General features: G+C 45.0%; 4 protein-coding genes across 7 annotated transcripts in view; 3 read left to right on the plus strand and 1 right to left on the minus strand.

The window, feature by feature from the left end:
• The first annotated feature begins 7,625 nt into the window (after window positions 1-7,625).
• Window positions 7,626-40,110, plus strand: FBXO3 (F-box protein 3). 3 transcript variants are annotated; one of them, XM_006749366.3, is made up of 11 exons: window positions 7,626-7,782; window positions 11,665-11,754; window positions 13,648-13,811; window positions 24,125-24,239; window positions 26,185-26,389; window positions 27,479-27,524; window positions 29,866-29,950; window positions 30,777-30,899; window positions 32,413-32,528; window positions 33,646-33,836; window positions 38,925-40,110. In XM_006749366.3, the coding sequence occupies exons 1-11, from the start codon at window positions 7,679-7,681 to the stop codon at window positions 39,099-39,101; spliced, it is 1,416 nt and encodes a 471-aa protein (XP_006749429.1). In that variant the 5' UTR covers window positions 7,626-7,678; the 3' UTR covers window positions 39,102-40,110. The 3 variants fall into 3 exon arrangements, with proteins under 3 accessions (XP_006749429.1, XP_081654493.1, XP_030876369.1); XM_081798367.1 differs by lacking the exon at window positions 38,925-40,110 and adding an exon at window positions 36,655-37,329; XM_031020509.2 differs by lacking the exon at window positions 38,925-40,110 and adding an exon at window positions 36,575-36,693.
• Window positions 40,111-42,512: 2,402 nt separating this feature from the next.
• Window positions 42,513-56,620, plus strand: CD59 (CD59 molecule (CD59 blood group)). Of its 2 annotated transcripts, none has more exons than XM_031020513.2 (4): window positions 42,513-42,617; window positions 46,306-46,384; window positions 49,823-49,921; window positions 54,816-56,620. In XM_031020513.2, the coding sequence occupies exons 2-4, from the start codon at window positions 46,324-46,326 to the stop codon at window positions 55,016-55,018; spliced, it is 363 nt and encodes a 120-aa protein (XP_030876373.1). In that variant the 5' UTR covers window positions 42,513-42,617; window positions 46,306-46,323; the 3' UTR covers window positions 55,019-56,620. The 2 variants fall into 2 exon arrangements, with proteins under 2 accessions (XP_030876373.1, XP_006749432.1); XM_006749369.3 differs by lacking the exon at window positions 42,513-42,617 and adding an exon at window positions 42,668-42,821.
• Window positions 56,621-66,522: 9,902 nt separating this feature from the next.
• C11H11orf91 (chromosome 11 C11orf91 homolog) lies at window positions 66,523-68,757 on the plus strand. Its single transcript, XM_006749365.3, has 2 exons — window positions 66,523-67,178; window positions 68,500-68,757. The coding sequence occupies exons 1-2, from the start codon at window positions 66,686-66,688 to the stop codon at window positions 68,583-68,585; spliced, it is 579 nt and encodes a 192-aa protein (XP_006749428.1). The 5' UTR covers window positions 66,523-66,685; the 3' UTR covers window positions 68,586-68,757.
• Window positions 68,758-85,797: 17,040 nt separating this feature from the next.
• KIAA1549L (KIAA1549 like) overlaps window positions 85,798-115,897 on the minus strand; it is a 263,915-nt gene continuing 233,815 nt past the window's right edge. Inside the window, exons 18-22 of the mRNA XM_081799054.1 lie at window positions 108,070-108,420; window positions 96,774-96,871; window positions 94,144-94,292; window positions 92,839-92,990; window positions 85,798-87,850 (exon numbers count right to left, since the gene is read on the minus strand). Coding sequence (XP_081655180.1) covers window positions 87,569-87,850; window positions 92,839-92,990; window positions 94,144-94,292; window positions 96,774-96,871; window positions 108,070-108,420 — 1,032 coding nt within the window. The 3' untranslated portion in view covers window positions 85,798-87,568. The remainder of the gene's footprint in view (window positions 87,851-92,838; window positions 92,991-94,143; window positions 94,293-96,773; window positions 96,872-108,069; window positions 108,421-115,897) is intronic.

Below are 115,897 nucleotides of genomic sequence, written 5' to 3' on the forward strand. Positions count from 1 at the left end.
TAAAAAAAAAAAGAAAGTGGGCTGTCTCGTTTCCAAATCCTCCAATCTGCTGTGAGATTGAACACCCAAACCTGTAATTCTGGGCGACTGAATGGGAGAGGAAGCCCCAGGACATGGTTTGCTTTCCTGATGACTGGATTGCTTCCAAAGCTTCTTGCCTTAGAAGGTGGCCCCTTCTCAGATGTGGCTTATCTGGTATATAAAGGCTGTAGTAAAATTTCTAGGTATGAAGAATCTTATTTCCAAAATAGGCCAAGCAGAGTTTGGGCCTCCATTCCTATCACGCAGGAAGCCCCCAAGAGGTCCCATGAATGGCAGAAGCATTTCTTCTTTTTTTTTTTTTTAAAGATTTTATTTTATTTATTTGACAGAGAGAGACATAGCGAGAGCAGGAACACAAGCAGGGGGAGTGGGAGACGGAGAAGCAGGCTCCCGGCCAAGCAGGGAGCCTGATGCGGGGCTCGATCCCAGGACCCTGGGATCATGACCTGAGCCGAAGGCAGACGCTTAACGACTGAGCCACCCAGGCGCCCCAGAAGCATTTCTTCTTTTTTCTCTCTCTTTCACAGCTTTATTGAGCTTTAATTGATATATAAAATTGCATATATTCAATGTATACTTTTTGATGAGTTTGGATATATACATACTCCCGTGATACGATCACCACAATCAAGGTAAGCAAACATGTCCAGCACCTCCATAAGTTTCCAAGCCCATCCATCTCTGGTCAACTTCTCCAAGATGGGACTCAAAGGAATGCATGCAGTATATTCAGTGCTGTGTGCACTCAGATAGAGTGGAATGTTCAGCCCCAAGTAGCAGGGCTCACTGTTAGTTTAGCTCCCTGATAATGCACTCCTGGGGAGGCTATTACAGTACTGTTTGCCTGGGTAGGTCGGGGAAGGCAAATGACATCAGGCAGGGTCCTATAAGGAAAGATACAAATTTTTCAAAAGGAGACAACTGAACAGAACTCAACGAGGAGATGACTTGCAGAGATATGAGCAGGATGAAGGAATCAATACGGGGTGGTGAGGTGCCCGGGGGTTAGTGAACAAGGAGCTGTTTCCAATCCTGAAAGAGCAACAGGAGAGAACAGGGTTACTGGATGAGCCAATGATTTGGAAGAGGGCACCAGAAGGAGTGGTTCCACAGAGAAACACAGCCATGGCTAAAACCCCGGCTGGTGGACATTAAATACCCCACTTTCTCTTTTCTCCCCTCTTTCCCAATCTCCTACCAATGCTTCCCAATGGCTGAACCCAACCAGAAGCCAGATGACGAGGGAGCCCAGGTGAAGAAGTTCATAGAGATCAGCCTCCAGGGGCACAGAACAGAGCTTAGGTCAGAGACTGATTTTTCCCTTCTTTCTAGAGAATATCGCCCCTCCCCCCCAAAAAAGTAAGCCTGCATACCAAGTGCATCCTGGATCAGCCACTCTTATGAGGTCTGTCAGGCACTTACAGGAACAGCAGTGAACAAACTGACTTGGTTAAATCTCAAAAGGACACGGTAGGATTCCATTTCTAGTGGTTACTAGTGGCTTCCCCAGACCTACAGGCTGTTGAATTGGTGGATGGCATTATTTGGCACCCTGGCCTGTATTGTAGGAGAATACTGCATTTCCTCTGCCCCCGGTAGGAGATATTGTTTCAATATAAGCTTTGGGATTACAAACCATCCTTGGCCACACCTTCAGTACAGAGTCCACCAATAGGGGACACTTTAAATGTATCCAATCTGCAAGTTCACCCACCCAGCACCCCGAAGGTTCATATCAACTATAGAGACTGCAGGAAAACAAGAAGCATGTAAAAGACAAAAGACTTTGTTTAGCAAATTCAGGAACATTTAAAGTCTCACTTAAGGGAGGGGGATGAGCGACCAAGTCCCAGAGCTAGTTTTATGACTGCTGGAACTGTGCCTTTAAATCTCTTACATCCATCCCAGCCAGGGGTTTGTCTGTGTTTTTGCTGCACTGGAACAGCGAAATCCATTCCAGATTTTGTATCAACCCATCAGGCTGGTTGCTTTTCTGAGCTGCTGTGGCAGCCCCTAATTTCCACACATCCCTGTAATTTTAGGCTTCTCCTTGCTTTCAACCATAAAGCATAAGCATACTCCTGAATTCTTCTGAGCTCTGCAGAGGCAGGCCTCCTTTTGACCAATCACCAGCAGCCTTTGGACCTGAGGTTTTTCTTTCGGGTGCCACATTTGTTTGGGTCAGTTGGGGTCTGGCGGGTTCCAACCGGGTCCTCCTGCCTCCTCATCTCCTGGGCTCCCAGATGCCCAGGCTACCTCACCACAACTTGAAGAGCTGACACCAGAGTTTGTGCTGTCCTCTCCGAGGCCCGCCCTGTGACTCAACAGGACCCCCTGAGAATCACCTGAGAAGGTTTCCTGCCCCTGGGAGGCCCAATTGGACAAGGCCATTTACAAAAACACTTAGCAAGAGACAAAGTGGAGTGTGACCTTCATGGGGCTATCTTTCAGGGACCCAAGACACACCACCAATGCCACGCAGTATAAATACAAAAGGTTGGGGGCGGAGCTACAAGCGGAGGAGGAGGAGGAGGAGAGAGCACAGACCCCCTCCACCCATCTCACTCCCCATCCCAGCTCCCAACCAGGGGCTTTCATTATCCCCCTGAGCCGTGCACTAGGCTGGGCAGAAGACTGGGCACATCCCAGAAAGTGCTCAGTAGAGAGGGCCCCTAAACTATGGTGTTTCACATATGGGGGGGGGGCAGGGCACAGCTAGGCCACCATTCAGCAGAAGCCTCTAGAACTCAGTATCTGGTGATCACGGTCCTGCCTCCCAGCACACTCACATCTGCTGATGCAGCTAGCTGCTAAACCCTGAAAATGAGCCTCCTGAGCCCTGCGGATTGTCTCTCCCCCACCCAACAGTTAGGGGGCATATCTCTCACCTTCTAAAGAGTGATGGCATCAAAGTTGGAGCACCAAGCACTGTGTTCATCTTGATTCCTTAGAGGCCTGAGCCCGACCTTTGCCCATGATAAAATGTGAATGAGTGTGGGATTTACTGGAAGAGTGGATGGGAACCTGAAAGCCAATTAAACTACAATGGAATTGTCTATAGGTAGGGCATTGTGCACTAGAAACTCTACACCATAGACCCAAGTGACACTGGGGTTCTAAGATTTTATTTATTTATTTGACAGAGAGAGAGAGAGAGAGCATGCACGCACAAGCAGGAGGAGCGGGAGACGGAGAAGCAGGCTCTCCGCTAAGCAGGGAGCCCCATGCGGGACTCCATCCCAGGACCCTGGGATCATGACCTGAGCTGAAGGCTGATGCTTAACCATCTGAGCTACCGAGGCACCCAACACTGGGGTTCTGAAGAAAATATGTAAGTGTATTTATTTCTCAAGTGTTATCTATTCCTGAGAGTAGAGAAAACTTTTCTTTAAAAATGCCATGGATGAATTCTTCTTTCAGAACCTTGTGCTTTCTTTTTTTTCTTAAGATTTAATTAATTAATTAATTAATTAATTATTCATTCATTTATTTATGGGGGGGCAAAAGGGGAGGGGGAGGGGCAAAGGGGGATGGAGAGGGACAAGCAGACTCTCCACTGAGTCCTGAGCAGGATGCAGGGCTCATCCCAGGACCCTGAGATCAACCTGAGCCGAAACCAAGAGTCAGACAGATGCTCAACTGACTGAGCCACCCAGGTGCCCTCACCTTGTGCTTTCTGATCTACCATAGGAATATTAAAGGCAAGCAAATACTATTTTAGTGAAATCCTTCTGTTCCATTTAAAGAGTAGCATCCAAAACAATTAGCAGCCTGGGAAAGAGGGGCTAGGGAGGATAGCAGGAGTTCTGAACCCCACTACCTGGGAGAAGCAAGTCCTCCACCTCAGCACCCCTCTGCCTTCTGGGAAAAAAAAATAACCATTTAAAAAGATGTAAAAACATGTATTTTGGTATACATTCTTTCCTTTTGCCTTAATGAGTAAGGGACAGGAGGGGATAGGTAGGGAGAGAGAAGTTGGGGGCTATGTGATCAGGCTCATAGAAATCCCAAAAATGTGGAGGTGTGGGGAAACCAAAGATAAGGGAACAAACCGGACCACCCTGCCCTAGGCGTGTGGGGTGGGTGTCTTTTTTATGATAATCACTTGTGACCAACAAAGAATAACCAGACCCTAAAAAGGAAGTAAGCCATTGAAAGTGTTATCACTAGTCCTTGCTCAATGGTGATATCAATAGAGATGTTAATTAAAAGGATTCAAGGTCCCTGGTTAGCTTTCTATAAAAGAACCAACCCTAAAGGCCCTCAGTGGCAAGCCAGTCGAGACCGCTCTCACTCTTGAGAATTTCTGCTGTATCTTCACTTAATAAACTTCTATCGCTTTACTCACTGTCCTTTGTCCCAGAGATGCATTCTTCGACTCCATGAGGCTAGAATCTAGCTCTCCCACAACATTAGGCTCCCATACAGCTTGAACAGCACTATAGAATCCTGCTTTTATTTAGAATTTTGGTGTTCTGTTCATGGATTTTTGCATTAATTTTGCTTTAAAAAATACTGCATTAAAATATTACTTATCTTGATTATTGAGGGTTTTTTTTTTTTGGCACTCCTTTAAATGTTGTGCCCCAGGTGAATACCTCTCTCATCTCACCTTAATCTCGGCCATGGCAGTAGGGTAACATACTTGTGGTCTTCTCATTAGTTCTGGAGCAAGTCCAAAAGAAAAAAAGGAAAATACAATAGGGTAGCAGAAGCGAATGCAGTGTACTTAAAACTACCCCCCAATTTTTGAACTTAAAACAAGTTCAATAGCTTATCTGAGGGAGAAATAGAGACAAACATGAATTAGAATCAAGTGCCTTTATAAGCATTTACCTATAGACAGGTATGGTTCCCTGGCAAACTGAAATGACCGTTCTGTCTTCATTCACTCAACCTGAATTAAAACTTTTCTACTTGTTGAATGCCGTGCTAGGCCCTGGAGTTACAAGGATAAAAAAGACTGAGAGCTTACAGTCTGGTGAGAGAGACAAATAGGGAACAACCGACCCAAATCCAACTCAATAAATGCTCTGAATATGTCCATAAATAGTTTGGAATTACAGAGATGTGAGCAGAGATTTTTTTTGCTTTAGTTTTTGTGGTTTTCCCTAGGTGGGTGTCTCGTTCGTATGGGTGGGATTTGAACTTATGGAGGTGAGTGAGTGATGAGTGTGCCAATGCCTCTGGAAGATTTTTATTACATTTCCTTAGAGAAGGGGGTGCATTACACCATGCAGGGCCACAGTGGAAGCATCAGGTTTTCTTAGGATGCAGAAGAAGGAGCGAGGGGAAAGTGTAGGCAAGGCAATGTGGGAAACAATGGGAGAAGAAAAATTATTAAATTTCCTTACTACCTAAGCCCGTTGACAAGTCCTTGAAACAGGCAGAGTGACATTCCTTTAGGGACTCGACTGCCTCGATGTTAATACTTTCCTAAGGGCAAAAGACAATCCTAGCCTGACCACCCTGACCCCCCATCCCAGGATCCTATAAGTCTACTTTAACATATAAAAATTCCTTTAGAAATTTCCTTTATCTCTAAACCCCCCAAGATATGGGTTGGCAATCACCCCCCCAAGCATATGGCCCACTGATATACATCTGAAGGGTCTCATGACTAAGGTTTTATTAGATGGTAATAAATGACCTTTTCCCAACGATAGCTAGCCCCCTCAAGGTCCTGGAAACCTTGCTTCCAAATTCCCTAGACATACACTATCCCTAATGCCCTCCCAACTTGAAAGTATATAATGGGCCACTGCTCATGACCCCAATGCAGCTCTTTCTGCCCATGGGTCCTGTCCCCATGCTTTAATAAAAATCACCTTTTTGCACCAGACGTCTCAAGAATTCTTTCTTGGCAATTGGCTTCAAACCCTAATGTTCTTTCCTACATCACAGCGACTTTATTAGGGTTTCCACTGGGAAGGCAGAGCAGGACAGACTAAACGGCTTAGGACTGGCTGGTTTGAACAATACATGATGGGCTTTGGGCTCTAAGTGTGTTCTCTAGTTGCCTGGTACCTGGCCCTCAGATGATTTAGGGCAGGGGAAATACTGGCTTGGTGTGTGAGAGATAGATAAAGGGAGTGGTTGGCTTGCCCGTGAGAGGCCATCTCCCAACCAAGTTGTTTGGCTAGCTTTAGGAATTAGCTAGCCCTAGGAGGGCAGTCTTTCCCGGGAGAGCAAGATTTTTAGGATCAAAACATCGTAACATACAGAAAATTAAAGAAAAACATGATTAATACATGTATGTGTGGTGGGGAGAGGAGTTATAAATATTAGACAAAATCATAAATATAAAGCATTAATTACCATTAATGAATTGAGGAAATGGAGCGGTTTGGGGTGGGCGGTGGAATTATTTCCACTTTTCCAAATGGTTGGGAGGACACCCTCTCTAGGATATGGAAACGTTTGGAAAACTTAGTAATGGATTTATGCATAGGCTTGGGAAATTAATATTTATTGAATATCTGGCCAGGTACTTTACACAAACAAGGCTTCATTACCATCCATAAACCACTTTAGGGGAGGGAGGGTTTTTACAGATGAGTCCACAGGCTCATAGAGTTTATGCATCGTTAGCTAGTCCATCTCACTTCTACTAAAGTATATGACAGATATGTGATGTCCAGGTCTCACTGGGCTCCCCAAAGTCCCTTACAGCAGGCTGCCTTTGGAAAAGCAAGGGAAAAGAAGGATTCAGGTAAGTGTGTATTCCTTAGCTCACGATCCATGACACTTCTCCCACCCGCAAAGCTAAGGATGGGCAATCACCGTGCCTCAACGACGCCCACTGGCAGGTTCGGCTCATCTCTTCACACCCAAGGTACTGAACCCTTGGATATTAAACCTTGGGGGGCGAAAATCCATTTACTATACACTTTGCATTGCCCTAATAGGCTGAAAAATCACCGTGAAGACCAAATAAGTGAGAGCGGCTGATCTTTAGATTCAGTTCCTGTGCACCTATCACTCAGGGAAGGGGTTAAAATTATGCCCTCGACGATCATTTCCCCAGTTTGGGAGTGGAGCCTTGCACCTCTGGCTGATCCCCAACTCTGCCCCTACTGAGTGGACAAGGCTCCGAGCCACCTTGCTGTGCGCTAGGGACAGGCAGGGCGAGGGAGGCTGAGGGGGAAAACGAAGAGTTTCTAGGTCGGAAAACGAAGAGAAGCGAAGGATCTGGGGGCCAAGGGCGGAGAGGATTTAGGGTGAGATTTGGGGCCTGGCTTCGAGGATACCGGGTGTAAAATTTCGCGTACGGGAATAGAGCCAGGCAGAAGATTTGGAACAGACTGAAAGGGTTACGGGCTGGGCAAGTTTAAGGATCGGAATGGGAGGAGAGAGCGCGGGAGATGTGATGGGGAGCAGGGGGGAAGCCTGCGGAGCTCGCGCAGCGTGGCGGAACACGGATCCCAGCTGCAGCGGGGTCGCACCGCACCGGCGCTGGGCCCGAGGGGCGGGGGCGGCCGGGAGCCGCCCCTCGGCCCGCCCCGTGGGCGGGGCTGTCCCGGCGGTTACATAATAAACCTGTACGAGCGACTGGGGAGCGGCTCGGGCGGTGGCGGCGGGGGGCGGGCTCGGGGCGGGGCCGGGGCGGGGCCAGGCCTGCACCGGGCCAGGCAAGATGGCGGCCATGGAGACCCAGTCAGCACCGCTGACCCTAGAATCGTTGCCCACCGATCCCCTGCTCCTCATCTTATCCTTCTTGGATTACCGGGACCTAATCAAGTAATGGGAGGACACGCATGGCAGGGGTGGGGCCACGGGGTGGGGGGAGACAGTGAGGCAGGAGGGACGGAGGCCCGGCTCGCCGACAGGACCCAGACTCCCGCGTCAGCCAGAAGGTGACGCGAGGGCCGCCCTGATCCTGTGGAGCCACCCCGGGGCCTGGGTGAGACGGGGGCGGAAAGGGCCCCGCCTTTAGGTCTTCCTACGGTCCAGGGCCCGGGCCGGAGGAGCGACGAGAATCTTCTCTCCCAGGCCTCGGCGAGGCCCAGTTGTAAGGTGGGGAGGCACTGCTCCCCGCTGCCGCCCCGTCGACCCCGGTGCCCACCACACGCCGTCCTGCTGGTCTCCGCCCGATCTGGCCCAGCCCTGGACGCTTTGGAGAAGCCCCTGTCCGGGCCAAGCGCTCTTTTCTGCTTGGGCCCGGGCCTGCGGAGTGCGGCGCCAGAGTGGGCAGGTGGGGCGACCGCTTGACCCTCAGGTGCGACTTCCGTGGCACCATAATATCTCGCAGGGTTCACTTTTGGACATCAATGCTTGCTAATTGTTTTGCTGCCAGCCTTCCTCCTCATGGTTGCATGTTGGATTTTGTGTTTTGGTAGTGATTTCCGGTGGTGCGATACAGGTGACTTCTCTCCTGTAGGCTCTGGGTTTCCTACATTACCAGCATCCGTTCCAAAAATAACACCGGTTGCTGGTAAGGGTGGTTAAATGCCAGTTCCTTCAGCGCTCGGGACTGTTTGGTGGAAGAAATGGCGCTGTTTACACCCTTGACAGCTGGTGGCATGGCTCTGTCTTTCTTGTGCCACCATATATATTTGCAGAGGAGGCAAAATCGCCCTCTTAAGGATCGGTAGGCAAGATTCGTTTCGTTTTGTTTTTTGAATTACCATTGGATTTTAACCCTTTGATGATTGTGCCCTGTGTTATCAGAAATTCTTTTAGACATACAGTATTCTTCGATTTATTGATATTTGTTGGTTGGCCTAGCTAATTGGTGACAGAGGGATAACTCCAGTTTCTGGCTGCTATCTATATTAGTACCTGTAACTTTTTTTTCAATAAATTTTTCTCTACTCAGGCTTGTACATAAAGCAGAGAAATAACATTTGTCTTTTCTTTGGAAAAGGCTGTTCCAAAAGCAGACTTTTCATCTGACATATTTTCTTGCTATGGCCTCTTAGGGATCTAACACACACATATACACACATACATTGCTGCCAGGGTGATTTTTCTAAGATCTCGCTGTCAGTCCCCTTAAAAACCTTTGATGCTCCTTGTTTACAAACCATTACCTAAACTTTTGGGAGCATTTAAGGTCCTTATCAATTTGGCACAGTCCACTCTAGCCAAATCAGACCTCTGCCAGAATACCACACATTTAGGTTTTTTTGTTCTATGGCTTAAGCTCTTGACCCTGTCTGGAATGCCTTGCCCACCTTTTCTCACCCTAGCAAGATGGAATTTATTTAAGACCCCTTCTCCTGATTCTTCTACCTTCTTCCTTTGCAGAGTTTATTTGCCATACCAGATAGGTTGTGCACTTCTTAAAAGTAAAGACTGTCTTGTTTATCTTAGTATTCACCATTTATTCAACAGATTTTTTTTTTCAGTGCCAGCTGGTTAAATGTTGGGAATATAATAGTGAACAAGACACATAAGGCCCCTCCTAGGAAGCTTACAGCCTTGTAGGCAAGATGGGAAAACAAAGTGCATAATTACAAGAGTTGCTGTTTGCTATGAAGGAAATAAACCAATTGCTCTGTAAAGGAATGAGAGGAAGGGGTGATCAATTCAAATTGGAAGGAGTTGCCATCTATGAAGGTTGGCATAGAGCAGTCCTGGCAGAGGGAACAGTGTATTCAGAAGCTGATTGGACGGTAGCACAGCCAGGACGGGTGCTAGAATGCTGTTGCAGGAGGGTAGGGAGTGACTCACAGACAGAGTGCCTTGAGAAGAGACTGGTGAGATCATGCAGGACCCTGTGAGCCAAGATGAGGGGGATCAGATTTTATTTTAAATGCTTTGGGTAGGAACCTTTTTGTTCTGTTCCAGGCCCTCAGTGGTTTTGATGAGGACCACCCACATTGTCCTCCATTTCAAATGCTGATCCTTTCCAGAAATACCTTCACAGACACACATAGAAATAATCTTTAACCCGCTATCTGGGTATCCCTTGGCCCAGGCAAGTTGACACGTAAAATTAACCGTCACAAACATCATCAAAGTTTATCTACAGAAAAGTTTCCAGTGGACTACAGCTTCTTTCCTGCACTGTACAGCTCCACTTTGTCAAGTGTCCTGACCATTGCTGAGCTCCAAAGTTTTTGATACATACTTACTGACTGGATCAGGTTGGATTGGAGTAGTCTTTTGGGATCATTGTGTAATATCAGCTATACAATGTGGATCTCCCCATTCCAGGGTGATTTATTGCGTACTATTAATTCTTAACCCTTACTATGTATCAGAATTACATGTGACACTTTTTTTTTTAAGATTTTATTTATTTATTTAACAGAGAGAGAGCGAGAGAGGGCACACAAGCAGGAGGAGTGGGAGAGGGAGAAGCAGACTTCCCGCCGAGCAGAGAGCCTGATGTGGGGCTCGATCCCGGGCTCAATCCCAGGATTCTGGGATCATGACCTGAGCCGAAGGCAGACGCTTAATGACTGAGCCACCCAGGCGCCCCACATGTGACACTTTTTTAAACATACACATGCTCAAGATACGGATCTTACCCCAAGCCAACAGAGTCAGAATGTCTAGAACAGTTGTTCTCATCCTTCATGTGCATCAAAATCTCCTTTGGTGCTTATTCCAGAGATTCTTTTTTGTTGTTTACCTCTTGGGACAGTGGAGAGAGAAGGATCAAGAAAAGGAGTGGACTCTGAATTGACAAAACTGGAGGGATTCCTATGTTTGCAAGTGTTTGTTTGGGCACTTCCTGAGCTTGGCATAAAAGGATGAGGATATTTGTGTGAAATCTGAAAATCGAACGAAGGCTATTTTGTTTACCATCAGTTGGTTTTTAACATGCCCCAATCAGGGCCTTGACAAATCCCATGTAATTTAAGATTCACTTAGTTGACTACCTATTGCCCAACTGAGATCTTTGAGTATCAACTTTCTGTAACTTGTGATTCCTCTTCTGAGAGGATAGAAATCCATTTTCCTAATCCTAGGTTCATTCTTTTTGCAAATTAATTAGGGTAGTCTTTACAGGACTGGAGCACTATTGTATTAGAAATTTCTATATAATAAGAAAATTATTTCCAACATTCCATGATTTTGAGTAGCTGATACTAACTTGGATCGCTATAGATATTGAATTAGAACTATTATGAATCCGATGTATTTTATAAATGGGCTCTCCAATAGTTGCTATAATTAAGATTGATTTTGGCTGCAGTATTTCTTTCCTTTAAGAAAAAATTGGAACAAAACAGACAAAAGGCTTATGTATTTAATATCAAATGTGTCACAGATCTTAAAAAGAAAACCATTTTGTTTATACCTGATTAACGTTTCTTCCTACATGTAGAAATACCATCCCAATAATAAGTGTAGGAAAACTCTTTGATTTGAAATTAACTCCAATGGTTTATATGTTTTATAGACTTTCATATGAAAATTACAGTTGCCGAGGTTTGGGGGTTTATTTGTGAACTCAAATAATTAAGATTTCACCACTCACAAGGTAATTATACTAGCTAACATGCTAAACAGGTTTTAGAAAATATTGTTTTACAATTATAAGGGTAGAAAGTGGGAAATAAGAAAAGCAAAAGGAATGAAAGAAAACAACATTGAATATTTTTATCTTTATTTCTAAATTGTTTTCTTATTTTCTTTTATACTAACCATGAATCTGGTTATTGCCAGTTGTTGCTATGTCAGTCGAAGACTTAGCCAGCTATCAAGTCATGATCCACTGTGGAGAAGACATTGCAAAAAATACTGGCTGATATCTGAGTGAGTATTCAGGAAATAATGTAATTTTGAAATTCGGCCCTTGGCTTCCATAACACTAGTCTGTCCTGATTCTCTTCTCTCACCCTTGTCTCTTTATCTCCTTTGAGGCTCTTCTTGTGCCTGCCAGTAAATGCTGGTGTTCTCCAAACTCTGTCCTTGGGCCACCGCTCTTCTCCCTCTGTGAATTCTGCATGCACTGTTGCCATTTATGGTGGCAACAGTGTGCTCCTCACTCCCAAACCTGAATGTCCATCCCTGACATCCCCACCGAGGCCGTAATTGGATCACCCACAAGGGCTCTCTGAGTTCAGTAAATGTTAATAAATTTGACAGAATCAAAGTGTAGCTGACAGAAGGTGGCAGTTGGGAAAGATGAAAGGGAAGGTAGGGTTGCCAATATCTTTTTCTTAGATCGAGGGGAATCAAGTAGTGACAAGTTGGCAAAGGAAGAACTAGAGGTCTAAGTATATTATTTAAAGTTGCAAGCTACCTAATAGAACTAAATATAACAGGGTTATCAAACACTGGGAGGAGGAAGAATGGGGAAGAAGACATTTTAAGTATTGCCATGAACTGATGTTTTACTTTGGGGTATCAGTAGATAGATGTAAAATTGATAAATCAAGTGTAGAGGCATGAACGTCTAGAGTTACAGAGATAATTTGCAGAAATAACTAAAGTTTCCTTTGAAGGGTTGGGATTAGACTAGGAGACTGATTGTTCATCGTAAGTTCTTTGGTACTTTTTGGTTTTGATAATATGTATATATATTATTTTGATTAATAAAAAGATGCTTTGCTTCCAACTCCTGCCCCCAGCCCCCACGCTCCGTCCCTGCCTCCCAGCCAAAACAACACCCTGAATTGTTCTTTTCACCATCCCTAAACCTGATCCTCCTGCATTCCTAGTCCTCATGGCAGAAGCATCCACCTGGGTATTTATGCCAGAAACAGGAATCATCCTAGATCTCCTCTCTTTCTGTCCCTACATTCATTCAGTTACCAAGCCTTTCTGATTTTAGCCTCTGTATATTTCTTGAATTTTCCTTCTCATTTCATCTAGCTACCAGTTTTAGTTCAGTTCATCATCTCTTACCTGGACTACTCAAAACCCTCTTGACTCGTCTCTTGTGCCTCTAGTTTACACACCTCCCAAACCACAACCACAGTTCTGCTCTTTCAACTCCCCTGTTAAAACCCTTTAGTAGCTCTCCATTCCCTACAGGATAAAGTCCAACCTCATTAGCAGGATACCAGAAGGCCCTTTGTGGCTGCCTTATCCTATACCACTTCCGACTCATAAATTGACACTTCATTCTTTCTCCCTGATTAGAATATATATATTTTTGAGGGCAAAAAAGGTGCTTAATTTTTAATGCCCTCAGTGGCTGAGTAGACACTCAATAGATGTTTGTGGAATTGTACCAAATAGAGATATTAAATCATGTGATTACTTTCAGTGCTATATGATTTCCTGGCTAATCCAATGGAGGTAAATTAGATTAGTAGTATTATGTCATTAAATTCCGAATAATTTCTAAAATAGAACAGCTACATATGTGTTTTAAAACTTTATAATTGGTATGCTTTAAGGAGTAAGTTGAAATTCATACCTCCTATACAATTCACATTATATTTCATTAAGGATTTGAAAACTTAGGGAAAAAAATAAGTAGAAAGTAAGAAAATAGGTGACTCATAATCCCACCATGCCAGCAATAACTCCTGTTAGATTTTTTGATGTATGTATCACTTTTGCTATCTAGTCTTCATTTGTAGCTAAAATAAATGGAAAGGAAGGCAAAAGTAAGCACAAATTCCCAATAAAGTATGTTGGTAAGTGTTTAATTTCATTTCAAAAGATTTTTAATCTCATGTTTTAAAATCTATTTAGGGAAGAGAAAACACAGAAGAATCAGTGTTGGAAATCTCTCTTCATAGATACTTACTCTGATGTAGGAAGATACATTGACCATTATGCTGCTATTAAAAAGGCCTGGGATGATCTCAAGAAATATTTGGAGCCCAGATGTCCTCGGATGGTTTTATCTCTGAAAGGTACTGGCAATGCAGGGTCTCCCTTCATTTTAGTAACTATAGTATAAATAGGTTAAATAACTTTGGGTTTCTATCATCTATGCTAATCTGTAATTTACCAACATTATCTGTAATTCACCATTCACATTTGGCCAAGGAAATAGGAAGCCTATATTGCTAAAAGGACCCTTGCTCTACTGCTTATCCCATTTTTGCCTGCCTTGGGACCCTCGTGATTATTTATTAGAAGGGAAAGCCAAACTCCTAGTGTCCTTACGTTTGTTTTATTTTTTATTTATTTTTTTAAAGATTTTATTTATTTATTTGACAGAGAGAGACACAGCAAGAGAGGGAACACAAGCAGGGCGAGTGGGAGAGGGAGAAGCAGGCTCCCCGCTGAGCAGGGAGCCCGATGCGGGGCTCAATCCCAGGACCCTGGGATCATGACCTGAGCCGAAGGCAGACGCTTAATGACTGAGCCACCCAGGCGCCCCTTTACATTTGTTTTTTAATAAGCTCACTAACGCTAAGATTGCTTGAGGATAATTATTGTGATTTCTTTCAAAGGAGTTTTTTTTTTAATCGAAAAATGGCCTCCTGTGCTAACCCTCTTATTTTTAGTGCAAGTAAAGTTTTGTTTGATAGTCTAATGATTTAGAAAGACCAAATACTAAAGACCTGGGTCTTTCAGAGTATAAGAGCAGCATAATAAAGTAAGGAAAACTTTCATCCCTATTTTGACATTTACAGAATAGTGAAAACTAAGATTTGAACTAAGGTCTATTTGACCTCAGAATTTGTGGTCTTTCTACTATACTGTTATTGTCCAGCTCTGGCAAGAAATATTAACAAGCTATTTCCCACTAATTTGATTTGTTAATTTATGCCCAAGAAAGTACATAAACAGATTGCAGATACATTGCTACTTACCTGCTTTAGCTTCCAGGTTTTTTCAGATTTCTCCAAAGGAATTTTAAACATGTTTTGGTTCTACTGAGCTGAAACTGGAATCAGCTCTCACATGTATTCCTTTTGAATTAAGGTCTCTTTGGAAACAGTATTCCTTTTACATGTCATATTTCCACTGTAACTTCCCATGCAAATACGAATTTCATACAGACCAGGATCGCATGACTAGGTACTTCAAACCGAATTGCTGGGAGGTAGAGGAAAGAGTGATTTGGTAGAGAGAGTAGAGCTTTGAAGGAAAGTATCCTTGATTAATATCTTTAATAGATTTTTTCTTTTCCTTTTTTTGGCGGGGGAGAATAATATCCACTTGGTATGTGGGGTTAAATAATTACAAGAGGAAAGTAATTCCAAAAATAGGTATTTGGTGGTGATAAATAAAATAGGTAAGGATTTGTAATAGCTATTTTTTATTATACACAAAGTAAGGCACTAAGCTAAGTACTTATATTATTCCATTTAATTTGCCAAAATCTTATGAGGTGTAGACAATTATTATTCTCATTATATAGGTGAACTACCTAAGACATAATAAACTAAGCAAGCTGTTTGCCATCACAAAATAAAAGAGCCAGGATTTGAATACAGAGCTTATGCGAGAGCTATGGTCTTAACAATTGAAGGGAGAGAGGACCTATTCTATTTTGTCCAGAGTGGTTAGGACTCTTAGAGAGCTAGTCCAATATTAGGACGTTTAGAATATGAAAATGTAGGCATGGTTCTCCTTTGAGGCACAGAGCTACCAAGAAAGGAAGAAACTAAAGATACATAGCAGCTTCTTTTTCTTTTCTTTTTCTTTCTTCCTCCTTTTTTTTTTTTTCCCTCCATTTGGCATTCCCAGGTTTGCTGCTCACTGTTCTGTATCTGGTGGTTGGAGGTGAGGTTGTCAGAGACTTCCCTGGTAGCCCCTGTTTTACTGCCAAGTGCCAGTTCTCTGGGGGTTTTGCCGTGAGTTGGAATGGGGTAAAAGCTGTTTGATATCTAGAATGCTGGGTACGCTAGGGATGCCAGGCCTATGAGTTGTAGTACTGAGTCAGGAACTAGCTGTTCACCTCAAGGGCCACAGTCCTTGACTCAGTCTCAAGGTTATGGAGATGGCAGAGATAGAAAGGAAACTTGGAAAGCAAATAGGCACTGGACTTGGGGAAAGTTTTACAGAGTAACTTGGAATTATCTAATGGTATATCATGTATCTTCGAATTTCATATTTACCTTACATGTGGGCTTAGAACTTTAGAGTTGAAAGGGGCCTTTGAGACCATTTAGACCAGGGGTTAGCCAACTTTTTCTTTAAATGGCCAGATAGTAAATATTTTAGTCTTTGAGAGAGAGATAGTCTCTGTCACAACTATTCAACTCTCCTGTTACTGTGGGGAAGTAGCTGTAGACAATACCTAAACAAAGGGGATGGCAGTGTTCCAAGAAAACTTATTTACAGAAACAGGCGGCAAGCTGGGATGTGATCTACAGGCTGTGGTTTGCCAATCCCTGATTTATACTAGTTCCCTCGTTCTACAGGTGAAGGAACAGGCTCAGAGGAGTTTTAGGTGACTTACACAAGGTCCCATAACTAGTAAGTGATGGGTAACTCCTGGTAACCTCTTCCCTGCTTTTTCACAGAAGTAGGCTAAGGGGCAAGGAAAGTAAATGAACATTTATTGAGTGCCAGCAAAGCACTTTATTAAGCAGAGGGAGCTTATTTAATCCTCAGGATAATTGTCTCAAGTAGGTAGTATTATCCCCCATTTTGCAGATGAAACAGGGTTAAAGAGGTGAAATAACTTGCCAGAGATCACAGAGCTAGTAAGTGGTAGAGCTGAGATTTGAACCTGGTCTGGGTGGCTCCCAAATTCTATTAACAGGTTGCCCCTCTAAACCTTGATTTTGTTGTATTGTAAACATGTATTTCCTTATATATTTCTCTTGTTGTTGTTTTACTTTTTTCTGTCCAGCTGTCTCTTCAAGAAATTCTTAGTTTCTTAATGTTCTAATGTCCAACATGTAGCACTGACCATACCGATATTAGTTTCTTTCCTCATCGATTTCTGGCTCAGGCAGCTATTCAGCTTGTTTTCTTTTGTACTAAACTTTTTTATTTGTAAACTTTTTATTTTGGAGTAATTTTAGATTACAGAAAAGTTGCAAAGATAGTACAGAGAGTTCTTGTACACCCCTCACCTAGTTTCAGTTTCCCCTAACATATCTCCCTGTGGGACGTTTGTCAAAGCTACAGTTTTTGTTGGCATATTACTATTAGCTAAACTCCAGACTTCGTTTGGATTTCGCCACATTTTCCATTAATATCCTTTTTGGATTCCAGAATTCAATCCAGAATACCACATTGCATTTAGTTGTCATGTCTCCTTAGTGTCTTCTGGTGTGTGGCAGTTTCTCAGTCTTTCCTTGTCTTGCATGATCTTGACAGTTTGAAGGAGTACTGGTCAGGTATTTTGTAGAATATTCTGCAAATTGGCTTTGTCTGAAGTATTACTTATGATTAGATTGGAATAATGGGCTTTTAGAAAGATTACCACAAAGGTGAAGTGCCCCCCTTACCACATCATACCTAGGGACACATGATATCCACATGCCATCACTAGTGATGTTAACTAACATACAAAAATGTGTGTGGATTCTAAGTGTACAGCTCGGTAAATTATCACAACGTAAACATGACCATTGTAACACCCTCCAGGTCAAGAAGTAGAATGATTTTCTGTACCTAGAATCTTCCTTCTTTCTCAGAAGTAACCACTATCCTGAATGCTAATACCACTGAGTAGTTTTCTCTCTTTTTGAACTTTATATAATTTGCATGATTAAGTATATATTTTGTGTGAATTTTTTCTGTTTTGTTTGTGAGATTCAGCTGTGTTGTGTGTAACAGTAGTTTGTTCATTTTTGTCGTGAGTATGGTCTACCATTATATGGGTAGACTATGATTTATAGATTCATTCTACTGTTGATGGATATTGGGTTGTCTCTAGCTTTTTGGCTATTATGATTAATGTTGCAAATAATTTTTGATGTACATATGAGCATACTTCCATTAGGTAAATATCTAGGATTGAGTTTCTTGGGTTGTAGAGTATGCTTATATTAAACTTGCAAAAGATACTATTAATTTTCCAAAGTGGTTCTAAAACTTTACATTCCCACCAGAACTTTAATGTTGTCTTTTTTTTTTTTTTCAGCCTTTCTAGTGGATATGTAGTGGTAGTTTTAATTTGCATTTCCCTAAGGATGTTGAATAATGACAGTTTTATTTCTAGCTTTCCAATTTTCATGTCATTTTTTTTCCTGCTTTACTGCACTGGCTAGGGCCTTCAGTACAGTATTGGATAGGAATGATGATAATGAGTGTCCTATCTTTCTGATCACAGAGGAAAAGCTTTCAACACTTCTTTAAAAATGATGTTTGCTGGGGCGCCTGGGTGGCTCAGTTGTTAAGCGTCTGCCTTTGGCTCGGGTCATGATCCCAGGGTCCTGGGATCGAGCCCCACATCGGGCTCCCTGCTCTGCAGGAGGCCTGCTTCTCCCTCTCCCACTCGCCCTGCTTGTGTTCCCTCTCCCGCTGTGTCTCTCTCTGTCAGATAAATAAATCAAATCTTTAAAAAAAAAATTAAATGATGTTTGCTGTAGGTTTTTTAATAGATAGTCTTTATCACATTGAAGAAAGTCTCTTCTGATCCTAGTTTGTGGAGAGGGTTTTTGTTTTTGTGTTTTAAATGGATCCTTGAATTTTTGTCAAGTGACTTTCCAACCTTGTGATTATCACATGATTTTCCCACTTCATTCTGTTAATGTCCTGAATTGCATTCATTGATTTTTTTTTGAATATTAAACCAACTTTGCATTTCTGGAATAAAGTTAACTTTGGCTGTAATATCCTTTTTTTTTTTTTAAATGTTTATTTATTCATGAGAGTCAGAGAGAGAGAGAGGCAGAGGCAGAGGGAGAAGCAGGCTCCCCGCCTAGCAGGGAGCCCGATGCGGGACTCGATCCAAGGACCCTGGGATCATGACCTGAGCCGAAGGCAGTCGCTTAACCATCTGAGCCACCGAGGCGCCCTGTAATATCCTTTTTGAATGTTGGATTTGATATGCTAGTATTTGATTGGGATTTTTACATCTATGTTCATGAGAAACTTTGGCCTGTAATTTTTCCATCTTAAAAATGTTCTTGTCAGGTTTTGATATCAAGATGATGCTGGCTTTGTAAAACAAGTCAGGAAGTGTTACTTCTTTTTCTGTTCTCTGGAAGAGTTTACGTAAGCTTGATATTATTTCTTGCTTAAATTATTCATAGAATGCACCAGTGAAGCCATTCAATTCTGGAGTTTTCATTGTGGGAAGGTTTTAAGTTAAAGATGCAGTTTCTTTATTACATATAGGACTATTCAGATTTTCTGCTTATTCTTATGTAAACTTGAGTATTTTTCTAGGAAATTGTCCACTTTATTTACATATTCCAGTACATTGCTGTGAAGTTTTTTATAATATCCATTTACCTGTGCAGTGATTGTTGGATCTGTAGTGATTTCACCTTTCCATTTCTGATATTGTTTGTGCTTTTTCTTTTTTTTAGAGATGTTATTTATTTATTTGACAGAGAGAAACACAGCGAGAGAGGGAACACAAGCAGGGGGAGTGGGAGAGGAAGAAGCAGGCTTCCCGCAGAGCAGGGAGCCCGATGCGGGGCTCGATTCCAGGACCCTGGGATCATGACCCGAGCCAAAGGCAGACACTTAACAACTGAGCCACCCAGGCGCCTCTCGTGTGCTTTTTCTGTTATTTTTTTATCAGTCTTAACTAGGTAGGGGTTAATCTTTTTTTTTCTTTCTTTTTTTTTACATAAAACAGGGGCAGGTGCTTTATTTTCAATTTCTCCAGTGCAAAACCTGAGCCATGAAGTAGATGGGTGACTTGCTTCCAGTCTTCTGATGGGAGCAGGCTGACTCACGGCTTCTGGCAAGCTGTGCAGCGAGGCTGATACTTGTGTCCTTAGCCATGGCCCTGTTGCGAGTGAGATCCAGAAAGAAATTGTGAAATTTTTATTTTTAGGAGTGTTTATTGAGGATTGGTGGACTTCTTGGGAATTTTCCCAAGTTTGATAATTAGGAAAAAAGAACACGTAAATTAGGTAAAATTTTATTTGTTTATTTACTAATTTATTTTTTAAGATTTTATTTTAAGTAATCTCTACACCCAATGTGGGGCTTGAACTCACAACCCTGAGATCGAGAGTCACATGCTGGTAGGGGTTAATCTTACTAGCCTTTTCAAAGAACTGGCTTAGCCTTTGTCAGTTCTCTCTATATTCATTTCTTATTATTTCATTAATTTCTCTGATTCTTTCTGAGTTTACTGTGGCATTTTCCTTGACTTGAGATGATTAGATCATAAATTTTTAGGCTTTGTTTTCTTCAATAGCTTTTGCTATAAATTTCCCTCTAAGCATAGCTTTAGCTTTATCTCATAAGTTTTAATATGTTGTATTTTCTTTTTTTTTTTTTTTAAGATTTATTTATTTATTTGAGAGAGCGAGAATGAGAGAGAGAGAGTACATGAGAGGGGGGAGGGTTAGAGGGAGAAGCAGGCTCCCCGCCGAGCAGGGAGCCCGATGCGGGACTCGATCCCGGGACTCCAGGATCATGACCTGAACCGAAGGCAGTCGCTTAACCAACTGAGCCACCCAGGCGCCCCATATGTTGTATTTTCATTAACATGCAGTTCAAAATATTTTCTGATTTCTTTTGATTTCTTCTTTGACTCACAGGTTTATATAGAGATGTATTGCTAGATTTCCAAATATTTGGGGTTTTTTTTGTAATTTTCTTAATATAATTTATACTTTAGTTCTGCTGGGATCAGAGAATATACTCTATATAAGTTCAGCCATTTGAAATTTGTTGTGATTTGTTCTCTGGTCCAGCATATAATCTCTCTTGGTAAATGTTCCTTGTACACTTGAAAAGAATGTATATTTTGCAATTGTTGGATTCAGTACTATGTATATAATTTAGGCAAAAAATGTTAGTCTTGTTCAAATCTTTTGTACTCTTACTGATTTTATTTTATTTTATTTTATTTGTTTTTTGTTGTCCACTTGTTCTATTAGTTACTGAGAGAGGTATGTTAAAACTTATCAGTGTGGTAGGCAGAATTATGAGATAGCTCCAAAGATTCCTACCCTCGCTGTACATGCCTGGTATAATAATAGCCTTCCTTTGAGTGTGAGTGGTACTGTGGATATAATTGATTTCAGTCTTGTTATTAGGTAATAGATGACAAAGGTGAATGGGCTTTGCAGATGTAATTAAGGTCCCAAATTAGTTGAATTTGAGTTAATCGTTAATCAAAAGGGAAATTATCCTGAACAGGCCTGCCCTAATCAGGTGAGCCCTTAAAAACTGGGCCCTTCCAGAAGACAGAGAGATTTTGAAGCATGGGTCTTTCCTGTTGGCTTTGAATAAGCAAACTGGCATGTTATGCTCAGGGCCAGGTGATAGAGAATAGCAGGTAGTTTCTAGGAGCTGAGGGCCCCAGTTGTGCGACTGCAAGGAAGTGAATTCTGACAATAACCAGTGAACTTGGATGAGGACCCCAAGCATAAGATGCATAACCTGCGATAGCAGCCACAGTTGACATGGTGTTTTTAGCCTGTGGGACCCGAGCAGAGGATCCATTCAGTCATGCCCAGACTTCTTACCTTCAGAAACTATGGGATAATAAATGCATGTTGTTTTAAGCTGCTAAGAGTATAGCAATAGAAAACTAATAACTATGGTTGTGGATACATCTTTTTTCCATTTTAATTCTGTTATTTTAAAAAATATATTTTGAAGTTGGGTTATTAGGTGCACCTTTTTTGTCATTTTAAAAAATCTTCCATTACCTCTGATAATGCTGTGTGCCTTAAGGTCTATTTTAGTGATTTTAGTACAGCTATTTTAACTTTCTTTTACATATCTACATCTCTAAGATGTGCCTCTTGTACATGATTGTGTTTTTCATCTGGTCAGTCTTTTAATATTAGATTATTTCATTTATTTGTATTTAATGTAATTACTAATGTATTTGAGTTTAAATATACTGTGTTCTTTTTTTAAATTTTTTTTTTTTTAAAGATTTTATTTATTTATTTGACAGAGAGTGACAGTGGGAGAGTGAACACAGGCAGGGGGAGAGGGAGAGGGAGAAGCAGGCTTCCTGCTGAGCAGGGAGCCCGATGCAGGGCTCGATCCCACAGGACCTGAGCCGAAAGCAGACACTTAACGACTTAGCCACCTGGGCGCCCCAATATACTGTGTTCTTATTTTTTTTTTATTTGTGCTCCTGAGCAAGTGTTCCTTTTTTTCTGTTCTTCTTAATTATCTTTTATTCTGTACCTCCCTTTCTTATTTATCATTTTTAGTGATTTACCCTAGAGATTAAATGATGCATCTCTGACTTAATTAAAATCTATTGTAAATTTTTATTTTTACCACTTCCTGGTCAATAAAAGAAACTTAGAATACTCAATTATCACCCTCTTGCCTTTCACACTATAGTTTTTGTGATTTTAATTTTGAACGTATTTTCTATCCCTGAAAACATTATTATTATTTTATATATTCAATTTTATTTTAGATTTACCTCCATTTTTACCTTTTCTCATTGTTCTTCATTTCTTCCTGCATCTTCATGCTTTCATCTGGGATCATTTTTCTTCTACCTGAAGAATTCCTTTTAGTATTTTTTTTAAATGAGGGATTACTACTGCTGAATTTTTTCAGATTTTTTTTGTTGTTCAAAAATGTATTTATCTACCCTTTTGAAGTATATATTCAGTGGATATAGAATTCTAGTCAACAGGGTTTTTTTTTTTTAAAGATTGTTTGAGAGATAGAGAGCATGAGCAGAGGGAAGAGGCAGAGGGAGAATCAGGATTCCTGCCGAGCAGGGAGAGCAGGGAGCCCGACGTGGGGCTCGATCTCAGGACCCTGGGATCATGACCTGAGCCGAAGGCAGGTGCTTAACGACTGAGCCACCCAGGCGCCCCAACAGGTTTTGTTTTTTTTTTACCACTTTGAAGCTATCCTTCTTCTGCCTTCTATTGTTTCTGTTGAGAATGTAGCTATTAGTCTTATTGTTGTTCCTTTCAAAGTGACTGTATGGCTTTTCCCCTTCTTTGGCTCCTTTTAAGGTTTCTCTTTGTCTTTGATTTTCAGTGGTTTCCCAATAATGTACCTAGATACAATTTTCTTTTCTTTCTTTTTTTTAATTTATTTATTTGACAGAGAGAGACACAGCGAGAGAGGGAACACAAGCAGGGGGAGTGGGAGAGGGAGAAGCAGGCTTCCCGCTGAGCAGGGGGAGCCCGATGCGGGGCTCGATCCCAGGATCCTGGGATCCTGACCTGAGCCAAAGGCAGATGCTTAACGACTGAGCCACCCAGGCGCCCCGATATGATTTTCTTTATAACTATTCTCCACAGGGTTTATAGTGCTTCTTCAATCTATGGTTTGATGGTTTCATCGATTTTGGAAAATTCTCTCTGTACTGCTGCTGTAAGTTGCTCAGCTTCTCAGCCACAGGTCTGCTTTCAGAATTGGCAATTGCCTCCAAGACAGGCTTGCTCCAAAGGCCCGGCTAACCTTTCAGTTTCCCAATTCTTGTGACTGCCTCTCCCCCAGTTCTCACTGTCTTTGAGGTTCTCCAAAAGCCTTGAAACCAATTTTCTGTTGTTCCGCTTTTCTAGTTCTTGACAAGAGGTTTGCTCCAACCACCTGGTGAACCATAACTGGAAATGAATCTCTTCTTTTGGTATTTGTAATCACTTCCTGCTTTTTAAAGCTGGAATAGATGGCAAGCTGACAAACATGCAAAATTGGATTTAAGTTAGTGGCTTCCCTACAGTATGAATCTATACCTACCTATGTCCTATATTTCTCATTAAGAGACAATGTCAAGACTCTTGAACAACATCAGTTTAGAGAACTTCTGGGGAGTTTTTTTTAATAGAGAGTGTGTTTTAAATGTGAGTGTTTAGATTAAGAAAAATGAGGTATACCCTTGCATTGTAACGTGAAATAATTACAATGCATCTCCCTCCTGCATACCTTTCCATATTTTACTGAGTGCCAGTGTTTTCCCTGTTGAGAGGAAACTGAGGAATTTCCTTCTCAATGCTTCAAATGTCAGAGCCAAGCCAAAGTGAAATGTTGCTCTGCATTTTCAATTTATTTCTCTATATTTCAGCAGTACAATTTGGACAGAATTCACTTGCTCTAAGATTGTTTCACTGGCTAGCAGCAGATTGTATTTTTCCTTAGCTATAAGGCTTATTGTTTCTTCATAATTTGTTTTTTTGTGCATTTGCAGAGGGTGCTCGAGAGGAAGACCTAGATGCTGTGGAAGCTCAGATTGGTTGCAAGCTTCCTGATGATTATCGATGTTCGTATCGTATCCACAATGGGCAGAAGTTAGTGGTTCCTGGGTAAGAATGTTTGCCATTTGAGTTATTTTTAGTGACACACGTCATTTCCCAGAATGAAAATAAACAAATACAATTTGTAGTTACTCTTAACAGATTAAAGGAGTATAGGAATTCCCTCTTCTTCCTTATAAGAATCCAAAAGACAGAATCTATTGCTTGAATTTGATTTTCCCAAAATAAATATGTCTCATAAAAACAGCATTTTTATCAATGCATCTTTATACTTAAAATGAAGTCTGGGGCGCCTGGGTGGCTCAGATGGTTAAGCGTCTGCCTTCGGCTCAGGTCATGATCCCAGGGTCCTGGGATCGAGTCCCGCATCGGGCTTCCCGCTCCTTGGGAGCCTGCTTCTCCCTCTGTTTCTCTCTGTCTCTCATGAATAAATAAATAAAATCTTTAAAAAAAAAAAAAATGAAGTCTGGTTGGGGTTGGGGTGCATGCTGTGGTACATAGGGTGGGTGTGTGTGCGAGTATATTTTAACTAAAACTGTTCAGAACGCTTGAGGTCTTTATCCTATTATAGGCCAGGTAAATTGTTTTGGAGAGCTTGATGTAAATTCTGTGTATCATACATGTAAAAAGCAATAATTTATTCAGAGCTACATACACTAAAGAAAATAGATTTTTGTCCTATTCAGGCATAGTTTGTAATTGAGTGGCCTATTTTTAAGAGGAAGTACTCATTGTGGAACCTTTTGGCAAAAGCAGACATACAGTAGCTGTCAAATTCATTCACAGTGTTGAAAGCTATATACTTTGGGCCTACTCCTTTTGTTCTTTTATGAAATTAAGCTATTTCAGAGACGTTGCACTTATGAAATGTTCATAAGAACTTAGGGAGAACTTTGCATTGTTCTTAATGGAACGTGGTGTCTCTGTGTGTGAAGAATCATATGAGGCCTTGTTACCATTTTAGATCAGGGTTGAGTGAGTACAGGGTGATCATACTGAGATTATAAGGTAGTATGCAGAAATCAAATATTGGGCAGTTAGGATGAGATAAGCCTAAATTACTAGCTGCTTTTTTCTAGTCTTTTTTCCCTCTTGAACTGAAACTTGACAAAAATTGAAAAATTGTCATATTTCAAGAGCAAATAAGAGAGAACTTTATTAAAAGAGTTGCCCAGAATTGACACGACAAACAGGTCATAATTTCTTTCTTTCTTTCTTTTTTTTTTTTTTAAGATTTTATTTATTTGACAGAGACAGCAAGAGAGGGAACACAAGCAGAGGGAGTGTGAGAGGGAGAAGCAGGCTCCCCGCCGAGCAGGGAGCCCAATGCGGGGCTCGATCCCCGGACCCTGGGATCGTGACCCGAGCCAAAGGCAGACGCTTAACGACTGAGCCACCCAGGCGCCCCCAGGTCATAATTTCTACGCAGGGATTTATATCTATCCACAGTCTAAACAGTGAGACTTTAGGATAGGAATCCTATCATCAAGGATTCCTTCCATCAAGGACCAATACCTCTGTTCTCATGTATATGCAATGAGATCAGTTTAGACCCCATGCATCCCAAGTTTATGAAAATTTGGGCAAGGTTTAGATTGATTTACATTAATATTGTCTGGGAGGATAGGATAAGCTAAAAGTTGTATCAAGATAAAGGTATCAGAGTTTTACCGCTTTAAACCTTAAAATAGTCGCACATGCATATATAGCAAAACACTAGCAAATCAGTATATCCCGGCAAGATAGTCTTGAAAGCAGTAAACTATTTTTCTTTTAAAAAGGCTTTTTAGACATTTTAGACATTTAGGCTTTTAATTTAAATCAGAATCTTTCCACTCGAGTTTGAATGTAAAGAAATTGTAATGTTTTTGGTGATTGACATGTTAATCAGTTCTTATAAAGCTGTCAGTACGAAATTATCATTCATCAAAAAGATGAAGCACAGCTGTTTGTTTGGCACTGAAATTGATTAAATTTTTGTCTGTGCTCTCAGGTTGTTGGGAAGTATGGCGCTGTCCAATCACTATCGTTCGGAGGATTTGTTAGACGTCGATACAGCCGCTGGAGGCTTCCAGCAGAGACAGGGACTGAAATACTGTCTCCCTTTAACTTTTTGCATACATACTGGTTTGAGTCAGTACATAGCAGTGGAAGCTGCGGAGGGCCGAAACAAAAATGAAGTTTTTTACCAATGTCCAGTAAGTAGGAAGGGTGTTTAAATGCGGCTATAAGATATGTTCTGATGAGTGTATAAATGTGTGCAGTAGGAGTTTTCAGGGCTGTAGAATGGGCATAGAGCATTATACAATTTGATTATAGACCCATCTAATTAGAGGGCTAATATTCAGTCATAATATTCTGACATTATGGAATGCCAAAGGAAAATTTTACCTGTGGACAAACAATGCAAACCATTGTGCACACAGAGGGAAGGCTGTGATATGTGTTAAGGCAATTTAAGTTTAAGAAAAACTAAAGCGATATGTTGAAGTAATTATAATATACATTTCTAACTTAAAAAATTTAGCTTTTGAACATCATTTGACTCAAGTTCCGAGTGCAATAGAAACTTTTTAAACTCTTCATTACATAGTTGAGTTGCTGAAGTGTGGATCCATTTTTAGGAGGCTTTTGTTAAGATTTAAATATGATCACAGAAAATGTGGTATTTGGTTTCATTCTTATTTCTTCAGTTCTTTGTAATTTCTCAGTTGTAGATCTTCTGGCTTCATTTTTGCCAAAATGTGAACTTTTAACTTAAAAGAGGAATTTAAAATAGAAAATCATAGATACCCGAGACATGTGACTCCATATAACATTGAAAATATTTAAAGAGCTTCCATAGTTTTATTTTTTCCTAAATATTTTCATGCATTTTAGCTCATTTTTTACTTGATACCTCTGTAAGATTGTAGGATGAGGGCTTAGTGAGAGAAGTGACCAACCTAGAATTGTTCAGGTCTCTTGAACAATTTATGAATAAATTGTTCTAACCTTTACTTCCTAACTAAAGGGTAATTTTTTAGTTCGCTGTAACAGTAATCGCAGTACATAAGTGTTTTAACTGTTATTGAGAAGTGCCTGGCACTCTTCTTTTTAGAAAGGACCTAAATATAGAAATCATAAGAGCAGGGACTGAAAAGTATGAGTAATGCCCGAGTGTTGGTTAGAGCACTTGTTATTTTTATCTATTCTGCCTTGTCTCCAGGGAAGGATACAGATAATGAACAATGAGAAATTAAGTAAAATGTCTTTTTCTCAATTACAATATTCTTTTTCTCACCTAGGACCAAATGGCTCGGAATCCAGCTGCTATTGACATGTTTATCATAGGTAGGAGAAAAAATAGTCTTCCTTTTCCTTTCTTCTTCCTGGTTAAAAAAATTAAATTGGTAAAAATCTTGCAGTTACTTGATCAGCTGGCAATTTATACTTGTCTTTCTTAAAGTTTGCTGGTTTATAAAATACTGTATCTAGGCTCTCATTTGAATAGCCCTTGTACTTTGTGTGAATTTGTTTTCTACTTGGAAAAAAAGCCATGCCCTATATAATCTTGTGCTTAGGACTTTGCTGTAGAACAGGAGAATGAATAGAATTACTATGAGTATGTATATAGTTACCTTACACATTGCATGCATTTTCCATCAATCATGTTAATACATAATTGGAGACAGATAGATAAAACAACTTTATACCTAAATTTGTGGTGCCGATGATGGGAAAATACTGATAAATCACTAGAGATCTGAGAACAGCAGTCTTCAGAGACCAGTATAAACTGGGCTCCATGAACTCTTTGGCTCAACTACTTTTTCTTGGCCTTCCAAGGTATTTCTCATAGGATTTTGAGAACAATCCAGTTTGTTTGCAATTGCAGCTCACCCCTTTGCTGTTCATCCAGCTAAGCTCTGTGAGTTTCTCACTCTTGGTTTGGTGCTGGTCTGACATGGTGTGGAAGGCCCCACCGCTACAGCAGGGTTCTAAGATCTGATGAATACAATTCTGGTAGCTGGGATTTCTCCTGGAATAAGAGAGCAAAGCAAAAGATTTGAGATGCACTGAGGGAGGAGAGGTGAAATGGGATGTTAGTGCTGGGAGGAGAGACAAGAAAGTGGCTTCCTTTAAGCTGCCTTGATAAAACCCTAGTGCTACCAAAGAGACGGCAAGATAACAGGCTTACTTTAAAAGGTAAACTACCTCGGGATGTATAAAAATCCGGCTTGATTCAACGAACTTTGACACTCTTGGAATTTTTGGTAAAACACAAGATGGAATCTCCTGGTATTCAGTGAATTATTAATAGATATTTGAAAAAACTAGAATCTGTGTTCAGGTAAGTTGAGTGGTGAAGACTGCATAGAAAAGACTGTCCTCATTTTAAAGAACACACTTGGGTGTGTATTATTATAAATTAAGGTACCTTAAAATACACCATGCCAATTTCATTTTTATGTAAACCATGAAAAATTTGTGGTTTTTTTACTGTAACATTTTATTCCATGAAATATACAAAATGATGTTTTAAACTTTATAGGGAAATCACTAGTTTTAAAAACAAAATTGTAGCTTCTATGAATTTTAATGACCTTATTCATGTGCCTCTTTAGTATCTTGTTCAGAGTGGATAGATGGTAGGTAATCATTTAAATAGAACATTCAATAATTAAAGGATTAGAATTGGCCATTCATTAGTAGATGTTGAGAAAAGAGCCAACTATTGTAGCTTACCTTCTCTCGGTTGATGCCTTTAAAATTTTAAAGCTATAAACCCTAAGACCCAAGCTTAAATTGTATCTTCTATTATTCCCTAAATAGAGTAATAAGTAAATACTATAAATTTAGCTCCAATGTTCAGCATGGCAGAGTGTGAGAACTGTGTTAATAGAAACAACATTACAGAGAAATTCAGTGAATAACATTGATTCAGGGACTAATATTGCTGGGCACTGATTGTATTAATAATAGATGTGGGGGTCTGAGAAAGTTATGTTGTTTTACCTAGAAGGGGTAAACATAATTCATGTAAATACTTGTCCAGTGAGCCACTCACTAGATCACGAATGTGTGGTCTGGTCTGGACTGGACTTTGAGCTGGTCACTGAGAATATGGAGAACCACTCTGCATTTGAATCTGCTGTGGTACAACTAGACTACTTCGGGATTGGTTTGATGCCCAGAACTGTACAGTGCCATACCCCTGTTAGATGCCCGGGCTGAGCCTGGCTTTTGCCAGAACTTTATGCATGAGTCAGGAGGTACCTGGGCCAAGGGTATATACCCTGATTGTCTGAGGATAGGTGCTGATATTTTTCCTGTAGTTTCTTCCTAGACATAGCTGTATGTGTTTCTCCTTTGTTCCGTATGTTCTAGAAATTACAGACAGAAGAAGGCTTTTCATTCTTGTACCAGCACAAAATAAAATTTAAATCTGTTATTTAATTATAAATGTAAAAAGTAGTTTGAAGGTAGATGGAGGGTTCCCTAGCAAGGTAGTTAGGAATGAGATGGATAGAATTGAGAATAGAAATTGACCTGATAATGGACTAGTAGAATTATAAGTGTTTCTAGTTTTGATCTCGTATCTTAAGCATAGAGAAATTATCATTGTTTCCTGTATAGATTTTACAAAAATTACTTGTCCTTTTCTTCTTCCCCACCCCTTCCTGGTTTATAGGTGCTACTTTTACTGACTGGTTTACTTCTTATGTCAGCAATGTTGTATCGGGTGGTTTCCCAATCATCAGAGACCAAATTTTCAGGTATTTCACTCAGGACTAAAATGATTGTAAATCAGAAAAAAACATTAGTTACACATCTTGAGATGAAGTTTCAAAGAAGGTTAATAACAGAACCTCTCATTATCTTAAATGCCACGGTGTTAGTCCCACTTTAAAGCCACATTCAAACACTTGAATAGCCAATATTTTTCTTATCTTGAAGGATCCAGAGAATAAATTGATTTTTATTTCGAAGTTATAGCTCTATGGTATAGTTTCTTTTTATACATAGTTTCTTTTTGGGGGGGAAAAAGACTGTTTGCCAGTTAATGGATTTATCATGAATAGCAAGTCAGTAACTGTTAACTCTTGGCGAATATTATATATCATCTGTAAATGAAACATGCAGGTATTATAGATAGTATTAGAGGTCATATTGGTTCACAGTAGCCTGGTTGGCAGAAATGATAGATTAATTATAAATTAGAGGTCTCTAGAATAACATACCAACACATTTATTGTCAGAGCCACTGTTTTCAGATGTCCCAAAAGTTCCCTGGCTCTGAAAACTGAGATAAGCTCTTTTTAGTTTCCAGTTTAATTGCTGAATCATTATTTGAACCACTGATCATTGAGCCTTGATGCTGTCATTACTGGTCTGAAGTCTTCCAAGGTTTTCTAGTTTGCTTGTAATTTATAATTTTCTTCTAAGCATCATAGGACTATACCTTTAAGTTCCCAAATATGGTTTAAATTTTTGATCGTAAGGTAAAATATAAACTATTTTGCATTGTATCTTGAAATCTTTTATCTTATAGACTTGAAGTTAGTTGATTTAAAAAATGTTTAATGTTTTAAAATTATCTAGATATGTTCATGATCCAGAGTGTGTGGCAACAACTGGGGACATTACCGTTTCAGTTTCTACATCGTTTCTGCCAGAACTTAGCTCTGTCCACCCGCCCCACTACTTCTTCACATACCGAATCAGGTGAGAGATGTAAATGGGGTACAGCCTGTCGATGTGTTGGTGTAGCCCCCTTTGACATGGTCCATCAGACATATTTTGAAAGACAGCTTTTTGCCGAGGTGTGGAGGAAGGTGGATAACAAAATTTTTTATCATCTAGTATAATACTACATAATTTTATAAAGTATAATTTTATAATCTAGTACCTTGAGTTTACAGTAACCTCCAAGTTACTTAAGTTATTTCTTGCAAATGTACTGTGTTTAAAGAATTGTGCCAGGTACTTCGTGAGGTGGACACTAAGTTATAATCATCATGAAAGCTGTCTATAAGAGTTGCATTTAGAAGCTATCAAATTGTTCAAGATAAAACCAGGCGTTTTAAATTTCACTTAGGCTGTCTATATTGATTAAAACTCTTAACAAATATTTATCGGTGCTGCCTGTATATTAGGCATGGTGTTAAGCATTGAATTTGGTTAAATAAAAAACAAATATTAAATTCACTTTAATACTCTGTGCGATGCCATAAAGATAACTCACTGCTTTAAAATATTAAGAATACTTTGTTTTTAGATATATTTTTATATAATTTATGATATATTACAGATATTTAAAAAATACATATATATGCATATATACATACTGGAATATTTTTGCTATGTATACTAACCAGGGAGCATCCTAGGATTTTGGTATTATATGCAGCCTTTGATATGTCCAGTTACACATGTATAGATGTTTGTTATTTTAATTGTTTAATTCAGATCCTATGTAAGATTGAAACATGCTTAGAATAGTAACACTGACACTTGCTTATAGGGTACTCCAAAAGAAAATAAGAGACAGCAGATTCCTAGAGAAAGGGGGGAAATAATAGTACTGGGAAAGAGTCAAGGTGTAATCCTAGTAACTGATTGGTGACATTTTTCTTTGAGCTTTCTAGAAGTTAATGGAAAAAAGGCAAATGTCTTCAGTCTCAGTTTTTTAATAAAAATTTTTAAAGAGGGGCGCCTGAGTGGCTCAGTTGTTAAGCGTCTGCCTTCGGCTCAGGTCATGGTCCCAGGGTCCTGGGATCCAGCCCCACATCGGGCTCCCTGCTCGGCGGGAAGCCTGCTTCTCCCTCTCCCCTTCCTCCTGCTTGTGTTCCCTCTCTCGCTGTGTCTCTCCCTGTCAAATAAATAAATAAAATCTTTAAAAAAAAAATTTTTTTTTAAGAAAACTAAAATTTTTTATTGCACTTTATCTGGAAAGCATTTCGTACATTGATCTTTACTTGAAGAGCAAAAAATTATTATCACCAATGTGTTCATACATTTTTATGTTCCCCATTCTATTGTTGATTCTCGGCAAGTCAAGTGTGCAAATTGGGTAAAGGCATTTATGTGGGAGAGTCAAGCTAATCAGGCCCATATTTTTGAGAACTTTCAGAAATAGGTGGTTAACACAGACTTTAGTCCAAATAATTTAGCTCTTAAGCAAAAGAAACCAAATCAGGTCAGCTTTGTGTCTCTACCACCCCATTTCCTTCTCCAGGATTGAAATGTCAAAGGATGCACTTCCTGAGAAGGCTTGTCAGTTGGACAGTCGCTATTGGAGAATAACAAATGCTAAAGGTGATGTAGAAGAAGTTCAAGGACCTGGAGTAGTTGGTATGTATGTAACTCAAGATTTGGGTTTATAGATCAGGTGCCTCTAAGACATTTTGGAGAGCATATATGTGACATACAGCTTGGAAAGGGCACAATGTAGTTAGTGGATAAGACTATTTTTATTTAAAGATCTATTAGAGAGAGAGAGAGCATGACTGGGAGGAGGGGCAGAGGGAGAGAGAGAATCTCAAGCAGATGCCCTGCTGAGCCTGGAGCCTGACATGGGGCTCGATTTTACCACCCATGAGATCATGACCTGAGCCGAAATCACGAGTTGGACGCTTAACCATCTGAGCCACCCAGGCGCTCCAAGACTGTATCTTTTAATAGCTATGTTTACAATGTGAAAGATATCATAGATTCTGGGCTTCTTGTAACTCCAGTACTTTGCTTCATAAATATAATGTGTAAAGATCATTATCCTATTAGTTTAGTACCTTAAACATGAACTTTTCTAAAATTACAGCAAACAGGGGCGCCTGGGTGGCTTAGTCGTTAAGCGTCTGCCTTCAGCTCAGGTCATGATCCCAGGGTCCTGGGATCGAGCCCCACATCGGGCTCTCTGCTCGGCGGGAAGCCTGCTTCTCCCTCTCCCACTCCCCCTGCTTGTGTTCCCTCTCTCGCTGTCTCTCTCTCTCTGTCAAATAAATAAAATAATAAATAAATAAATAAATAAATAAATAAATAAAATTACAGCAAACAGTTATTCAGGGATTGATTTTCCATTCTGTGGATCACCTGAGTTCCTTGTTAGCTTCTTAAGTTCATCATCTTTTTTAGCTGGATAATTATTCACTGTCATATTCTGTAGGGTTACCAGGCATAGGGCAGAAAGAGAAAATAAATTTCATATTGGTCATCTTTTTGAAATTTGGGGGGAAATGTTAAAATCAGTAGCACAGATTCTTATTTGTGGATTTCAGTCATCATTAGCTCTGGTTGTCATTGACTGTTAGCTTTTTAAAAGATTTCGATTATCGGGGCGCTTTAGATTTTTTTTTCTAATTGTGCATTTACTTTAACATAGTTTATATAATCTCATAGAGGACATATTTTATTTACTATAATGAAGAACTGAGTTTTATACTTTGGTTTCTTATTACTGTTTTCTCTGCAGGTGAATTTCCAATCATCAGCCCAGGTCGGGTATATGAATACACAAGTTGTACCACATTTTCTACAACATCAGGATATATGGAAGGATATTATACCTTCCATTTTCTTTACTTTAAAGACAAGATCTTTAATGTTGCTATTCCCCGATTCCATATGGCTTGTCCAACATTCAGGGTGTCTATAGCCCGATTGGTGAGTTAAATTTTCCTCTGGGACTGATTTCCATGCTTTGTAGAATTAACTCCACAGAGGGATTTTGTTGATTAGCCAGACAAATGGTTTATAAATGGTGTTCCAGAGAACCCTAGAGATTCTGAGGAAATATGTGAATATGTGGGGGTGGTGAATAATAAGTAAGCTAGACTCCATACACTTCAATCAGAATAACTCTACTCTGTTTAGCTGTTTTTTGTTTGATTTTTTTGTTTGTTTTTAATAGATGTCATTTTTTTTTTTTAGCAGTTTTAGATTCACAGAAAACTGAGCAGAAGGTACAGAAATTTTCCAAATACCCCCCACCCCCATGCACGCACAGACTTCCTTCCTCATCATCAATCTCCCACCAGAGTGGTATTTTTGTTACAGTTGATGAACCTGCATTGGAACATCATAATCACCCCAAGTCCATAGCCTACATTAGGGTTTACTCTTGGTGTTGTACGTTTTTTGGGTTTGGACAAGTGTATAATGACCCGTATCCACCATCATAGTATCATGTAGAGAGGTTACTGGTTTTAAAGGTTCAGCCTCTTTTCCACCGTTTCCAAAAAAAATTCTGTGGCCAAATGAGAAACACCACACTAGACCAGTTAAAATAGGCTTTATTTTATTTCATTAAGATTAGAAAAGCAATTTCTTGCAGTGTTTTTGCTAAAAATCCCAATTTTGTAAAATAATAACAAATGTCCTAGAGAGAGACTACTAAAAGTGCAAGTCTACCCGTTAAATCCTCTTTGTAGTCATCTCTCTTTGGGATCATTTCCTAAGTCAACTAGGTATAATTTTAAAATCTCACTTTTAGGATTACTTTATGATAGTGGCAGTACCCTAATCTTATGGATTATAAAATGAATAAAGAGAATTATGAGGCTCCTGCTATACAATAGAAATAAATTATGACTCACATATCCAGAATGTGACTGAGTGGTAGGTGTTGAATGTTCAGAAAGGGCCCTCTGGCTCCTGGGAAGATGGACATAGGATTAGTCTGACCCAGAGCTGACACATTCCCAACCCCAGTTTGGAAAGAGAAGGATGATATGAGACTTTAGGCCATTATGCTTGCATATCTGGTGAAAAGGATCTATCGTCTGGGTTTGGAAGTGAAGTTTAGCTTCCCTCCCAGTGCAGGAATACTTTCTACTGTGTATTTCCAGTACTAGGAATTTGTTACTTCTTGTAACAGTCTCCTGTTTTTGACTAGTCCAGATTCTGTCTGAAATTGGTTATCATCCATGAATGTTTGATACAGGTCATTAGTGAAGCCATCTGGGGCTAGAGTTCTCTGTGGGAAAGTTTGAAATAGTTTAATTTCTTTCATATATTTCCTACTTCTTATTCCACTTTTGGTCATTTGTGTCTTTCAAGGAAGTTGTCCATTTTGTCTAAATGTTGAATTATTGGCATAAAATTATTTATAATATTCCCTTGATATCCTTTTAATGGCCATAAGAACTATAGTCATATGTCCTTTTTTGCTCCTAATAATGGTAATTTATATCTTCTCTTGATGAGTTTACCTAAGGGGTTTATCTCTTTTGTTAGTCATTTGAAAGAACAACTTTGGGTTTCACTGGGTTTCTCTACTGTTGCCTGATTTTCTATTTCATTGATTTCTGTGGTTTTCTTTATCTCTCTCCTCCTACTTACTTTGGGATTCATTTGCTTTTTTACCAGCTTCTTAAGGTAGAAGTTTAGATTATTAATTTTAGGCCTTTCTTTTCTCTAAAGCACTATTTTAGCTGTATTTCATAAATTTTGATGTGTTGTTTTCATTAACATTTAATTCAAGATATTCTGGGATTTCCCTTGTAATTTAATTTTGATCTGTAAGTTTTCTAGGAATGTGTTAATTTTCAAACATTTGGAGGTTTTCCAGTTAACTTTTGTTTACTGATTTCTAATTTTGTTATGGTTAGAGAACTCGCTGTGTGTAATTTCAATCCTTTTAAAGGTTTTATGTCCCAGCATTATGGTCTGTCTTGATTATTAATCCCTGTGTATTTGAAAAGAATGTATATTCTGCTAATTGAGGGAATATTACCTATAAATGAAAGTTCAAATTGGTTGACAGTTTTTCAAGTCTTCTATATATATTTTTTTTTTCCTTTGGTCCTTGTTCTCTGAAAGATGATTGTTGAAATCTCCAACCATAATTACAGTTTTGTCTATTTCTCTTTTAAATTTTATCAGATATGCTTCATGTGTGTTGAAGCTCTATAATTATATGCAGATATGCTTAGGATGATTATGTCTTTTTAATGAAGTGCTTTCTTTTATTATTATGAAATCTCTCTCTTTGATAATATTTCTTGTCCTAAAATTGCTAATATTCCTGACCTAAAGTGTAAAGAATGTTGAGGTTTGTTTGGGCAGGCAGTTAAGTTACTATGGGGTCAGCTTGATCCTGGTGAGACTTGTTTTTAATGTTTGTTAGGGTGGGTATAAAGTAGTCTTTAATTTAGGATAGCAGTTCTCAAACTTTTTGGTCTCATGGCTCCTTTAAGCTTTTAAGTTGTTGAGGACTCCAAAGAACTTTTGTTGATGTGGGTTATGTCAGTATTTATCATGTTAGAAATGAAAACTGAGAAATTTTATAGTATTTACTTACTCTTTTTTTAAAGTTTACAATTTTTAAATTTATAATTTTAAATTATAATAATAAACTCATTACATGTTCAACCCTCTTAACTATGTTCTTACTTATTTAGAGTTTTAATTTCCTCCCAACCACAAATACGCATATAAAATTTTGACCTGCCTTGTGGAAAATGTTTCTCTCTCTCTCAAGGATGAGATATCAATACAAAGAAATGAGAATTCTGGACTTACTTCTAATCAACATGAAAGAGGCAGTGGGGATTGTATTTGTATGGTGTTGTATTTGTATTGTACCTTTTCTGTTGAAATATTAGTTTTCTTGATATGGAAACTGAATTGTTCTCCTTTTTTGTGCCCTAACCATATGATAATTATTGTACTTAATACTTCGTTTTGCTTTATACTTTGAATGTCACTACAAAATATACTTTTGGTTTCTCTTAAGCCTTTTCTTGCTCTAGGTGGTTTGTTGTTTGCTTTTGGACACTTTAGAGGTTCCTGCTGCTTACTTATTTCCATTCTTATCTGTGTGTGCCTCTTTCCGTCTGCTGCTTCTGTATGTACACTTTTATCTGACATCAGCAGTCTCCCTCTTTAGCCACACGGACTTCTTTAACATTTTTTTCTGTTTTCTTCTTCAATAAGATGACTAATGATCATACTACCTGAATTTAATGTTTTAGGATTTCCTAAGCCTTCCCCCTTGCCCCTTTTGAACCTTCTGAATTTTAAAGTCTTCATTCCCTAGATTTAAAAAAATCAAAAAATAAAAATAATGGAATATCATGTCATATTTATGTATATTTTCTCTGATTGTTGTTAATGCTGTTATTAGTGTTATAATAAATCCTAAGTGACAATCCTTTGACAACTCCTAAAGAACAATTTTTTTCTCCCACATTAATTAATTTGCTTGCTCAACAAATATTTATTGAGTCCCTACGAGGTGCTGGGGAAACGCAGTGAACAATACAGCCAGGATCTGCCTTCGGGGATGTACTGTACAGCACGCTGACTATAGTGAATACTGCATTGCAAATTTGAAAGTTGCTAAGAGAATAAATCTTAAAAGCTCTCATTACGCAAAAACATTCTGTAACTGTATGGTGACGGATGTTAACTGGACTTACTGTGGTGATCATTTTGTAATATATACAAATATCAAATGAATATCAAATCATGTTGTACACTTGGAACGAATGGATGTAATGTTGTATGTCAATTATACCTCAATAAAAAAAAAGAAGAAAGTTGAGGAAATTAAAAAACAAAAAGCAAAAAAACCTCTGCCTTGGAATTTACATTCTAGTTGGAAGAGACAAGAGTAGCAAATAAACACTACCTAGTTATACCAAGTAGTAATAAGTGCTCTGGAGAAAAATCAGAGTAAAGGATATATAAGGAGTGTCCTGTTCAGTTGTTCTGATATAAAGATGTGTTGGGAAAGGCCTCGGCAACATTTGAGTTAAGACTTGAAAGAAGTAGAGGGAGCCAGGTGGATATATGTGGCAGAAGGATGTTCCAAGCAAAAGAATAGTAAGTGCAAAGGCCCTGAAACCCTGATGTTACATAAACATACTAATGCTTGGCATGTGTGAAGAACAGCCAGTGTAGCTGGAGGGCCGTGGCCGGGGGACAGTGGTCAGAGGTGAAATCGGAGGCATAGTGAGTGCTGGATATGTGAGGCCAGAAAGGCCTTTTACTGACACATCCCAGGTTTCCCAGTAGTTCCCACATCACCAGCTAGGTGCTCCTTGCTATTCAGAACTCTCTCCAATATAGCGACTCCTCTCACTGAGTCTTCAAACGTATGAGAGAGAAAAATTGACAGCAGAGGAAGTCAAGACTTTATCAGAGACACTGCTTAAGCAGAATTGAAGTTTCCATGAGATGTTCAACCTCACTGTTGCCCCTATTCTGAGAGCCTTCAGCAAGTTAATTTCCAAGTAGGCGCTGCCCCTGGTGATTGAGTTGAAATGATAGATCTTTATAGTAGGAGTTCAATAGAAGTCTATTAGACCTGACAGTACATGTAAGTTACCAGTAGAGGTCGTACCTGATTAATATTTTGGAGTCCTCTTTTCTGTCAGCATATAGATTAATAAAGAATTGTTACTTAATACACTAAAATAAATCCAGTAAAATTTTCTCTTGGGTTGTTAGAAGTGGTTAGTTGGCTGCCTTGTACAAATTATCAACTACCATGTAAAGTGTAAGTACTGTATTAGTGAAACAGACTTACCATTAAAACCACATTGAGCCTTTTAAAACGTGATATATGTATATACATTCTAGAATCTTGCATCAGCACGTGCATTTATGAAAATACACAGTTCAACTCCATAAAAATTCCTATTTGGCATGTCCAGTTGTTTAGATTCTAGATAAATGAGAATTTGTGTAAAATAAGTATAAAAAACTGATGGAAGTTCTTATCAAAAGATTGTTTTCTCTTTCAAGGAGATGGGTCCTGATGAATATGAAGAGATGGAAGAGGAAGAAGAGGAGGAGGAGGAAGACGACGACGACGATGACTCGGCAGATATGGACGAGTCTGATGAAGACGATGAGGAAGAGAGACGGAGGAGAGTCTTTGACGTTCCCATTCGAAGACGCCGCTGCTCTCGCCTTTTTTAGGGAGGCTGTGCTGATGGAAGCACTGGCATGAATCCAGTTGTTAAATAGATTTCCCAATAATGTAAATAACTAAGTTGCTCTCCGCATATAGCAGGAAAACTAGCATGAAATATTGTTCCAGGCCCTGGGTTCTATGCGACACCATGTTAGGAATTGGATGGTTTTGGTTTGCTTTGTGTTTTTGAGGAAGAGGAGGAAATGGGAATCTTTTTTTCTTTCTCCCTCTTCTAGAAGTCAGTGGGAGAATAGTTCTCTAGCTAAGGAACAGACATTTCTTTGTTTCAGAATATTTTATACTTCTACAAATATGGAAATGGGAGGGAATTGTTTTGAATAAGGATTGAAAAATGTAGCAGAAATACCTACACAAGGATAGAGAGGAACTATGTGAATAATTCTGTGAAAAGACTTCTTGCAGTTGTGAATTATTTAGAAATGAACAGAATTTGTAATTAGGCTAATCCATTTAGCGATTCCTATATATTTTGTACTCACAGGGAACTAATTGACTAAATAGCTTGAATGCTAGTTGTTTGTCCTTTCTTAGACAATCTATCCTTGAATTTAAAGGTTTCATCACTACCACCTTGAACTTAAAGTCTTCGTCATTATGACCTTGCATTTAGTCTTCAACTCTACCAACCTTGAATTTAATTTAAAATCTTCAACAAGACAACCTTGAATTTAAAGTCTTTAATGCTATGACCTTTATCATATTGTTCACAGATGCATCATTTTTGAAATGTAGTGTATAAAAGTATGTATTGTGTTGTTTATTAACAAGAGTCTTCACAATGTCTCATGTAGTCTAAATTTGTAAATACTGCTTCTGTTTTGTTTCTCCTTTATACACTTGACTATCTATGTGATAAGTGACATGAGTTTTATGTTAAGATTAAGTATGTTTTCCTGAAACATGGATTTTTTTTGTAATTATATAATTGAGAGTTTGGAATGAAATCCTCCAAGTGGCAAAAACTCACATTTTAAAAACGAATTTTGGTTCTGACCCTGTATTTTGTGTAATTGCCTATTTTCCATAAACTAATATTAATCAGCCTTTGCTGTCAGGATGGAAGATGAAATCGATATTCATTGTCCTATTGCCAGAGGCCCATTCAAAGTTAGTTCCTGGCTTTGACTATATCCTGTCATATGCCCTACCTTCCATTTTCCCCAAGAATACTTCTTTTTTTTAAGATTTTATTTATTTATTCAGGCTCCCCGCTGAGCAGGGAGCCCAACATGGGGCTCGATCCCAGGACCCTGGGATCACGACCTAAGCCGAAGGCAGATGCCCAACCAACTGAGCCACCCAGGTGCCCCAAGAATACTACTATTGTAGGGAAAACTATAGGAAGAGGCAAGTGTATGTGGGGTTAAGCAGCTGCCCCCAGGGACCATGAAGACGCTTTCCTATTGGTACATGTCAAAATGTTCTGAAATGGAGTAAGTAGTTTTTCCTGCTTTTTTTTTTAATCATCAGGCTACCAAATCCTATTATGCTTCTCTCCTTTCTTAAAAAAAAAAAAATCAACCTACCGATTTTTTGAAAAATAAACTTACCCGATAAAATAGTAATTTTAAGCTAGTTAATGTGGAAAGTTAAAGTTAGTCCCAGGATCCCTTGCCATTTTTGCTTCTTTGTCTTTTCTGGTTGACCTCTCCTCTCAGTTCCCACAGTACTCACAATGCCCCAAATCTCCCCTACAACCCCATTCAATTCTTGCTCCTTAGAATACGTCAGGCTTATTTATCCTCTCATCTAAATTCACATCCTCTTAATATGTTGAATGACCTGTTGTTCATACCAAGGTGTGATTGATTAGTTGATAACACGCTTAAGTGTTATTTCATTAGCAAGAATGTGTATTCACACATAGAAGGGATCTAACAGTTGGCCAGCCTATGCTTTTGTGGAGTGAAGGCCATTTCTGGTTCTGAGGTCCCTTGAGACCACTGCCTGTCTTTGACTCATTTATCTAAAGCTTGATGTATCAGGATGAGACCTAATAGCAGCAAATAGCTAAGGGTTATTTTTCTCTTATGAAAAGCCAAAGATTAGTTGAGGACTGATAACAATGGCCCAGTGGTGTCTTCATTCCAGATTCGTTCCAACTTTCTGTTCTGCCATCCTTAGCACAAGGCTTTAATCATAAAGGTTACCTCGTGGTTGCAAGATGGCAGCTGTAGTCATATTCTATTACAGGAATAGATGGATAGGGAAGGATGATGAGAAAAGGGACAAATTAAATGGAAAGTCAAGTCAAACATACAGCTGGAGGGGTAAACCAACCAGGTCTCCAGCAGTCATGTGGAGAACAGATGGGGGGGCGGGTGATGCAGGAATTAACATGGGCAGCATGGAGACCTGGTGTGAAGACCTTGTAATTCTGCAAGTAAGACATGCTTACAGGCCTGAGTTAGGGCAATAGCCGTGGGAGTGGAGTGAAAAGAGGATGAAACGGTTATCTACAAGAGAAGGTACCTAAGAGTTGGTGATTAGATGTGAGTGAGTAGAAGAAATCAAAGGTGATTGCCAGGTTTCTGGCTTCATTTATGAAAAAAAAAATGGAGGAAATACGGTTGGACATTGGAGATGAGATTTGGATACATTTTGAATTCAAGATGCCTGTAGGACATACAGGTTCCAGCAATCAGTTGCGTATGAATATGAAGATTGAGAGAGTGGTCAGGGATGGAGAATAAAGATTTGCAAATTATCTGCAAATTACACATATCCCCAAGGCAAAACTAAGTGGATGCAGTGTCCTCTTCCAGGGAGCACACAGTAACAGTCTCAGTCCAACCCTGGCAACACTCAGGACTGAAAGATCAGGAAGCTGGAAGCAAAACCAGGAGAGGGTGGCATCTCAGAATCCAAGAGTTCCAAGGAGGGAACGGCTAATAGGATGTGTATGAGATAATGCATGTGAAAGAGTTTTGTAAACAAGGAAATACATGTATTCACTGTTTTAAACAGACACATTTTAAATACCAAAGCAAGTCCTGATTTGAGACTCCCATTTCTACAGAAGAAAACCAAGATTTGGGCACCACCAGCTGAAACTCATTCCCTGACATCCCAAAGTCACCAGAGGATCATGGTAGAAGGCACATGTCATAATCGGTTATCATATGACTTCCCTGAGTAAAATGTATCTCATGCATTCATGCAAAAAAAAAAAAGAGACTCCGGCTGCAGCAGGGTTGGATAACCTGACAGCCCGGCCAAGTGGGAACTTGGCACGGGCACAAGAACGTTTTTTGAAACATCTTAATATATTTTTTTAAACGAAGGGAAAATCAGAAGTCATGGAGCTTCCTATTTTTGTTTCCTGTAACAAATCGGAGGAAGACACTACAAATTTTCCGTTTCAGGTTTTTTAAAGGTTAATCTATTCGTGGTACGGTCTTTTTCTGAACCTGGGCGGAGAGCCTGAGTTACCCTGCGAGGAGTGGCCGCCCGGCTGCCTGGCCAGAGCTGGTTGGCGGGCCTTCGCTCGGGAGCGCGCGGTGAGTGCCAAAGGCCTGCACACCGAGCTGGGACTGGGGTGACCTCGGACTCGCAGACGGACGGCTCCGGGGTCCCGGCAGGAGCCTCGGCGGGGGTGGGGTCCGCGGGAAGGGGCGGAGCCCGGCTCACCCAGGCTATAAACACGGGCGGGGCGGAGCGCGCAAGCCGCGTGGTGTTAGCAGCGGGACCCCGGGTGCAGGCAGGTAAGATCCGAGGCGGGGAGGGGGCCGAGCCGCACCCCCAGCCTCCGGCCGCAGCCACCTTAAGCCGGCGCGTGCGCTCACCGGTGTCTGGGCCCGGGCCGGCGGAAACCCCGGACCGAGGGAGGTGCTTCGGCCTCCCTCCGCAGACCCCTCCGTGCCGCCCGCGGGCCGCAGCATTCCCGCCCCTGAAGCCCCTCCGCAGAGAGCCCGGCGGAACGCTGGCTTCCTTTGTTAACAAAAAGAGAAGCGCGGGGAGGCGGGGGAGGCGGGGAGGGAAGCTCCCCCTGTCACTCTGAAGGGAAGCTCTTGTAATTTCGGGAAGAAAAGTCGCGCCTTGAAAGGAGGTTAGCCCGCAACCCCCTCCCCGCCGAGTGGTAACAGACCTGGTCGAGACCACAAATTTGGAATTGGGGGGGAAAGGGCGGGGCCGAAACGTAGACATTCTAAGTCCAAGTCTGGTGTGACGTTTCGTTTGGAGGGGCTACACCCCTCCCGGAGTGTCAGCGGGATTTTAAAGAACTGTTAACTAGTGGTGTGTGTGGTTGTTTCAGGAGAAGTAGGAGCTCCCCGGGTCCTAGAAATGTGCCAGGTTAACATGTTCCGTTTTTCCCCTCGCCGCCGCAAGTACACGGTGTCCGGGAAATGGCCCCTCGCAGGGGGCCTGCAGCAACCCACACCGATTTCTGCAGGCCGCGGATCCTGACGCTCTGCCCGCGGGAGGCCCCGTTTGTGAAATCGTACACTCCTTTGGTGGGCACCGCGCCTTGCTCAGCGTGTCCTTTTTGAGGGTGTTTTCCCTACTGTCGGTCATCCGCTGTGTCCATTCTGAAGGCGCCGCCCCCTGTGACCAGCTGATTCTTTTAAAAATCGTGTTCTTACCGGGTGGTGACTTTCCTAAAGAGGCCAGGGGGTCCCAGCGGAGACCTGGCTCCCCACCCCTACTCAACTGCAGTACCTCTACTTTCTAAGCAGATCAGCCCATACACTTTGCAGATTTAGAGACAGCGCCTCTGTCACGTTAGCTTGTGATAATAAACAATTTCTGAAATGGAGGGAGAGACTTCAAACACTGTAGTTAACCCAGAGATTACTAGGTGTTCAGTTCTCGGGGAAACACCTCTTTTCTACCACTTTGCCCTGCCTTGTCTGGCTTAATCTGTTGGCTCTGGAATCCACCTAGAGTCAGGTACAATTTGAAGCCTGCTATGCGTGAGAAGTGGTGAATTTGCACTTCCCTACCGAGTTCATGTGTAGGAGCTCTTTATTTTGGGGTATTTCTGCTCTTTATTGGCTGGGTAATTCTGAGCAAGGTATTTAACCGCACCTTCTTACCAGTAAAATGATAGGCCTTAATTTCTAGGGTGTTATAAGAACTAATGGAGATAATTCGTGGAATCAGTTTGGCACCTGTTTATGGAGAACAGCTGTGGCAGTTAATATTTCGCAGACCATTATCGTGACCCCACGGCAGCTGTTTCTGTTCACCACGGGGCCATCTCACTCCCACTTCTTAAGGAAGGCACACAGACCTCAGAATGTTCCTTGAGGGGGGTGGCAACATTTCTCAAACTGTGGATATTTACTCTGGTGGCAAATGTATAACCCCAGGGTAGGTAGGGAGTAGCCTTCCGGAGGTTCATCCATGCCTGCGGCTTTTGTATTTTCAAAACAGAAACTCCTGAGCGAGAGAAGCCAGGCGGGGAGCTGGCGGGGTGCCAAGGCCCGGGCCACTCACGGGCGAGGGGAGAGTGGATGGGGCTCTTTCGTGTCCCTCATCTGGCTCCGGGCAGAGGGCACGGGGTGCCAGCAGGAGGTGCTGAGGCCTCTTCCCCATCCATTAGGGTGCGGAGACCTCAGGACACCTACCTCTCAGGGTCGGGGGCCAGGAAGAAAGATCCACGGATCCGCAGGATCTCGGAACGGGAGGTGCAGTAGACATGCCTGTCTGAGTCAGGGCAGGAGGCCTGTGGTTGGTAACATCCGCCACTTCCCTGGGCTTGGCTGTGTCTCAAGCACATACCTGTTTTATCTCACTGAGTCCTCACGGTGTTGGGAAGCGCCTCAGTGCCTGCCCCTTGTCATAGCTGAGGCAAATGTGGCTCGGGGGCAGTGACCCCTGCAACCCTCACGGCCTCACTGTGCAGGGCTGCTGAGGGCAGCTAACCTCCTGCGGGGCCGGCCGGGGGCGGGAGGTGGCCATTCGGAGGCTGTTGTAGATTCTGAAGACGCCAGAGGGAAGTGAGGGTTACTTGTAAAGAAAGGCCAGGCTCTGTTTGATTTTCTTCCTGGTTCCCCACACATCAGAAGGCAACCTGTCTCTTTCCTCCGGGCCTGACCTGCTCGGTGTTTTCTTCTTTGGGCAAGGCCAGAACCTGTTCTTTCTGCTTCTCAACCCTCCCCTGACCTTGATCAGCCAATTTCTGAGCAGCAGATGACCTTCAGAGGTATAGGGATGACATTCCTAACTGAGGGGGCGGTGGGGGCTCGCCCAGCAAGAACCCCCGCTGTCTGCCGGGGCCACCCGGTGGGGCTGAGAGGAGGAGAGCGTGGAGCACCCTGCTTTAGAGGCGCTCTTGCCTCCTTGTTTCAGGGGGTGGGGTCAGGGAAGTAGGGACGGGATTGGGAGACTCAAGGCTTAGACTTAGACAGTGAGAACCTTCTCTGTGTTTTGGCTTCCTTGTCAGGTGAAAGGAGGGGTTGAGGCATTTCAGCCCTCCCGTTTCCTCCCCTGATGCTCCCTGCCACACACGTAGGCGTAAATGTAACTGGTCATCAAAGTTAGCGGGACCCCTCTTTACTTCCCCAGAGGGGAGGAGGTGACCAAGGCACTGTCTCCATCACCCTGACTAAGGTGGGGAGCCGGAGCTTCTGTGCATGCTAAACCTTTGCCTCCTGTTCTGCTGCGGAAGGCCTGCTGGTGCCCTCCAGACTCACCCCTGGGGTCTGACACACTTGGTGGCATGGCCTGCAGAGGTGGCCCTTGCTAGGCCCCCCTCCTCCGCCAGCAGCTTGGGGCTGGGCCGGCAGAGTGGGAATTGTAGTTGCTGTATTAAGTATTTTTCTCACATTCTCATTTGACTCAACAACCCTTCTGGGGAAGAGAGTGCCACCCCCACTGCATGATCGTGACCACTGTGGCTTGGAGGGACTGAGGTTTATTCAAAGGTAACTGTTTATTCCTGGCCACCCAAGGTGAGAGCTGGGGCAGGGCCCGGGTATTGCCGACGCTTGGCCCTGTGTGCGTTGACTCCCCATAGCTGCCCCTCCCACCAGGACGGCGAGCATTTCTTCAGTAACCTGAGGTTTGGGGGCAAGAGGAGGGACCAGGAGAGCACCCTGGTTCATGGCACCCCAAACCACTTCTTGCTCTGCTAGCTCCTTCCCCGTGTTTCCTGAAGGCTCCAGGCCTTCCAACTGTTGGTTTCTGAAATAGCCAGCAGCCCTTTGTTGGTGCGTGACAACGCTCTGCGTCCCTTCCTTCCAGATTCTGTGGACAATCACCATGAGAAGCAAAGGAGGATTCATCCTGCACCTGCTCGTCCTGGCTGTCCTCTGCCATTCAGGTGAGTGGTCCAAGGGGACGTGGATCCAGACCATCTAGGTCAGCTTGATCATAAGCTTCGTTTCTCTCAGGCCTCAGGAAGACGGAGCGGATGCCCCTGGCCTTGGACCTGGCTTTGCTTCTTTTGCCTTCCAGTGTGACAGGTCCAGGGCCGTGTGACCGCTCCTTCCTGCATTACAGCCGTGCCCTCCTTGGAGCGCCTTCCTGAGTGACAGCCCATCCTGGGTGACAGAGTAGCTTTTCGGGGGGAGCAGGGCAGGGGGTACACGCAGCAGCTGAAGTTTCTGCCTCTCGCCAGCTGTTGGGGACCCCAGTGGGCGCCATCTTTAGGGTGCTGCGCTCTGTGCGGGGGCGTCCGCCGTGCGGTGGTGAGGACGACGACCCCGGGAGCGGCGGTGACAGCTAGCTCACGACACTCGTGTGCTGCCGCCCTTCCCAGTGTTTCGTACGCACCCGCTTACTGAATCCTCCTGTCAGCGCCATGGAGTAGCTCCTGGTCTTGCCATCATCTTATAAATGACCAGACTAAGGCCCGAAGAGGTGAACTAATTGTAAACTGTCACACAGAAGTGGTGCAACCCGAACTTGAGCCCCAGATGGACGGGCACCCGAGTGGCTGCTCCGAACTCCTTCCCCAGTAGTTGTGTGTGCCTGAGTCTTAGTTCTGTAACGGTAGAGACACCTCTGTTACTGGGGCGCCTGGGTGCTCAGTCAGGTAGACTGACTCTTGATTTCGCCTCAGGGTCGTGGGATCAAGCCCTGCATCAGGCACCCCACGCAGTAGGGAGTCTGCTTCTCCCTCTCCCTCTGCCCCTTCCCCTGCTCCCTCACTCTCGCTCTCAAATAAATGAATAAATCTTAAAAACAAAAAACAAACAAACAAAAAACCCCACCTGTGTTAATTTGCTTTGCTTCATGATAAGGATCAGTTTTTTTTTTCTGCCTCTGTCCAGTTAGTTCTGCCAGTTTTTCAGGGTTTTTTTGGTGGGGGAGTGGCAGAAAGGGAGGTAGCAATGCAATGAGCAAGGAACAGATCTCTGCTGTGTCAGAGCATGTCTTGGATATTATTAGCTTTAGCAGCTCCCATATATTGAATTCTTTCTGTGTCCTAGGGACTGTGCCAAGCCCCGGTCTCACTTAACCCTTCCAGCCACCCCATGAGGGATCATGGTTGTTCTTCCCATTTTATAGTTGAGGGAACTGAAGCAAAGAAGGAACTAGCCCAAGGACACATTTGACATTTGAATATGCTCTGCCTTTTGGAGAAAAAAGAGCCGTCATGACCCTCCCTGCCCATCTGTCACTCCCAGCCGGGGCGGGGCGGGTGCTGATGTGGCTTCATGACCCTCCCTGCCCACCTGTGTCACTCCCAGTCGGGGCGGGTGCTCATGTGGCTCATGCCTGTGACAACATGACGTGACTGTCTCTGTTCTTCTGCCTGGTGTAGTCCCTGTGGGCGGAATCGCCCGGTGATGCCCCAGCTCCAGCAGCTGGCATCTGCTTATGGAGCAGGATTGGGTTTGGGGCCAGCAGCTGCTCTGTGACAGGTCCCCAGCCCTTGCACAGAGAGTCAGGGTCTGTCTGGAGCATGAGCGCACCCAGGGGAGACGCGTCCCTGGCTACTGCCTGGGCTCTGAGGAAAATGCAGGGGCGTGGGGTGCCCCTGCAGGGCTTGATCTCTCACCTCTGTTAGCCCAGAGTCGGATCCCTGCACAGTTTGTGCTCTTTCCTTCTCTTTCCCGCTCTGGACCGTTAGAAGAACGTCATGGTTAAACCAAGCTTGGGTTTCAGCACCAATGCCCTGGGTTTGAGTCCCAACTCTCCTTTGTAACGTGAGACTTTGGACAAGTTAACATTTTAGTCCTGTTTTCTCTTCAAACATGGGGCCGGAGATCACTGAGCCTACCTGTCATAACAGTTCTGCAAAGATCAAGAGCTTAGCGTGGAGGCACACAGGATCTCTGCACGTCGAATGAACATGTTAGCTGTATTTCTGCCCCACACAAGTTCCAAGTGTGAGCTTTGGTTCCTCTGTCAAGAAGCCAGAAGAGGTCTGGCTGTAGCCAGCAGAAGAGTCAGTCCTCAGAACAGCCTTTTCAGATGGCCCTCCCCAGTATCCAGGCTAGAACATTCTTCCCTCTTTCATCCTCCCCTCCCACGCAGGTGTACACATCTGGAACAGGGAGGGGACTGCAGAAAAATCGCATCTTTGTCCCTTCTCATCGTGGCCCCTCACACAGGCACGACTAACGCTAACTAACATTGAGAGGGTGGAGGCAGAGTGGGCTAACGGAGCCTGGCCCCTGGGTGTGGGGGCTGGCTCCGGCCATGCTGCTTTGGGTGTCCTTCGGTGTCCTTGGGTGAGCCACTTCACTTCTTCAGGCATCTGTCATCTGCAAACAAAGTGGGTGGGGGAGCGTTTTTTGGGCTGACATTTCAAAGGTTAATCTGGAACCTTCCCAAATCAGAGGGTCCTCTGCTAGGTGGGATTTCACACCTGTGAAGGCAAGCATGGCCATTTTATATGTTATAGAGCGCTTGACTCCTGTGGTGCTCAGATGGTGAGGAGCCACTTTCTTCTGGCCTTCTGGAAAATTCCCCCTCCCTGCGTGATGAATGTAGGCTTTGGCCTTAGAACTACAAGTCAGCTCTTGGGTTCTAAAACCCACACTGGGTCTGGGTTTAACCATGACATTCTTCTATGAGATTTTACATATTTCATCTTTGAAAATGTCTTTTCACACAGATATGTACTACCAAATAACTGAGTATCAGTCTAGGGGAATGTGATCAAAAAGAGCATATTCATGGCCTGGAAGGCATTTATAGAATTCTGTTAGTTTTTTTTCTTGGTAGTTTCCTTTTAATATGTCATTACATTGCAGATTAAGCACTTCTTTTTTTTTTTTTTTTTTTTTTTTTATCACTTCTAGTTGAAGGCAAGAGGAAACTTCTCAATTGCATGGTTATGTGGATTTTGTTCTTTGGGCTTTTGGGTTTTTTTTTAAATTTTATTTATTTATTTGTCAGAGAGAGAGATTGAGGAACACAAGCAGGAGGAGTGGGAGAGGGAGAAGCAGGCTTCCTGCTGAGCAGGGAGCCCGATGCGGGGCTCTATCCCAGGACCCTGGGATCACGACCTGAGCCAAAGGTAGACACTTAACTGACTAAGCCACCCAGGTGTCCCAGTCATGTGGATTTTGAAATATGGAAATTGCTTTTGCACTTGTATCAGGGTCCAAAAAATGCTGCTGGAACTGTAGCTTGAGGTTGGGAAAATATATCTGCTACAGGTTTGTACGGGAACGGAAACACGCTATGAGTTGCCGACCTCAGCCTCATACCAGCGGCGATGGTGGGCTCCCTTCTGCTGCCGGGGGCGGGGGGGCAAGTCAGTGGAGATCATACAAGCACTGACAGGGTGTGTTCTTGATTCTAGGTCATAGCCTGACATGTTACGACTGTGCTGACAGTGTTGCGTGCAGTAAGACCACCGTTTGTTCGCTTAATCTTGATGCGTGTCTTTTGGTCAAAGCCGGTAAGAGCCTGCCCCTTCCCTGTCTCCTCAGGGTAACGGGATGATGAGGGCCTGGGCAAAAATGTGTGCCACGCTTATTCTCATGAGACCTGTATTCAACAAGTAATGGTTACCATCTAAGAAATAAAATTAAAAGCACCCTTCAAGGTTTTTCTATTTTTCTACCCTCTACCAAAAAGTCCTTCCAGGGGCATCATCAGGGAATGCTGAACATGTCCGGTAAACTCATAAAAGGCTCGAGAGACCCACAGGTTCAGAAAAACCTGATAGAAAGGAGGAGAAGATTAATTTCCCCAGAAAGGAGAAATCCCTCAATAAGTAAGGACACATCAGAATTATCCTGTCAGAGTGGACGATCTGATCATTTTGATGTAAAGTCCTGGAATGTGGGTAACATTCCGAGCCCTACGTATGCAAGGTCCTTGATTCTGGAGGGGGACCACGATCATTCATTGTTAATGTAGAAAGCGCAGTAAGGCCCCTGGAGAGAATGTAGCCATTCGTCCCACAGATATTTGAAAACCAGTTATGTGTGAGCACATATGTCAAGTTAACCTTGATCATCTGTGTCTCTTGGACCCACCCCCCCCAACTACAAAAAGTCTAATTTCCAAATGAGAGAATAAAGGCAATATTATGTGTAGAGTAAGAATTAGATTTGCAGTTAGGAGCTCTGAACTCCAATCTCTGTCCTGCCTCCAGTAAGTTCTCTCTGCCTGTGTTTTTTGGTTTATGAAATGTGTGTGTTGGACGGTAGAGGTGAGGAGGAGTTGTAACAAGTGGACCACTCTGGTGGGGGACGCTAAGAACACGTTCTTTAGGGTAGGGATGGGGGTCCCAGGGGGCTAAATGAGAACTCTGGACTTTCTGCTCAATTTTGCTGTGAATCTCAAACTCCTCTAAAGGATAAAATCTATTTTTTTGAAGGATAATTTTAAAGGATAAATATTTTTCTTCTTATGAACTTAAGTCCCAGAACTTCAGCTTGACATGTGATGATAGCAGTTCTTGAAATACAGACATTCTGACCTTACAGTAAGACAGATCCTACCAGAGCACCTCAGTCCCCCTCCAGCTGGGATTGACATCTCCTGGGAGAGGCAGGGCACACTGTCGTCATAAACACGAGTGAAAGTCAGGTACTCCGGTGGAGAAATCATTCCACTACTCTAGCTACACCCTATCCTCTCCCCCACTGTAAAAGAGGAATAGTTCTCTCCCAGGGTCAGTGGGACAGATAGAGGAGAAAATGGGTATGTTGGTGCTCTACAGAGAGTCTAGAAGAGAGGAGGCAGGTGTTAGGTGTTCATTCAGCCACTATTTACTGGCGTCCCAGCCTGTCCCAGAACTGTAAACCATGTACTTAAACTGTGGCATAAGCCTTTGGTGACGGCACCGAGTGATCATTGCTGGAATGACCTTATGAATAAGGGGCGCACGTAGAGGTGCCAAGAACAATGAGGGACTGTTGCTTGGTGAAGTTAGACTCAAACTAAGTCTTCAAAGAGATCAGGGATGATGCACCCAGCAGAGAGAAACTCTTAACATTTTGGGGACTCTGATAATCCACCTTATTTGGGTAATTCTGCTAGTGGCTTGGTGAGAAGCTCACCATCATAGGTGGTTATGCAAATGAGCTCATTGAAGTAGAGTGCTTGGCTCACTGCAGGCCACGTAGTAAATGATTCATTCATTGGTAGCAATTATTAATAAACTACTATCTGCTTTCTCCGGGCTGTTAGGCTCCCCCAGTTAAAATTCTGGTCACTTGAATGTTTTTCCAGCTCCAATTCCTGATTAGGATTACATAAAGCAGTAACTTGTCCTATTCAACAGCATCCTCTAGTTCACTAGTAGAAGCATCCACTTAAATACTTATGACGCAAGAAAGTAGAGTCACTAGAACAGTCTGTGGCCTCTGCCACTTGACCAAATTTCATTAAAATCCAGCCCAAGCGCTCATCCCCTCCAAGGGGGAGGATGAGACAGTTATATCTGCAGTTATAAATGTAGTTTTGTTCCCAGCTGTGAATGAAATGAAGTTAGTTACAACAAGCCCTTAATAAGGAAATAGGCATCTGTATGGGTTTTTTTCTTTCCAGCACAGAGGATGAGAGAGTGATCCCAGGGCCAGGACCATCCCTTCTCTGTTGGGGTGTCTCCAGCAGCTAGCACACCGTGGTCTTGGCACACAGTTATTTTTGGAGAGGAAAATTGACCATAATGCCTCTCAACCAGCACACTGTTTTTCCCTTAACATCGTTTTTCTGAATAGTCAAAAACCACAATAAGATACTTGGCATAGATATTTTGGGCCTTTATTTTTCCATGTGTGCAAAAGTTGGGACCATAATGGCATTTTTTTTTTTAATTCTTCCTGTATTACTGAATAGTCCAATGATATTTAAATGAAGTTTAAAATATTTTGAAAATAAATCCATCCAATGACTTAAAAAAAAAAAATCTCAATCCATACAGAAATATATAAATGAAAGATAGGCTTCTGGGAAGGCAACACTGTTAAACTCCTTGGGAATCTTTCCAGAGAAAATGAATGCATTTACCCCCAGACACACACTTCATTTATGCATATGGCCCCCATTCTACATCCTGGTCTGCATCCATTCTATTGAGATAAAACTCACGTACCAGAAAATGTACATTGTACAGTGTACTGTTCAGTGGCTTTTAGTATATTCACAGAGTTGCACCACTATCACCACTAACTCCAGAATATTTTCATCCCAGGAAGAAAGCCCATACGCATCAGCAGTCACTCCCCGCCCCTCCCTCCCACATCCCTTCACAGTTACTAATCAACTCGCCATCTCCATGGATTTGCCTGTTCACTTACTGTGAACTGAATCATACAGTGGGTGTGGCCTCTGTGACTGGCTTTTTCCACTGAGCAGAGTGTTTTTAAGGTTCACCCATGTCATGGCCAGCGTGTCGGTACATCCAGTCCTTTTTGCGGCTGAATCACACTCCGTTGTGTGGAGAGACCGCATTGTGTTGATCCATTCACCAGCCGACGGACATCTGGGTTTCCACTTGGTAGCTGTTGCAAATAATGCTGCTCTGAACATTTGTGTACAAGCTTTCATGTGAACGTAGTTTTCAGTTCTCCTGGGTGTACATACTTAGAAGTGGAATTGCTAGGTCATATGGTAACTCTTTTTTGGGGCGGGGGTGTAGTTGACACACAATAGTAGAGTAGTTTCAGTGTATAACTTAGCATTTGACAAGTGTGCGCGTGCTGCTGGGTTCACAAGCGTACCCATCCCGTGTCCCCTTATACCGCTGTTCCGGTAGCGTTGACTGTATTTCCTATACAGTCTTGTCTTCCCGTGACATGCGTTCCGTAACTGGAGTCCTGGATCTCCCTCTCCCCTTCACCTGTTTTTCCCAACTGCCCCCCTCCTTCCCTCTTGGCAATCACCAGTTTATTCTCTGTATTTATAGGTCTGATTCTGCTGTTTATTTATTTATTTTTTAGATTCCACTTATGAGTAGAATCATACAGGATTTGTCTTTTTCCATCTGTACTGAGCATAGTACCCTGAGTCTGTACTAAGCATAGTACCCTCTAGGTCCATCCATGTATGTTGTCTCCAATGGCATGATCTCATCCTTTTTTCCGGCCACGTGATATTCCAGTGTGTGTGTGTGTGTGTCTGTGTGTGTGTGTGTACCACATCTTTATTCATTCATCTACCAATGGACACATGGGTTGCTTCCATGTCTCGGCTATTGTAAATAATGCTACTATAAACGTAGGGATGCATGTATCTTTTCAAATTAGTGTTTTTGTTTTCTTTGGGTAAATGGCCAGCAGTGGAATTACTGGATCATATGGTATTTGTAACTCTATTTTTAACTTTTTGAGTAATTGCCAGACTTCTCCAGAGTATCAGCACCATTTTGCCTTCCCCCGCAGTGGTGGGAACAGAGGTTTTCAGTTTCTCCACTTCCTTGTCAACACTCATTCTGGGTGTGAAGGGAAGCTCATTGTGGTTTTGATTTGTATTTTCCTAATGACTGATGATACTGAACATCTTTTCATGTGCTGATGGGCCATTTGTATATCTTTTTGAAGAAATCTCTGCATCCTTTGCTCATGTTTGTATTTTTATTTTTTTTATTTTTTATTTTTTTTCATGTTTGTATTTTTATTAATGAGTTGTAAGAATGTTTTCTATATTCTGGATACTAGACTCATCATATATATGATTTGCAAACATTTTCTCCCTTTTTGTGGGTTGTCTTTTTGTTTTCTACAGTGCCCACTGATGCACAAAAGTTTTTTATTTTAATGGGGTCCAATTTATCCATTTTTCTACATTTTTTTTTTTTTTTTTTTAACTCAGACTCCACTTCAACACATGCAGGCCTGTGTCCTTCCTTTTCTACCTGGATTTCCATTGTACGGAACTCTACCCTTATTTCTTCAAATGTTTCTTTAGTAATGGACTGATTTGTGTCTTTTAGTTTCTTGCTGTGACAGATGGTGATGCCGTGACCATTCTCGAGCATCTACCTTAACCTTTTTCACAAGTAACGTCATAAAGTCAATTCTAGACGTAGGATTGTTGGATCAAAGGGAATATGGGTTTAAAAATCTTAGCAAACCTCTAAAACACCAGCGTGATTGGCTATTGCACCACAAACTTTACGGGCTCTGATGAACCTTTGTTTTTAGGGAAAAGTTCTACATCTTGAGCTGTATCATCATTTGCTCAGTCGTTCCCTAGCCCAATGAGGGTACCTGTTGTCACCCAGAAGTCTCTACTTCCATGAGTAGCTAAGTTCTAGGAAATAGAATCGAGAGGTCAAAGGCGGGTACCGAACTGTACCCGCGGGCTTGCTTACCCTTGTGTGTGTCTTTTCCCCACAGAGCCAAACCTTTTTTACCACCGCTGTTGGAAGTTTGATGATTGCAATTACAACCTCATCTCCAAAACCTTAGGGCTGAGGAAGCTCGAGTACAGCTGTTGCCAGCAGGATCTGTGTAACAGGAACGCCGCGGCCCGGGGCACCAGCAGCACAGCTCTGCTGCTGATCCCCCTGCTGGCCGCAGCCTGGACCCTTTGTCTCTAAATCAACACCGGGAGGCCTTCTCCTAAACCGTCCGTTTCTGTATATTTCTTATTTCCTTGGCTGCTGCCTTCCACATTTTTCACCTGGATCCCGCTGGGCAAGACTAAAACTAGCTCGAGCCGCGTGGTTAAGAGAGAGACTCCGAGAGACTTTGAAGACCAGTCCCGCCGGCAGCGAAGACCCGTCGGAGGGACAAAATGTAAGGGTGAAGCATGCACGATCTGAGCTAGGTCACATGCTCCTTCCTCGGCTTTTTGCAAGAGCAGCCTCGCCGTGACAGCTTGAGTACCTTAGATTCTCTGCATGCCCTGGTCATTTCCCCTCCGATGGCTGGATGGTAGTTATTAAATACTCTGATCAGTGCTTTCTGGGGCGGGGGGGGTGGGGGGTTGGGGCAGGGGATTTTTTTCAACAGCCTCTCCCAGGGAATGCCTTCATCCTCTCCCTTCATGGCCCCCTGTGCTGCCATGCAGGCCCGACCAAGCTCCCACGTGTGGGCTGTCGGTCAGGCGAAGTGAGAGTCTCAGCGCAGGGGGAGGGGGGGTCGTGATTGCAATGACCTTTGTACTCTCAACTAGCAGGTGTCTGGCAGGGAAGGAGGGGAACTTCCCACACAGCAGGGTATGGAACCCCCAGGTCTGTCTTCTGAGAGCTAGCAGTTGGCTAAAACCCAAGTTTTCCTCTGTTCCTCAGTTGTGAATGGGCTTTGCTGTCTTCACTAGAAAAAACAAACAGCATATAATTATGATGTGTTAAAACTACCCCCCTAGGGGCGCCTGGGTGGCTCAGTCGGTTTAGCGGCTGCTTTCGGCTCAGGTCATGATCCCAGGGTCCTGGGATCGAGCCCTGCGTCAGGCTCCCTGCTCAGTGGAGAGTCTGCTTCTCTCTCTCCCTCTGCCTGCCTCTCTGCCTACTTGTGGTCTCTGTCTGTCAAATAAATAAATAAAATCTTTAAAAAAACCAAAAAAACCCCCAAAACTACCCCCCTGACTTTTGTATCGGATTGGTGGGGTATCTTGGCTTTGTCACCCACAGTCAAAGACTGAACAGTGGGACATTCTTTGTTAAAAATGACTCGCAGTATTAAATGTGCCTACTTTAAGTAGTACTGGTCGCAGGTCTCTTCCTCTGTGTCTGTGTACTTTATGAACACAAAGAGAAGAGCTCTGGGGCTGCAGCTTGGGACCTCCAGATGCCCTCGTAAACAGCAACGGGGGTGTGCTTTTTCCTGCCGACACCCGGCCTGTTGACCCCTAGCTGACTTAGCCCAGTTTGCAGAGGAGACATTTGTCAGGGTTATTACCATAATCACAAATGTTGAGGCTTTTGGAAGCTCTCCCAGTTTCCTAAAAAGTGATACACCTTTTCAGGAGGGTAGAGTTTTACTTTTCTTGTGGGTGTTGCTGAATAATTCTCAAGATCCAATAGATGTAAGGACACTTGTACTCTTATCATCCTGGCTGTCTTTAACAGCATAGCTTGACTTTTTGCAGCTGAAGGTGGGATTTCACGATTAACCTTTTTTTAAACACCTTGATCATGTACTCTGTGCAACAAACTGGAATGACGGATGTCTTTCTGAAAATAAAATGTAACCGAGTGCATGAGTGTGATAACTGGCCCAGGAGGAGAGCAGCATCTGCAGTGTGCCCAGTGGTTGCAGCTAGTAGAAGAGAGCCTGGGCATTGTCAGCTTTCTCCTGTGGACGCCCTTCCTCGAACAGAGATAAATTGGGGCTTCCTCACCAAAACCTAGCATTGCCTTGGTGCTCTGGGTTCCTCACCAGCTCGGTGTCTTTCCTCACATCGTCTTTCATTCTCTTGTCCAAGACAGAAGACCACATGGAACTCTTTGCTCAGGAGGCTTCCTTCTGCCTAGGGCAGTACTGACCGGACCCACGGCTGCCGGCTGAGCAGCGCAGTGCCTTTCACATAGGCCTTTAGGAAACAGAACCAGTTTTGACTCACTCATGCAGAAAATGAATCTGGGGGACCTTTTGAGGGAGAGTCCAACCAGACTACAAAAAGCCAGGATTTGGGCAGTTCCAGAATGCGCTCTCAACATTCGGATTCCAGAGTGTGACTTGTCTGACTGCTGTCTTGGGTCCTGCGCCCACACTGGGGTCAGAGAGCACGAAGAAAGGGATAATTCTCTAAAGCAGAATCTGAGTGCTGCTACGTGGGGAGATGGGGAGAGGGCTCCTGGCAGTTGAAATCAGCATGGTCATAATGAATGGCCTTAAGCTTTGAGGTTTCTTTCTGTAGAAAGTTACTATGACTCACGCTATGGACTGAGCATTGGGTGTCTTGACCCAAAAGTAGTCCTGCAAAGGCCAGGTGACTGGAGAGTCAACAGCTTTTGTATGGCTTTATAAGAACTTTCATATTCGGTTTGATATTGGGTGGTCATACCCCCATCGGATCTTCTCTCTCGGGGAATGAGGTATGGATGCAAGGTACACCCACTGGGTAGTAAGTGGAACGCCTAGTGTGTCCTGAAGGATGCTGACCCATCATCCAACTTAGGCTTGAAGGTACTGAGCCTCAAGGTGTGGGTGTATTTCCCCTGTGTCCTTGTAGTGGGCCCCACGACTTAACACGTAGTATGTGTCCTGATAAAATAAGAGCCTGTCTAGCCCACGTTTTGGACTTTAGGCCTCCTGAGAGCATGAACCTTGTTTTATATGTCTGAGTCCTTGGGGCCAGATGATTTCACCCTACACCTTGTAAATGCCTCATCAGTGGTCAAAGTCCACTAGCTCATGTTGGGTTTGTTTGCTTACAAACATCTGAACTAATGCTAACATTTCTAAGAGATTCTTGATGTACTGGGAAGGCACAGAGTTGACCCGAAGTAGTACCGACCTGACACGCCCTCTGACGAGGGGAACTTGGTGCGGGGTTCTCTGCTCTGTGGTCTACACGGATTTCCATCTGTGCTATAATCTCCCTTTGCTTAAGAGAAAACTACATTTGGAGAAGTTAGCTGAATTGCTCCCGGTCACCAGGGTAACACGTTGGCAGGTCTAGGGTTCATACTCAGCTCCCCAAGGCAGCCCCCCTCTACTGCCCCGCATCCTTTGCACACTGCCTTGAGCACACACCAGCGTGACTTTGGGAAAAAGCCTGGAGGGAGAGCCGGGTGCTTTTTTGCTTTGAAGCGAAGGATTCCTGCCTCTTCTTAGAAACAAAACCTTTCAGTACGGTTGTTTTCACTGAACAGTTAGGTTAGCCAACGGGATGAGCTTTATAGAACCCAGTTAGGCCTTTCTGGAAACATGATAAAATTACAAAATACTGTGTTTGCCACAGTCTGTTTCCAAGGCCCACTGCCTCTCGTAATTATTTCGTTTCAGTATAGTAGCAGTTGAGTGGGTGGATTTTATAGTTGGAGGCCCGGGTTCTGATCCTGTCTCTGCCACGAATTGGCTGTCTCTAGACAAGTTTTTGGACCTTCTCTGAACTCTGGCTTCCTGCCCATTGCTCAAAGAATTGTTGTGAGGCTTGGGATCTCACGTTTGTAAAGTGCATTTGTAAAGTGTCTGGCAGGTAGGAAGTGGGCTGTAATAAAAACACAGGTTACACGAGTCCAGGGTGGTTAAAACTAAAGAGACCTGAGAATCTCCAGTGACCACATTGTTGCATCCACTCCACTGGCTTTGGCCTAAGTAGAAACTGACCAGAGATCTTCTTTTCATATTGCTTATTACAGGTTTGTTCACCATAAGATTTTTGTTTAAGCTAAAGCTTCCTATTTATTAACACATTATTTTGGAGTAAGGTAGATGACCACAGAACTTCCAGCTGGGTGCCTACGAGGCTCTGTTGTAGGTAAGGATGCTCTCCTTTTCCCCAGAAGCCATGTAGGTCCATAGCCTGGGAGAGGTGGGGTGGGGGCGGGGTGGGGGGATGCGGAGATAGCACAGACCCTGCAGGGGGCAGGTGCACTGAACTGGGAAACACAATTCCTATATTGTAGAGTGAGGACCTTCATCTCGGTCATCGGCTTCCCTGAGGGTGCGGCTATCCCCATCCTTGCATCGTTGGCTCTGTGCAAGTTAGCCGACCCCATTATGTCGATCCCATAAACAGACCGTGCTCATGCGGGCTCAACTAACACCACCCAATCTGGCTGTAGGTTTTATATATAAATCAGGCAAACCTAAAATGCTGATGCTGATAAGGTGCGGTGGCCTGAATGTAATGGAAACACCTTTCCTGGGTTGGTGTGACATGGTGTTATGGCCAGAACTGGAACTTAGTGTTCTAGTTCATAAACTCTACTGCTGTAGACAAAATGGGACCTGGCACTACATTTTCGACTCTGGAGTGTCGTGGTCATAACTTGAGGGCTTACCGTGTGCCAGGCACTATGCCAAGCACTGTATGTGTACGAGTTAGCTTAATTTTTCTCAGTAACTATGAATGGTATTTACTGTCTATACCCAAAGCCAGGTCTATCCACACCATAACTCCGTTCTTTTTGGGTGCTTGAATTAGTTTGAGAACGTTTCTGTTCTTTACAGCCAAGTATCCCTCACCAAGACATCTACTAGTGAAAAGGGTTAACTGATAGTTGCTAACTAAACCATCCTACTCCCCGAGCTGTGGGGAGCAGTTAAAAGAACACGAAAAATTGGGATGGAAGTAACATGTATATGAGATGAATAATGCAGCTTTGCCCCTCCCCCCCCCTTTTAAAGATTTTATTTATTTATTTGACAGAGAGAGACACAGTGAGAGAGGGAACACAAGCAGGGGGAGTGGTGAGAGGGAGAAGCAGGCTTCCCGCCGAGCAGGGAGCCCGATGCGGGGCTTGATCCCAGGACCCCAGGATCATGACCTGAGCCGAAGGCAGACGCTTAACGACTGAGCCACCCAGGTTCCCCAGCTTTGCCCCTTTTTTAAGAGGTGGGTGGACAATAAAATCCCAGTACAACAGTCCTTTACTTAAAGGCAGAGCATTTGCAGCATGGTCGTAAAGGGTCCTTCTCTGTGCCCGTGAACCAACTAGCTCGGAGGCTTTGAGCTTCCTGCGTCACCGCCCTGAGCCTCTGTGTCTTCACCAGCTGTAACCATGGTACCTATCCTAATGAACGCTTGACTTTCAGCCTCCCAACCTCTGTTGCCCCCACCTTCTGGTAACGGGAGCATACTCCTCTTTTGGGGAACTCCTTCTACCCGTAAGTGCGGTGTTGGTGGGACTGTTAATAAAGGTAGCCTACCCTCCTCCAGCCAAAAGTTGGGTAAGTTCTCTCCTGGAATTTAAGTCTCGACTGGAGTTCTGCAAGGACTGAAAAAGAAATATTTTTGGGTGAAGGTGTGAGCCTCGCAGGAAGCCTGCAAGTAACAGACAACCCAACTTAGAGGAGCTTAACCAGACAAAGTCTGATTTTCTTGCATAAACAACCTGCAGGTAAGCAGCGGCCGGCATTCGGTCAGCTGCTCAACAATGTCTGGGCTGGTATATTTGTGATAGCCTTGTCTTTCCCTCCTGGTCACAAAGTGACTGCAGAAGTTCCAGCATTGCATCCAAGTTCAAGGCAGGAAGAGGAGTTGAAGGGAAAGCTTCAGTTGTTCCTATCACTCTTACCAGGAAAGTACAGTCTTTCCTAGGAATCTCCCAAATATCTTCTGGTCATACCTTCTGGCTGGAACTGTGTCTCACGGCCATCCCTACCTGAAAGGGGGACTGGCAAAGCTTGTATTTAATTTTTCCAACCTCTCTAGGGGAGGACAGCAAAGGTAAAAGGATAAGGGAATAGTCATTGAGAATAGCCAGCCAACAGTTGGCTACCCCCCCCCCCCAGTGGCCACACTGAACACGCACTTGATTCCTCCCTGCTACCTGGATCCTGAAGTTGCTTTGCTTTTTCCTTCTCCTAAAGCTAATTCTTAAGCTTTCAAATCCCTGAGCTATCTCATAGCCCTCCGTGTAAATTCTCAGCGTCAACTTCTGTTGCTTAAGCACAGAAAATTCTGACAGCCCTAATCTCTAAGTGTTGCTGTAGGGATGACATGAGAGTGCGTAATAGTGAGTGGTCAGTAAGTGTTAGCTACAATTATTTTACCCAAGGTTGCCCAACTGGTTGATGCTGGTCGACCTTCCCCTGCATGCTCCATTCCACTAAATTGCCTCTCAGGCTCCAGTTTATTAAACAATTTGCTTACTCTGCAAAGTACAGAGTAAGTACAGAGGAACACATCTACCCAGGGAAAAAGAAGAAGGGCTGAACTGTATTTTCTAGAAACTTTTATAAATAGTGGGCATTGTGAAGGCGAGTGGGCATGCCTGGGCCCCCAGGTCCAGACCAACACAATGGTTAATTCAGATGAGTAATAAAGGAAGGGCTGTTCCCAGAATAGTTGGGCCATTGAATTGCGGCACACACAACTTCCAAGTGGAGCCAGCCTTTGCCAGGAAGAGGACAGGGGGCCAGATGCCCTGCTGTGGGCCTGCCCCGAGGGCTGGGGGCCCGTGGGAGGCTGGAGGAGGCGGCAGTGGGGCCTGCCCCCCCCGTTTAGAACACCAGCTCTGATGCCAACCTGCCACAGGACCTCAGGTGAGGTGCTTAACCTTACATGCCTCAGTTTCTCATCTGGAAAATGGGGATAACAACACCTACTGCTTGGGTCATTAGGAAGATTAGTGGAGTTCAGACAAGTGTGGGGCACGCAGTAGCCTCTCTTCATGAGTTTGCTCTCACTGTCCTCAGCAGGACAGCCGGGAAGCGGTTTCCAGGGTTCAGGCCTTGCTAAGTTATCTGGAGAAGGTTTGCTTTTCTAGAAGTGACATCCTCCTTTCCCTGCTCCATTCTCCTCATCAGTTCACCAGGGCTTAATGGTGAACTAAGGAACCCACCTACAGCTGTATAAGCCGCTCTGTATTGAGCACCCAGTGTGTTTCCCAGGGACTGCTTATACATGTCTTCATCAGACGCACCGACCCTGTGGCGTACATACTGTCTTCATTTTATTGACCAGAACACTGAAGTTCAGAGAGCAGACATGATTTTCCCCAACTCACAGAGTCCTGGGTTCATATATCCCTTCAGGCTACAGTAACAGAATACCACAGACTGGGGACTTGAGCAACAAGTCTGGAGGCCATTTCTCACAGGTCTGGAGGCTGGAAAGTGCAAGATCAAGTCTCTAGCATATTCGGTGTCTGGTGAAAACTCACTTCCGTGTTCACAGACATCCATCTTCTTCCTGTGTCCTCACTTGGTGGACGGGGCAAAGGAGGTCTCTGGGGTCTCTCTTCTAAGGGCATTAATCCCATTTGTGGGGGCTCCATCCTCATGAGCTCATCACCTCCCAAAGACCCCACCTCCTAACACCTTCCTCTTGGGGGTTAGGATATCAACATAGAAACTTGGGGGGGACACAAACATGTACTCATAACAACTCTGTTGTACTCTGAGCCACAAGCACTACATGTCCCTAAAAGCCATCCGGAGCCAAGGCAGGCATGGCCAATCGCGATATGCCCCTAAAGAGGCTGGGAACCTGGATAGGATGTGACCACCAGTGGTGTGACTAGATGCAGAGCTAAGGTGCTGAAGAGCAGTGGGACTCCCAGGGCAGCAAACCCGGAAGAAGCTTGCTTATGTCCAGCAGACTACGATGAGGGACCCAGCAGCGCATGTACTCCCGGGAGCTCCTGGCCGAACAGGGCTTGGGCGAGGGGAAATTATAAACCCCAACCTCGGTGCGAGAGAGTTTAAGTCAGAGTGTTGGGAGGAACCCCCAACCCACTGTGTCACGTGTCTTGAGGGTGACACTCCTGCCCCCCTTCTCCTGAGATGGGAGAACACCTGCCCTGATAGATGAGCCTAGAGAAAGGACCAGGCCTTTTATCCCGCTCTCCTCTGTGCCAGTAAAGACCCTTCCCCCTGTGGACGAGGCCTGTGGTTTTCCCACCAGGCCTGGTGCTGGGTAGCTGAGCTCACCTCAGAGGTGCTGTCCTGGCAAATCCACCCAGTCACCAGACCTAAAGCCACGTCCTCCAACAGACCTTTATCTGCGAAGAGGGACCTGGGTGAGTGTCTCTCTCAGTTGGTTCCAAGTGCAGGCAGGGAGCTTGGGTGTCGGAAACTGAATCCCTTCAGCCCCAATAGGATGGCACATAATGGGGAATTTGAGTAGCGAGGCAGGTGCTGCAAGAGCTTTTGAACCCAGGGAGGGAAAGTTTCTATTTAAAACGGATGTAAGCCTGCTCTGTCTTTTCATCACCAACTTGACTTTACCAGACACTTGTTTGCAGAACGAATTTGTAGGGTTTTGCCTTAACCACTGTGGTTTGTTAGTACCCCATAAGGACTTCACCTCACTGGGATTTACCTCAGTGTGTGTTCATCGTAGCATTTTCCTGTTGTGTAGTTGTTAGAGGAAACTACCTTTCTCTTAAATCTACCACTTGTAACATCACGATTGTCTTAGAATTAAGCCACCTGGTATAAACATCTATTCAGATTACCTTGAAGCTAAGGCAAAAAGTCTGTAAGCTTTTTCTCTTTGAATGGATATATATATGAATAAAAATGTGATTAGATTACATCATTTAAAAAACATAATGCAAAATCTCTTTCCTTTCTAAGGCTCTTCAATATATAATAAGAGTTAACATTACTGAGCATGTTCTATGGCCAAGTAACTTAGATGGTCTCATTTAATCTTGCCAATTTAATGAGGAAATACTGCTGCTATTCCCATTATATAGATTTAAAAAAAAAACCGAGGTTCAGAAAGGTTCATCCATACAGCCCAGTACATAGTAGATCCAGGGTTTGGTCCTAGGTCTGAGTCCAAAACTCTGGTTCTTACCACTACTGTGGTTCTGTAGAGGTGGGAAAAAGTATTTTCCTCTACTTTCTTAGGTTCAGTAGCTGGGTCATGTGAATTAAACCAACGAAAGACAAGTTAACAGTAGAAAAGATTTATTATGCATGCACATGGGGGCTGACAGAAAAGATGTGAAAACCCAAAGAAACATTTAGGCTTGTAAGCTTATAAGCCATTTTAACAAAGGGTGATAAATTGTGGACAAGGGACAAGACAAGAAAAAGGGGTTTGGGCTTCTAGAAGTCATAAATTGTGGGAAGGTAGATACATGGGAGAAACTCATTGAAGATAGGGTTGTGTAGTAAGATTTGTTTATGCATACTCAAGTCAGTGCCATCTCCAGTGAGAATTATCATCTCTTTTCCCTGGTTTGGCAGAGGGGAGGAGATACCTTCACAAAGGGAAATTTATACCCTGCTTTTAGGCAGAAAGGGAGAGGACAGAACTTCTCCTGTGTCTGCTGTTTCTCAGTTTCCTTCAACTTACAATAATCCTTATCCCAACGTGGCATATTTTGGCGTGCTATATCCTGGTCCCCTTCAGTCCTTCAAACACATAACACTGTTTTAAAAGTTCTCAAATGGCGTCTGGGTGGTGCAGTAGGTTAAGCGTCCAACTCTTGGTTTTGGCTCAGGTCATGATCTCAGGGTTGTGAGATGGAGCCCCAAGTCAGGCTCTGCACAGAATCTGCTGGAGACTCTTCCTCCCCCTCTGTCCCTCCCTCCTCCTCAAATAAATGAATAAATCTTAAAAAAAAAAAAAATTCTCAAATATGTATTGAATCCTATTCTATGCTCAACATTATAAGGCTGAATTCTTGCCCTCGAGGAGTTTGCAGCTAAGTACGGGAACACAAAGCTGCTCAGCTTCAGACAAGCCCCTCAGTGGGGACAGCTGCATTTGGACAGAGTTTTCGAAGTTTTCAAGTGTTTCACACCCATCATTCTGTCTTCTATTGGATCATCACAAACAACGGTATGAGGCAGCCTGGTTCTCTTATTTTTATTTTTACAGAAAACCCTCGTAGAAGTCAAGCAACGTACCCAAAGTTATTCACCTTGGACATTGACTGTCCGCTGTCCCGCTATATATGCTACAGGATTTTTGTCTCCTTAGTGCCCGCAGTTCTTGGTCACACTGCTTGAAAGAATGAAGAGGTAGACCAGATGAAGAGTGGTGGGCAGCAAAGCAAAGTTCATTGAGCAAGAGTAGAAAGCTCCCGGAGAGGGAGGGGAGTGTGAGTGGGTTGCTCTCAAAGTTTCTAAGTTTAGGGGCTTCTGTGAGCTCTCTTGTGGAGCTATCTTAAGCAAACAGGGTGTGTGCTGAGTCATGCCATTCAGGGCTTTGGTCATGTATCTGCCTATCTATCAGGTTAATGTCTCTGTGCTGATGGTCTTTTTTTTGCTGACATCTGTCTTAACTGTCCCTTGCCCGTGATATTGACAAATGCTTTGGGGTTAATTGTCTTATTTTAGGACACTCTGCAGAAGTCATTTCTGCAAAGGCTGCAAAGCAAAATGTTAGTGCAGTCCTTTCTAAGCTGCAGAACAGGATGTCAGTGCTGTTTTGTTTTAGCTGTCCTGACTCCGTATTTTCTTGTGGGGACCCTAGTCCTGACTGCCTAACTGTCCAGCTCACTCCTAATATCTACACACACACACATACATACATGTACACACACACACAGACCCCTGTATGAACCATATGTATATAGCCGTATACATGTATGTAGCATTTGCCAATGGAGCTGGTACTGACTCAGATCTTGGCTGGCCAAGAGCCTAAACTGGCCCCCACCCACCTTTGTCCATTCACACCAGTGATCACTAGGGGGAGGTTTTCAAGGAAATTTACTTCCCCTCAGTCTGTGGCTAATACAGGCTACGCATGTAAAATGAGCTGGACAAGCCCCCTGGGACAGTATGTCCAGGTCCTTCTTAAAGAATGGGTGAGCTATTCGAGGTGGGTGCAGCAGGATTTCTCTTTGGTGGCTTGTTTCCTGTTAGCGCCTAATAATGTGTCTGGAAAAGAACTTAAGTAAACTGCATTTCATTGAAGACATGCTACTTCAGATCTATTACAAATCCATACCAGGGTCCCGTTCTCCAGAATCTTCCACAACACTGGGAAATTTGGCAGAAACATGGGCTGGCTCCAACAGCCGATCCCAATCAACACTCTTCTCCTTTGCCTCCCGTTGTAGAGGATGGTAACTCATTTCCCCAGATACTCTGTGGCGAGAGGTGCTAAGGGAAGTCGGCTGTGGCAGGGAGCAGATTTCTAGGAAATATTTTTCTCCCTATGAAAGGAGAGGAAGACTGAAAAATGTATCTTGCAGTTCTGGCCAGCTCCCTGCTTCCTGTTTTTTTCTGAGGTTCTGCTGGGATGGGAGATGGGAGCTGGGGCCAGGGGAGCAACAGCGGGGGAGCGAGGCTTGTGGAATGTAGGGGCGGTGGGAAGAGTCGAGGGGCCGGACGGGATGGGAGGCTAGAGGACAGCGGAGGTGGGGCAATCGCCCGGAGTAGCGGAAAACCAGAGGTGCGGCCAGCGCGGATTAGTGAGCGCCTGCGAGGCTTCCGGTCCCTTCCGCTCGCCCAGCCTCGCCGGCTCCAGGGTCGCCGCCTGCCGTCAATGGGCGGGGCACGTCCTGGGGCGTGGCCGGCCGGACCGTAGAACCCCTCCGGTTCGGGGCGGGGCAGGCCGAAAGGGCGGGGCCGCGCTCCGTCGGGGCGTGGCCTGTGGAACCTCAGAATCCGGGCGACTCCGGGCTGAGGCGCGCGTCTCACGGCGCGGGGTTCCTCCCACGCAGCTTCCCATTCAAAAGATGCCGAAGGGGCGGTGCGGCAGCCAGAGCCCCACCATGAGCCAGCGGCCGGCCCCGCCCCTTTACTTCCCTTCCCTCTACGACCGCGGCATCTCCTCGTCCCCGCTCAGCGACTTCAACATCTGGAAGAAGCTCTTCGTGCCTCTGAAGGCGGGCGGGGCGGCGGCGGGCGGGGCGGTGGCGGGGCGCCCCCTGCCCCAGGTGCCCCAGGTTCCGGCGCCCCTGCCGCCGCCACCCGGCCTGGGGCCTCCCAGCGAGCGCCCGTGGCCCCCGCCCTGGCCCTCCGGCCTGGCCTCCATCCCCTATGAGCCTCTGCGCTTCTTCTACTCGCCACCGCCGGGGCCTGAGGTGGCTGCCTCGCCTCTGGCCCCCGGCCCCACGACCCCCCGGCTCGCCTCCGCCTCCCACCCCGAGGAGTTATGCGAGCTGGAGATCCGGATTAAGGAGCTGGAGCTGCTCACCATCACTGGGGACGGCTTCGACTCCCAGCGCTGTGCGTGACCTTGCCCGAGTCCCACCTTAGCCCGCCTTAGCCCGCCTTGGCTGGCTCCTTGGCTCCCTCCTTGGCTCCATGCCTTCCTAATCCCCTCCCCCGCAGTGTGGCCTCGGGCTCAGACTCCAGACCCCAGGGATCCCAGATCCCAGATCGACCTCTCCAGCACCCAGTCACACCTCCCAGCACCCCGACTCCCCCATCTTGGATTTCAACCGACGCTTCGCTCACCACAGCCAGGATTTCATGAACACTTTTGGCCCAAACTCCACCCTCCCTCCATCCTGAGCCCTTTTGGTAATCTGGACTCAGCCTCCAAACCTAGAACTCCGTCCATCACAGCCCCCATCCTGCACTTTAAACTTCCTACACCGTGACACCCCCGACCCCTATGGTAGTGATATTACCATCACCCACGACCCACAATCCCTACCTCTACAGACCTGAGCTTTAGTGTTTATCTTCAGCAGCGGTCCTGAATGGGAGGAGGGGGAAGCAAACACCAGTTGGAGGGTCTGTAGGTAGAGGTGGGAATTGTGCAAGACCCAGGAATCCCAAGGACAGTTCACTAAGGGGCTTTGGGGCCCTCCACTTCTCAGTGCTGGAAGGAAACCTCCCTGTGAACCCTGGGCCCGGTCCTGGTAGCCCTCTCACCAGGGTCCTGAACTCTGCCCTCTGATCTTAGGTTTAAAGTCTTAGGGATCTGGATCAGGGTAGACCAGGTGTGCTGGTGTGGGCAGGATTCCTCTAGCATGCAAGCTAACTGATCCTTCCAGTTGGAGGGTAAAGTTAAATCTGATTCTACTTCCATAAGGACCTATCACACTATAGAATATTCAGTAGCCATAGGCTGTTCTGCAGACTTTGTCTTCCCATCACCTGTTCTAAGGCTTGCAGTATAACAATGGAGGAGGGCACATTGTTCTCAAAAGACCATCCCCACTATTATAAAACAAAACAAAACAAAAACAACAGGTTAAATCGGCTCTCTTGCCACACAGGGAAGGGGAGTATGAAATAACCTAAATGTTTAGGTTAATGTGGCCATGAGAATGTTCCCCAACTCATCAGGTACCCTGTAAGGTCCTTTTCCCCACAGTCATGGAAAGAATCCCTAGAAGACAGGCTTTTCTAAGTCCTGGATTTCTTTACTACATATTCCCCACTTAAAACACGTTTTGGCTGTTACGGTTTTTTTCCTTCCCATGTTGGGTTTTGGGTTCATGCAGGGAACACACAATTGCTTCCCAGAAGCCTACTTTGGAAGTGTTAGAAAAGCCCTTATCTTAACTACAGCTGTGTTTGTTTCGCTCTCCTGCAGATAAATTCTTGAAGGCACTGAAAGATGAAAAGTTACAAGGACTGAAGACAAGGCAGGCTGGAAAGAAGTCGGCCTCTCTCTCCTGAGGAGCTGCCCACCGGAGCCTGGGCAGCCGCCTCCTTAGGTGTTAGTGCTTAGATAATGTGTCCCATTTGTTGTCATTTCAAAGATCGTTATTTTCTGTTCTGTATTTCCTGCTGTTCTCATTGCTCCCAGCGTATATTCCACATACAGTGCCCACTTGTGGGGTGAATCTCATGGTCTGTCTCCTCTCTGGGCTGCAGCCGGGGGCGGGGCAGGGGGGGTTGCTCTCTCACAGGGTCTAGAAGCTGCTGCCCAGCTGGCATTCAGGGGCTCCTGAGACCATAGGAGGGGACGCCCAATACTGCCACGTGGAGGGAGTTGGGAAAACTCAAGGGCAATATATATTTGGTTGCTGTGTCCCTGCTCAGAAAGGTTCTTTGAGGACTGGAACAAATGGTTTGTTTTCAAACAGCTTTAGTCCTGGGAAGTGTTTTGTTTAATAGTTTTTGGGCCAAAAAACTCTTTGATAATCTGGTCAAAGCTATGGTCCTTCCTAGAAAATCATATTCAAGAAGTACCGAGGACTTGTTATGTGCCCTCCCGGACTCAGGACTGGGAGTGGGGGAGACCCAGACAATAAATACTATAAATAAGTAAATCATAATACAGTATCATAGATGACCTGCTAAGGGGAAAACAAAAACAGGCAATTGGTCAGGAGGGTCAGAGGAAAGCAGGGTGGCATTTTAAATAAGGTTTCTGGAAGAGGTAACATGTAAACAAGGTGTGCAGGAAGTTGAGGGTGATAGCCATGTGGCACCTAGGGGAAGGTTCCAGGCACAGGGGGGCTGGTGCAAAGGCTGAAGGTGGGAGCATACTGGGATGTTTGAGGTCCAGCCAGAGCCCAGATGGCTGGAGCAGGAGGAGTGAGGGGAGCATGATAGGGGTGAGTGCAGAGGGTCCTTCCAGGTGGGACTCTGCAAGCCACGGCAGGGACTCGAGTGGAGTAAGGAGTGGTTAGAGGGTTTTCAGCCGAGTGATAGTATCTGACCTGTGCTTCTGAGTTGAGAATAGACTGAGGAGGAAACAGGGAAAGCAGGTAGGAGGCTGTCATAACTAATAATCCACCGAGAAGCGGTGGTGCCGCGCAATGTGGCCCAGGCCCGGCCGCCCTTTCCCCCTTGCTGGGTCAGAGGTGTTTATGTCCTGTGGGGTGCCCCCCACTGCACCACCCCTGCAGCCAGGTGCTCTCTCTCTGGCAAGAAGGAGCAAGAGCTCAGCAACACAAGCCCACAAATAAAGGAGAAAGTATTTTAGAAAACAGGTCTTCAATCGAGTGTAACATTTTGATGCTTGGCATCTGGATTCCCTTGTGCCCTCGCTCTGCCTGCAGCCACTGTAGATCATAGCCAAAGAATTTGTGGCGTTTGGGCTTCCTGCAAAAAAGAACGGAAAGGAGTGAGCAGTGAATCAGGCGTCTTAGAAGCCGAGCGGAGGAGGGCGCCTGGGTGGCTCAGTCATTAAGCGTCTGCCTTCGGCTCAGGTCATGATCTCAGGGTCCTGGGATCGAGCCCCGCATCGGGCTCCCTGCTCAGCGGGAAGCCTGCTTCTCCCTCTCTCACTCCCCCTGCTTGTGTTCCCTCTCTCACTCTCTCTCTCTCTGTTGAAAAATAAATAAAATCTTAATCCGAGCGGAGGAGGTGTTTGGGAGGGGGCGTGGTCAGCTCGGACCAATCGCACTGGTCGGCCCGGCACCGCGAGCCTGAGATGCCCTCTTGGACTTGGCTACGAGGATCTGGTGTCGGTGATCTTGTCAAGTGTAGTTTTGGTTGAGTGAGAGGGGTTTAACGCCTGACCAGAGTCGTTTTAAGAGAGAAGGGGGTGGAGGTGAATTGGAGACCATGGCTGGAGAAGACTTTAGAGGCGTTTAGCTGCCTCTTAGAGCAGTAACTGTCAGGGCAAGCGGGGTTGAGCGGTCTTTGTTAAGAGAGAAATGACTGCTTGTTTGTGCTCGGGCGGAGGGAGAAAAAGTGACGATGTAGATGGGGCATGGCTGGAATGGTGTTCTCAAGTGGACAAGAGAGGTGGGACCTACTTTACAGTGGAGGGATCGGCGTTACGTGGGAGCAGAAACGGTTCCTCTGCAATCACAGGAGGTTCCGTCCGTGGTGTGAGCCTGCAGATGCCGGTAAATGGGGAAATGGGTGCGAGGAACCCCGGAAAGTTGCATACCATTATATAGTTATAGTCCCTGCAGTGGCTTGTAGAGTCCCACCTGGAAGGACCCTCTGCATTCACCCCATCATGCTCCCCTCACTCCTGCTCCAGCCATCTGGGCTCTTGCTGGCCCTCAAACATCCCAGTATGCTCCCACCCTCAGCCTTTGCACCAGCCCCCCTGTGCCTGGAACCTTCCCCTAGGTGCCACATGGCTATCACCCTCAACTTCCTGCACACCTTGTTTACATGTTACCTCCCCAAAGTTTGTGCAGCGACCCCGTGCTTGAGGACGCAAATGTGCATGCCTGCAAGGCCCAGCTGGAAACCGTGGAAGGGGTGCGGGGAACCAGGTGGAGAGGGGCCAGCTGCAGAGCTGAGGCTGGGCGGGGGGTGGGGGGGTCGGCAGCCGACCCTGACTTCCAGCTGCTTGTTGCCCAGCCAGGAGTGTAGCACGCTGTCAGGCGAAAGCTCCTGCTTTCTAAATCTTAGCAACAAATGCAAATATTTCCAGAACACAATTCGGACCAAATAAAATAAAGGCTCAGCAGTCCCGTAGAGTTTGTAAACTCTGCTCTACCCATAGCAGCCCTCTCACCCTGGGCAGGGATTCCAGGCCCGTCTCCCCTCCCCAGGAAGAAGGCAGATTCCTATTGCCCCAGGCTGGTGGCTATCAGGGAACCTCCCTTGTTCACCCTGAAAAACTTCTGGCGGGCAAAGTCAGTTGAGAGGGGCTGGAGAATGTTAATGAGAGGGTGGGGAAAACCAAGGGCAGTATAGCCAGGGGGACCTGTTTCCCATTCCCTTCCCAGTCCCAATAGCTCCCACCTCCTGCTAACCCCTAACCTCCCCCCCCCCCCGCCCATGAGCACAAGATTGGCCCCCTGTTCCGTACACACCGTGTCCCAGGCGTGTCCCAGGCGCAGAGGGAGACAATTGATATGAACAATCTCATTTAATCCTCACCATCACCTTGTAGAATAAGCACCACTCTTGGCGTGTTTTATAAATGAGGGAAGAGAGGCTCCTCCAGAACAAAATGGAATGGAAGAAGCTGTTTGCCAAAGAAAAGGACGTTGGCAGATGAAAAGGATAGGAGTCCTGATTGAGAGAAGAGCATATGCAAGGAATAATAGCTGAATGCACCGGGTGCCGGAGCCGGCTTGAATAGCTCATGAGCGCCAGTTGCTAAAATTCAGGAATTTTGTCAGCTGGTTGTTAAATACAGCCATTATTAAAAATTAAACTGTATCAACTCACCAAGTATATTTAAAACTAAGTTAAGAAATACTCAAAATCCTTCACTTCCTGTTTGGCAATTACTTATGTTCTTGAGGCGATGTCTCTGGCACGCTACATATAATGGTGTACGAACGTGCTTCCTGCTTACTTCCTAAGAATGTCGGGTTGGCATATGATATTGGCCATCGGGAGAGTTTCTACACCGTGGAAATTGGCGAAGGTAGAAATCCCGTTTGTTTCTGCCCACCTCCACTCTCCCAGACAGTTGGTTGTTAAACTGTTTACTAGCACACCACCAGTTAAACGAGAAACAAAAATACCACTTGTTCATAACTGAGCTAAAGAGAAAGCTGCTTTGAAGCGTTTGAAGTTGGGCTGAAGGTGTAAAGGAGGCCCCTTTCTTCCTCTGGCCCCATTTGCCCACTCGGCTGTAGACACTGACGAGGCAGGAAAGAAGAGCCTGATCAGGCCTGCCCCCCAAGGCAGGCGTTACCTTGAAATAAATAGGAGCACATGTGTACTGACTTTTAAGATGTAGTAAGCCTGCCCACTGGTAACATGGGGCCCAAGGAATGTTCTGGACCCTGGCCAATCAGATTTGTGACTTCTAGTTTCGGGTAATAAGGGTATAAGGGAGTACAGAGGTAACAGCCTGCAGGAGGGGGACAGAAGTCCCTCCTCTGCAGTGGTAACCATTTTGAGCAAGATGGAACATGAAACTTGATTAAGCATGAAACTAGCTATTTATATCACATCCCCTTCATCACAGATCTGTTAGTCCTGAGAGAAATAGAAAATTTCAAGGGAAATGGGAAAACCTCCTTCTACTTAATGCAAGTAATTTGTGCCCCACCATATGGCCAAAGGAGTCAGGCAGGATCCAGCGCCTGCAGGAACCTGGTTTCTCAGAAGAGAAGAGAGAGCCAATCACAGCTTTAAAGCTTTCGCGGGAGGCGGGAGGTGAACACCACGTGGGTGCCTCATGGCTCACAGGCATTTTCAACAGACACTTGATTCCGTCTCCAACCAGATATGTGACCTTGGGAAAGTCACCTAACCTCTCTGAGCCTGTTCCCTCATCTGTATAATGGAGACACTGCTCTCAAAGGATGGTTGGGTGGGGGACAAGAAATAAGGTGACAGATGTGAAACCGCCCCAGTTGGGAGTCATTATTATTTTCTAGTGCATTTAGAACACTGTTCTCACTGTTGGGCTATGGGGAATGGAGGTGGCTGTGGGCTGTGAGCCAGAATGAGGCCTAGCCTGCAGGGAGGGATAAGCTTTGAGCTTGCAGGGCCCCGAGGGCTCAGCCCTACAGAAGTGACAAGGAGGTGAGCGTGGCTGGGAGGCAGTTTGGGAGGAGGTTTGAGTCTTTTTCTAGAGAGGGCCAACCGCATTTCTCCCAGGCAGCATCATCTCCTGCAGCAAAGCCAAGGGCTGGGACTCTCTGCAGGTGGGTCCCCCAGGGGAGGGCTGTGGTCACCACCCAGCTATCCCATCTATCCATTCACAAACTCACCCAGGATTCTTTATGTCGCCTCGGAGTTTATTTGAATGCAGTACATTCTACAACTCGGAAAACACTGCCCGTAAATTAAGCCTGCGTTCATTTTACTCATTCGTTTGTTTATTCATCCAAGCCTTCCTTCAAAGAAGCAGGTGCTTAATTTCTGGAATTTCTGGAAAATGTACCTGGTCATTCCCCCTGCCTGGGGTTGTTTCAAATTAATTGAGATAATGTGCATAAAACCGCTCCGATCACGACCTGACACCGTCACTTTGCTTGGTAGGGTTTGCTGGGCACATTTGGCATCAGGGTTTCTGGTCATGAACACAAAGGTGTTTCTCTCTTGGTGGGATCCACTAGGTGGCAGCCTGAACTTGGAAGTGGGATGGAACAGATTTCCCCCCCACCCCCCTTCCCTTTCTAGTCCTCTCACATCCAGAGCTGACATTTATCAGCTTGTTCATTATTATCCAGGAGAAAATCCAGTTTGGAAACCTGTAGGGAGGAGGACACGTTGCGCCGTTGCCGGCATTCATTGCGAAAATAAACACAGGAGTAGCCCGGGGCCTTTCCCAGAGGCTGCAGGTGGGTGCCTGCTGAGAGCCACATTTTACTCCCACAGGGATGGGGGGGGGTGGGGTGGGGGTGTGGGGGGTGTGGAGGATCTCTTTTCAGAAGCAGTTTCAAGGTGAAAAGTCCGGTTCACATGAATAAAAGAAGCTGGACTGAACTCACTAATATTTATTGTCTGTATGGGTCTGCTTGGGCGGCTATACCAAAATTTCACAGACTGGGGCACTTAAACAACAGACATTTACTTCTCACGGTTCTGTAGGCTGGAAAGTCCAAGATCAAGGTGCAGGCCAGTTCCTGTCCTGATGAGCTCTCTTCCTGGCTTGCAGTTGGCTGCCTTCTTGCTGCGTCCTCACATGGGAGAGGGAGCTCTGGTGTCTCCTCCTCTTCTTATAGGCACATTTTTCCCATCTTGAGGACCCCACTCTATGACCTCATCTAAACCTACTTACCTCCCAAAGGCCCCATCTCCAAATACCAGCACACTGGGGATTAAGGATTTGACATACAGATTTGGGGTGGGGGACGGCACAAGTCTGGAGCGTCATCTACACTGCATTCCTAGTTATTCCTCTCTCTCCCTCCTGTCATTTATCCACCTGTTGCTATTACCATCCAACCATTAATGGATGACAATAGATAAATAAATAGGCAGATAGACAACAGTCCATAAGTACATATATTTATACCTACTTACATATGAGGAAACAAACATAAATATACCTAAATATAGATATTTTTCTATGGACTGTTGTCTTTTTGCCTATTATCTGTTATTATTGTTATCCATGAATGGGTGGATGGTCTAGACCTATGTTGTCTAATAGAGCTTTCTGCAGTGATAGAAATGTTCTAAATCTGTGCTGCGTAATGTGGAAGCCATTAGCCGCACGTGGCTGTTGTGACTCGACATGTGGCTGGTACCACTGAGGAACTGAATTTTAAATTTTATTTCATTTTAATGATTATATTTTAGTTTAAACAGCTAGTGGCTAGTGTATCAGACCGTTCAGATCTAGACAGAGGTAATACATAGAGTTTCCCCTTTATTTAATTGATCGGGTTGTGTTGAGTTTGGAAAATCTGGGGTTGAATGCAGGCCTGGTTTTCAGAGTTAACTGACGTGGGAGTGGGTGAAAATAGTATCTCTTTATAAATGAGGAAACCAAGGCTCCGAGAATATGAAGCCTAAGGTGACACAGTGGGTCAGCGGTGGAGCCTACCCAGCACTTCCAGGGGGCAGTTCCTTCCTCTGTGTAAGCCTCCAGGAATCTAGGTTCCCTTCTTGTCCCTCCCAGAGGAGATGTGGGAAGAGTCACAGGACAATGAGGACAGGCCCACTTGACCAAGGTATGATGTGTGAGCATGTATGCGTGTGTGTGCGTGTACTCGTGCATGCCGTTGTGGCATGAGCAGCCCTCTTGTAGAAGGAGGTTGTGTGACCCTCTTCACGGGGAAGAGGATGGTGAGCAAACCTGAATTGTTCACTGCACCCTTCCCCATCCATCCCAAAGAGACCGTTTATTTTAGGTGCATTACAAGGACTGGTGTAACTTTATAGTCTGTTTTAGGAACAGAGCAAAGATGCTCTGATGGGGCCAGTTCTAGCAATGGAAAAGGTGTCTTGGGGACTGAGCACAAGAGAGGCTGATGGGGTTTCGAGTCACTCTTAGAGTTTCTTCCAAGCCCCGCCATAATGCCATACCCACCAATACCAGCTATGAGCCACCAATTACTGAGGGGGTCCTCTGTGTCAGGTTCTGCGCTCAGCACTCTACACACTGAGTCTTATTAATATTTCCAGCCCCGGGGGTGCCTGGGTGGCTCAGTCGTTAAGCGACCGCCTTCGGCTCAGGTCCTGATCCCAGGGTCCTGGGATGGAGCCCCGCATCCGGCTCCCTGCTCTGTGGGAAGCCTGCTTCTCCCTCTCCCACTCCCCCCTGCTTGTGTTCCCTCTTTTTCTGTGTCTCTCTCAGTCAAATAAATAAATAAAATCTTTAAAAATATATACATATTTCCAGCCCCGACCATGAGGATGATGTCCTCCCTGCCATTTACAGAGGCGCCGACAAATGTAAACTAGGATGTGTTCAAGCCACTCCAAAGCCCAATCACTTAAACCTCCAGCTCATTTTTTGGTAACTGGTTTCAAACTACTCTATTTTCCCTGTTCCCCTTCAGCCCACTGCACCCAGCTGCTATCAAGAACATTGGTGTGAGCAAATATCATAACTACCCAAAGTCTGGACTCTCAAACAGGAACAGGCAAGGTTTCTCCTGATTTCAGCGCAGGAGAGCTTCACTTGAACAACACTGTGCCTTGAGCAGTTACATGGGCAGTCTCATTTTCCACTGGCTTACTGTATGATTCTGATAATGAGTTCCCCGTCCTTCTTACAGAGCTAACTGTCCTTGCTGCCAGAACTTCAAATACACCAAGTCCAGGCGTTTTGCAGGGAGTTGCTTGATGGGACTAGGGTCGAACACCCTGGATGAGTTGAGTCTTTTGGTTGTTCTGAAGACTGACTCCCAGGAATGATGGGGCCATAATCAAAAGAACATGTGGAATCTGTGGGAGATCGTCAGCTTGGTCAGTTGGTGAAGGGCGTTTTCTTTCATAGCACTGCTCCCTGCCTGGGTGTCCTGAGCTCGCCTCTGTTCTGGGGACTTATGGGTGTCCTGGGCTTTTGAAAAGAGAGGTTGTCTACAGTAGGTGGCTGGAAGGGGCTGAGCATAGGGGTCACCCCTTCTGGGTGATCAATGGGTAATATGTTGGCTCTGGCAAGACAGTGAGTTCCCCAATGCTAGAAGTATTCAAGAAGACAAATAAATACCAACAATCCATCATGCTCATAAAATATCATGCAGTGTAAACCAGGCACTCTCTCCCAGCACTGCAGTCACATCATAGACGAGATCTTAGCTTCATTTCACAGATAAGGCCCAAAGAGGGGACATGACTTGTCCAAAAACTAGAATGAGGTAAAAGTGAGGTTCAAATCCAGGTCTGGATGATTGCAAATCCTAAAATGGGGATCCCTTTACCCATGTGATAACAATGGGCATGGTATAGATTCTGAGCTAGAGTAAAACCTTTAAAAAAATTTTGGTGTCTTCTTACTCCATATGTAATTTAAAATCAAGACAATTCCCCCACTTTCACCCCATGGTGACTACATTAGTTTTTTGCCCTAAATATCAAATCATATTTAACACTCTCCATCTCCCTTCCACCTCCTGTTCATTCCCCTCCTGCTCATTTTGAGTACCTGCCTTGCTGAAGCCCTAATTCTGCTTAATCTTTGACCGGGTAAGCCAACATCGTGCATACAGGGCATGAGGTTTATCCTGTGTTGATTGCAGGGTACAAAGCTGGATAATTTCCCCACTAAATTCTCTTCCAACTCAAAGAGTCTGGGATCCTATAATTTCAAAAAAAGCAAGATTCATCCTTCTATCCCATGGTGATTTCTAATATTCTGAGAATTTGTAAATGTTTGTTAAAATCTTTTCCTTATGGGGAATGGAGAAAGAAATATTAAGTAAGAGAAAAGACAAAATGTGAGCACAAATATCCACTAATACCTTGGAAAGAAAATTACAGTAAGACAACGTGCTTTATTTCATATGCAAATTTGCCAAGAAAAAACAAACACAATTTCAACTAAGCTCAACAGACAAATGCAGCAAACAAATGGTATCATTGCAAAGCTCTATCTGGCTCGCCTATTTAGATTTGCTCCAGAGAGTACCGTATTTCAGAGGCTGAACAAACACCAAAACCCATTCATTAATAATCCAGTGCATTCTGAACGGCACTTTATTGATATGAACAATGCAGAGGGAGAGTGTTCGGCGTACTGTGTTTTCATTTGTAAAATATATGGCTCCTGAAATTTTCATTTGGATTGCATAGTGTAGTCCCCAAATCGGTTATTCCTTTTCTTACAGTTTGGGCTCCTGATTTCATTTGATGGTGACAGCTCTGAAATTTGGGTTTATAACACTTGTTGATTCTTGGAAGTTGACAATTTGTTCTCAGTCCCCATGGGGATATTGTGGCCACCTTACTAACTAGTTAAAGGTCGCTGATAAGGAAAACTGTGTAGCATCATTAGAAGATAGGACTGCAGTCTGTCCTTTCTAATCGTAAACGTTTCCAGAAAGAAGGGGACTTTGGTTTTCATGTGGCTGTATCCGGTTTTTAATTCGCCTACCTCTGATGAGATAGAAAATGCACTGAATGAATGGCGGTCCTTCATATGTTGGGCTCTGTGTCTCAAGGATCAATCTTCCTTGACCGTTAGCTCCGGGAGGGGCAGGCACGCTGTCCTGCTCACAGTTGAATCCTCATCACTTAGCACGGAGCCTGATGCATAGTAGGTACTCAGGAAATGTTTGCTCAGCCAATGAAGGACTGAATGGATGGTTATGCGAAAGGTTCTATCAGTGCTTCCTGTACAGTTCCAGTTAAATGAAAGGTTAATGATCCACAGGATAAAAATGTGCCCATAATGCAAGCCCCTGGCAGAAAGGCAGCCCAGCAGCCCTCCTTAAGCCCTCGTTTCTGCTCACTTGTGGCATCTGATTTCTGGTCTTAGCCTTTGTTCTTTCACTTGGACTCATTCTAAAGAATTGGTCCCCCAAGCACCGAAGCCTAGTTTGGGACCTACCAGTTTTGGAGACATAATCTTAAATTAAAAAGAAGCCAACTTTTGGTTTCCAAAGCACCTGAATTTCCATACATGAAGCAATTCGTGCAATTTGGCAGCCCTCTGTTTTCACAGTCTTAAGACTTTCCAGGCTCTTTCTCTTGATGCTACCCAACTTGACCTAGGAAATGGACTTCTCCAGGAGGATGCAAACAGCTTTTGGCTTTGCCATCACGAATCCTAGCAGAGTAGGGTGAAGCATGAATAATGTAATCCAACATCTGGCTTACTTGTAGACTCTATGTCCGAAATCCAACTGTTTCCGAACGTCCTATAGGCAAGACATCTGGGTGGTAGCTTGATTTTTCCTTAGGTTGTGCTGGCATCACTGGAGATGCGGCCTCAAGGGGTGTGGCTTACACGGGCCCTCTGGTTTCCCAAAGGCTTTAGCTACCAGGACTGAGGAGATAGGTGATGGAGTGGGCACCACGGACAAAAACAAGCTCTCTTATATGTTCAGTGAAGGCCCATCAGATCCAGAGCAAGCTCATATAGCCCATTTCAGAGACAGGTAACCTAGAGTGCCTTTACCTTCAAGAGTTTGCCAGAGCTCTTTGGTTTGCAGGAGGGGTTGGCGATGAAACTGTTATGCTAACGAAACTTTATTTCAGTTCCAAGGCGTCAGATGGCCTCTCCTTAAATATGAGTTTGTCCATGTGCAAACGTGAACACTGAAATGTTGTGAACATGAAGTGCCCAACTGTGCAAACCAGTATTTGCCATAACCATACCTCCAAGAGATCATAGAGAGACTCAGAGCAATTATGTCTTCTGCTAACCATCTGTGTACATTTTACAGGTAACTGACCACTGACAACTCGCTCACTAATGCTACCATTACTTGGTTCCACACTCCTTCCTAGGTGCATTCTTTCTGGCTTCCAGGGGCCAGCAGAGCTCATGAGTTGGATGCATGACAGTGACTCAGAGACGTCTGGAGATGGTGCTTTGGAATAAGTTTGCTCTCCTTTTTATGAGGGCACCCCAGCAAGGAAAGGCTAGGGATTGCCATGTGTCTTTTCCAGCCCCCTGGGTCTGTGTCTGTCTGCCATTCCTGGGACTGAAGTAGGCACCACCACTTCCCTTGATCATTCCATTTGTCCTGAAGGTTAAGAGCAGCCAGGATCCAGGAGGAAAGAAAAAACAAAAGGGCACACTGGTCCTACTCTCTGCCATGGTGAGCGCCCCAGAAATTTGTGGAGGCTCCAAGTCTATTCCTCATCACCGCAGCGAGGCAGTGGCTTTGGGGAGTGTTTTTTTGTGCAGATGTGAGCCCTCTTTATGGTAGAGAGAGGAGTAAAAGTTGCTCCTTCAGTGTCTAAGTACTTCTGAACACTTGCAGAGAGCTTCAGCAGACCTGGCTCCCGGGAGAAACAACACGCTGTTACTGTCCAAGCTGCCCGAATCGCAAAAAAGCCCCCAAATCCCAGGGTTGTGGCTCTCCATTAGGACGTGGGGACTCCTCCGGAACATTCAGAATTGGTTTTTCATTTGTCTATTTTCGTTACAGGAGACAGGCTTTCTTACCTATACTCTAAGTCTCCTTGGCCTCAAGGCTACTTCTTACTCAATATTCTGTTCTCTGCTTTGCTTTGCTTTGCATACAGCCCATCAGGGCCTCTGAGTCTTGACCATTCAGTTTCAACATCTCTTGCTAATAGACTTTGTGTCTTGGTATTTCCTACAGAGAGAATCCAGTCAGCCTAGCCCCATGGGCTGAGTTACATTTTTTTGTGGCTGGTCAACCTATGAATTTGTGGCTCCTGGTCAGATGGGTCTCCTGTCCAATCGGCTTACCTCAGAGGGCAGAGCATGGATATAACATACGGATAGGGCTGAACATAAGGCAGACATCATGATCGCTGGGACTAGCAATGGCAGGGAAAGTAAGTGGTCTTGGAAGTTTGTGTCCATGACCAGTGTCATCCCGGACCCTTTGGGAGCCACTGACCTGGATGGGACTTCCTTATGCTCCGAGAAGGGCCTATGACTAGACATTGGCTTATTCTGCCCCGGACAACATCTGCTCCCAGAACGCAGTCATGAATAGGCTGGAACTGCTCTCCTGGGCCCTGTGGATGGCCAGGAAGTTCTTCTTGGCTCATGAGCTCGTGCCTCAGGCTGGGATGGCTTCTGAGACCACAAGGGTTTCTGCAGGGCTTTGATAACTCGAAGCAGGTACTGCTGTGCAGTTGGGTTGTGAAGGGGATTCCATCTATCTCACCATATGGAGGAGGTAGAATGAGAAGCAGGTAGGTTTTGGGGTATGAAAGCCTTTGCTTTTTATTTTACCATAAAAAATTCTAACAGCATATGAACGCTCTGTTCCCAGCAGAGGCCACGGACGTAGGAAGTTAATTAGAAAGCCAAGCATTAAGTGTCGACAGCTACATTCAGAGCTCCTGTTCCGTACTTGTCTTTGCCTAACGCCTAACGTGTGTGTGATGTGGTTGGTGGGGAGCAGGAGTCTGGGTTTTCCGCCCGGAGCGACAGTGCACGCACACGTGCTCGCGTGGCCTCCAAATCCTCCACGACAACAGCAACAACACAATATGGCTCTGATGAGGCTGGCTTTTGTGGGCAGTTCCAAACTTAGGACCCTCTTCCTTTTTTTATTTTATGGAGTATTTTTTTTTTTTTTTAATTTTACAGAATATGTGACAAATTAGTTCGGTGGATGGAAGGAGCTAAAATATTTCACTAGAAGACGACCAAATTATGAAGCTGATCCTTGAGTAAGAATACCTTCAAACCTACTTTTCAAAGCCTTTTCGGATACAATCTGCCGTGTGCTCCCCATGCCCACCACGGGAGGGAGGAAGCACAGATGTCGCTGTCCTCATTTTACAGGTGAGGAGTCAGAGAATGGTTTAAAGTGAGTTGCCTAAGGCCTTGACTACTTATGCTTTTTTCAAAGTTTCCAGACCAGAGAATGATACTCTGATTCTGTTTGGTACAAACCTTCTCTCAGTTTGTATGTGGGCAGGGGGTGGATTTAGGCATAAGGAAGAGATGGGGGAAATAAGGTGAGGTCACAGTTAATTTATGCAAAATACACTGACGGCCTCCCTCCATAATTTACAAAAGTCTGGCTGAGGTCAGAGAATGAAAATAATCAATTTCTCAATTTCATTATATAATGGCTTTCACTAAAGTATGGGTTTGACCTATGGAGACAAATTCTGCCACATCACAAATTTCCCTGTCTTTGAAACCTGCATAATCAAACAACTTAACACTGTCTAAAAGAATTTGTTTCTGGCACTATTAATTCTATTTCTGAAATATTCCTTTCCAGAAGCCCCCCTACCTTTTAGCACTTACCATAGGCTAGGATTCTATCCTGTAACCATTCACCTTAAGAAATCAAGAGACCTTTCGGGCGCCTGGGTGGCTCAGTTGGTTAAGAATCAAGAGACCTTTCAATTCTCGGGACACTAACTTACTATATTCGGAAGGGCAGCGCCACAATAATATCAATTTCACTTGAAACTAATTCTGTTTCAAAAGACTCTAGAGAGAGGCTCATCAGTTTCCTCATCCATGCAAGTGTGTGGCCGTGAGCTACATTAATAGCACCTGAACTAAGAGCGTGCAATTCAATTTACAAGCATTTATTGTGTGCTGAGCAAGGTGTGGTGCTACCTGGACCTTGGCCAGAAATTGCTCTTAGACCCAGTAGTCCTGGTGCTGGGATGGCCTGTGGTTGGGGCAGCGCTGGCTGGTCCACCAGGGTTTCAAATGTGTGTGTTCCCACCTGGTGTACACGTCAAGGACGACCTCTCCTCTCTGTAGCCGTGTCCATACTGATTGCTCACCGGCTACGTGGTGTCCTAGGAGTGCCGGTCAATTCCAGTCCTGAGGAGGTTCCTTCCTTTTGAAGGTTCTGCCCACTTACACTCCTCCTCTGGGTACTAGCCTCCAACAAAGGCTCTTACCGAATGGGTCAGGCCAGGGGGCCGTGCTGGTCTTACATGACTCTGCCTCCTTGGTGACAGTTGACTGGATAGGCACATGATCCAAGGGTGGCTCATCCATAGGCAGATGAACTGGACCAACCAGACTCTCAAGATTTGGGCACAGAGATGGTAGTCAGAGAGGGGTGGGCACAGGGGAAAAAAAGGGGAGCAGAGTGGGTCCTGGGATGGATTTTCAGCTGTATATACAGTAATGAGAAAACAGAGAACGCTAGGAGGCCAAGGGAAGCAAGAGAACTGAGCAGACATATAGAGTGAAACAGTGGAAAGTCCATATGGAGAGAGGATGCAAGAGAAAGCAAGAGTGAGCTGGCTGTCTCCAGCCCTTTCCCATATGGGCGCTCTGTTTAGTTTCTGTGAAATGGCCCTGTATTCTCTCCATCACCCCCTACACTTTTGAGCAAGTCTGAATAGGTTTCTAGTCCTTGCAAAGGTCTTTGACTAAAATACCTTCAAGGCTGGACTACATGGGAGAATTTAATCTCTGACACTTGGACCGAAGTCAGTTACTGCTCCAAGTTAAATTACTATATTTCCCAAGAGTGTTTGGCTGTATTTTGTAAGCAAGGTCCAAACTATTTTCTGGTGTGTGGTAGAAGGAACAGATTAAGTTTAAAATATGTTTTCAAACTTTAGAAATAATATGTTATTGTATTCATTAAACATTGAGTGCCTGAGTAGAAAAAGGTGCCTTATGTAGAAAAAAGAAGCTTATTTATCTAAAATGTTTAAATTTTTTATCCATTTCTCTAATTTCTGCCCGTTAGAGAAGTATTTCTTTTAGTTAGCTATTTAAATTCCTGTCTTCCTCCATCTGTATTCTGATTTTTTTTAAGTCACAAGTCTAACAATTTCCTATCCACTCTTCCATCAAGATTACTCAGAAACTACATGCCCTTCTGCTGAATTCTTAAATTAGCAAAGGCACATAACCTCCAGGACCAGAGAACTGATTCTTTTTTTTTTTATTTTATTTTATTTATTTGAGAGAGAGAGAATGAGAGACAGAGAGCATGAGAGGGAGGAGGGTCAGAGGGAGAAGCAGACCCCCTGCCGAGCAGGGAGCCCGATGTGGGACTCGATCCCGGGACCCCAGGATCATGACCTGAGCCGAAGGCAGTCGCTTAACCAACTGAGCCACCCAGGCGCCCCCAGAGAACTGATTCTTAACATAATCCACCCTGTCTCAGTCGGCCCAGGCTGCCACAACAAAGTACCACAGACTGGGTGGCTTTTAAACAACAGAAATTTATTTCCCACACTTTTGGATGCTGGACGTCCAAGATCAGGGTGCAGACGGGATCGGGGTCTGGAAAGAACCCTCTTCAGAGCTGCAAGACTGTTGACTTCCTACTGTATCCTCATGTGGCAAAAAAAAGAGGGCAGGAGGGCTCTCTGGGGTCCCTTTTACAAGGGCACTAATCGCATTCGTGAGGACTCCACCCTCATGACTCAACTACCCCCACCCCCCGCCCCCCGCAAGGCCCCATCTCCTAACACCATCATGTTGGGGTTAGGATTTCAACATATGAATGGGGGTGGGACACAACATTAAGTCCACAGCACACCCTGAAAGAGAGAACTTCCATCTCTATAGGTCACCACGGCCATCTCAGATCCCAGGTACCAGGGCACACGGTAGATTTTCAGGCTCCTGCGCATGGGGTTGCCTCCCCCTAATGCTGAGCATAGAATCTGCTGCCTCATAATGACAAGCTGTCACGGCCTCCCTCCCTGCTCATTTGCAACCATGGCACCGAGAGAGGAATGCACCCCCGCAGCCTTGAACAGCAGATGAGGAGAACACCATTTCCTTGATGGCCCTCTCTGGAAAAAGTCAAAATGCATTTCTTTTCAGGAATGCAGAAAACTCACATCAAAACAAGTTCTGAAAAATGTTTATTATGCCACAAACGCATCGTCCTTTATATACTTTAACTGACGTCCTTTACATATCCAATCATCTTTTTTCTTCACGAGAATGTAGGGCGTCCCTCATCTGACCCTGGTCTACTGTTTAAACTTCCTAGCACAGTTCAAGAAATGTGTCACAGACAAGTGTGCAGGCAGCGTGGTGAAACGGAAAGCAAGTTGAATCGTGAATCAGCAGGCTTGAGCCGGAATCCTCGAGCAGGTTGCTCCATTTTTCTGGACTTCTGATTCCTTCTCCGGGACTGCCAAGGTCCTTTGTGGCTTCTTCAACCGTCTGGAGGGTCATGAGGAACGTAGAGCCTCTGGGCTCTCATGGAACTCTATTTTCACTTCCATGAGGCACTTCTGCCCATCTGCTTTTGCTCAGAGTCGGCTGTCCAGGCATCTGTCCCCTCCACGAGGTCAGGAGACTCTTCAGAAAAGGGACCACATATTTATCAGTCACAGAAAAATCTAACAATGGCAGCTGTCTCCCCCCTGCTGGAAAAAACATGAACAGATTGATTTCTTTTCAACTTAAGGTTTTCCTCCCATATACTTTTCTTAAACCTATGGTGTCTAGTTTACGATGGTGTCTGATTTAGCACGCTATATTTTTAGTCGTCTCAGTTGACTAATTCAATACTTCCTGGGGTTCTGCAAAGACCGCAATGATTTGTTTCTCCATCCTCTTAGCAAGCTGGAGCCACACCACTGCAAACTGCAGGCTCTTTCTCTGTAAGTCACTGGAACATCCAAAGCTCGGACACTGTCTTTGAAGCATCTATTTTAATTACACTAAGGTCTTGAAACTTCATTTTCACATACAGGATTTCCAGGCATTTACCAAGTAGACAAAGTACTGGGTTGATATCATTGCACTGATGAAATATTAATATTATTGATAAGGCGGGACAATGTGGCTGACTTTATCAGACTCATACCATTTGCATGAAAAGGCTGAGTTTCTTTGGCTCTTTGTTCATTCAAGTGCATTGAATACCTATTTGGATAGACTTAGGCATTGTGTTAATCTGTCAATAAAATCTTGCACCATCCACAGTGTTTTCAAGCTGATTTAGGTTTTGGACTACAACAACTGGCCGTTGGTAGAAATATACCATATATACACATGGAAATTACAAAAATACATTTTATTTATAGCTGATTTTTTTTTTTTAAGTAACAAAAAACTAACACTATGAAAGATCAACCAGCATACCAAAAGGACACTACCTAATATCATCTGAACAAGAGACTTGTCTGGGGGGATTCCATGACACATCATCTCCGGAACTTTCCAGAAAGGGCAATTTGCCATTGGGAAATAAAAACAGCTTCTTTGAAAAGCCTGTGCTTTGACAGTTTGAATCTCCCATTCTAATCAGTTCCACTCCTATTCTTCTCTCAACTTTTAAATTTCCACTTTCTCTCAGTAAAGACCAAAGAAACTCATGAGGAAAATGGCAAGATGGGCTCAGAAGGCATGGACACAGCTGAAGCTAGATGGGTCATGGGTGAAGGCAGGACAGGACCTCATTCTCCAACAGACACCAAGGAAGCCCCCAACAGAGCTGGTGAGGGAGCCGGAGCGGTCCCTCCCGGGGCCACCTGAAGTCGGTGGCTGTTTTGCTCAGGTACTGACAGTCAGCAGCTGGTACCTCGGGGCTGCGAGGCAGCGTCCACCCAGAGCTCTGGAGGCCGACTCGCCGCTCCCGAGTGCGATTTGCCACACAGCGGTCCTAAAGTCAGCCAATGTCCTCCTGCATCCATTGACTATGGGGGCGGGGAAGGAGGGAACTGGCAAACTCCATATGCTTTTAAAAATGGTATTTACATTTAAACGTAAATCAACAGATTTTCTACATTCAGAAGCTTCTATAAACAGAGGCTGCAGCCCGGGGCGGGGGAGAAAATTTCTGCTCGGAACAGGCGTCAGTTACTCCTTCCTTCCGTGTCCCTCAGCAGCGCCTGCCGGACGTCGCTGTTGAAGAGACAGAGGTTTTCCTGTAAATGCTGATGTTTCTAGTATCTCAAAGAAGAGAGAAGCTTTGTTCTCAGGCCACCTTCATTGCCGGGCAAAGAAAAAACCTCCAACATATGACTGTTTTTCTTCTGTAGGATCCTAAAAGCTCTTAGCACCGATTCCCTTTCAGTTAGATACGACCTTGCAGGGTACTCCAGTTCCAAAACGACAACACCTTTTCAAAAAACCTGTCAACCCAAACCCACCATTCCCCCTCAACCTCCTCTCTTCCTTGGCCTTTGTTTAATGAACGGGAGGGAAAAAAAGAGCCAGGACTATTTATAGGTGTAGTCATGGACAGTACTGATTTTCATCCAATTCATCTGACTTCAAACCTGAACCTGTAAAAGAAAAGGACTCGAGTTTCTTGGCCGGAGTCAGTGCCTCCCTCACAGACCGAAGGAGGTAATGGTTACAGTCACGGCTGAACGAGAGAGGGTGCGGTCTGGTGCTTAGTCAGACGCCTGCGTCGCCTTTAACACAGAAACAGAGTTAACATGCAGAACTCACCGAAGACAGAGCTATGTTCTCCCCCTTCTGGTGACTTAGTAAAATGTGGCATTGGACAGGGATCTGCAGATCAATTAGTGTCTCTTGCGACTAAGGCTCCATAGGGAAATACACCCACAGTTCAAACATTTAACTTCACAGAATATCAGACATAAGGTCCCACGCGGGGACTTCTTGACGTACAATCAGCTGAAGAAGCCAAGAATTCGGCTGGCCAAGAGTCTCCTCTGTTGCCCAGAAGCCCCACTGTTCACCTGTTCAGAGGGTAAGAAAGACTCCCACATGGTCTGTGCCTCAAGTCCCAGCAGGTCAGGCTGAGACACCGGAAGACTGTTCCCTCGGAGTCTGTAAGTTCCATGGGGCTGAGGTATTAGACCTGGAACTCAAACATGTCTGTCTGTTTCTTGGCCAGCTTGGCCACCTCCTCCCGGATGGCCTTCACGAGGGCCGCGGTGGAGATGTTGGTCAGGGGCGCATCAGACGGGTCGTTCTCGGCCAGGCTCTGCTGCGAGGCCGCGGCAGACGGCCCCGGGGCCTGCTCCAGGCTGGGGTGCATACCTGCAGGCTGGCTGTACTGGCGAGGGAGTCTGGAGGGAGAGTTCTGCTGGTAACGTGACCGGGGGTAAGCCTCGATGTACCCTGGGAGGGGGACCTGCAGAGGGTGTTGGAGAGAAGGGAAGGGCTCGGGATTAGGAAGGGGCTCGAGTCATGGGACAAGCTTGATACTGGATGAGGGTGGGGGGGGGGTACCGAAGACAAGGGAAGAGGTTCAGAAGAAAATGGAGACCAGGCACCATTGTACACATGTAGAACCTGGAGTCTTGTTTGTTTAGAAAGCAGGTCATTTGGACTCGCTGGATATGCTGGGTGGATGAACGAAGTAGGGGTTTTGAACCTTGCTACACACAGAGTCTACACCTGAATCTACCTGGCTACCTTTTTAACATAAGCACAATCCAGCAAACAGAAGTATTGTTCTTCACGGACCTCGAAGGACTCAGGGACTCATTACCGACAGGTAACTGCTAACACGGAAGGAGCCCTGCGCCAAGGGCTTCCCACACATTATCTCACTTGATTCTCAAAGCAACAACCCAGGAGGCAGATATGGTCATCCTTATTTTACAGAAGAGGACACTGAAGCAAAGAGTGCCACAGTCTTAAGTGACATGGTTAACAGGCCACTGAGACACACTTGGAGCAAGTCTGTCTGACGCCAAGGGCTGGGAGTGAGTTACTGCACTGTCTCAGATCTGCGATGTGATCTGAGTTCCTTGAAAATTTTTTCTCTTATTACCAAATGTGGAAGACACATACTTAGATGCTTACATATATGGACACTTCTAGTAATAAGGACACGTCAATGATTTGGAATTCAGGATTAACTTTCCCACAGAAACAGTACCACATGTGGGGATGCTGTTCCAGAGCAACCCACAAGAGGCCTTTATATCCCATAATGTTAGCTGGGTCCCTGTGGGATGCGTGCCTGTGGACAACGAAGGCACAGGGTGCTGTGGGGAATGGACACGTGTGGGGAGTCAGGGGGCTTTCAGGGAGACGCAGCTTAGCTGGGTCTGGAAGATGAACAGGCTGTTGCCAGGAAGACAAGGTGGGAGGGGTGTTCCAGCAGAGGAAAAACAAAGGCAGAGGCATGGGGGTACGTGGAGGACAGTGTGCCCAGGAATCTCCGAAGAGTTCGGTCTGACCAGAGAGGATGTACAGGGTATGGGAGAAGCTCAGGGAAGACAGACAGGCAGGGCTGATCAGAAAGCCACCAAATGCCAGGCTGCAGAGTTCAGTTTTCTATGGTACACTTCTCAGAAATACGGCATGTTCCCATTCTTTACAGAGACACTTGTCTGGGCCCTGGTGAGGATGGAGTAGGATGGAGTAGGATGGGGTTGGGTGATGAGTCAGAAATTTCGGATGGGCGAATGTACAGCAGGAATGCAGCCTCCCTCCACTCCCCGCCTGAGATGTTCTGACAACCCCTCCCAAGGGTGCAGCGTTCTGAGATGCATGCCTGACACCTGGCCTGGGAGCCACCAGCGGGTGTCAGGTGGAGGAGGGGCCTGTATTTTAGAAAGGACACTCTGGAGGTAGACCCACTGGAGGTCGAGAGAGTTCTGAGGCTATGTCAATGGGGTAGGTGAGGGCCGGTGAGGACCCGAGCGAGGGAAGAAATAATAGGATGGATGTTCCAAAGGTTGGGGCTTTAATTTCCCAAGGCCTGGCAAAGAAAGACAAAGTGGCAAATAGGTGTTAATGGCGGGTCTTTCTACACAAGGGCTGTACATATTTCCCTTGCATGTTAGAGGAAAACCAGAGTCGAACTGTCTGTGTCCTTGGTCCATAAGCACTGGGAATGCACAAGTGATTGTGGGGAAACAGAGCCAAGACCCAGGCAGGGGACCGACCCATCAGGTCTCAGCTCAAACGTCCTTTCTTCCAGGACACCCTCCCCTGCCCTACGTTAGCCGAGGGCTCCCTGTAAGATGCTTCCAGTAGTGGGCGCCTGGGTGGCTCAGTTGGTTAAGCGACTGCCTTCGGCTCAGGTCATGATCCCGGAGTCCCTGGATCAAGTCCCGCGTCGGGCTCCCTGCTCGGCAGGGAGTCTGCTTCTCCCTCTGACCCTCCCGACCCTCCCCCCTCTCATGTGCTCTCTCTCTCTCAAATAAATAAATAAAAAATCTTAAAAAAAAAAAAAAAAGATGCTTCCAGTAGTTTCTCTAGAGTCAGTCATCGCCCATGACGTCATCACCTGTCTCGGGCCGTCAACTTCGTAAAGGCAGAACGGTGTCTTGCTTGCATATTACTGTGCACCAGTACCCAGAATTATGCATGGCACACAGTAGGGAGTCTCTCAGACCTTGGGGTTCTGAGGAACACAGTTTGAAAATCACTGAAGGATGACCAGATGGTGCCATGTGTTTGTGAGGGAAGCGGTCATATCCCCTTTCCCTGCATTTCAAGTTCAGCTGGAGCTGAGAGCGTCCAACTCCTGAGACCCCTCAGCTCTGCGGTGTCAAGCGTCCGGGTGCCAGTGGCTGGCACAGGCAAGGGATCCTGGAGGGCACAGTCACTCCTCTAAGAAACTCTTTTCCCCCTAATAGTAGATCCAGGCTGGAGCCATCACATCTTGCTGGCCAAAATTCGGGGCTGGCAAACACCACTCCTTCCCCAGGCAGTGCCCAAGGCAGGCATCACCTAGTGATCACAACACACCCCTCCCAACCCTTCTCCATCCAGCACCAAGGATGAAACCCATTTGTCAAGGGGGTGATTTTGAGGTGATTTTGTCTAAGCTAGCTCCTGATGTCTGGATACCTGGGATCAGGAAGGTCAGACCCCCAAATGATGGTGGGGGTTTTCTCCTTCTCACATGGATGTGGGAGTGGACGCCATCCCTGCCCCACTTTCTCAAGCTGACAACGGGTCCCTCTGAGCTCCCTGCACTTTCTTTCACGTATGAGGAATCCCCTGTGCTCCCTGCTGTGGTTCCTGACTACTGTGCTCCATGCATGGACCCGCCACCCTGCTTAACTGTAGGTGGTAACTGGGCGCCAGGAAAGACCCATTTAGAGTGCGGCAAACATGTTCCTCCTAAAAACAACTAATAGAAAACTAACTCTCCCTCACACTGAGAGGGATGGACCCAGAATGGTCAAATCATCCTGTTAGGAAGGTTGGGTTTTGATTTGCTGGGTTCCTGTTCCTTCATCTTTAAGGTAATATGAACCCAAAGGCATCTGGAAGTGGCCATAAGCCTGGCTAAGCTATCATCTGTGTCTTGAGGGCAAGGGCCAAAGTTTGGGAAAATACTTCCGTTGACTCCTGCAGAGTACCCAGTGGAACTTTCCATGCAGAGGGTGAACCGACAAAGCTGTAGGTTTACTGCCTAATTGTCACAAGTTAAGTATAATCTATTTTCTGAAAAGTACACATTATGTTTAGACTATAAGTGGAATTATGGAGTCAAGAAAGCTCTGAACTGATCAACTCATACCCAGTGATTTCAGCTGTTTAAAATAGCCGAGGACAACAAAGGAAGCAAAAAAAGGCCCACAAACAACCAAGACAGATGCTATAAAGTCTCACATTAAGATCTGTAGACTTAACAATAGGGAATCCCTACAGCTACTCTTAAAGCTTATTTACTCCAACTTGACAAACAATTCTAAGGAACTCAGACATGCCTCATTTGCAGATAACAGCCCATTAGGAAAAGTATATTTAAGGGTGAGTATATCTGTGGAAGTGGGGACACTGACAGTAACAGAAGGTCTGGTTGGGAGCAAGGTCAAAAAAAGAAAAACCATACTGAGCCTTGTAGTAACTCCAAAAATTACAGTAGTTGGGAGATGTGTGATGTAGGGGTAATAATCCTACCATCAGAGCCCATCTTACAAATGTCATTTTACTAGTAAGGCATAATGATGAGCTGAATCATTTGTTAGAGACAAATTAAATTATGTTCCTCTTTTAAAGAAGGAGGGAAGGATATAATTCATTCCAGAATTTTTTTAAGGCAAGATAGCATATATTCTAAGTGCTTTGAAAATTAAAAGGATAAGCTTTGATCATCAGGAAAATTAATATATATAGGATAGCTTTACCCCATTAGTGGTGTTCAAATGTGTCATCACTATGATAAAAACAGACACCAACACCAAGGCTGAGTTGCATCTGTGGAGGTAGAAAGTATGGACCCCAGGGGTTTGGACAGAGAGAAAAGATGACCCAGGCCTTGGGCATCAACATGTTTGCTAAATCTAGGATATATTTCAAATGTTGACACCAAACCCTAAAATGACACACAGCACCAGGGAACCCTCAGGCTGAGCCTGGGAGACAGCCTGCCTTTCTTATCCATGACGGATGGTCTCACAGAGGGATGGGGGCAACCCACACTAGAGGCCATCATTGTGCTATTTTTGTTTGCTTGATTTTTTTTTACTTAGCAACCCTTGACAGGTGACTCAGAGGCAGGTTTGGTTGTGACTATCCAGGTTCAATTAGTTGCTGCCTGTCTTCGGTGTAGGATAGGCCAGGCCCACTGTGCCATATATTCCTACTTATGATGGAGGATGGAACCAGGGGATCATGACAACACAGTCCTTTGCTGGAAGTCAAGTAGAATGCCTTAGGATCTACATGCAAAGTAATTCAATCTTGAATTTCTAAAACTAATTATTTTCTGGTATTTCATCTACAATAGCTGTGTGGCTTTAGGCAGTCAGGTCACCTGACTAGGCCTTAGTTTCCACATCATGGGAATCATAACACCTACCGGATAGGATTGTTGGGAAGATTAAATAAGATAATATAAATAAAACATCTAACATGGTGTCTGGCACATAGAAAACACTAAAAAAATGATAGTTAGAACAAAAAGTTATATGATTAAGGTCACCCCGCTAGAAAGAGGTTGAACCTGGACTGGAAGGCAGGTCTCAAGTCCCTCTGTCAAAAGACATCCCACCTGACCACACTGTCTCCTCTAAAATGGCTGAACTTAGCCACCTGGTTGGTGGGAAGCAGGCTGAGATAAAAAAACACTGTCTCAACCTCTCATCCATTTTCTCCCTCAAGTGTGTCCAGCAGGTAAGATTGTGAGGGAATCAGCAAGGGTCTCACCGAATCGGCCCACTGGCTTGGGAGCTCATTCTCTCCTGCATAGGACATCCAGGCCTGGTTCCTGTAGGACGAGGGAGGCGTTGGGATGAAGTAGCCGGTAAAGCCAGGTCTGTTGGCAGCTGGGATGGCAAACACTGCCGGCACCGTATTACCTGGCACGGAGGAGATGCATGGGGAAGATTAGACCAGCACCCCACCTCTTGGGCTGGCATTTGCCTAAGCTGGGGGAAGCTGGGAAATGGGGGAACTCTGGCATGGGGAGAGGGGGTAATGAGGTGCAGAGCAGACCTCCACCTGCAGCCCTAGCCCCGCCCACCTGAACGGTCATCTGCTATGAGGCAGACCTGGTTTTCTAGAGAAATGATGGCCCAACTCCCCTCGCCGATCCCCCATCCCCATCCCAACACCCCTGACCTACTGGCAAGAAGGGACACCTCAGTGTCCAGATTTTGTTCTCCCATGGGGAAGAGGTATTTTTAAAAAGGCAAGAAAAGGAACCAAAAGGAATGGATTCCACTGATGGAATTTCTGGAGACAGTGAATGTTTTAGTAAGTGTTAGCAACCGAGTGTTTGCAGTTTTCGCCTAAAAGGTATGCTTTGAACAGACTCAAAATACCAATTAGGGCATGGATAAACCTTGATGTTCATTTCAGCATTGTTTGTAATAGCAAAATACTGGAAACAACCCACATGTCCCTCCTTAGGGGAAAGGATAAACTGGCCTATCATATCTTTGAATATCATACGGCAGTTGAAACAAATGAACTAGATCTACATGTACCTACCCATCTTGAACACAAGGCTGAGTCAAGAAAACAAATGCAGAAGGAAAGGCATACTTTGATATCACTTGTGTACATGTAAAATACCAACAGCATTAATATACACGATTGCATATACATACATACGTAGCAAAAAAGTTAACACCCTCAATTTAAGGATTGGGATTACCTCTGGGAAGAAGGGGAATGATAGAGGGCTGGATAGTTCTACCTGTAATGCTTTAACGGTAAATATAAATTAAAAAGAAACCCTGAAGTCTGGCAAATGTTAACAGCTACCCCGACTGTAACACGTATCTTCCTATTCTGTCACGTTTCAGATTTTTTAAAGAAATAGAGCAGTAGCTCTTGTAGCCAGGGCTACTGAAGTCAGACGTAACAGCTGCCTCGATTGCTGAGGATGGCAGGTAGCAGGTGGCGAGTGGGAATGTGGGGGGTGCGCAGTGCAAAGAGCACACACAGCACCCGGGTGGGGCTGGGGTGCCGCGCCCGCCTTTCTCAGCCGTTTCTCCTCTTGCCCACCTGAGTAATTTAAAGCCGACTGATCCAACTGCGCCATGGACACGGGGCCTCGGGACACCTGCGCGAAGGAGGCACTGTCGTGCAGCTGGGCGGGATCGGGCCCCGCGGACTCGGCCATCCTGGTCTTGCTGCCCACGTCCGAGGTGGACCTGGGGGGCGCAGAGGGGCTGCGTTAGCCGCTCCCCACGCCCGCCGCGGCCGCACCGCCACCCAGAAGTTCCCGCCGCCTGTCACCTCGGGGGCCGCCTCTGGGAGCCGCGGCGGCCTCCAAGCCCCACGAGGGTGGGGTCCTCGGGCCTGGATTTGCCCCCGAATCACAAAGGAGGCCGGCGCGCCGAGACCTGGAGCGGCCGTCCAGCTGGAGTGGTGGCCCGAGCTGGAGTCATTTTTAGATATTCAAGGTCAGTGTTCCCCCGAGGGTGGCTCTGTGTCTCTGGGGAGTAGCCCACTTAATTTCCACATAAAAATAAGCCAGGCCATTAGCGGGGGGGGGGGGGGGGTATTAGCCGGGGATGGTCGGCCTGGGAGGGGATGACATCATCAGCAGCCAATGAGAAGGCTCCGTCTGGAGTGGCGGCCGCCCCCACCCCCCCACCCCACCCCCCGCCCACCCGCCCCAGGCACCGGGGCTGGTGACCCGCGAGGGCCCCGAGGACCACGTTCCCTGCTGTCGCTGCTGCTGCTGGCCCAAGAAGCTCAAGACTCCGGGGAAGCTCAGGCGACTCCAGGAAGCAGGAGCCTAGCACTTTCTAGGCGTTATGAATGACAGGCACTTGTTTTGTTTTTTTTTTTTGGGGGGACCCATAGGCAAGCAGAGAATCCAGCCCATTAAACACATCCTATTTCTACTTAGTGCTCAGAAAGCTGGTAAGAAGAGGGCTGCCTGGGCGCCACGGGGGCCAGCCTCCCCCTCACAGAGGGACTTCAGGCTCTCTTAAAATTAAAATGGAAGGAGGCAAAGGCAGCCACAGCAGGTGGCAGGCTGCCAGCCCATATGGCCACCCTCTGAGGAGCGGAGTGTCTGTCACTGTGAAGAACAGAACAGAGCCACAGCAAGAGGCAGACATCTGGGTCCTAGCTTCCTCCCCCTGCTGAGCCTCAGTTTCCCCATCTGAGAAACAAAAGGGGTGGATGACCCCCTCTCCAAGGCTCCTCCCTGCTCTAATCCTTTGAGTCTAAATGGGAAGCAGTGGCCTGCTGATATCTGGCAAGATGGCAGACGCTGTGCAAGGGCATGGGAGGGGACGGAGGGTTGAGAGAAGAAAGAAGAAACTGACACTGGCCCTTAGCAAATCGGCCACAAATGACTGCTGTGAAGCTCCTCGCATTAGAACTCTCAGGAGTAATTAAAGCCCCCCACTATTGCTCAGAGAGGGTGAAACACAGAGGCGTGATGATTTGACTCAACTTCAGGGTGGGTGCTGGAGGCTCGGTAGGGTGGGTGCTGGAGGCTCGGTAGTGTGGGGTCTCCCTTTCTTTCTTGCTCCCTCCCCTCTTTCTCCTGGTTGCTCTCTCCCATATCCCTGGCTTCCCACATACTATTCCAGGCATCTGCTCCTAGTTTAGGAAACCCTTACCAGGAAAATTCTTGAGTTCTGCTCCATACACTCAGCCCCCTTGGATGAATCTCTGCAATCAGTTAGGCCCTTGCCCTCATTTTACAGATAAGGAAATGGGGGCCAGTGAGTTGAGGCAACTTGCCTAGGGTTACACAGCAGGTTAGGCTGGAACCCTGGTCTGCAGCTTCCCACCCCACCCTGAGCTCGACTGCAGTCAAGAGCGGGTGTCTACACACAGCTCGGTGTTCTAAACCACTGGAAATGAAGGCAGGGTCATTTCCGGGGGAAACTCATTTTTCTTCACCATTTTCACAAACGTCAGACCTGTGGTCCCCAGGTAGAGTGTGGCTAGCATGTTGGAGCAGGGGAGGCTGGGGTAGGAGGGCCAGGGCACTGGCCTATCCCTATCCCAGGGCACACTTGTTTCTTTAATCCTGGACCTGACGCCTATCCAGCATCTCCCAGTGCTCATGGATTTTGTATTTCTTGCCTACCTTTGTTTGAAACATGGGCTTGTCATATCGTTACAGAACAAAGACAGTATCTTTATCATATCTGACTTATAGCTTTCTATCTGAGTTCATCTCTTTATACATATCTGAGTTCATGTGCTCTCAGCCTCCTGTCTTCAGAGTCAGGAGTTAGGGTGGGTGCCCAGACATGCCACTCCCTAGCTTCTTGGACACTACCCCTAAACGACAAAGGGACTTCTGGGCCCACACACAGGTGCCAGGAGCTGCCCAGACTGGAGGTGGCCGTTGTAGTGGACTGAGCTGGAATAATTTTCAGATGTTGAAGGTCAGGGTATGAGGCTTTCCGGGTATGGGTTGGTTGCCCTTGGGTTCTTCAAGTCCTGTAGAACTTTCCATTTCAAATGATAAGAAAGTTGGTCAACCCTCCCTGTGCTCCCACTTCCTTCATGGTCCTCGGGGCACCCCAGACACATGGTTGTCGGAACAGGTGATGCACCCTGAATTCAGGGGCAGCAATGAAGGAAAACCGTCGGGTCAGAGTACACGGGACCAGATCCCTTCCAGACACTGCAAACAAGCCCAGAAAGCAATGTGTTACCGCCTGAGAGAAGTAACAGCCACGGGGCCAGTCCGGGGAGGTACAGGTGGAGGGGGAGAGCCCATGACCATTTCAGGAAGCTGGGAAAACCTGTATGCCTGTGAAAGAGACAAGCAAGAGAGGAGGATGTGTTAAAACGCAGTGTCAGTCAACACACAGGTTCTTCTTACTGAAAAGGAGAGTAGGGGGCGCCTGGGTGGCTCTGTTGGTTAAGCGCCTGACTTTGGCTTGCGTCGTGATCTTGGGGTCCTGGGATCCAGCCCTGTGTCAGGCTCTGTGCTTAGTGGGGTGTCTGTTTGTCCCTCTGCCCCTCCCCCCAACCTGTGCTCTCTCTCTTTCAAAAAAATAAATAAAATCTTAAAAAAAAAAAAAAGGAAAGCAGGTTTCCAGGTCAGATTTTCCTTCCTTCCTCCAACTCTGCCCTTTGCTCTTCCTTCTGTCCTTCAGCCCCCTCTTCTACCTCACCTCTGCCATGCTCCCCTGTGCCTGGACCACCTTAGTCATGGAGTCCTTCAGCTGATCTAGTGCTTTCCTGCCTCTGGCTTTTGTACATGCTACTGCTTCTCCCTGGGACACTGTCTCCCAGTTCTTCCCGTGGTTCCTCCCTCCATCTCGTTCAGCCAGCCCCCTGTTCCCCTAGAGCCCCAGTTAATCTATCTCCATATTCTGCTTTATTTTTTGCCACAACAATTGTCACTCTCTGGTATTATATCATTGCTTATTTATTATCTGCCACCAGCTAGAGTATAATGAGGGCAGGGGCTTTATTGTCAGCTCTATCCTCGTGCCTGCAACGGTGAATCATTGATTGCAGTTTACTTTCTCGCTCAAAAGAAAGCACGTTTAATGGGGGGAAAGCAATGGGTTTAGAGTCAGGAAGTAAGGGTGGAGGTCCTAGCTTGCTGATAAATAGACTTTATGTCCCTAAGCAAGTTAGGTGGACTCTCTGGGCCTCGTTGTCCTCTTCTAAAATGGGGACAAGGATGCCTTGCACCAAAGGGGGCTAAGAAGATCAGGCAAGTCAGTGTAAGCATTTCACAATCTATAAAGCACTGTTCAAAGATAAAGGATTGGAACTATCACAAAAGTGAAGACTTTGATCAACACGTGAGGGGATAAAAGGAAAACAGTCAGAGATAGACAGGATCAGAGAGCCAGGCCACAGCCTCCTTTAGTGGGAGAAAATCTAGAAATGCTCTCTGGGAAGACAAAGCTTAACTTGTGCTTCTCATTCATCTTTTTCTTTAGGTATCATGCCTGCTACATCTCTTGAGGAACAAGCTGACAAGACTTTAAGCCTGAAGGCATCAGGACAAAAAGAGCAGCAGTGGGAATCCATAAATAGGGTTCTTTGAACTGAATGAGGTCTTCCGCCCTGCAGCATTATGGCAGACTACATACTCGTAAGGGCCGACCCATGAGCTAACAACTAGATCCTAGATGAAACATACATCTTTTTTTTTTTTTAAAGATTTTATTCATTTATTCATGAGAGACAGAGAGAGAGAGAGAGAGAGAAGCAGAGGGAGAAGCAGGCTCCCAAGGAGCAGGGAGCCCGATGCGGGACTCGATCCCAGGACCCTGGGACCATGACCTGAGCCGAAGGCAGACGCTTAACCATCTGAGCCACCCAGGCGCCCCTGAAACATACATCTTAATGCACTTCGGGAATTGCAAGATGTAAGGGAAACCTCAAAGACCCTACCCACACCCCCCCCACACACACATCTCAGCAAACTAAAACAAAACCATGAGCTGAAACCAAAGATAGAAATAGAAGTATGCAAATATGAAAGGTGGGGTTGCCTGAAGTCAAGCACCATGTTGGCAAACGATTAAGAGATCAAGCCTTGGGACAGGCAAGCGGGGGGCGGCGGGGGGGGGGGGGACAGCGCGGGCAAGTGGAACTGAGATACAACCAACCTGCAAGGGGCTGGTTGTGCTCCCAGGCTCAGGCAGGAGCCATTGTAAGTCCTCTTTGGAGGCGATCTCCCTAACCCAGGCTCTCAGGAATGGCACAGATTAAGATAAGCAGACAGGAGCTCATAATCAAAGACCAGAAAACATAGGTGAAAACAGGAGAAAAAAACAAACAACAGATTTACATCTTTAAGGACTTAAGAGTTTAAAATTTCTAGGTACGAAACAGAAAACAGAAAGGTAAAAAATGTTTGTAACAAATAAATGACCAGAGATACTCTCAGGAATGATCAGGAAGATTTGAAAAAGAACAAATAGATCTTTTAGAGGTGAAATGTAATTACTGAAAGAAAACACAACATCGGAGATAGACTAACTGGGGCTCTAGGGGAACAGGGGGCTGTTGAGTGTTGAGTGGGCTGTAATTACTGAAAGAAAACACTCAACAGTGTAATTACTGAAAGAAAACACTCAACACTCAAAAAGTAATTGATGTGCCACAGATGAAGAGAAAATTAATAAACTAGAAAATGGAATTAAAGAAATTACCAAGGAGATAAGGAGATACAAAATATAAAAGAGCAGTAAAAAAATATGGAGGGCAGAGTAAGAGGGTCTAACATGCAGCTAATCAAAGTCCCAAAGTCCCAGGGAAGAAGAGAGGCCATATTTAAAGAAGCAATGACTAAGAATTTTCCAGAATGGATAAAATCAATGAATTACTAAGTTCAGGGAGTACAATGTACCCCAAGCAGGATAAATAAAACACAAACCTAGATACATTGTACTGAAATGGTAGACTGCTGAAGCAAAGAGAACATCTTAAAAGCAGCCAGAGAGAAAAGGCATATCATCTACAAAGGGATGACATTTAGATTGACGTTGGACTTCTCAACATCACCTAGAAGACCATGGAATGCAAAGTGCTCAAAGAAAATAACTGTCAGCCTAGGAGTGTATCAGCAATGCTAACTTTCCAGAACAAGAATGATAGAAAACATTTGCCCAGATCTAGAGGTACTGGCTGAATCAATTTGGAAAGCTACATTACCATTCTGCATTTCCATTTTTTGAGCATCAATCAACAATGTATGCTAAGGTCATATTCAGGGAACCAAACTCTGAAGCTCCACTAGATCCTAAACCCCTTGGTTTCAGCAACCATGGTACCCCGACCTTATGAAGCAAAATGCTTTGCACCTAATAGTGCTAAGTAAGTACTTGTTCGATGAATGTTGAGTGAATCAGAGTCAGGAGACCCAAATTCTCATCTTGATTCAGCCGTTCACTTTCTGTAGGCATGTCATTCAGTCTCTCTGCCCCTCATTTTTTGCTTGTTTGGTTTTCATTTTCCTTGTGAAATAAGGCATTGGAGTAGCTCATGGGCTTCCAAGCAAACTTTTCTAGAGCCATGAAATCATTATGACATAATCTGAATACACAACCAGATTAAAGCAGAGCTTCTCTGGTTGAAGTTGGCGGGGGGTGGGGGGCAGTGCTGGTGAATTTGGCCCTTCACTTACCAGCATGATGACAACCTGGGACCTCCCTGAACTCTAAGATTTTGCAGAGAGTTTGAAAATCATAATCTTGGATGTCCTTCCAGCTTGTACTCCATTATTATCAATAAACCATCAAGTAAGGACATGCCTTTCCCAAAATAGAGAAAGGTGTTTATAGCCCCTCTTCCCTCTTCTGGCCTCTCTCACGATACTCGGTAGAGGAGAGAGACGACCTATTTTTTTTTTTTTTTAAAGATTTTATTTATTTATTTGAGAGAGAGAATGAGAGAGAGAGAGCACACGAGAGGGGGGAGGGTCAGAGGGAGAAGCAGACCCCCTGCTGAGCAGGGAGCCCGATGCGGGACTCGATCCAGGGACTCCAGGATCATGACCTGAGCCGAAGGCAGTCGCTTAACCAACTGAGCCACCCAGGCGCCCGAGACGACCTATTTTTATCCCTGATCCCTGGAAGCCTTATTCTATGCTCAACACAGTTTTCCAGCCAAGAAAAAGCCTTTTTATGCCTGTGTCTGTCTTGTAGCACTTCACCAAAGAATGGATTAAAAATTCTGAAGTTTTGATAAGTACCAAGGGAATTCCTTACTTTGGAAGATCTTTCCAGATACGAGGAAGACTGAACAGGAGATCAGACAGTTGCCTTTGGGCTGTATCCTCAGGGGCCACAGGGGTCACATAAAAAGTAGAACCCATGCCCTGTTGCTTGGGGGCTGAGAGAATGACCTCTCCTAGTGTCTTCCTCCCTCCCTCTGTGCAGGTTCCCCAGATTTCTAAGCCCTCACATTCCGGTTTCTCTTGTTATGTATCTGGAACCTTGGCTTCTTGCTGGCTGCGTTGTGACTGGGATTTCACTGGAAGCTATTGCTCAAAACTGTTGCCTGGTTCCAAGTTCCCTGTTCCATGACAGTGGACCCAGCCTGGCACCCAAGGACACCATCTTTTGGGATCCCTGCCCTCTGGCTAGGAAGGAGATCAGAGACTCAGAACAGAAGGCAGTTTTTGTAAACAGGCCTGAGGTCTTTGAGGTGGAAGGAGCCTGAATGTGACTAGACTAGGCCACTCTTTGGGCTTAGAAGTTTGGTGGTCAGAGTAGAAGGGAAAAAGGTGACTACGTAGTCTGCTCAAAGTTTCAGTCATGATGTCCTTGAGGGGTGATGGGAGCAGCTCAAGGCCATCCTCTCTAGAAATCCTAGTAGAGAGTGAGCCCAGGTGAGACCCACTGTGTGCTGGCCCCTCCTTGTGCATGTGCATCCATCCAGAAGGACGAATGTGGTCAAGATCAACCTCAAGAGGAGCACAATAGGGATGACAGGTCAAAGGGGGCAGCCTGCAGCTAGAGGGACAGGTCAGAGGGTCTCAGGCTTTGCACTGGTGGGGGAAGGAGGACTGACAGGCCACAGTCAGCCCACCCTCATTGGAGGCTTTTATCCAGTACCAGCAAGCCAGCCCCAGGGCAGAGTGGATGCAGCAATCTCTCCACACCCGCTAGTAATAATACGGCTCCAGGCAAAACAGGCATCCACGTGGGCCTATAAATAGCTTTACATCCCGGTGTAGGAAGCAAAGTCTTCCAGAAGGATAGTTCTTATTTAGTTGAAAACAGAGGACTTGGTAATTGAAGACTAACCCCATGGTGAAAACCCAGGGCTCATCTTCATCTGTCAGTTCACCAGGAGCTGCTGTCAGAGTCACATCTAAGGCTTCCAAGGCCTCGGGACTCATAAAAGGTTCAAGCTAGAAAGAGAGCAGGAGACACTGAGACCACACCCCTTACCTTAAGCAAGGGGGATACTAAAGCCCAGAGAGGTAAACTGACTTGTCTAAAGTCCCATAGCCAGTTTAGGGCGCTGTCTTGCAATCCTGAGCTAAGGGTGGTGTGGTACAGAGGGCATGGGTTTGAAACCAGACAAACCCAGGGCTGAATCCTGGCTTGATCCTTACCAGCTGCTTGACTTTGGGCAACTTGCCTTGTCTGGGCCTACTTTCTCACCAGGTGATGGTGGTTAACAGTATTAGACCCCCATACCAAAGGCTGTTCGAAAGACTCATTTTATTATTTTTTTTAAAGATTTTTAAATTTTTATTTATTTGACAGAGAGAGAGAGACAGCGAGAGAGGGACCACAAGCAGTGGGGAGAGGAAGAGGGAGAAGCAGGCTCCCCGCTGAGCAGGGAGCCCAACGCGGGGCTCGATCCCAGGACTTCAGGATCATGACCTGAGCCAAAGGCAGACGCTTAATGACTGAGCCACCCAGGCGCCCCTGAAAGACTCTTTTTATGTGTTAATGTAACATCTGGCACACAGTACGTCCTCCATAAGTAAAATCACTTCCTTCTGAGACAGGGTAATCTTTTGATATAGTAATTGTAGTAATTAACACTTTTTTCTCCCCACAATTCCTGGAATCCAGGGTCCTTCCCCTATGCCAAGCAGCAAGGGTATCCCACCTTCCTGCCCCAGGGAAGGAAGGCCAGAGCCACAACCATTGAGGATGGCCCAAGAGCCAGTTCTCACTGGAGTTTCGATAGCCAAAACTATTGAATTTAGGATTTTGAATATCAAAAACCTAAGTGCTAAAGCACTCAAGGCCTAAAGTTGATGCTGAAAGAAGAGATTTGGAAGAAGAGAGGTACATTTAGACCACTCTGCCCCTAGATGAGGTAAACACCCTGGGGTTAGGAAGGGGAGGAGAGTGGGAGGGAAGCCAGAGGGCTTAGATGCTGATGGGTCTGGAGAAGGGGCTCTAGGTCCTGCCTCGCTCTGGGGGAAAGGGAGAGAGAGGCTAATATGAGGAAGATGCTAGAGAGGGGAGAGGGATAGGATGTGTGTGTGTGTGTGTGTGTGTGTGTGTGTGTGTGTGTGTGTGTGTGTGTGTGTGTGAGATAGAGGGGGAAAGAGAGAGACAAAGAGGGAGAATAGCATACTCAAGCATGGCAGGGAGAGGGGAGGGGTCTGGACAGAGCTTGCAAACAGGAAGCTCAGGATCCAGCTGTGCTCCTCCTGGACTAACAGCTGGAGATTAGATGGAAATAAGGACTTCTCAGGGACACCAGCCAGAGTAGTTAGATGAGGACAAACTGAAACCAGATTCTGATACCTACTTCCCACCCCTTCACCATGCTTTGCACCATGTAGGACCCTGCAATAGCTCAACCCATGGGTAGGGAGGGAGACCCTGAACTGAAATTGAGCCTTTGGCACATGGAGAAGAGAAAAATAAAGAAAGGTATATGTCTTGCACCCCCTGAATTTTGTGGGCTAAGTATTTTTCAGACTTCATCTCCTACACTTCCCTTTCTCCCTTCCCATGCAGCATTCCTGGATAAACTGTGGTTTTTACTCACTTGAGTGATTTTTTCAAACTTCAAGGGGTATGCTGTTGCTGGATGTTGGGTACTTAGCTGGTTTTCAAGGGGGCTTCCTCAGGGCAGTCCAGAGGCAAAGATCCCCACACCAAGGCTGTAGGACAGTGTGACAGTGTGACCTGCTTCAAGGACTCCCAAGAGTTGGACAGCGCCCCACCAACAGTGCCAGGGACAGACCCTCTCCCGGTGTTCCGACTGCCTCAAGCCACCAATGACTCTGGAGCAACCAGAGGCAGAGAGGGCCCAGTAAAAACTGACACTGAATTTCCCACCCACCTGACCAGATGGGAGCTCAGAACAGATGCAAATCGGATTCGGAGAAACATAAGAAACGTAATTATTTCCTGAACCCAAGTGTTGTGGTGTTTGCAGACTCATATCTGACAGGTCTGCCTATCTCATCAACAGAGGTTTTGTTTTGATTTTGAGGGGAAAACAGGAAAAAAGAAAAGCTGTGAAATTCTCGATTTCATCCTAATAGAGATGTCTCCCTTATAAGCGGCAGTGATAGGAATGGACAAAATCCTCTCAGGGTCAGCTTCCTTAAGAGGAGATCACACTCTGCCATTCTGGAGATCTGAGTCTCCTCCAAGTGCCTCTAGTGGAGAGGCTGTTTTAACCCTACTACCTTTCTCTGAATCCCCTCCTCTGACACCAACAGGAAGGCTGAAGGATGTTTTCATTCCACTTGACACAGACTCATTAGGGCTGCCGGCGAAATTGGATCGGTCTTTAGGTGTCAAGTCCAATCTCGTCACAGATTCCGGGGTGAAATATGATCAAGAGTCCCCCAAACTGCAGTGCGGAAGTCCCAGGCTGCCATGATATAAATGGCATGAGCCTGGCCTAGCTTATCGAAAACCACCAGCTTCCAATTATCCTCTGGTGGAGCTCCAAGAGCTTCCTTTTGGGAAGCTGAAAAGTAATCATAGTTATCATTCTCAATTGCCACCTTTTCTATTGATTTCCACATTGTCATAGCACAAGGGGGCTCGGCAAAGAACTCGGGTAAGAATCATTATTTCTACTGTGTATTGTTAGCTATTTTTTCCTTTTATGAAAATAGGGACCACATGTGTTGGCAAAAAAGAGGAAGTCTTCATAACAAGAGAACTGCCTTTGATAGTGTTCTGGTTTGATGGCCCATCTCTCTGCTGTGTTATTTCTCAGCTCTTTCCCAGTTTTCGGTGGCCTTGTTTTTCAAGCCTAGAATGCTGATGTTGTTGACCTTCTTGGCACCACTGCCAACCCCAAATTATAATGAACAGAATGATCTAGGTTTTCATAGGTCCCACAATGAAATTTTTAGATAGTTTTGTTAAATTGAAGCACCATGGACATGGATTCCATCAGCGGCTGGAAGATCCTCCTGGTTGTTTAAATTTTTCTCTCTGAAATTGGATCTCTCTATGGATCCCCAGAGTCTGGCCTCCAGCCAGAGGGGTCCAGCTGTTGAGAATCATCTTTCAACAGAAGTGAAGCTTCTCTGGGACCCTCAGTTGGGGCACCCGGAGCATGCTCTTAAAGGAATTCAACAGAGCATGAGGAGGAAAAGATGTAGTCCTGGAACTGTCAGGAGAAGGAATATAACTAGTGGAATTCAGTGAAAGGGGCAGAATATTTTTACAATGATGACGACCATTGATCGAGCAATTTCAGGGGCTGAGCTTCATCGGAAGCCCTCTGATTAATATCAGCAAACAAGTAGTGGGGGCTCCCCAGGTGCAGGACTGTGCTAAACATTTTCCATGAACGCCCACTTCATCCTCACTGAAGACCTCTTATCACCACCGTTTCACGGCTGAGGAATCCGAGGCTCAGAGTTGCAGCCACTGGCTACGGTCATTCAGCCGCTGTGTGCCCTTCTACTCCGGGCTGAGGGCAAGTCCAGGGATGAGGTCAATGTATGGAGGTCAAGAAGGATGAGCCAACGAAACTGAAGTCAGTATGAATCAATACAGAACGGATACAGGTGACTCTTCCCAGGGGACAGACACTTAAGAGCTGCGTATAAATGTGGTAAGATTCGGGTGTTTTCTAAATCTCAGTAAGAAATACCCCTTCTTCCCCATAAAGGTGGGTACCGATTTAATGGACAATAAGAAAACTATAATTGTGCAAACTGTAACATCATGGCCAAAGGAAAGTCTTTTAAAGGTGATGGATTTGTAAGGCTTGGTGAGAATTTTTCTCTTTCTGAAAAAAGGATGTTTGGGACTCCAGCTGATGGGAGCATGGCCAGTGGTGGCCCCACAGTTGCTGACACCCTTTTGGAAGGCAGTGCTTCTTGAACATGTCCAGCAAACTTCCCTGATGGTGGAGACAGACTCAGATTCCTGATATCTGGGCATTGCCCCGAAGTCTTCTATTTTAGCTTAAAGACTGTTTTAAGAATTTTGCATTGTATTCTACCCGTACCTCAGAAAATGGGATGTAAAAAAGATGGCTGGTGTTTACCCTTTGTCCTTCATTGTCTGTACTCTCCAGGTTTGCCTATCACAGATGGAGAAGAAGAAAGCTCCAAAAATAACTAGCTCTCCTTCTGACAATGTTTTACTTTCCTCAGCTTGGCTTTTACTTAATGAAAGATCACACTGACCAGCAAACATAAGTATTCTGGCCCATGTGGTCAGCCAACTTCTCACTGCAGGTTGCTAAGTTCAAATCCTTAATAAAACAGTCGTTGGGAGCCTAATCAGTGTGAGTCAAATTCCCAGGAGCTGATCCCCGTGGAGTGAATAGACAAGATAGAAATTCTGCACCTGCCAACCTAAGGACAAACGCTTGCAGACGATGGTCCCACACACACATGGCCACCCCACCCTCGAGGTTCTGTGTGAAATAAACTTCAGTCTCTCCTGCTAAAGCTTAGCCAATGGGAAAGGTAAGGCTAGACCCTGACATTCAAAGAGAGGGAACTGATAGAGGGGATGAGGAGCAGGGTCAAGGGGAGACATCTCAGTGACTTGGAGGAGAGGGGGCATCTGGAGCAAAGGAGAACAATATTGTTCTAAGGAAATTCACAATAGTGTGCAGGCTATGTGGTTGCACAGCATAGTAGCAATGTATTAAGTGCCTGTGTGTAGTGTGGACCGTGGCGGGTAGGGGCATGAAATTATCACGAGGGTCCACAAGCCCATAGGTGTCCCAATTAGTCTCCTGCAAAGAAATAATATGGATGAGGAGGTATTGTAACATTGCACAAGGGAGAACAGCATGCTGGATAAGAACACGGGCCCTGGTGCTGACCGCCTGGCTCTGGGTCCCAGCGGTGCCCCTTCCTGGCTATGGGACCTGAACACATGTGTAACCTCAGTTCCTTCATCTGTAAAATAGGGATAAAACTACTACCTGCCTCAGTGGTCCTTATTTGTAGTAGCATGATCAAGAGCATACACATATACATGATCAATACCTAATAAAAGCAAAACAACAACTGTTGGCTTTTGTTATGTTATTATACATCACAACGACAATTTATAAAGCTCTATTAATGAGTAACCCTCGGGGATAGGGCGTAGACTATTACGAGGGTGAAATCTATACACGCGCAATGCATCATTTATTATGATCCACGGTTTATCCATCTTTTTAAAAAGGTATCTGTAGATGCTGTGGTAATGAGTGAAATGCACACTAATTAAAATTCTTGTTTAAATCATGGAAGCTTTCAGTCACTGGGTGCTTTCTCCAATCCTGAAGCGCACTTACCAGCAAATGAAATAGGCACGACCAACATTGTTGTAGCATTTACTGCGTGCCCGGCATTCTTCTGAGTGCCTCAGATAGATCGACTCGTTTAATCTTTACAACAACCCTAGGAAGTGGGTTATTTTTATTGTTGATTTCACCTGTAGAGAATTTAAGTGAGGTCTCCAAGGCTAGTGAGTCATGGAACAGGGACTCGGGAGTCAAACGACCCGCCTCCAGAGCCTCTGCTCTGAACCATCAGGCCCATGGCCCCCTAACACGAAGCTCTGCAATGTGTTCTGACATTTAAAATGGGTCCTCGTTGGGAGGGGGGATTGGTTAGCCCGGTGATGGGTATTAAGGAGGGCACGTACTGCATGGAGCACTGGGTGTTATACGAAAACAATGGATCGTGGATCACTACATCAAAAACTAATGATGTATTGTATGGTGACTAACAATATAATAAAATTAAAAACTACAAAAAAAAATAAATAAATAAAATGGGTCCTCGCACTTGGAAGTGCAGGAAACCACCAGTGCATGAAGAATGAGGTCAAGCCTTTACAGGAGGGGTAGTCGAAAGGAAATTCATTCTACAGTGTATTACGGTTTGATGTAAGGGCTTCCTGTGTGTTTAGGCTTGGATCATGGGTGGAGGATGGGATGAGAGCCCAGAAAAGTTTGTCTCCAAATCCCCAGCTGGTTTATCCCTAGAAGTCCCCGCCCTGAGACCCCCTTTGGAAACACGCTGGGCAGAGCTGACCTGCTGGTGGCAGGTGGGTGGGACGTCTGACTTACCGGCCGAGGCAGACTGTACTGGTACATTTCTGGGCGATAGGTGGGCACCCACTGCACTCCTGCCCTGGGCCGTGTCATGGTCCCCGGAGCGCTGGTCACCACCTCCGAGTAGGGCAGGTGTTGTGCTGAGCCATAGGCTTCCTGGGGCCGGCCCTGGCCTGCGTGGCCCGCGGACGCCAGGCTGAAGGCCTCCTCCAGCAGCATGTGCATCTGCTGCCGGACCTCGTCGATGGAGGGCTGGGAGCTCAGCGTGGACGTCTCCGAGTGGCCCTTCACCTGCCTTGACCTGCCGTAGCCCCGGGGCTCACTCACTCTGTCAATGTTGGTTTCTTCTATGATCTCAGGCTCCGTCTGGGGGATCAAACACAAGCCCATTGATTTGTTAATGAACTTTCCTTCCCCTTAACGCTGTCTGCACTTTAAAATGTTCAGCTTGGGGGCGCCTGGGTGGCTCAGTCATTAAGCGGCTGCCTTCAGCTCAGGTCATGATCCCAGGGTCCTGGGATCGAACCCCGCATTGGGCTCCCTGCTCTGTGGGAAGCCTGCTTCTCCCTCTCCCACTCTCCCTGCTTGTGTTCCTTTTCTTGCTGTGTCTCTCTGTCAAATAAATAAATAAAATCTTTTAAAAAAAAATGTTCAGCTTGGACTTCTCCTATTATTAGGTGTAGTGCTCATTTATGTTAGCACCTCGCTGCCCTATCCAGGAATCCACCCCACAGGGGTGGTCAGCTAGCACTGTGTTTGGAAGGCCACTTGCCAGCTCTCCAGGTGGCTTCACTTTTCTGGAGCTCCAGCGATGCAGCAGGCTTTGCTAACTGGTGTAAGGATGATGAGAAATGGCTTTTCATTGACGGCATTAATGATATTCTCTAAAACCACTTAGAGATTTCTCCACCCTCATGCCTTTTAGGTAAAAGAATCTAGAGCGTCTGGTAGTCTACACCCCAATGGTTGATGCTCTGGACTCTAGACTAACTCTCTAAATGGTCCTGTGTCCAACCATTTAGGGAATCGCTGGCTGCCCAATGCCAGTTTTATTGGAGAGAGCAACAAAATCCTGCCACTAGATCACACTGATCTCAAAGTGGGCTCCACACTGAATCAGAAGCTCTGGAGCAGGGCCCAGCAACCTGTGCTTTAGCCAGCCCTCCAGGAGACTCTCCTGCCTGCTCAGGGTTGAGACCAACAGATCTAGAATGTTCTCCCGCCTTCCTCCAGTGAACCTTTCACTTAGGGGGCAGCTGCAGTACCTGGGTTGGCAGAGGCTGGGACATCATCAGCTTCCAGAGCAGGCTGCATGGACTGTCTCATGCTCGCCTGCTAATGAATGCTTATTTAAGAAGTCAGCCTGTGTCTGGGTCTATGATAGCCTGAGAGTAAGGCTGTGGGGGAGCAGTTAGTCCACATTCACTCAAGCACGTCCGTGGTTAGAAGAACGTGAGGGTTCCGTGAGAATAAATCAGCATAGATCAGTTTGCCACCCTGCTCTCCATCTATGACGTAAGTGACATACTACCACTTTAGCAAAATTAGACAATATGGATAAGTAAGAGGGAAAAAAAATCTAAAAACCGTTAAACTTTGGTGTACTTATTCCACTCCCAAGCCTATTGGGGTGTGCGTGTAAACTCCTTCTCCATACACACGCACTCATTTAAAAAGATTTAGGTATTTATATCCTGGTTCTGGGTGGTTATTATTATTTTACAGAGAATGAATATTCTCCCACCTGGGTGGCACAATTTAACAGCTGAGTAAACCTTGGGGCAATGTCTTAGCTTAGGTTCTCCCATAAAGCAGGACCTGAGACATACTTTATATACAGATCATTTATTTTGGAAAACAATTCCAGGGAATGGGAGTCAGGGCCTAGAATGAGTAAATTGGGGGAAGGAAAAAAAAAAAGCCAATCAAGGGCAGGCACTAAATTAGTGACTGCTGTGGGCAATTGAGGCTTAATTCCCCTTGGGAACCCCCTCCCCACCCCGCCAAGGAACCAGGCAGAACATGGTTGAGGACTGTATAACAAAATCTTGTCCACCAGCTCTCATCCCCCACTAGTCAAGAGTTGCTCCAGAAAGTGTCCTTGAACTCTGAGATCTGTGCAGGTACCAGATGGGTACAACGGGCTCCCATGGAACAGAGATAGAGAAGCCTCAGGGCAGAAGTAAAAGCTAAGGGACTGCTACGGGGAGGTCAAGCTCCTGCTGCAGAGGACAGATGTTACAGCAAGGCCAGATCTAAAAGGTGTGTTGAGAAGACAGAAGACAGGGCATAAACGATGTTCTAACCAGGGAAGTTACTTCACTTTCTATCACTTGAGTTCCTCACCTGTAAAGTGAGGATAGTAGCATCTGCCTCCAGGGGTCTTACGAGGATTAAATATGATGATCCATACAGAGTTTAGAACAGTAGCATACGGTGAAACACAGTGGTAACTGTCGTCACCATAATTATCGTTATTATTACTTTTACATATTCAACTGCACCTGTTTCTCATGTAATTACTATGCGTAAGCCTCTCGGATATATGAGATAGAGCACAACAAGAAAATGTTGCCAGGGAACTCATTCATAAAGGGAAGTCTTTCTCCCCTTAAAATCTATACACGGAAGGTCAGAAATTTGTTATTTTTCCTATTTTGAAGACATACTCACTTTCCTTTAGTATTAAATTAATATAAGTGCATTAGAGAAGAAATAGAAAATACAGAAAACACCAAGAAGAAAAGAGACATTCCCTGTAATCTTATCACCCAGAGTTAAGGCTTCGCCGTAGTTCAAGATCAAAAGATGAGGGTCTCTGTCAACTTTCAAATCTAGATTTATCAACAAACATCTACAGTAAGAATTGAGAATACTATTTTTATAGGAACACAAGCAAAAATAGGTCATGGAGTAGAATGCAAAATTACTTTTGCCCCAATAAACAAACTCAAAAACATTTCATATCTGGGTGCATGTCCTCATGGGGCTCTTATCAATTGGGGATCTTTAGGGAAAGACTTGAGATGGCTCTCCTGGAAATGTGCTCCCTGATGGCTTGATGACACCTTCTAGTGTAGTGAACGCGACTTTTTTTTTTTTAAGATTTTATCTATTTATTTGACAGAGAGAGACAAAGCGAGAGAAGGAACACAAGCAGGGGGAGTGGGAGAGGGAAAACAGGCTTCCTGCTGAGCAGGGAGCCCGAAGCGGGGCTTGATCCCAGGACCCCGGAATCATGACCTGAGCTGAAGGCAAACGCTTAACGAATGAGTCACCCAGGGGCCCCGTGAATGCAACTTCTGAAAACAAATTTTCTTCATAATGCAGAGAACATTTTGGACAGAATTTCAAACCCTGAAAGGACTTTAGGAGACCATTTAATCCAAGCCCCATTTTATAGATGAGGTGGTCAAGGCCAGAGTGGTTTAAGTGACTTCTCCCAAGTCACCCAGGGGTGGCTGTGGCACAGTCTAGCTCTCCCAGCTCCCGTCCCCCCCACATCCTGCTGCACCATGTTGCCTGTTACATTTCCCTGTCAACGCTGTTTGCTACCCAAACACTGCCCTTCCTCCCTACATCCCTGTCTCCCTAATAAATAATGGATGCTTAATGCTAAACTACTCCCAGGTGGAAGATTAATGGCACTGGGATGAGCTATGATTTTTCCCACCCCTGAGCTGTCCTATGCATTTCCAGTCATATTGGTGGATCAATTATGTAATTTATAGTTGTGCCTTAAGCAGGGCAAAAATATACTTGTTAGCAACAACTAACTCCCTGCTCTGCCACTCTTCCAGGAGCCCTGGGGCGGGACTGTGCCGGCTTGGGGGTTCTCTAAGGTTGGTGGGGGAAATATGATCTTTGATGATGAGGTGGAGACATTTTCTCCAGGTTCCCACTGCGTCCACCCCATAACACCCCAGCAGAAGTCAACCTCTGCTTCCCACCCCAGAGTTTCCATTTCGTATGGGAGGGGGCTTCACTTTAGCTGGAGGGTCCAGAGTTATACCCCAAGTGACCTCAATAGGATTGCTCCAGCCTCCTCCTGTTTTCCCACTGTTCTCACTTGGTTTTTCAGTCTCTTGACATCTACCGATGGAAACAAGACAAACTGTCATTATACCCTGGGCTTCCCCCTCCTCACACTTGTATTCGCTTATTTAATGTCTGTCTTGCCCAAATCTGGATGCTCCCTGAGCCCATTTCACCTCTGTCTCTTAGGAGCTTAGCATATTAAAAAAAAACTTTGTGAAATTAAACCAATAAGAAATTCTGTTCAGTTGCCCATGGGGTAGAACCTGAGGTTAGGATAAAGGGCCCACATTCCCTGACACATTCACTCCCTAAGCCTCAGGCTCCTCATCTGTCAAATGGGGGAGCTGAACTTTGATCTGGGAAGGACCTTCTGGTTCTCACATTTACTGTTTCTTGGACTCTATCTGCTCCAGGAAGGCCTGAGGTCCTCCTACTATCATCATTCTTGGGGGAATCTCATGTCTACTCATGAAGTAATCTCATGTCTACTCATACCCCTGCCCAACTTCCTTCCCCACCTTGAAACATGTGAGCAGTGATACATTTGCTCTTTTACTTAATAGACAATTATTATTTCAACGAGGCCCTGGGTTGGGAGTTGTGGATACAGCAATTAATAAGATGGTGAGCCAGCCCTCAAGAAGCCCCCAGTCTATAGGAGGAGCCAAACGACAAAGACAACAGCAATAATCATAGCAGATAACATTTATTCACAGCTTATGTGCCAGACACTGTCCAGAGTGCTTTATATATATTCACTCTTTTTCTTTTCTTTTTTTTTTTAAGTTTACTTATTTAAAATCTCTACACCCAATGTGGGGCTCAAACTTGCGACCCTGAGATCAAGAGTTGCGTGCTCTACCAACTGAGCCAGCCAGGCGCCCCTCACCCTTTTTCTCTCAGTAACCTATGAGGTAGCAACTCTGACTGTCCTTATTTTATAGGTGAAGAAATTGGGGTATTGAATATGTTGCCTGTAATTGGCAGAGCTGGAATTTGAACCCAGAGAGTCTGATTCCAGCCCCAAACTGTTACTCACTGTACATATCTAAACAGATAGATTACCATACTGCAGATATGGGCTTTGACAGAAGGACAAACAGACCATCTGTGACCAGGAGGACAGACTATAAAATAATTACTGAGATAATCTCATAGACTCCTAGAAAGATGGAAAACATCAATATATACATATAAAGCTCTTCTAAGAGTGTCTGGCACATGAGCATTTAAAAATTACTAGCTGCTATCATAATTGTTGTTATCTGTCTCATTCCATAGATTGGGAGTGCCTACAGGGCTGAGACTGTGTCTTAGGCTTATATCCACAGCCTCCAATCCAGGGCTGAGCCCAAAGCTGGAACCAAGACTTGTCTGATGAGGGACAGAACTTAACATAGCAGGTGCTCAAATCTACTTGAGGACCTGTCATGAGCCAGCCTCGTCCTGGGTTTTCCACATGTGTCACTTCACCCATCCCTGAGGACCATATGGTTGTACCCATCTTCCAGATAAGGCGTATCATGTCTATACTGGCTTAACTTGCTTAACTTGCCCCAAGCCTTTCTCTCTAATTTGCACATTTCTGAAAATACCTTTTGCTTTTATTTGACAAAAAGGGGGAGACAGGAGCAAAGACAAACCTCCCAGTGTTGGCTGATGGTTGACTTGGATATAATGTTGGGGGCTGTGTCTGGGACAGAGAATTTATTTTTAAACCTCTTTAACTTGAAGTTTAACATACTTGCTTCTCCAACCTCCTGAAGTACCGGGGAACTATTTTTTTAAAAAAACTATATTTATAAGTTAATCAAGATGGACTTCAATAAAAATTCTAAAAAATTAATCAGGGAATGTCCGATCATGGTAGGAAATTAGAAAACACAGATAAGCAAAAAGAAGATAATTAAAATCCACTCTAATCCTACTGCCAGAAATAACTACTGTTAACATTTTGGCCTTTGTGCATATCCTTCCACATGTTTTCTATGCATATGAAATAGAAGGAAGATTATCAATGCTGGAGCCTTGCCAACCCCACCCCCCCCACCAACTTCCACACGGGGGCCCAGCATTGGCCACACAGATTCTCCAGCTATTGTGATGGAAAATAGGAAGTACGGGAGAACAAACAGGCAAAAGGGGTGTGGGCTGCAGGATTTTTAAGTGGGATTTTGGAGAGAGGTGTAGAAGCAGCTATGACATATGAACGGGAGAGGAATTAAGGGAATTTTGTAAGTCTTACTGGGCATGATATAATCACCTTCATGTATATGAAAAATATAAGTAAAGGAATAGAAGTATTTAAAAATTACTTTTGTTGACACTGCACTCAAACTGAGCCATCTGGGTCATGCTTTTATAAACAGAATATACAAACATACATACATATATATGTATGCATATATATACATATATAAGGTTTTTTATAAAATGGGACTGTATATAATATCTTGAAACCCTTTTTATACAATATTGTGAAATGTCTCTGCCAGTAAATATATGTATTTTAGGGAATAACTTTAAATGATTTCATAGCATTCTGCTATATGGAGTTTTCAAGCTATATGTAATAGTCCCCTATTGTAGGTGATGTCCTAGTATCTTGCTGTAGAAACAAAGCCGAAATAAGTACACTTGTGAATGACACTCTGCACATAACCATGGATTCAGCCTCAGGTTAAACCCCTAGAAGTGGAATTATGGGGTCAGAGGATATGCACATATTGAAGATCTTGGACTCTTAGTGTATTTCATCATTCAGCAGCAAAGTCCACAGGTATTTAGAAGAAATTAAGGCCATTTCTTCTGCACACCTGAACCCACTTGGGGCTTGAGCTCTGGTGCCTACCGGAAAGAGTGAGAAGCTGTGACCCTTTCAGGGTTTTTTTCAAAAGAGCACACCAGGATGGTTCACACAGGGACTAAGTATCCATGTGACTTCAGCTTCACTTTGAAATACTACAGAACAAACCTGAAGGAAATGACAGCCCTGCTGGGACCCCCAAGTACCTTCTTTCTAGAAAGTATTCCAACACAGGACATGGCTCAGGACACAGCTCAGTCCTACTGCCTGGTCCTGGAGCAAATTCTATAGCCCTAAGACTTCATCAACACTATAAACTAGTTTTCTGGGGTGCTGGGTGGCTCAGTCGGTTAAGGGTCTGCCTTGGGCTCAGGTCATGATCTCAGGGTCCTGGGATGGAGCCCCACATTGGGCTCTGTGCCCAGCGGGGGGCCTGCTTCTCCCTCTCCCTCTGCCTCCCCACCCACCTTGTGCTCTCTCTCTCTCTCAAATAAATAAACTCTTAAAAAAAACAAACAAACCCAAAACTAAAAACTACTTTTCTATCAGACACCTAATGAAAGGACAAATCATGGACCAGGAGAAAATGCTAGGATTTGTAACCAGAATATATATGGAATTCCTATACATAAAGAACAAAAAGACAACTCAATTTAAAAATTGGGCAAATGGAGGGTATTATGCTGAGCGAAATAAGTCAATCAGAGAAAGACATGTATCATATGACCTCACTGATATGAGGAATTCTTTTTTTTTTTAGATTTTATTTATTTGCGAGAGAGAGAATGAGAGACAGAGAGCATGAGAGGGAGGAGGGTTAGAGGAAGAAGCAGACTCCCCACCGAGCAGGGAGCCCGATGTGGGACTTGATCCCGGGACTCCAGGATCATGACCTGAGCCGAAGGCAGTCGCCTAACCAACTGAGCCACCCAGGCGCCCAATATGAGGAATTCTTAATCTCAGGAAACAAATGAGGGTTGCTGGAGTGGTGGGGGGTGG

The sequence above is a fragment of the Leptonychotes weddellii genome, chromosome 11 (assembly GCF_054177405.1).
Source record: "Leptonychotes weddellii isolate Sample4059 chromosome 11, ASM5417740v2, whole genome shotgun sequence".
In the NCBI taxonomy this organism is placed as follows: Eukaryota; Metazoa; Chordata; class Mammalia; order Carnivora; family Phocidae; genus Leptonychotes; species Leptonychotes weddellii.

Bases quoted from the DNA above. Each gene is read 5' to 3' on its own strand.
- C11H11orf91 (XM_006749365.3), top strand. From the start codon at position 66,686: ATGCCGAAGGGGCGGTGCGGCAGCCAGAGCCCCACCATGAGCCAGCGG. The intron at 67,179-68,499 runs GTGCGTGACCTT...GCTCTCCTGCAG, and splicing joins CGGCTTCGACTCCCAGCGCT to ATAAATTCTTGAAGGCACTG.
- FBXO3 (XM_081798367.1), top strand. From the start codon at position 7,679: ATGGCGGCCATGGAGACCCAGTCAGCACCGCTGACCCTAGAATCGTTG. The intron at 26,390-27,478 runs GTAAGTAGGAAG...TTTCTCACCTAG, and splicing joins AAGTTTTTTACCAATGTCCA to GACCAAATGGCTCGGAATCC. The intron at 32,529-33,645 runs GTATGTATGTAA...TTTTCTCTGCAG, and splicing joins TCAAGGACCTGGAGTAGTTG to GTGAATTTCCAATCATCAGC.
- CD59 (XM_031020513.2), top strand. From the start codon at position 46,324: ATGAGAAGCAAAGGAGGATTCATCCTGCACCTGCTCGTCCTGGCTGTC. The intron at 46,385-49,822 runs GTGAGTGGTCCA...TCTTGATTCTAG, and splicing joins GGCTGTCCTCTGCCATTCAG to GTCATAGCCTGACATGTTAC. The intron at 49,922-54,815 runs GTAAGAGCCTGC...TTTTCCCCACAG, and splicing joins GTGTCTTTTGGTCAAAGCCG to AGCCAAACCTTTTTTACCAC.